The sequence below is a fragment of the Triturus cristatus genome, chromosome 3_1 (assembly GCF_964204655.1).
Source record: "Triturus cristatus chromosome 3_1, aTriCri1.1, whole genome shotgun sequence".
Lineage (NCBI taxonomy): Eukaryota > Metazoa > Chordata > Amphibia > Caudata > Salamandridae > Triturus > Triturus cristatus.
Genome location: NC_140583.1, coordinates 491,745,013 through 491,889,191, shown reverse-complemented (window position 1 = coordinate 491,889,191; position 144,179 = coordinate 491,745,013). Strand labels below are relative to the sequence as shown.

The window sequence follows — 144,179 nt, the reverse complement described above, 5'->3', positions numbered from 1 at the left end:
GTCCGTGTATCACTAGGAACCAGTGGAGTTCTCTGAGAACTGGAGAGATGTGCTCTGATTTCTTCAAGTTGAGGCGCAGTCTGGTAGCTTGATTTCGAAGACTTTCTAAATTACCAATTGCTGTCTTCAGAACTCTGATGTATGTGATAGTAAAATAATCGAGTCTTGATAACACCAATGCCCTTAACTGTACAAAACAGTGTGGAACCTGCATCAATGAGAGTGCCTTTCGCAATAGGATAGGATAGTAGTCCATAAGGGGGAGTAGGAGAGTCGCCTAGTTTGTTCAGCGAGATAAATGGACAGCCATTATCCGAAAGGTCTCCTACTCTAAGAACCTCCATCTTGAAGCTTTTCTAGCACAAGTAGTTTTCCTTTGCCCAGTGGTATACATATGATAGACATTAAAATATGTTTTTGTTCTGTTCCAAACAGATGTGTTATTGGTCGCATCAGGATACATTTGAACTGGAATTGGTGTTGTGATAACATCTAGGTCAAAGGTGTCATGTAAATGTTGAAGAGTAACAGTAACAGTGGAGATCCTTGAGGGACCCACAAAAGATATGTTTAACTGTCAGCAAAGAGGATCCCACAGTGCTGATCATCGTGTTAAGATTGTTAGAATAGAGAGATTTTGTGTTTTTTCTTGAAGATGGATAGCTCAGATATGGTACGGAGTTCAAGGGGAAGATTATTCCAGGCCGCCAACCCAAGGTATGAGAATGATCTGCCTTCAGTTCTGGCCAGGTGGATTTTAGGAATTCTGGATAAATAGCCATGAGCTGACCCTAAATTCCAGGGAGGGGCATAGGCACAGATCTTCCCCTTTAGGTATACCACTACTTTATCACTTTTTTGTTGGCGTTTGACAATAATGATTTGAGCGATAAGCAAATCTTGCCACTCGCCCCGGACCCTTTTTCAAAGTGCACCAATATTATGATGCACCATATTGTATGCTGTTCAGGTCAGGGAGGATCAGAATTTACAATTGGCTCTTGTGCTGGTAAGTGATCAAGTCTTCTCATATATTGGCTACTGCCATTTCAGATAATCTTCCCACTGATTGTCTATCATTTATAATCTTGTTGAAGAGTTTTCAAAGCTTTGAAGCTTAGGTGGAAGAGGTGCTACCTACTCGAAGTATGTACTTGAGCTTGGGAGTGGACAGTACGGAAGCAGTATTAGATCCCAGCAAATTGCTTGGCTAGTGGAGAGTCAATTTCTTGCTTAAAAGCAATGGTCAAATGTTATGGACTGGCAAGTGCATCACACTTTGTGACTAAAATTAATTATCCATCCGATAGGTAGGTAATGATGTGGCATGGAAGAATGATCTGAGCACCTGAGACAGAACAGTGCTTGAGTAACCAATTCTATAAAAGCCAAAAAAAACTAGGACAATGTGTTCCTCAGTGTTTCTCACTCCCATCCTTCTTCTTTTTAAGCTTTATCTTCGATAGTTGAAGGCATTGCTGTGGGAATATCAAAAGAATCACTGATTTGTAAACAGATAATACATAATTAGTGATCAATGTTAAAAGCAACCAGTGCCTGCAAGACCTAGTCTTTCAAGGGCTTTGGCGTTAATTAAGGCTTCAATGGGGATATGTCTTTAGGTCTCGCTTAGCAGATAGCTCAAGCTGTCTAGTTCAAAAAGACAGATTGTGGGCTTATCAAGAACTTATATTTGCTTACTGTCCACCCAGTGCTTACCATTGTTTGGCTTTATTGTCAATCTCATGTGCTTGCTTCTAATGCAATTGTTTTCCTTGTCCATCTTGTGTTTGTCTCTTCCCTCGAGAATTCCTTCTTTACCATCCTTTGGCTTGGCTGATTTGTATCCTTCCGATGCTCACTTTTAGGAAACTACTTAGCACCCCATGAGAGTGCACATGTTTTTCCAGCTTACTCATTTGCGTCTCCTCCACCAAATATCTGTCCACACTCTGCTGCTATCTCCCTTGTGCCACAACCTCACTCTCATGTGCATCACCCCCTGCCAACCTCCACACTCCATTCTTCTCAATGTTCCTTTCTCACTCATGTGCCGCTGTCCCATTTTCTATCTGTTGCTCCTCCTCCCCCCCCACAGCACTTTCTGTGCCCCCCCTCCCGAAGATTTTATTTTTTTATTTTGGACAGGATCAGGCAGCAAATTGAGTCTTTGATCCGTCAATACAAAAACAATTGTGCATGTATCATTTTGTATGGGTGCACATGAGAAATGGCGCATGCACAGGCACACCTCATGCATGTGAGCACCTACAAAATGACACGCCCACTGTGGCCTCATCGTCACACTCTATTTTTTCTTCTGGCAATGCTGCACAGAATCTTGCCAAAGTTGTACAATATTTCCACAAGGACTTGGCAAAGCAAATAGATCCCAGAGGTGAGATTTAACGGCTTTGCGACTGAACCCAGACAAATCTGAAATCCTGACATTGATTGTTAAAATCAACCTGTTGGGGAATAACCTTTGGTCTTCTCTGTGTGTGCTTTTCCCCTTCCAGTAGAGGGGGGTAAGAAATCTAGAATTCCTGATGGACTCCATCTTGGAGCTTTATAAGCACATTATATCAGTGGCAAGCTCACAGCCTTCTGGCTCTGAAACAAATCTCTTGTTCTCCTTTCCTCATCGAATGACTGTCGCTAATGCCTTCATACACTTAGAGCTTGATTTTCACAATTCCATTTTGTAGGACTTCCGAAGAAAAGCATCTCCAAACTACAGGCTAATCTGATTGAGTTTGAGCTTGGGAAAATTTAAAGGAGTCTCTTCCTATCTGTAGCAACTTCACTGGATACCAGTCCACAAACTTATTAGATTTAAAGTAGTGCATATGGCCTACTAGATATAAGTTTACTAAATGTGCCCTTTTTTCTCAGCAAGAAATTTGAAATGTATGCTACCCCTATTCTTTGAGGTCTCAAAAGCAATCCTTATTTGTGGATCTGAGTCACAGGAGTAAAAAAATTGGGAGGTAGAGCTTTTAGAGTTCTTGCAGTAGATTAGTATTCCAATGGAAGAGTGATCGACGCGCACCAGATTTACATTCAGAAAGAGGCTGAAAACCAGGATCTTTATGCAAAAATTATGGTAAGATGCTGGACAGCCTGCTTTCCTTATTTTAAAATTTATGATTTACTGCTTAATCGCCAACGTAGTACCAAGACACTCAGAGAATGGTCTTAGACAAACAAACATAAACAAAACGGGTTGCATGTTTTGTTAAATCATTTTCTATGATCGGGTTGGATCTACTGGAAAAATCTGTTCTCAGGTGACAGACCTTTGAGTCTTCACTGGCACCATCACTTTGTAGTGGTGTCCATGAAGTCTGGGCTAGCGGGCTGAAACATATTTTGGCTGTCTAGTAATCATGGAGAGCTACGTGAAAGAAGAGGAAGGTAGTATTTGCTAAGGAACGTGTTGGGCAATACAATGCAAAAAGCTGCTGTTTTGGGTTTCGCCAACATCAGAATTTTGCATTGCACAACACCAACTTAGCGCTGCATGTTCATGACCAGAAGGCAGCGATGCGAGGAAAATGAAACTTCACTTCACAGATGAAGAGGTTGAAAGACTCTGCAAACCAATATCTTACTCCTGAGGTAACAGAGCTGTTTTCATCTCCAATCCTATATTGCCTTTCTCGATAGAACATGTCCCCAAAAGCAATTTTCAAATGTGAATGTACTATTTGTTTTAGGTTATCACAACAGTACCTGTCTTCCCAAGAGTACCTCCTGGAAAGAGGACTCTACATATGACGTCACAAGTTTTAATTCCCAGGCTAACAAGACCAAAGGCAATATTTAAAAAAATCAAAGGAACATATGCCACCTAAAAGGGAAGATAAAAGCACTGCTGAGAGGCAATAGGGATATTGTGATCATAAAGGTACACCATCTAGGAACATCAGAACACTAGACAAAAGTTTACAATGGTGACCCCCCCCCCATGAAACACACACATGACTTTAGTCATGACACTCGCAGCCCATGTCAGATATGGCTCAAAGTTATTCGGCAGTCACAGGCGGCTGTGAATAATAGTGTTAATAAGTGAGATAGGTTTACACGCGCGTGATTCGGAACAGCAAGTGGGCGTGAGTAAATGACGAGTGAGGGTGGAAGACAAAACCTGTCAACAACCTAAGCAGACTGGCGCGATTTGACGCGATATGCCATGTTAAGTATCAAAGTTGTGAAAACATATCACAAGAATCACTTTAGAGGCAATAAGGCGCATCAGTGCCATCGTGACGTGGAAAAAGTGCAACCTTCGTGCAATGTATCTGAAAATACGTGCAAACGTTGTGCTGCACAAAACACGGAATGAAATGAAGACGTGCAAGAAGAAATACAAGCCCGTGTGCGCGTGGGCAGCGTCCGGGAACGAGCGAGAATCACAGGCTCCAAGCAGGGGCAGTGAGACACTGCAGAGGTGGGGAGGCACACACAGAGCAGAACAGACAGTGCAAGGGACTCTGTCGGTGTCCGTGTACTGTCAAGACAGCGGCATGTAGTGAAGAAACGTGCTAAGAGAAATCAAACTGTATTAACTGTGAGACACAAGTAGTGTCACATTATACTATACTATTAGTATTACCGTTGTTATTATTATTAAGACTAATAATGGTAATAGTTGGCAATAATAGTTCAAAATAATTGTTAAATATATCTCTCTGACTGCAACGAGCCAGAAACATTGAAATAGCACTTACAGTATGTACTCGGCGCCCTCGGGCGGGGCTGCACATGAAGCAAAAAAATATACAAAAACAAGCAAAAGCACAGCGCGGCGTGTGTAACCTGAGACACCAGTATTGCAGCTGGCAGCCTGGGTGCCGCTGCTCGCTCCCGAGACCCCTAGGCCATGGGAGTGAACGTTTACAGGAAAGGCGGGACATGCACCCGTCTTCCGCCATTTGCGTGCTTTCATTATTGAAAGCCACACGCAAAGGCCAATGGAATGCTTGGAAAATCTAAAGCCACACGCACGAGTTTTGGGAAAGTCTGGAGTGATTCCAAGAGGCCCTCTCCTAGAACAGCTTAGCTAGGCTCGACCTAAACACAAAACAATTTAATAAACACTATTGATTCTTTGAGCTCTGGGCAACTGTAGTTTTTGGCATACCAGATTCTTGGCATTGGTCTAGTCCTGATTAGTGCAATATGGGCTGACATTTTGAAAAAGAGGAATATATTGGTGCATTTCAATTTCCATTTACTTTGTAGGCTGATTCTGGTGAAGTCTTCCTCAAAGTGGGAGTAGCATGCTTCCCTGTTTAGGCAGGGTTTATTAAGCTTAGTTGTATGTCTATGCAATTAAAATATTTTTGTGTACATAGTGAGAGTAATTAGACATGGTGGTTTATTAAGAGTGTTAGCTTAAATGTATTTTTTTCTAAATAGATAGGATGTCATTACAATTTATAGAATATAGTTGAGTCACCTATAGTTCAGTGACTGCACCCGCCTGCAAGGGGATGTCTGGAGGGTCCATGGGACCCCCTTTACCTCCTGCAAAGGGCTTCTCTCATGGGGCTCACTGACAACGCACCACCTTTTAAATGGTGCACTGTCAGTGCACCTCCGGCGGGCTTCTTTGACTCTGCGCTCCTGTCTGTAATATGGCACGGGCGCTGTGTCAAAGGAATTCCCTCATTTGCAAAGGCCACACCCCTATGCAAATGAAGGAATACCCTCAGAAGGTAGCACTGGCGCATTAAATGCACAAGCGCTATCAGTATTATAGAAGGGGACGCACAAACGTCCACGCCCCCTTCTATAATAGCAAAGTGCCCCGGGGGCACGCAAAGAGGGTGCAAAGGCCCGTTGCACCCCTGGAGCACCTTCTGTAATCTGGCCCATGGTAAGCCACTTGTGATTTTCCTATGTACTATAGACAACTTCCCTGCTATGGCCTGTTAGGGCCTAGAGCAGTACCTCAAGCTGTGTTTTCCGTTATGCCCTTCCTCAATCCCCTCCTCATAGGATCCTCCTCTCCTTACCTCATTTTTCCATATCATTAGTACACACACACACTCACATCAGTACTTTCACCTCTCAGGTGGGTGTAGAGAGGATCTCTACACTCTCATTCAACCCAAACTATTTTTCTCCATAGCATTTTTATCTAATTGACACCTACACTCCCAGGCATACCAGGTACTCAGGGGCTGCATCCATGTGACCCTCAGTGGACTCCTCATATGTTCGACTGAAGGAATTTGAAACTGCGCCCTCGAATGGAATGCTCCTCTGTTGCAAGAAGATTATAGATACCATAGACTTTGACTGGTTTGTAACACATACCATGCCTGGTTGTATTCACCATTCAAAAGGGTTTGCTCCGTCCCCTCCTGGATGGACACTGAGGCCATAACCCTTAACTAGTTGTTCGTGACTCTTTCTTGTGGGTTGCGCTACTGCCCCACATGGCTGGACCCCTCAGATCACATTCCATGGTTGGTAAAAGAAAGTCCATTCCTATGAGTTGCTCTTTGCCACTCTTGGGTGGACTCCGCAGAGATTATGCCATGGGTGGTTGCATTGCCCATTGCTAAGGGCTTGCTACTTGATGGCCCATGGTTGACTCCTCAGAGCACAGATTAAGGCTGACTGCGTACGGCTGGTCTCTGCTCCTTCTGAGTGGACTTCTGAGGATAAACCATGGCTAGTTGTATAATGCCCATATCTATGGATTTCTTTTTGAATGCTCCATGGTGGGCTTCTAAGCAGTGGTGTAGGAAAGGTGCGATGGACCATGGTGTAAGCAAGTTAAATTGACCCCCCTAGTCCTCTAGCTGGGTAGTAAAGCACAGCCATTATTTGAGTGCCTTAATGAATGTTCTACTCTGCTAACACCAACTAAATCTGTAATGTAATTAAAGAGTTTGAATAAACCCAACTAGTGGTAAATGTGTAACTCACTGTACAACCTTTTCTATGTCTAATCTGATAGGCAGACTAGAATGTAAATGTCTAGACATAATTGTGCATTCTCTCTTTTGTAATTTACTGTACTTCTCTTACTAGCCCTACCCTGCTAAGAAGCGCTAAAACTAAAACATAATTAAAATGCTTGTATGAGCCCAGCCACTCAGAAATGTGTAACTTACTGTACAACTCTTTCTATATCTGCTCTGATAGGCCCCCTGGAATTGAAATGGGATTGAACTGCCCATGTTCTCTGCTGAACAGAGAAATACCACAATTTGAGCTTGCAATAAGAAAGGCAGGTGACCGCTCCATGGCCACTTGAATCACCATTTGCATGACAGCTCACATGATGACATGCATGTGGAAATTTAGCTTGCAAACTGAACATTATCTGCGCCATCTTGCCACTCCCCAGCGCCACGCACAGCGAATGCACGGCCGCCATTTTAAGCACCCCACTCTCTCCCCGCTCATTCTCGATCGCCAGCGCTTTCCCCTGGCGCTGCGAGCATCCCCCGCGCGCCGGCCGCCCCCGCTCTCTCATACACGGGCCATAAACCCTCTCATTCAGCACGACCCTGCCATGGAACCACATCCCACACCTGACCGACATCCCATACATGGTCATGCCTCTCTTTGATAAACCCCCCCTTCCTCTGCGCCCCATTGTCCGAACCGATCCCAGGCCATCACCTAGCCCTGCGGATGCAGTTTATTGCTCCTACTGTAAGGGAAACACCCCACATCAAAGGGATTACGGTGGATCAAAAGCCCCTACCCCCTGAGACCCGGCCGGTTGCACACACCCCCGGGAATTGGCGGAATATCCAGCTGCGTGATAGCCATCTCCTACTGTGGGTGGGGTGGGGACTTCTACTGTAGATATGTGTGGGAACGGGCTTGAAGTGGGGGTTCCAAGGAATGTCTTCCCGTACATCAAAGCCTCAACAAGAATGTACCATATGTAATAAAGCAATAAACCTGTGTATAAGAGACCAGGTCTCAGAGATGCAGTTAGAGCACCTCGTGACGATACCTTGCTGTCTGATCTGATGTGTTCTGCTCCGACGGAATAAAACTTTGTTTCCTGCCTTCCAGTCTCCGGCGCCTGCCTCTTTCATTGGTAAATTATCGAGTGGTATGAGAGGCGATTACCGCCGGGCAAATACTTGAAAGGTTATCGATTGAAACTGCTGCTACCATTTAACAATTGGCGTCCCAAACGTGGGGCCCATCAGCGACACGTGGATCCAGTGGGAGAGGTCCCGACGACAGAGTGAACGACTGCAACGATCGGGAGAGCTCCTGCCCAATAGACCCTCGTCTGGCAGCCGATCATCCGAACTTCACTGGTTCCGAGCAGACCTCTCTCGAGTGATCTACGGTCCTGACTGGGAACCATCAGGAGTGCCGCGGCAAATACGGAGAGTAGAGGACGATCGGGCGCTGGAGGCGGAAGACGAGAAACTGTCCACGCGGTCCGGGTAAGGTCGTGATACACGACAAATTGCGAAATAATTGATTGATTGTTTGAAGTTTTGGAAATACTAGTATTGCTCATTGATTGTTCTCTTTGAGATATTCGCTGTCTACAAACGGGGAGGAGAAGAAATACTCTCTCTCTCTCTCCCTTTGCAGATAGTGAAGGGTAGGTAACGCAGACTTTTGTCCCCGTTGTAACCCGTCGTGCCTATCTTTATCTCCCCACTGATTGATTGTCCAAACATTGATTGTTTTGAAGAATAGTGCTCTTTGAGATATTCTCTGTTTGCAAATAACGTAGAATAGAAATATTCTGTCTAGTCTTTGCAAATAGTGAAGGGTAGGTAACGCAGACTTTTGTCCCCGTTGAAACCCGTCGTGCCTATCTTTATCTCCCCATTGATTGATTGATTGATTGTCCGAACACTAGTTGTTCGATATTGGTTCTTTGGAGGTATTCTCTGCTTACAAATAACGAGGAATAGAGATATTCTGTCTAGTCTTTGCAAGCAGTGAAAAGATAGGTAGTGCTGACTTTTGTCCCCGTTGAAACCCGTCATGCCTATCTTCTCCCCACTGATTGGTAGTTGGTTCTGCCCGGACCGCTTATTAGAGGTGAACCATCCGGCTCCACTGCAGGGCACCCCTAATAAGGACATGTTCACTAAATATGGACTAGTCGCCGTAGCTTATAGCAAGCTGTGGCATAAATATACCAAGAAGGACCCCGAGAGTCAGTGGCCACTGATGGGATCCTTCGACGACCATAAGATAGAAGTGCTAGAAATAGCTCTGTGTAGCAATAAGACGACGCCTACTATGCTTGACAGTATCGGCATGTGGCGCAAAGAAGCAACACAACGGAAAAAGAGGGAAGAAGTAAAAGCAGAAAAGGAATTACGAAAAGCAGCTCACCTTGCCGCTAGAAAGTTAGAAGAAGAAATAAAGGAGAGAAGGGAAACTAAACTAAGACAGGAGCCCGAAACATCAGGCCAGTACGCTGTTAGGACCCCTTCTTTGCTCTACCCTGAGTTATCCTCTAAACAGCGAACGAATGATGAATTACTATTAGGTCCCCCGATCATTTACATGCCCCCTCCATACGCACCCTCCCAATCAATAGTGCAACACCCACAACCCCCAAACACGAACGAAAGCAGTACAGGGGCCTCGGTCCTCACGGCCTCCGCGCCGGCCGAGCCTCCTGTACTGAACACAACGTCGGCAATAACGTTGGATGACCCTGAGATGAGAAAGAAAGATTCCACCAGAATGAATCGACTAACGAAGGATGAACGAACAGGAATCGACAAAATAGTAAAGGCACTGGTGGGATCCTTTTTGACCTTACAAAAACTAAAGTAACGCTAGGAGTTAGCCCTTTGTGGGACATATGAAACCAAGGGAAGGAGCCAAGCTCACGGTCGAGACGGCCACGAGGTAGCCCGACTCCATTACTCTCGCTACCTAAACATGTCTGCCCTACTGCCCACCCCGCCCAATAAGCATGACAAAATCCTGCACAAACGGAAGCCTGCTGACACCCACCATCGACGTCACCAAACTAGGGCTAGATCGCGCACAATTGGGCTATGTTATTTTTCCGATTGCACAGTAACCTCCTTGTGCTCGTCATCAGATTGCAAATATGTACAAACACTCCAACGAAGTAGTATAGTTATAACATTTTAATAACTTATAAGATATAACAAACACACCAACAGGGTAAACAGGTTAAAACACGTTTTAAAACAACTATTTACATGACAGTCTGCTGCAACCTCCATCCCAAAGCCTTAACGTCCACGTGACACCGTCCTCGCCTCTCCTTCCTCGAAATTGCAACATTGGCCTGTTTTGGGCGGTTCTTTTAGTCGGCTTTGGGCTATAAAAGCCATGCAAAAATCCATTGACATCAGTGGCGGACGACTGTGCGAATAAGCCGGAGGCTACACGAAGTGCCAAAACTCTGACAGCGCCAAGGCGGAGTCTGCCACGCTAGGCGGATCTTCCTATTCTCTTCTTCTTTCTTCAATAACGGCTAGGGTGCCCTGGCAGGGGGGAGGCGATGCGGACGGGCCTCCCCCGCCTCCCCAGGTGGAGGCTCACCAGCAGATGAGGACGCCCCAGCCGTCTTTTTCATCGGTCTGCTGAGTCGCACCCTGCCACGTCGTGTGGATCCTCCCATTCTCTTCTTCCTTCAATAACGGCTAGGGTGCCCTGACAGGGGGGAGGCGACGCGGACGGGCCTCCCCCGCCTCCCCAGGTGGAGGCTCGCCAGCAGATGAGGGCACCCCAACCGTCTTTGACTCGCCGGCCAGCTAAGCTGCACCCCAACCGTCTTTGACTCACCGGCCAGCTGAGCTGCACCCTGCCGCTGCACGCGACCACCGGACGACCGCCCAAGCACGGGTTCACCAGGATCGCCACTAGCGCCCGACGCGAGGAGTGGGCCCCCGCAGCCAAGTAATCGGGGACCCACCCCGGTGGCGATACCATCCAAACTGCTGTCGCTGCTACTGGGCCCACCCGGTGGCTGTGCCGAAGAGCTACTACTGCTGCTGCCGTTGGACTCCGGCGGTCGGTTCTCCGGATCCAGGCCTAACCCACCATGAGGTGATTCTGGACTCGAAAGCTTGTCTGCTTGGGCGTGGGCCCCACCCTTGACAAAATGCTCCCCTCAGCTTTGCAGAATCGGCTGGAGTCATTTGACACTCGACTCCCACGGACTTCCGGTAAGGACAAACCGCTGCCACTGCTCTTTGCCCCGGACGGCAGCCACCTTGCCTCCGCTTGGTGCAGTGAGAAAGACTGGTTCGAAGCGTCGGTGGAAGAACCCGCCTGCTGCCCCGCCCCAAGAACGAACCATGGCATTTCTACGGGGTCGCAGTGACGCCATGCTGACGCAAAGTTGACGCTAACGAAAGTTCTCGAACTACTGAAAGGAATTCTGGTCCAACAGCTAATTCATGGAAAGACTTAGACTGTACTCTGGCCCGACCTCGCCCCAAGATGGCGCCGATGTAGGAGAGGCCTACAAACCCTTATGGCATCCCAGTCACGTGACATTTGTGTTAAAAAGAGATATATATATATATATATATATATATATATATATATATATATATATATATATATATATATATATATATGCGATGCTTCCACACATGATGGTCGGGGAGGGGCGGGAAGGGAACCGATGTTATGCCGTAGTAGCGTTGCTCATGACACTCGACGCCTCCCACCCCGTGGCCGGCCTGAACGGTTGTAGGCCCGTATCTTGTATACTGACATTGTTTTAAATAAAGGGCCTCTTGAAAGAATTACGGAATCAGTGTCATGACTAATCACATAGGTTGATAAAGATTTCTTCTTTTGAATAAATGATTGTTACTCCCAAGCAATAGAAAACAGATAATGCAGTCCCCATTTGCCTGAATCTTTTTTGATTAACGGAATTTGTACCCATCACACCTATCTTTTTCCAAGAGTTGTTAAACAATGGTCAACCATAGCTCAGGGTATATGCCGAACGCAAGGTATGGTATCTTGCACCTTAATACACGACCGATTGAGAAATGCATGTATGACAAGGGAACCCGAATTTAGGAAATGAAATAAATTAGAGCATCTTTGTCTCGGACAAAAAGAATAATAGGTCTGTGGTATCACCCATTCCTGCGACTAGCCTGGTACGTGGTAAGTAGAACTTTTTCGTGTCTGCGCGCGCTAGGGTACTTTGAATACTGCACATCCCCTCCCCTCTTTTTCCCCTCTATAGGTCACGACGAAGCTCCGACTGAAGAATGAAGTGGACATGGACCGCACCGAGTTCAATATCAGGGAAAATTTAGACAAACGTTGTGAGATAGTGCGTGAAGTGCAGACCACCATTGAGAACATGAGAAACTGTATGGCATGATTGTGCGTGTGTGCTATGATTACACGGAATGAATGTGTGTGCATCTCATGCTTAGGTCACTTGAAGAGAGCGTCACTGTATGATTGAAGTGCTCGCCCATCGATCAAAGGGAGGAGAATAAAGGGTCCGACACCCCCTAGGATAAACTACAAAATACTGAAAGTACGCAGCATGCATAGGAAAGGAGGACAGGAAAGGAGAGGTCCCGATACTCAACGTAGCCCTGAGTCTCCGTCTTAAGTTTCTGCGCTTGATGCATGTACTGTCACACCCTATCCGGTATTTGTGTGTACGTGATCACCGAATTTATGTCTTTTCCCCGCTTGTGTTTTCTTACATGGAACAGACCCATGCTACTCCATGTTGTGTGTGCACCAAGTGGCCTATTATCTTACCCATGTCTCTCTCGTTTTGTGTCGTATGTATGCCAAATAACCTACTTGATGCACACCTCTCTCTCTCTCTCTCTCTCTCTCTCTCTCCCTCTCTCTCTCTCTCTCTCTTTCTCTCTCTCTCTCTCTCTCTCTCTCTCTCTCTCACTCCCTCCCTCACTAAAAAGCCTTCTTACCCTCTTTTCTTTTTGAATAAATTAACGACACATACCTCCTCGGTAAGTGTATAATTGGCCTGGAGCACGGTGGTGTTCGAACAAATTGACTGAAACAAAACGACCGTACTCTGCCACGTTACTACCTCTCCTTTCTACAAATATTGAGCTTAATTGGCTGAGAAAAGAAAGGACAGGTAAGACGACTGATGTCTCCCAATTTGGCCCTCATCACGGGGACTATATGTCAGTGGTTTCCGTTTTTCAGAGCTTTAACAACACCATCTCCACCGCCCAGAATTACCCCCGCCCAATTACCCCGAAATAGAATGTCTAAAGCACCCCGTTCTCCCAAGATAACCCCAGCCCTATACTAGCCGCCTCAGAGTATTTCGAACGAAACAGCTGATGACCTTATTCACTAATAATACATCGCCTAAACTGATAAAGGGTTACCTATTGTCGCCAGCAAAAATAATGCTTAGCTTATGTTCCTCCCCGAAATGGATACTCGTGAACCCGTGACAGTAGCACCTCGCACTTTCTTTTCATAAACTTAGCAGTCCTCGGAAGGAAATATGTATTAACAAAACTTGTGTTGAGACGAACGAGCCTCTGCCGGAGAAGCCGGTTCGAATTTTTAATAGACTAGAAGGTTGACAGATGTCAGGCTTCCTGCAACCAGTATCGGGCGCAGGAATCGGCACCTAGAGGGCCAGACGATGGGCAGGGACACCCACAGAAACTTGCACCACAGCAATGATTAATAGATTAGTAACGCGCACACTAACATCAGAGTTAATAGACACCAATCATACAGCAACCCATAAAAGCATGTCCGCAACCACTCGGTGGTTGGGAGAGAGGATGAAGTATGTAAATGTCTTCCCTGCCAACTCTCTAAGATTTTTGTTTCTTGTACCCATTTAAAGATAACGTGCTGCCATCGGAAGGGAGGGGTCGGACGTGACGCACAGCCTGGCTGCAGACCATGGAACATCTATGACATCGACCAAGGGGGAAGCTACGAAGCAAAAAGGGCGTGAGACGAGACACCATTTTCAGGATGATAAGCGCGAAGGGCTACATCGAGGCCCCCCCGCTCACTGACCAGCGTGCCTGAAGTCTCAACCCGTCGGGCCCGATTGATGGGCCCAGTGCTGGAAGATTCTGCTCCCCTTGGTCCACATTTTTTTGATCCGATCCCACTCCACCCCCTCTTCCCTCGGCATCCCGAAGCATGTCACACCCTTCTCTCTCTCACCCTCTTTTATATGGATTATGAATCTGACTTACCTACAGAAGAACAAAAAGCAGGTACCCTGTCTCAAAGTACCTATGGTGAACTGTGTTAAGGAACGGGGCTGTGATCGGAGAACAGTGAATGGTCACACCCTGCAACGTGAGAAATTGGATTTGAGCTGGACCTTAGCTCCACCGCCGGTGCTCAACAGTGCCAACGAAAGAAGAACAACAATAAGAGCTTACCAGTGATGGCTCTTTATAAAAAAAAAAAGGACACTGGAAAGAAGAACCCATGTCAAAGTTGAAAATCCTCTCCCAACCACCTTTTTATATTAACTATCTTCCTATCAAGTTTTCATGATGTTGCATCAATCACTTCCGACTGTACACTGAGAAGTTAAGAAAATGTAACTTTGTATAGTGACATTCATACAACACCAGCCATGTACACGACTATACTGACTATTTTCGATCCACACAAAGTCTGGGCCTTAAGTAATGTATGAAATATCCCTTGTTTTGCCAGAAACATCCTGTTTGCTTTACAGTATCCTATTTGTGCTCAAACAAACTCCCCTCCTCCTGTCCCTGGGCCTGACATGCGGCACAGCTGATGTAACTCTGTATGTACTACCTCCTCGCCTACTTTATCACCTGTATGTAACTATAAGCAAATGTGTCAGATTACTCCTGCCTGCCCTAAAAACTCTGTATCTTTAAGGAATGTACGAAAGACATTAACGATATTATAGCTGAAGGTTAACGAAGATAAATGACGGCCAGGCAAGCTGGCGAGATATGTTAAAAGGGAGGACTGTGGAAATTTAGCTTGCAAACTGAACATTATCTGCGCCATCTTACCACTCCCCAGCGCCACGCACAGCGAATGCACGGCCGCCATTTTAAGCACCCCACTCTCTCCCCGCTCATTCTCGATCGCCAGCGCTTTCCCCTGGCGCTGCGAGCATCCCCCGCGCGCCGGCCGCCCCCGCTCTCTCATACACGGGCCATAAACCCTCTCATTCAGCACGACCCTGCCATGGAACCACATCCCACACCTGACCGACATCCCATACATGGTCATGCCTCTCTTTGATAAACCCCCCCTTCCTCTGCGCCCCATTGTCCGAACCGATCCCAGGCCATCACCTAGCCCTGCGGATGCAGTTTATTGCTCCTACTGTAAGGGAAACACCCCACATCAAAGGGATTACGGTGGATCAAAAGCCCCTACCCCCTGAGACCCGGCCGGTTGCACACACCCCCGGGAATTGGCGGAATATCCAGCTGCGTGATAGCCATCTCCTACTGTGGGTGGGGTGGGGACTTCTACTGTAGATATGTGTGGGAACGGGCTTGAAGTGGGGGTTCCAAGGAATGTCTTCCCGTACATCAAAGCCTCAACAAGAATGTACCATATGTAATAAAGCAATAAACCTGTGTATAAGAGACCAGGTCTCAGAGATGCAGTTAGAGCACCTCGTGACGATACCTTGCTGTCTGATCTGATGTGTTCTGCTCCGACGGAATAAAACTTTGTTTCCTGCCTTCCAGTCTCCGGCGCCTGCCTCTTTCATTGGTAAATTATCGAGTGGTATGAGAGGCGATTACCGCCGGGCAAATACTTGAAAGGTTATCGATTGAAACTGCTGCTACCATTTAACATGCATGCATGACCATGTCTCTTAAGCTTAAGAGTTCTACCTCTCACTCCTTTGTACTTCAATTTCATCCGTCGGTGCAGTGGCTAAAAGAATATAAGAGCACAACTCTGGTCCTCAGACACAGCATCTCCTCTCCCCACCAAGGCAATCTGATACTTTCTTCCATCCATAGCACTTCCAGGAAGTAGCATGCTACCAGAGTTAATAAGCGCTATGTAAACACAATGACAGTATACATTACTAAATAACTGGATAATTGCATCTTATGCAGTAAAACGTAGCTTGGGAAGATCTCCACCTCTTTCCCCATTTTAGTTTTCTATCTGTAGCATGCAAAAAAGTATATGCAGTGTAAATATTGATTCCTTTTTTTCTTATTTAAAGTTTATTCGGTTTTCACTCCTTTGTTAAAGACGTTGTGAAAAGGCAAAAACCTGCCAACAAATTTAAACTAAATTATACTTTCCCTAAAGAAGAACGTTAAATACCGTATTCACCAGAAAAAGTAATTATAAAAAAGAAAAATATTATGAACCTGTTATTTAATTATACCTCATTGTCTAGTTTCCAATTTCCCTTTCAAACTTGAATAATTTCCTTTTATGTTCGCTTTTCCTTTCTTTGTTCTTTCCCTTTCAACCCCCATTTTCTTTTCTTCTCTTTTCTTTGCTTTCTTTTCTTTTTTCTTGTCTATCTTACTTTTATTCCTCCCTATGCCCCTCTGCACTTATTCAGCTACATTAGGCGTGTTCTCACTCTGCCTCCCTCCTTCCACGTACAGCATGTTTGCTAGGGCTCAATCTCTCATTTCTTTTCCCTTTTTGCAAGGTTCACCATCCATGTTGGCTCACTTTCTTCACTGATACTCCTGTCACATGCACGTAAGCTTACATGTCAGTGTATTAATTACCAGCTGCTGCCAGCCTGTAAACTATGACTCTGTCAAGCTTCTCTAAGTTTAATCAGGGGGGTCTCTTTTCTTCTGTTTCCATGGCAATCCTTCTTGAAGACGGTCGTGGGTGTAAATAGGGCACCGTTGTTTTTTTAACAAAACCCCTCGCTGCGGCCCCACTGCATTGTGGGAGACGCGCGTAGAAGAATGTTCCCATATGTATTCAGATGGGAAACAGCCTGTCCGATGCCGTCCGTTACTGATGCCGTGGGCCTTTGTTTAACTCCTTGCACCGCACAATGGGCATTTAATGAGTTTGCAGCTGCAGATGGGGCGCCCCCCCATGACGACGGAGCTGCTGACATGGGCTTATCACATTCGTCACATGACGGATCACGCGTCCAGCGCAGCAGAGCCTATCAGCTCCTGCTTTCTGATTTAAATCTAGCTAATCACAATAGGGGGGGGCAATCGCGGCTATGGAATGGGGTCTGAGGTAAAATCGGTGAGTGGCGGTACTTTACGGCCAATCTCTCCATTTCAATAGGTTCTAATTAGCAGCCCTAATTGCCCCACATCTGTTTAGTCAAGGAATGAGTGGGACCCACCGCCTGGCTGCAGATGGAGAATTACCGGCACTTTAGTGTTGAGGCGCGTTTGTAAAGACCGCGAGCAGAAATGTGCCTTGTCTTGTCAAGGAGTCTGCAACAATGTGCGACTTCGGGTCCCAGCAGCCACCTTGCAACGCCATTCACAACACAATTCCTGCATCACACAGAGAACTCACGATGGAAGTTGCGACCACTCAAATAAATGGACCTAAAATTGTCTTTTGCCAGATCATTTTAAATTTCTGCAAATGATTTAGGGAAAGAGATGCGCTATGCGTGTCAAGTTGTCAGTTGTGATCAAAATGGGGTTTGGGGGGGGGGGGGGTGCCCAGCGGGAGGCCTGCCACCCCAGGGGGTCTTTGGGCGAGGGAGGGGGGCAGACAGACCACGTGGGGCGTTTTTTGGGCTCCTTGGGCTGGTTGGGCTGGGGTTGGGCGGTTTTTGGGCTTGAGGGGTTTATAGCCGCCAATTTCGTGTCACGAGCCACCATTTTGGTGGTTATGACACGACAGCTGACTCGGGGAGGCTCTGGGTTTTTGGTTTGTCAGGATGGGGCGTTTCGGCGTGTGGCGGTGATGTTCCAGTGGTGTTGCGGGTCGCAGGGCAAGCTGGAGCTATACCAGCAGCGGTGGTACCTGTGGGAGACAAGTCGGGACGGAGATGGCGCTGTTGCAGGGATTCTGCTTATACACAGAACTATGCGTAGAACCCCAGGACCTCAGTGAATTGTGGTGTACCAGAAACTCACCTCAGAACCCAGTATCCGGCTAGCATAAGTGTCCCATTCGTTATCCGAGATTTGGCTCGGCGATCCCAATGAAAAGACAACCCAGAACAAGCTACTCAGTGTACTCTCAGGAATGGTGGGAATCGGAAATACCTGTTCGTATATTATTCTCACATCAGTCCACAACAAGAATCAACAGAGACACGGTGAAAATAAAAAGAGTTTATTTTTATAGACCACGTGTCCTCAGATGCAGTACTTTGGCTAATACAAGCAGACAAATGATTATAATCAAAACCATCAGCATCGTTACAATACCATAGAATATAAAAGGAGTGATCATGTTATAATGACAGTGGATACTACCACCTTCCCTTTACTAAGAAGCTAATATTATTATTATGCTAATAGAAGGTCTCTTAGGCTTGAAGGGGGGACCCCATACCTCAAAGATCAGCTTAGTGAAATCACATCACAGGAGCATCAGGAGTCTTCTCGCAGGAAGGCTCGTCTTCGGTCTGAATATTAAACATGATGTCTGCAATATTAAAAGCACCAACTTTCAGGTATTCGCAGCTGCCTGTGTGTTATGGCTAAATAGTGGGTCGATCAACCTAGAGTGGAAAACATGCATTGTCTAACAACCCAGACTGTTTGTCATATCATGTACAGACCAAGGTCGCTGCGCAGAGCTCGGGATGGTAACAACAGATTGCTCACATGTGAGGCAAAGCACGAGTCAGCAGTTTGTTTAAACAATAACATGTAGACGCAGTGTCGTGTGCAAAAGCAGCAAGATGGCTTTCTAACATCTAACGTGGTTATGCTAACTTAACAATGTATGTACGTATTAAGGGAGTCCTTACTACAGCGCAGTGGGATGATCCGCGCGTAATGGAGGCCATCCGATTGCTCGACGATGCGGGCCGCATGGTGAAGGTGAGGCCCCCGCGGCGCACCGCGAGTGGCATAGAGGCAGCGGTGCTCGCCTGCGATCCGCCACAGGCGCAGAAGCGCACATCCGCGCCGGTAAAGCGCACACGTGCTGGGAAGCGGGACAAGTAAAGAGGCTCATGTTGGCCTTCAAGGAGGGGGCGGGAGGGGCGGTAGGGCTTGGGGTGGTGCAGGGCAGCGGCGGGGAGAGCGGGCGAGTGCGGGCGGTAATACTAAGCACAGGCAGGCCCAGAAGAGCCGTGTAGCTGCCCCAGGGCAGCGGGGGGAGACGTGCCCGCCCCGGGGACCAGCGGGGGTGTGTCACCATTATTGATTGAGAGCGAGGAGGAGGGGGAGGGGGCAGGGGGAGAACAGGTGGCGAGCCTCAGCGGGGGCATGCAGCAAGTGGAGGGGTGCGTGGTGTCTGGGGGGGAGGGCAGCTAAAGGGGGTTACAGGCCGGGCCCCCGGGGGAGGGGCCAAGTGGGAAGGGGGGGTAACCAAGAGGGTCGGGGGGAGAGGTTTGACGGGAGAGGAGTGGCGCTTGACCCGGGGGGAGGCAGGGATCGACTGGGTTGGGGGTCCATGCCCGTGCTAGATGCAGGGGGGTGGCGCGGGAGGGTGGCCGTGGGCTGGGGCGAGCGGGGGTTAGACGCAGGGGGAGCGGGCGCACGGGTTAGACATGGGGGAGGTGCAGGGGTAGCGGGGGGGACCCAGGGGGGCAGTGCGGTCCGTCGGGAGTTGGAGTCATTTGTTTGGAGCGATGGGGGGAAAGTGTGGGCGGGTGGGGAGATGGGGTGTGCAGCAGCCGGGGTAGGGACGGGGGTCCGGGGCCTGAAGGTCTACACCGTCGCGGCGCGGGGGCCATTCGTCTGGGGCGGGGGGGTGGGTGGGTGGGGGTTTTGGGGGGAAGTTGGGGGATGCGGCGGCTCAGGGAATCGGTTTAACCCGGGCATGTTGGACTCCACTGATTTTTTTCGACAAGCAGGCATGGCGAGGTGCTCGGGAGAGCAGCATGCAGCTCCACTCCACCGAGGGGATGGTCGCGCTCCCACAAGGGACCTGGCGGTCGCGCCATACGGGAGGCGGGGCAGTAAGTCTCCACCAGCCTCGCCCCGAAGGGTCGATGCGGCCACTGGGGGATGGGGGCACAGGTCCGTCAGTCCAGATCGGGTCCAAGAGGAGCGGCGCACAGGGCAAAGGAGAGAGAGTGTGGATTTGGGAAAACTGGGGAGCGTGGGTAGCGGGTGCACGGGTTAGACATGGGGGGAGGTGCAGGGGTAGCGGGGGGAGCCAGGGGGGCAGTGCGGTCTGTCGGGAGTTGGAGTCATTCGTTTGGAGTGACGGGGGGAAAAGTGTGGGCGGGTGGGGAGATGGGGGGTGGGCCAGCCGGGGTAGGGACGGGGGGTCGGGGCCTGAAGGTCTACACCATCGTGGCACGGGCCATTCGTCTGGGGCAGGGGGTGGGTGGGGGTTTTGGGTGGACGTTTGGGGGTGCGGCGGCTCAGGGGATCGGTTTAACCCCGGCATGTTGAACTCCACTGATTTCTTTCGACAGGTAGGCATGGCGAGGTGCTCAGGAGAGCAGCATGCAGCTCCACTCCACCGAGGGGATGGTCGCACTCCCACGATGGACCTGGCGGTCACGCCATACGGGAGGCGGGGCGGTAAGTCCCTGCCAGCCTCACCCCGAAGGGTCGATGCGGCCACCGGGGGACGGGGGCACAGGTCCATCAGTCCGGATCGGGACCAAGAGGAGCAGCGCACAGGGCAAAGGAGAGAGAGTGTAGATTTGGGAGAACTGCTGCGCACATGTAGGGAGCGGGTGGGGTTGAGCAGGCTGGAGCCCGTAGAGGGAGGCCTATGGCAAGAACACATGCCAACAGGGCTGGAGTCCTTGGAGGGCGGCCCGTCACAGTTGGATTACGATGAGGAGAGCGTGGAGGAAGGGGAAATACGGGAGGGGCAGGATGGGGGGAGTGGAGTAATGCTTGTTCTAGTGTTTTGCAGGGTGCGCCACAGAGACTCAAGGCGGACAGAGTGACAGCCCCTCCTGCTCAACTGGTTAGGTGGCGGGATCCGGTGCAGACGCCGACCTTGACGCCAGGTAAGGCACGGCATGGAGCGGGGAGCGGGTCGGGCGGCACCCCACAGGTCAGGGTATTGGTGGGCACTGATGCGAGGGGAGAAGACAGGGGGTGCGTTTGAATAAAGGGACGTACGTGAGGGACACAGGGGTGGGGCCAGAAGGCGCAGGTACAGACGGGAGTGGTTCCTCGGGTGACCAGGGGGCTGGGGGGACGTCCAAAAAGGGTAAGGACGGGAAGGAGAGTCATGATGTACCGGTGCGCAAGCTGCCGTATATGGGCGTTGCGAAGCCTTTGGGGGAGCACTTGTCGTTGGCCACCAAGGAGAAGATATGGAAGGGGGAGTACCTGGACATCTTGAAGCTCCTGCATCGTGAGCTGACGGCAAAGGAAGGGTCTAAGGAGGAAGAGCTGGAGCTGGCTCGGCAGCCCCGGGTGCCCCTGAATATCGAGAATTGGTCTGCGGGTTTCTTGATCTTTGCAAGTGTGTACTGTAATAAGTACCCGGAAAGGTCCGTCGCGCTTTTTAAATACATGGACGTGATACGGCGGGAGCAGGTCACATACGGGGGTTACGCTTGGTCGCACTATGACGAAGAGTTTCAAGCGCGTTTGGCCTGGGACCCGGAGGCAAAATGGGGGGAGATCGATTCGGATCTCTACCAGCAGACTATGGGGGGGGCAAAGTTCGGGAAAACAATATACACAGCCAGCGGTTTACCACTTGTGCCCCACCCCTTTCCAGCCCGCCCCACCTGGGGTGGGGTGGGGCAGGGAGAGAGTTCCGTCGGTGCCACAGTGGGAGCATGTTGGGATTACAACAAGGGCGCTTGTGCACGGCAATATTGCAAGTTCCAGCACAAATGTTCTAAATGCGCAAAGCGCCACCCGGTGGTACTCTGCTGGGGGACAGGGAGCAGCCAGGGGCAGCAGTCCGCAATGACAGGGCAACAGTCAGGGGTGGTAGAGGAGGACAGGGGGCTTTGGGAAAAGGCTCATACGCCAGTTAAACAGGACCGTCTGGAAACCTTCTTGGCGTCTTACCCACGGACCGAAGATGCGGGGCTGTTACGACAAGGGTTTCGGGAGGGTTTCCGGCTGGGGTACGAGGGTCCGCGGATCGCCCGGTGGGCCAAGAATCTGAAATCTGCCAATATGCATAAGGCGGTGGTTCGGGAAAAACTGGGCAAGGAGGTACGGGAGGGTCGAATGGCAGACGCTTTTCGAGAAACCCCTATTCGTGACCTGATCATTTCCTCCATAGGTGTGGTGCCGAAAAAGGATCCTGGCCAGTATCGACTGCTTCAACATCTGTCATGGCCGGAGGGGACGTCGGTCAATGATTGCATAGCGGCCGAACTGTCGTCAGTATCTTACTCCTCGGTGGATGTGGTGCGGCGTTTGGTGGCGACAGTGGGGTCGGGCGCCCTAATGGCTAAATGTGACATCAAGTCGGCTTTCTGGCTGTTACTGGTGCACCCGGATGATTACCAACTGCTGGGGATACAGTTCGACGGGTCCATCTTTGTCGACAAAGCGTTGCCCATGGGGTGTTCAATCTTGTGCGCGTTGTTTGAACATTTTTAGCAACTTTTTGCAGTGGGCCTTTTCGTGGCACACGGGCCAAGAGACGGTGACGCACTACCTGGATGACTTTTTCCTGGTGGGACGGCCCGGTTCGGCGGACTGCCAGCAACAGCTGGACAATTTTACAGAGCTCATGGGCTACATGGGTGTGCCCCTGGCACCAGAGAAGACACAAGGTCCCAGCACGGTGCTGTCATTTCTGGGAATAGAGTTAGACTCGGTGACCATGGAGGCACGCTTGCCGGGGGATGAGAAGGTGCATATGCTGTTGTTGGTGGACACTATGGTGGGGAAACAGAAAGTGACGGTGCGGGAGGTGCAGGTTCTTTTGGGACATTTGAACTTTGCATGCCCAGTGGTCTGGGTGGGACGCACGTTTTGCAGGCGTTTGGGGTTGTCTCTGCCCGGTTTGACACTACCGCACCACCATTTGCACTTGTCGGCGGGGACAAGGGAGGACCTGCGTATGTGGTGGGCATTCTTGGAGCGCTTTAATGGTATCCCCATGGCTCCTCCAGAAGAGTGGGAATGGGACGTGACCATCTCCTCGGATGCGGCGGGGGTAGGCGGTTTTGGGCTGTATTGGCAGGGGAGGTGGTGCGTGGAGATCTGGCCACCAGCTTGGCAGAACGCGGGGAGGAGCATTGCATTCTTGGAACTGTTTCCCCTGGTGGACAGTGACGGTGTGGGCACACGAGCTAGCGCTCAAAAAGGTGATTTTCAAGGTGGATAACATGTCGGTGGTACATGTCGTGAATCTGCAGTCGGCCAGGGATCCGCAGGTGCTCAAGCTGTTGAGGGTGTTTGTACTGCAATGTTTGGAGCATGACATTTTGTTTTAAGCCCGTCATGTGCCAGGGGTGGACAATGACATTGCGGATGCTTTGTCTCATTCACAGTGGCAGAGGTTCCATGGGTTAGCCACGGAGGCGGACAAATGCAAGACGCCGGTGCCAACAGGGCTGTGGTCGGTAGGAGAGAGAGGGTCATGCAACTGATAAGAGGGTCCGTGGCCGCTTCCACATGGAAGGCGTACGAGCAGGCATGGCGGTAAGTTTTGGACAGCGGGGCGGCGAGACATGAAAATCACTGGGTGAGGGTCGAACAGGTGCTGCAGTTTATTTTGGCAATGACGGACAGGGGGATGTCAAAAGTCACGATTGCAGGGAAATTGTCAGCCATAGCATTTATGGGGAAGATGTGGTGGGGATACGCACCGTCGGCGGGCGAATTGGGCACGTGGATATTGGAGGGATGGGTGCGAGAGAGGGGCGTCAAGGCATCTCAGCGCTGTCCCATCACGGGGGGTATTCTGGGCAGCATGACACGGCTCATGCCGAATATCTGCTGCAATCGGGAGGAGGCCATTTTGTTTTCCACACTAATGTCATGGATGTATTTCGGGGCCTTTCGAGTGTCCGAACTAGTAGGGCCAAGGGGTAAGCAGGGACTGTGTTGGGGGAGGTGGAATTGCGGTCACGGGAGGTGGCGGTTCTGTTACGGCTCTCGAAGACTGACCAGCGGGGTGTGGGTAAGTGGGTGGTCATGGGACCGGTGGTAGATCGAGAGGTGTGCCCCGCGGTGTGGGGAAAGAGGTTGGCGTGCGGGCGAGTGCGGTGCCGGGGGAGGTTTTTCGCCAGGCCGACAGAGGAAGAGTGACAGCGGCTCAGCTGCTTTGGGCTCTTCGGCACGGTCTGCACGTCATGGGTGAGCATCCCATAAATTTTGGGACGTATTCCTTTCGCATAGGGGCGGCGACGGATGCACACGGAAAGGGTGGGGAGGGAGGACCTTATGCGCCTGGGGCGGTGGAAATCAGATTGCTACAAGACGTACATCAGGTTGAGGGGTTGCAGGATTGAGGAGGAGGCATAATGTGCGTTTCCCTTGTTTTACATGTGTGTCTTTTCAGGTGCAGTTGTGCAGCCAGACGTGGCAGGATTGTCCATCCTCATCGTAGGACATTCTTTTGTGAAGCGAGCAGAGCATTCAGAATGGGATAGGCACAGGAATCTTAATTTAGAGCTGGATCCTAGGCTTTTCAGTTGTCAGTGGCAGGGAAAGGGGGGCATGAGGTGGCATGAGCTATTTCCGGCATTGAATCAGGACGTCAGGGGGGGTTTGTCTGGATGTTTTAGTCATTCATTTAGGTGAGAACGATTTGGTGCAATGCAAGGGCTTGGCGTTGTTGAAACAAATGAAGCGGGATTTGATGGAGATTCGGCAGCAGTGGTCAGGTTGCCATATAATATGGTCGGAATTTATACCTCAGAGAATTTGGAGGGGGGCTGAGTGGCCGGCGGCCATAGATAGGGCGCGTAGGAAGATCAATAGGGATTTGAGACTTTTTTTGCGACAAGGAGGGGTTCGGGAGGATGGAACACCCGGAGCTGCGTTATGCGGCAGTATATTTTTTGGGGGAGGATGGGGTTCATTTGTCCCGCTATGGCATGGAATAGTGCACAGTGCAGCTGAAGGAGGCTTTTAACAGAGCAATAGGGGTACGCAGATACCCGAAGCATCAGGATGCCTGAGGGGGATCGAAGGTTGTCAGGGACGCCCTTCGAGTGGCGTTTTCCTAGTTCATTCGTGATAATGTTGGATGGTTACAGTTATGAAAGAACATACGAAGTTTACCTAGTTAGGTAGGTGTAGAGAAGTTAGGAATGGCAAGTTGTTTTTATAATTGTTGCGGGGGGGAACATGTTAGGGGAGGGGGTGGGGGAAGGTAGGAGGACAATATTTAGTGAGGCTTAGTTTTGTACGGCACAGGCCAAGGGATTTGTATGTAAGGTGCACCTGTTTCCAATAAAGCGCCCTTTTTCACACCAATAAACGAGTTTGTGGTCTGTGCTGCCCCCCATGTTGGGCCCAATCGGGTTTTGGGGGGGGCGGCCGACCAGCGGGAGGCCTGCCACCCCGGGGGTTTTTGGACCGGTGGGGCAGGCAGACCACGTGGGGCGTTTTTTGGGCTCCTTGGGCTGGTTGGGCTGGGGTTGGGCGGTTTTTGGGCTTGAGGGGTTTATAGGTGGCAATTTTGTGTCACGAACCACCATTTTGGTGGTCGTGACACGACAGCCGGCTCGGGGAGGCTCTGGGTTTTTGGTTTTTCCCCGCCCTCCCTCCCTGTTTGTCTCCTTTTTTCTTTTAGGTTTTTTGTTTTTGCTGTGGGACTTAGTTAGTCTTGTCAGCTTTTTCTGGGTTGTCTTTTGGGAACAGGTGCATCGGGGGGGAAATGTGTATGGGTTTGTTGCTGGAACAGGTGCGGGTGTGGTGCGCTATGCTGCTGGGGGCGTTTTCCTAGGTCATTTGTGATAATGTTGGATGGTTACAGTTATGAAAGAACATACGAAGTTTACCTAGTTAGGTAGGTGTAGAGAAGTTAGGAATGTTAAGTTGTTTTTATAATTGTTGCAGGGGGGAACATGTTAGGGGTCGGGGTGGGGGTAAGGCAGGAAGACAATATTTAGTGAGGCTTAGTTTTCGGCCCCTAGTGTGATCCCTAGTATTCCCTGGTATTCTACTGCCTCCTTGAACCTCCGTTGTTTTATTTTCACAAGCTGAAATTGAGAAATAGTGGCCAACTAGTGATAAAAACACCCCAGATAGATAAGATAGACTTTACACTAACAGAGGATGAATAATACGCTTTACAACCACGACCAGTATTCCTGTCCCATAATTACCAACAAAAGGTGTAATTCTTGCAGTCTCGAACTGGAGAAGAGTACAGTATCTCAACAAGTACAGGGCACTGGCACAGCCCATGCTGTATAATCAGATGCCCAGATGTTAGGCTGCAGCCTCCTTGGACTCCCTAACAGAATGCATCAACCTCTTTCAGCACTACACTGGCTAACGCCTGTCTGTTATGTTATGTTATGAGGATTTGTATAGCGCGCCTATCACCTGAAGGGTATCCAGACACTAGAGCAGATGAGGAGGACGATCAGGCTCCGAGTTAAATAGCCAGGCCTTCAGGGTCTTGTGAAACTCGAGTAGTGATGGGGAGGTCCTGATGTGGTGTGGTAGGTCGTTCCAGGATCTGGAGGTGATTGTGCAAGGTGGATTGAGACTGAACAAAGTTGCCTGGTGGGTTGGTGGAAGTTGAGAAAGCAGTTGAGTTAGGCAGGTCCGACGTTCTGGAGGGCTTTGTATGCATGGGTGAGCAGTTTGAATTGGCATTGCTTCTGGATTGGTAGCCAGTGTAGCTCTGTGAGGTGGGGGGACGAAGTTGTTGAGGATGTCTGGCGGTAGCATTCTGGGTGGCCTGGAGTATTTGCAGGAGTGGATTCGTAATGCCAGAGTCTGCTGGTATAAGGGCCTAGGTGACCATGCGTCTGGTGTCAGTGGGAAGCCATCAGAATATTTTGTGACACATACGTAGGATGTAGAAGCAGGAGGAGGTGACTGTGTTTACTTGTATGGTCACCATGAGTCTGTGGTCCAAAATGATCCAGAGGTTTTTGGTGTGGTCAGTGGGGGTGGGTCACAAGTGTGTTGGCCACCTGGAGGAGTCCCATGGATAGCTCTTGTTCTCAATGATTAGTACCTCTGTTTTATCTGTGTTGAATTTAAGGCAGTTATGTTTCATCTAGTTTGCTACGTTTGACATTCATGTAGTCGAGTTGTTCCCGGTGGTGTGGTTGTTGTCTGTGAGGGAGAGATGAGTTGAGGGCCATCTGCATCAGAGACAATGTTATTTTTGTGGGACGTTATGACATGGGCGAGTGGCGTCATGTAGACGTTGACGAGGGTAGAGCTCAGTGATGATCCTTGAGGGACTCCGCAGGTAAGGTTCTCGGCACACAAAAAGAGACAGTTTCCATCTGTCTTGGGTATGCTTCCTCAGAGCTTGACAAATTGCCCCACAACTCCTGGCAGATCACCAAACCCCAGCCTTTCAAAAACCCACTTGGTCACAGACAAGGTTTCCCATTATCTTAGGGAAATAATTCTTGTGCATGCCTATGACTAACAGGACACAGCTGACCGTTATCCTTTGCAGGCTTCCCAAATTCTTGACATACGGCTGTGTGCCATCAGTATGCGTGCACCCTTTCCCTACCACTCTCTAGCTTCAGACAGCTTGAACACCTACCTGGTCAGCAGACAAGCGTTTCCATAATCTTGAGGGATTGATTCAAAGCAGGATGTTACCGATCTAAGAAATATAAATTATTGAACAAAATTATTGAACTCTCTGCTGTGATATAAGCTAGCCCCTCACCATAGAAACACACAGGGAGATGATGAAGGGGTCAACGGTGAAGGCATTCATCAAATGGCATCAGAAACTACCAGCACAGAATCAGGACTCAGCCGCCAATGTGGTATTCATTTATTATTAATTCCTTTTATGACAGCCTTCCGAACCAGAAAACAAAATAGAGTCCATACTAAATCGTTGGTCCCAGAGTACCACGGAGAGTACAACAGCAGCACTATGCAGCCGGGGTAAATGCTAATGACCTCATACTGCCTACTAAAGAATTTATTTGAAAACAATTTCCGTACATGCCTTTTGACCCTCACTGCCAATCTGCAAGAGTAAGCTCTACTGGTCATTTTGCATCTCATTTTGATTCTTCTTCTGGATCAGGTCTGCTCTGTTATGATTTCTATTTGAACTTCCTTCTCTTTAGATAAAGGTTCTCTGCCTAGAAGTCAAACAATTGTTTCCAAGCTCAAAATGCCAGCAACAAGTTTTTACACCGACCCATCCTATTCATTGCCACCTATATTGGGTTTGTGGCATCACAACACGGATCTGGCCACTCAAATCCAAGTCACCACCTCATTGAAATGGCAGCAGACCAAGATCCACAAATGTGAGAAAACAGATATCATATCAAACCAACTAATATCACCATACAGTGATGGCCCATCTGAGGTGACCATCATTTGCAGTGACTTTAGCTACTTCAGTCACTCTCCGTGATCAATAAATTGATTTAAGAGAATAACATAACTAATGAGCACAGGTTTAACCTGATAGGCCTCAGACAGACATGTTTCTCCGATCTCAGACAATGCCAATGTCATCAAAAAATGTTTGAACTTCAGAATTACAACATCATCTTGTAGAATAACATAAACTAGATGGAGGAGTAGTAACCTTCACCAATACTGGTTTAAGGTGTACCAAGTACTTCCTTTGAGTACTTTTCCTGCCAGCCCTAACAAATCACTCTCTTTACCCATCATATACCAACACTCTGACTATATTGGAGTGCATGCTTGAGGCAATTCTAAGTCTGGTGAGTCATAGTTGATATGAAAGCTCAAAGAGTCTTCAAGATGGGAGATCTCAACAAATGGGTTGATAATGACAGGGTAAAAAAGCCTCAAATTTGATTGAAAAAAAGAACTCCTGGCTCCACCGCACAATGAAATCAAGCCACATGTTCGACTAAGCTTTCTGCCACAGCTGCCCAATATGGAAACTATACAGATATATTGGGACAATCACTGCCAGGTAGACATTCACTTACATTTCCCTAAGTGAAATCGACCCATGCGATCAAAGGAGCACACCAATAATGGTTCTTTATAGAGACTTTAATGGTGTGACACAATTGAAGTTTGACACAGCATACCCACCTGGGTCACTAATAGACACAGTTGGTCTGTGCTCCTGTTAACCTTCATTTCTTTGTAATAACTGACCACACTGAAGTAGGATGCCTGCAAGCTATAATGACTGTTCCATACAACCATGTCAGAGACAGACTAAATGGATTTCAAGAGCATCTTGAGAGGATAGAACAACACTGCAAAGAGGACTATAAAACCCACTTTCCAACAGAAGTTTTAGACCATTTCAATAAAGGAGCTGTTCCATATTGTCATGGAACCAAAAGATACAGTTTTTTTCCATGAAAACACCCCTGGTAAAAATCATGTGGCCTTCATTGCCAACAACATTATGTAGATTCATGAAACTAATAAACACAACCCAGAGTTTCCGCCTACTACACAAAATCACATATACCATACCCCTACTATTCAACCTCCTTCATCACTTTCAGCATTCTGGGTCCAATCAAATCAAAGCAATAAGTCAGCTGGTGGCTCTTTACATGGCTACATTGATTAAGCACTTAACTCAGTACTTTTCTGCAGATGTCACTTAACTTCTTAATCACTCCTTAATTCAGAGCAGAGTCTCTGAGCCCCTTAAATATGGCATGGTCACCTATTCCTAAAGCAATCACAAGTTTTGAAGATATGATCAATTACTACCCTATCTCAAACCTGTCCTTCCCTACCAAGGTTCAAACAACTACAAGATTACATGAAAGGACAACGCATAACAGCCAGCAATCCGTCATCTGACCAAAGTGTGTTGAAAAGATTTTTGAATGACACCCAATACTACATCCTCATAACTTTTGATGAGGGCCATTTCTCGGTCCTTAACCTTCTGGAACTATATGCTGGGAGATTCTGCTGACCTGATTGTCAATCACACTGTTGAATAGAATGCTACCTCTCCAGCCAAATTTTCCACACTTTAATCAGCACAGTGAAGCACAACAAAAGCGATACATAGGAATCCATAGTAAACAGATTTAGTAGCAATGCTGTTCAATGTGTGCATGTTCATACTAGCCCATTTCTTCAGGTTATACCACCGTCAATACAAGATGTATGCAGTTGTTGCGCAGATCCACCTTCAGCTGGAGGCTTGATCTAGTAATCAAATTAATTCAGCAAATTTATAGAGAATGCATATGTCTACAGATAAATGGAAGTGGGACCACTGTCTGTGTCTCAATTGATCAACAAAGCAAGGTTGAGTGAGGAATGACTAAAACACAGACCTCCCTTTCACCTTTATGATATTGAAGGCACTTCCAAGGTTCTAAATGAAGCAATACATTCATGGCTCCTTACACCCTCCATATTGCATTATGGAATATCACCCCAAAGTACTTGCAAGAGCTAGTGCCTATTTGAGCACGCCCTATAGGTCCGTGTGGTACCCACACACATTCCTATGACATAAGAAGCATAAAAGTAAGAAGAGTGATAGCAGAGCAGTCAGCATGCCGGACTCAACACGTTGGAATAGCCTCAACCCGAAAATTAGGTTCTAAAAAAAGGTACCACCAATTCAAGAATCAGAAAAACACTCCTAATCAAAGCATCTTTTGAACAGTTTCTCAACATGGCAGGACTGCCTCACCATTCTCTTTTAGTTCCAAACCCCATTGCTCGAGTAGTCTCTAGTAACTAGGGCACTCTGTGACTCTAACACTTCTGCAGGTCAAGGTTTGATCTCATGGGCCCGGCACCGGGGTCCTCAAAGCACCATTAAATCATCATTGGTACACAAAGATATACTCCTCCCCACCAATCATTATAGAAGAATTCAAGTGATGAGGACACCAAAGCAGATACATCATACAAAACTCTATAAACAAATAGGTAAACCTCTTCCGGAGTACTCGCTCCCCAAGATCCGACCCTTTATAATAAGAGATTGGTTTTGTTTCTGTGGGAGTGCAGGAAGGGTGAGCATTGCTATCTCTATACAAGTTTTTATTCTATCCAAAACCGTTTGGGTTTCCCTGCCCAGCACCCCTGTCCCTATACAATTAGGACCCCTTTCCCAATGTGGTTAAGAACCTCATATGGCTAAGACCCACCTAGTGATAAGAGCGTCTTGTTAGCTGGAGGGATAGCTCAATGAGCTGAACATTCGTCCTTGCAACCAAGCAGCTATTGGCAGCTGCAGAGTACGAGTCCTGTCAAGGCTGACTGAGCCTTCGATCCTTCCTAAGGTAGGTAAACTGAGCGTCATGAGTGAACAATAGTAATATTGGTTATTTAAAGTGCTTAGAAATGGCAGAAGTGTGGTATGAAGCACTACATAAAAAACTAATTATTATCGCTCATAGTACTGGTGTGTATTCCCACTGGAAAAGCTCCCTCTGTTCTTTTTCCCCCATTTCAAGAACCCAACAACCCACCAAATGTGTTTGTGGTTGTTTGTTTGCATCATTGAAGAAGAAGGCAAAGCGCAACATTTTACTAAGTTGATTCCGATCCTCTTCTGCAGAATGCAAAAACATATGCAACTTAGAGACACACTGAGCCCGAGAGAGAAACCAACTAGGTGGTCACGGTAGAGGGTACAAACAGGCGAGATGGGGTGGAATTCCAGCAGCACATACTTTAATGAAGTTGTTACAGTAAATCAGATCTAAACAGGGTTGTTACAGCATGCTAGGACAACCGCATGGTCCACACATGGAATAGCTACAAGAGTAAGGTTCTTTTTTTTCATATTAGCAGCTTGAAGCTCCGGGTCAGTGCTTGAACTGAGAGATTGGTGAAGGGATGCGGATGTCTTGCCCCTTCTCCAGTCGCCGTTCACAGTCAATCAAATAGTTCACTCCATCCACCACCACTTGCACCAGCTCCACCTGTGGGCATGAAGAAAAAGAGCATGTCACCCACCAATTTCCTGAAATTTTTCATCATAATATAACCTTTCTTATTTTAATTGATTTTTCAGCTAAATAAAGACTGGCTGTATTTTTCTTACTCCATCCCTAGAGTTTTCCTTCTGTGACCGAGGAAAACGGTGCAATTGGTAAAATATGTCATATAAATGATTCTGAAAGACAGTAGGAGCAGTGAGCTACATCTCAAGTACATGGCTAACTCAAAAACATGTCTTTGTCCGTGTGTATAAGGGCCACGTGGCTTGGTTTCCCACGTGTCCAGAGCCTTGAACTCAAAAAAGTTGCCAATAAAACCAAAGCAGATTCTCTGAGTTTATACTGTTTAGTGGCAGGGCAGCTTTCCAGATTGAGATGTGATCTCTATGAAATCTACCTCTGAGAATATGGAATCTGAGAATAAGAGAGTAAATGAATTCTATAGTAAGGCTTTTCATGGTAATTAAAATAGAATAAGCGACGAAAATGTGTCCTTCAGATGGTCGTGTGTACTAGCTGTAGACACATAACAAATATTGGGGCTACTTTGGAACACATTATCTAAGGTTGTCACCTTTTCAGTAAAAATATGAGCCCTTTTGCTCATTCTTTTAAATTCTAGATAGACCAGCAGTATTTATGTAAATAAGTGCAAAATTCTCTTTAACCTTGTTTCCCCTTACAGTTTTGCTTCTGATTGCTTTAAACAATAATTAAGGAATATTTTAGTCAGCTCTAAAATACTGTTCTATTTGCGATTTAAGTTTAAATGTCAAAGAAGAACAATATCACCTTTTGTTGTGTTTTAGTATTTTTGAATCAGCGTTGTACTAAATATATCAGCCATTTCTGGCCAGATGGCAACTATAATTCATGTGCCACCATGGCATTGTGCATATACTGAGACTTCAGTAGTGGCGCATATCTCTTTCGTCTACACCATGTTCCAGGATCTGCAGTAGCCCCGTTATAATTAATCTGGATGCACAGCATTGCTCAAATAAAAAAGCATTTTTCCATATTGCATGCTGGGGGGTGTGGGTGCTTACCTCAGATTTTCCCAGGCGGTCCAGATTGGAAATGTCAAATGTGCTGCCAACAGCTGCTGTGTCCACACCGCCAGTCCCTCTCTTCTGCAGCCGAAGGTTCTCCAGAATCTTGGAGAAACGTGGGTCCTGCCAAGGGGAGACAGTCAGCACTTACACAAGAAGCACAAAGAAATAGCACAGTACATACACTTCTTCCATGCATCCACTGTGGATATGCCAAACAAGTGATTAAATTATCTAGTAGGTTGGGTTGACGAGGTCATCCCTACATCTTAATTATATGTATCACTCAAAAGCTGGTCAAAGGAGGGGGAGAAGGGGTGAGAGCTTTAAATGAGGGGTGGGGAATCCTCGCTATTTCAGCCTAGTTTATTTAAAAGAGTGTTGCCATAGGTTCTTCAGGTATATCATCTCGCATGTGCAACATATGCACTCTATGACTGTACCTTGCTCAACATAGGTAGTTTTACGTGTACTCCAGCCCTCAATCCTGTGCCCAGATTGGATGGACAAGTCAAGATATATCCCAGTCTTTCATTCCACATGAACTCCCATCCTTTCTCCTGGATCAGTCTCTCCACCTGAAAGAACAAAAAAGAAACCAACTGAGCACTTTGATAATAAAAGTCATATTTCCTCCAGAGCCCACCAGTCTGCTGTGTCAGTGTGGGATAAATGTCTATGGTCAGACAGACAGGATTAAATAAATTCTTGGGACAACTACACTTTAGCCAGGTCTGATGGCTCAGTGGTCTCACGCATCCACTGCAGGGATATGTGCGCTGCACTCATACACGTTATGATATTACGCCACTCCACAAACACTCATCACTTGCAGTGGACTGGGAGCCTTGAAAGAGTAAATAATCCGTTGCATTGCTGTTGAATGTCAAGTGACCAAATGACTAATATATGGCAAAATCAAGTAAAGTAGAACCCATCCCCAGGTATTAGAGGCCATTACCTTTCTAAACACAACATTAATATGTAGGACATACTAAGTATTTTGTACTATCGCCATGCGGTAGAACAGTCGCGAAGGCCCTGATAATCTTCATAAAAGAAGACCTCTGTGTTTCAAGGATCTGCTTCCCGGAAGAGCGACAAGTGCCTGAAATGCAGAACCATCCTTTCTTAATCTTGTACAACCTTTCAAACCGAAGATTTCAAAGACTTCACCTGGATTTCCAGTAAACAGCTTCTGGGACAGGTGAATATGTTAGGATGGCGGTGATGCTGTCTGACCAGTAAGGTTGGGTTGGATGCAGTAGATGCCGGCCTTGCACAGCTATGCTGGCCTTTAAGAGGCATGGGCCTGGGAGACATCTCTCTAGTCCACTTTCATATACATAATTGACCTGCTTCAAACCCTGCAACAAGCATTCGACCACAAAACAGGAATACGCCATATAATGTTATGCGGGAGCGCCTGCATTCCACGTGGGTTCAAGTATAGAATTTAATTTAAAAGGGACATACAATTTGATTATTGTTTGTCGAGCTGGAAACTCTGTGCACACATCAGATGCAGCATTTATTTGCAATGATGAATAATGGGCTGCAGTCTTGTTCGGCGTGTGTAATGTGTTCTAGCGGTAATGAATTGCGTTGTCGTTAACCATGGGTTAATCTCTGGTCAGTTTCAGAGGGCTGAAATATCTCCGGATGAATAGATGACCTACAATACATCTGTAGCGCTGATCCACTGCCAAATCGGATTACGTCTGCCAAGGTTAACTATTTCCTCTCTGATTTTCCGCTGACCCAGGACTGAAAATGGATAGTCCTCCCGACCAACACCGTGCAGGGGCTGCTACATCTAAAGTGTAATAAAATGTGTTTAAGACTTTGTTTTTGCCTTCAGTAAGTACAACATGGCTCGTTTGTTTGTGTTGTTCTATGTTATTGTACTGAGATTTTCTGTCACAGAAACTGGCTGGTGAATCTCCATGCAAAACTAGAAATCACAGAGCAAAAAGCAACAGAGGAACTCAAGCACAACCCACTCTTTCTAACGTCCCTACTACCCATCTCTGGGAATCAAAGGACCCTGTGAAGCTGAAGTGGCCAAAGTCCTGGGGTGTCCTGGCTCAGAACCTCCTTTGTTCTAAATTGTTCCTTCAAAGGGGCTCCTGGTGCAGCCTCTCTTCCAAATCAGAACCCGACCCGCCCTGTTTTCCATCAGTTAGCAACGAAGACGCATCCACGGAGCCCATTACTGGACTCATTTGTTATCATCCTTTTCATCTTCCCGCTCAACAACTCTAGGAAATGCAACCAATACAGACTCTCTGTTCACCAATAACTCCCATTCCGGTTCTAGTTCTAGGATATGTCATTTGTAACAGGTATTGTTACTTGGAAATAATTTAACCACTCTGCGGTTCTAGTTTGTAGTGCACTAGAGAAAAATGTGAAATAAATACTCCTGGGGCCTGCTAACTTGTCAAGTTAGACTGCACAAGAATTAATCTCTGTATATTTGAGTCAGAGCTCAGTCATTACGTGATAGACTAGTGTTTAGGACCTAGGAACACCTTCCCGGTACACTGCAAACCAGTGAACCCCAAAAACGTCTCTCCATTACTCAGTAGGTAATAGTGCACTTAGGCTGCTAGAGACCGTAGAGATGTCTGCAGCCAGATCCTGGCCAAGAGTCTTCTTATCTGTGACCAAATGCAACAAGCATCTGGATCACTTGAATGGACATATAATTTGCTCTCTGGGATGTTCCAATGCATTCTTGGGTATAAATACTTTTCCAGATCATAGTCACAGGGTAGAACTTCCTTTCTTAACCGCCAAGAACGTTCTTGCGGAAAAATACTTGCATGGTGGGCATGGTTAGCACTTGCACGAACATCAGTGCATCAGTACATGTGAACTTCGCATTGATATTATGGAATCATTGATAAGGTAGAGTTGGTCTGCACTTCGAGATCCTTGTAGCATTTACATGGTAGGGCAGATCAGAAGTAGTGCATTATTGGCACGGTAGAATATCCTTAACCTGGAGATCCTTGCAGAATTCACGTGGTTCACTGTTGCATGTTCTTTAGTTGCTTTTAGTCAGTATGAAGCAAAATCCTGGTTCTGAATGTCTCTCTAAACACTTACCTCCTTTAGACCCCGGCAGAACCTCTCGAAGACCCGTTTCATGTTCCCTCCTTTCTCCATCGAGATGACCCGGGTGTGGTCTTCCTCATTGATCCAGATCAGGAAGGTCTTCTCATTGTTGTGCCTGGCAAAAGTAAACTGAACTTAGAGTGCATAATGTTAAGAGTACTTTATGATATTTGATATGTTTCTGTTGCTTTACAAATAAGGAACCTACAGTCATCATTTATGGATTTGATGTGCTACATCAATAAGAGACTTATAACAGCCAGCACTGATGGATATTATGGGTTAACAACATCATCACCAAAAGTTAATTTAGTTTAGAATTTATGGCCAGATGTACAAACATTTGGAATACCAATTTCCTAAATGCGATTCTCTCTGAATCATATTTAGGGCTCCCTGGTTTTATGGGATTTTTTTTGTTGCATTTTCGTCTGTATTTATCCATATTTATTTTTTGCCCAATTCATCTGTATTTATCCACTTTTATTTTTTGTTTTGTGGATAAATGAAGTTGTAAAACTGCATTTCCATATTTATTTAACTAATAGTCACGCACTTATACTTTGATGTCTGTCTGTTTTGCCTATTTCAGCTGGCAAATATTATATAACAAAACATCCACAGATAAATATTAGCATTATACCACAAATATATGTTGACACATCGCATTATTTAATGAAATTGCATCCTGTTTTTTTAATTTCCCATGTTGTCCATCTGCTCAGCCGTTGGCCTATAATTCATGTTAGACAGCACAGAGTCCCTTAAAAGAAGCCCAATTTTCTGTATTTATCCACCTTTTAAAATAAATGCAGACAGAAAACACATTGTTTCCCCAGCGGGCAACCAGACATAACATACGGAGGGCGCAGGTAGCAGTGGCAGCCATACAGAAGACGGGGCAACCAGCGGCTTTGCTACTAGCGGACATGGATAGGGCATTTGACTCCCTCAGCTGGGTTTACCTCTTCGCATTGCTCCGTAGAATTAACCTGGGTCCCTGCTTTCTCTCTTACATAACGCTCCTTTACACGGAGCTCACGGCGGCGGTGCGTGTGGCGGGGGCGTCCTCTCCTACCTTCTCCTTGGGACGCGGTACGAGGCAGGCGTGCCCTTTGTCTCCGTATCTTTTCGCTCTGGCTATGGAGCCGTTGGCTAGGTGGATTCGCATGGATGCGCAGGTTCGGGGATTTGAATGGACCACGGGTCTGTCCGATCGGATTGCGCTATATGCAGACGATGTTCTGCTTTTTCTTACGGATGTGGACAGGATGGGGCCGCGGCTCCTGCGCATCATGCAAGTTTTTGGGGAAACGTCAGGCCTGTATATGAATCCTCGCAAGTCCACCTTGTGGGCGCTGGGAGAGCGCACGAGAGTGGGTGCGTGGGCTTCTTCAGTTCAGTCAGCGGTGGGGGGGCTGAAGTACTTGGGGGTGTTCTTGACGGATGTGCCGGCGGTCTCTTGGGAGCGGAATGTGGCTCCAGTGTGGGAGTGCGTCCGCTCCGACATTAAAATTTGGTCTTGTATGCCTTTGACTCTGTATGGGAGATCAGCGATCCTTAAGATGGTGGTGCTCCCTCGGCTCCTCTATCAGCTACAGAACCACCCATACAAGATCCAGCCCGGTTGGTTTCGTCAGGTGAACTCGGTGCTGGGGCAATTCTTGTGGGACGGAGGTAGAGTGCGCGTGGCTATACGAACGTGCTTCCTGTCCACATACTGTGGAGGGCTGGCGACTTCGGACATTCTATCATATTACCAAGCTTCGCATCTTCTAGTCCTTAACGAATGGTGGTATGGGGACAGGGGAGATCCGGCGTATGCTTTGGATTGGCAACTTATTGGGGGCCACACGCTGCATACGCTCCTCTACTCGGCGTCGTTGTGGGGTGCGCTGCCATCGGTCACACAGGTAGTGTTTCAAATCTGGAGGCAGGCTCTGCGCCGTATGGGATGGTGGCAAACCCTGACTCGGGAGACTCCCCTGTGGCATAATGGGCGCCTACCCCAGTTGGCGGCATTACAGGGCTTCAAGGGATGATATTGGTATCTCAACACTGGGTGATGTAATGAGAGGCACGACGCTAAAATCTTTTCATGAGTTACAGAGGGAGTTCCATATGCCGCGAGAGCAATTTTTTAGATATCTCCAGCTTCGGCACGCCCTATCGCCCGACTTGGTGGGACTGGAGTCGCTTCCGGACTTCAGCCCATTGGAGGCGAAAGTCTTCATGGGGGATCTACCGGATAAAAAGATCTCTAGGATCTATCAATCCCTGGTGATACACAGCTCCCCCACGCTGAGCAAACTCCGGGGGGATTGGGAAGCAGATGTGGGCGCCCTAGAGCAGGAGGACTGGAGGGAGGCGCTGACCGCCCCGCGAGGTGCAGCAATAGCCATGAGGCTCCGGTTGGTTCAATTTAAATATCTACACATGGTGTATTTTACGAGAACGCGGTTGTGGCGGGAGGGACTGATTGCATCCCCGGAGTGTTTGAGGTGTGGCAGGGAGGAGTGCACATTCTTCCACACGATATGGCAATGCGTATCTCTAGATAAGTTTTGGAGGGGAGTGTTGGCGTGCCTCTCGGAGGTGCTGGGGTGGGAGCTCCCCCGATCGCCGCGGCTGGCTCTACTCCACGTCATGGAGGATATAGGGGGTAACATATACAAACGTCATCTTATGTTGCTGGGACTTACCCTGGCCAAGCGGGATATTGCAAGGGAGTGGAAGGCGGCACGAGCCCCTTCCATGACGAGATGGAAGAATGGCTTGGATTATTGTATGGGGCTAGAGCGGCCCGTATTTGTGGCCAGGGGGTGCCCACGCAAGCACTATAAGATCTGGAAATGGTGGGCAGACTATCGTGGACTTTGGCTGGAACCTCCCGTAGAGAGGGAGATCAATCCATAGGAGTGGCTGTACATGGGAGTCAGTGGCCCTGGGGGGGATGGCAACGCGGGGGCGCGAACGATGCAAGGGGAGAGCGTGATGGATGGAAGTGGGAGAGTAGGACTAGGTGGAGGAAGTGCGATCACAGGGGGTTGGGGGGAGGGGGGAATTCGGAAAGGGAAGTTGAGGGTTTTTGGATATACACTTGTCTATTGCCTGTATGTACATGTATGAAGGATTTGGCAGACGTCTCTGGATTGCAGGGCTCTGCATGGTGATGGCTAATTTGACACAATAAAATTTGTTTTAAAAGAAAGAAAACACATTGTTTTCCGTCTGCATTTATCTGTAAAAATCTGTAAAAATGGAAAACCGGAAGCCGTAATCATAATTAGGAAATCAGTATTCCTAATGTTTGAAACTCATGGAGTTTCATTTAGGGATTCCTTGTGGGTCACAAATCAAATATTAATGAGGTAGGTTGCAGTTTGCAACCCAATAGGAATCCCAGACTAAAATATCTGTGATAGCTTTTTAATAAACCAATATTTATTTGAATGTAGCCCATTTTCCATAAAGGAAAATAGAATATGTTTAAAAGAAAAAAATGAATCCTTGAAGTTTTATCTTTTAAAAGTAGGCAGTGGACCCGGGGACCACTGCCTGCTCTCCAAAAATATTTGTATTTACATTCTCAAAGGGGAAGGGTTCCCCTTTGTGAATGGGTTACCACTTTTTTGTTTGTTGCATGTAGCTTTGCAAGATAGGGAAAGCTGTCTCTAGGTCAAACCTGATAAGCACTTGGAAATGGTGGATAATCTCAACAGGAATTCATTGGACTTAATGCAAATCTTCTCACTGGCCTCATTTGAAACTGCTGTGCACTGAAGGTTGCCACATCACTCCATCGGAGTACATTGAGCGATGTACTTAAGGGGCCGCAGGAAAACTGCATTTCTCATAAGTACTATTCCCTAGAATGGAGGGTCTGTTTGAAGAAATTAAAATACCAGCCTTTAAATATTTGCCAGATTTGTCGTATTTAAATGGTACTGAATGAAAAAATATATATAACAAAAGTAATAATGTAATGAATTTTGATAAGAAGATCAAGATTATTTCACTAGTTGGATACAAAATGCCCATTTTACATTTTAAGTATTGAAGGTGTGAAACCTATAACTGCCTCTCGTGTTTTTTGTGGTGAGTTTCCAAAAGTGCACAGGTAGCAAAGTGAAAATGCACTTCTACTAAATGTACAAGCGTCGCAAGACACAATATTTACCAAATTCCACGGGCATCTGGCCAGTCACGTGCCATTCCAGCAGACAGCAGCAGAGGAGACACAGGCTTGTCAAACAGGAAGTGATCCTTGAAAAGAACACAATGATCAATTGTGATAACTAGAGAAGCCAACAGACATCGGCCAACGTAACCCATTAGTCATTCAATATTTTGTTGACAATTTCATTGAGCGTGGCCTGTCAGTCTCAGCTACTTTTTAAACCATTGGGGTCTACTTGTATGACTTTTTCAAAAACACATCCATCTGTAATTACAACAGCAGCCCAAAATGTTACAGGTTTCAAGAAGAACATAATGGACTGGGGAGATAAAATTCAGTTTAGTATAATGAGGCTACCAAAAAAATAAGACTCTCCAGTGGAGACAAAATTGTCGATTCATCAAGTTAAGGCCCTGACACCAAAAAACCTTAATGAGATTCCGTAGGTACAGTTGGCTAGAGTGGTGAAATTAAGGACGAGGGATGAATTCATTTGCTTTTCTTGCGATCATCAACCTAATGTATTTATTTACACCTTTTATTAGAATTTATTTTTAGGATTTAGTGTCGTAATGGCAGGATGTATTTGGAAATATTTTTATGACCACTGAGGTGCATTTAGCTCACTGAATGTACTTAGAGCCAGATGTACTAACATTAGGAATACCAATTTCCTAGCTGCGACTAACTCCAAATCACAATTAGGAAATCGGTATTCCTAATATATGAAATGCTTTATTCCCAAATAGAGATTCCTAGTAGGTTACAAATCGGCCTACCGTATGAATGTTAATGAGGTAGGTCGCAATTTGCGACCCAGTAAGAATCGCAGCCAACACAGGGATGCTGGCATGCTGAGGTCAGCAGACAACCACCAAGTCTTTTTTTAATAAAGCACTCTTTAAAAAAAAATCCTTTAAGGAAAATGGGCAGCATTTGAAAAAAAAAAAGATTACTTAATTAAAAAGCAAACATCCATGTGATGTCTGTGATTCCTAATGGGTAGCAAACTGCTCCCAGAGTCAGTTTGTCAGCCAATATAAGATCAGCGCCACGCTCTATTGCTTGCTGGCATTGAAGAGTGCACTTTCAGTCCCCTGCACAACCTGGTGCAATTGCAATTTTTCTTTTGCTATTGATAATCTTCTGATAGACATTAAATGGGCCCATCTATGTGCCCACTTTCCTGACTATTGAAAATCCGCATATATTATAAGATTTGTGGTTCCTCTATAGGATTTGTGGTTTGTAACTTTATATGTAGCACGACTTTACTCTCTTCTGTCATTACTAAGCACTGTAAGTTACAGAGAACACTATTAACCAGTTTAATGGTACTCAATATACCGACCTTGGAAGGATGAAAGGCTGAGCTAACATTGCAGAAGTCTGGCTTGTGACCTGCAGATCACAATAGACGTCAGCAGTGGGTCTCCAACCTTTGTGGTAATGAGAGCTACTTATGTTTAATGAGAACCATCATGAGCTACTATTATTAGTGTTGTAATTGTGACCACGTCAGTCAAGATTAAGTTAGTGGCCACCGTATGCAAGATTACCAGCAGTGGTCACCTTACTTTATTAGGCATAGTTGCCAGCAGTAATGTAAAAAATGCTTTAGCAATGTGGACATTTCCACATAGATATTTCATGAATGACTGAATGAAAAGACATTTATAGACCCCACAGCTACTCCTGGGAATGTCCCGGTGCTATAATGCATAATACCTATAGCTGCAATGTCCCAACACCAAGTTAATAATATTAGTAATAAATATACCCAATGCCACATGATTTATCACTCAACTATCAGCTTTAAACATATGTTGGAAATTTAACAATTTTTCTGCAAACATCAGGTTTTGAGTTCTGAAAATACACACATTTGTGTCTCAAATGCACACTTTTTAAGTCTGGTGCACATATATCAATTGAACCAAGCAAAAGCTTCTAATTTAGTAGGCTGGACTGCACACAGGAGAGCTACTTTCAAGTAGGTGGAGAGCTACCAGTAAGTAGCTCACGAGCTACTCATTGGAGAAGCAGTCTAAACCATCTTGCCTATCAGATCTAGGTATTTATTTAGCCATTGTTTACCGATTGCTTATTTTCAGACCAGCTTTATACACGTTCAAACCCATATTTGATTTAATGAAATCCCAAATTTCCAAATTTTCAAATTAGAAAATATCGAATAAGTCAGATTTCAGTAAATTATCTGTGACTAGGCAGGAACAAGTGAGTGCTTCCTTTAACCCCTTGAGTGCCCATGACGAGATGGTCTCGTCATGGGCCGCGGTTGCGCTGTGCCCATGACGAGACTATCTCGTCATGAGCCCCGCCCGCTAATGAAACGCCCGGCACAGGGCGTGGAAAGGGCGGGGCACTCAAGGGGTTAAATGGGTTTAAGAGCTTGTCAAATTTACTAATAATAAACAAAAGTGTTAAGAGATTAAAGGCCTGAATACGAGTGGCCCATGTTGGCGGCTGATACCCGCAAAAAACAGATATCGCAGGGTTTGGAATTTACTGGGTGTGATAAATACCAGGGGGCAGATTTACAAGCCCCTTGCGCCACTTTTGCGTTACTTTTCCCATGTTAAAATTTACGCAAAAGTGGCGCAAGGGACTTGTAAATAAGCCCCCATGTATTATGAGTTCCCCTACAAACTGCAGAATTATATGCAGGTTTTACTGGTATTTACCGTTCAGTTTCCCCAGGCGAATTTAAACCGCTTTGACCTGCTCAAATTGACCTTTGGAACATTAGAGGGAAAATTTGGGCAAGGGAGGTTTTTAACGCCCCCGGTAAATGTCCTGTGTGGGAAATTCCTCACGCATGACTCAGAATTCTAATGTATGGAGTAACAGAAATTATTGCACATGGTGGAACTCTGCTGCGCAGTCGTAATCAGTCCCTCTGATAGTTATTTTAGATATTTTGGAGAAGCTGCATTTCAAAAACTCTTAGGACCTGATGTTACTCTCACAAGTCTCATAGGTGGACACAGTGATCAACATGGCAGAGTATGGGATGTTCTCCACGTGAACAATGATCAGAAGTATATTGGAGAACATCCTGGAATGCGATTAGCTTGAAGCTATAACATGACACAGAAACTAAACTGGAATTCTCTGCATGCAGATGGGCATTGTTGGGTGTACACTTTTCACGTTCCCGGGTTCCAAGAAACACCTTTTTTCTGCAGTTTTCTTTAAGTGATGGTTGGATCTTACTTAAAAAAAGCTCTGAAGAAAGTGGCCATGAACAATATTAAGGATCTGACAAAATTCTATGTGAGTGCGACTCACGGAGGGGGAGCATGCATGAGTGCAACTGTCTCACTTTGTCTCATAAAAAATGTGTGAAAACCAAGGCAGAGAAATCCGGACTAAAGTGAATCCCTTCCTCACCTCCCCAGCAGTAAACTGATCTGGTGAACTTTGGTCCTTTGGCCGGCTTGTGTGAAGCAAGGTTTACGCCAGAGTGACCTAAGATGCTTGCGATGACAATAGAAGAGGGCTGGCCAAGGCTTCCTTTTCATCCTTCAACACAATGAAACAATCTAAGTTGCCAGGGGCTTCCACTTCACAGTCCCAGAGAGGGTTAAAGGGTTAGTAGAAACAATTCCAAATGAAAGAGTAGTCTACTGCAATAGTCTTTAAACATGTTATGTAATAAATGGCGGTGTACTTGGGTACTAGCCTGGTTCACAAGCAGGGAGGGGGAGAGGCGGAGTCATTTAAATTAAAATTTTACTCTGATTTAAAATGTATAAATGTTATGTTTTAAAGACAAGTGTCTAAACATTAATAAAGTTGAACTTGAACTTCAAAAATTGTATTTTCAAAATACCATCCTATACTAGAGTAAAGTTAATTTTGGTCTGGTCCTGAAATTGAAGGTGTTGCTAATATGTCCACACAGACAGTAGTGAAACACAAGGGAAAGTAGAGGGCAATCGGAAACAGTGCAGTGACCCTTTGGGAGTTTACCCCAATAAATATAGACATAAACGTATGTTTCGTGGCGCTTTTAAATTTATATTGCTGATGAGCAAGACAATACTGACCACTGGAGTTTGTGTGCAATTTAACAAAGAATGAAATTCAGCGGCACATATTGATATGTAAGAGGGGATACGGGCAAAACTCCATATTTTGCCAGCATTGTGTTTAGTTTTGAATTCATGGGACATAGGCGACTCCCTGGCCATATCCTCCTTTTACAAAAAAATCTGTTCAGTAGTGCATGTTAAAAGCACATTTTACTTTGGAAAATGCACTGTTTTTCTGAAACCCGTATGGAATGACTGAGGTAGCCCCAGTCATCTCAAAAAGAGCCAATGCTTGTAAGGTCCCTCATCCGCGCCCCAGATATCCCACTGTGCCCCCTCCAGGGTTGGCTGCCCTGCACTTTAATGAGCAATGGTCTGCGGAAGAGGCCTTTATAAGAGGGGGTCACTGCCATTTTCAATTAGAATCTCATGCCAGATACCCCGTAAAATTCTACCACACTATGGCCCATCTGCAAACTCTGTAGCCTCCTTTAATTAAATGACAGGCCCTCTCTAGTGACTAGCACAGCGACACTTTGATGAACAGGGTGAGAATAGAACACTGCTGGGAGAGCTTGACAGCGGCATCAATTGACAATCATATGACACTGAGCCATTGGAAAGGTTCTGGCAAAAATGTCTCAACTTTTCGCCAAAATGTTTGCAGGATTTATGGTGTCTTTGGTGCAGACGATTAGTTCTCCAAAGCATTTAAAATACTCTTTTATGCCATTCACTGGATTGCTAACATGTTAATATCGTTTTTGAGTGCAGAAAAAGAGGACTCTCTTTGGATAAGTCTACGGGAGGCTGTCTCCCATGGCAAAGTCAGACAATTTTGGTCCCTTATTGGTGAAGGTTGTGGAGTCAGAGTTAGGCCTCTCCCTATTCCTATTGCTGAATCGTCATGGATCTCCTTTATTTCCAACCTTTATGCCGGGAATGGTGTAGTTCTGGAAAGTGAGCGACCCATTAGCGCCATTGGAGACGTTGAATTTCCCATTGAAGTTCCCTCAGAGAAAACCATTGAAAGAGCTATTATAGATATGCGTTCCTCTGGAGCAATGGGCCCTGATGAACTTCCTATCTCAATATTGAAGTTAAACCCTGTTCTATGGAGCAAGATACTCTTTCCTTTATTTAGAGCGTCCTTCCTTAGTAAAACTGTGCCTTTTTCCTGGAAAGGGAGCATTTTGGTTCCTTTATTCAAGAAAGGCGATAGGGATAAGCCAATGAACTATCGCCAGATAGCCCTTCTTGATGCTATTGGAAAAGTTTTTTCCAAATGTCTCCTATCCCTAATTACTGAGTGGGTTGAGGTGAATCAGATATTACCCCTCGAATAAACCGGTTTCCGTAAGGAGCATGGCACTTTGGATAACCTTACAGCACTACAGGTTATTTTGGATAAATATGTAAGAGTTCGGGGAGGAGGAGTGTATGCAGCTTTTATTGATTTCTCCACAGCATTCGACAAAGTAGATCGTCTTTTGCTGTGGAGAAAGTTAGCAACTTTGGGTATGCCCCCACCTCTATTAGATCTAGTCCGAGCCTTACATACTGACACTTGGTATCGAGTCCTTCAGGGTGGAGAAAGGGGCTTATCACGGGCCATTCCATCTATTAATGGATTAAAACAGGGTTGTCTTCTGGCACCACTATTGTTCTCCCTGTATATTGCTGAGCTTCCAGCTTTGCTTACATCTTGTGTTGGCATAGCCCCGGTAGTGGGGGGCTCTTCTATTTCCTGCCTTTTATATGCAGACGATATTCTTATCCTAGATTTAACTCCTAAAGGCTTAGCTAATCGTCTGCAGGCTTTACATCATTTTGCAGAGTCCCACTTCATGAGGATAAATGCCACAAAAAGTAAAATTATGTGCATTACAGGGAGGAAAAAATCCAAATCTGAGAACTTTGGCTGGTCTGTCGGTGGTCAGAAATTGGAGGTGGTTAAAACATATACCTTTTTAGGAAAAATAATTTCTGCAAACCTGAGTGAGAAACCTCATATCGATAACAATTCTCGTAAAGCCCTGTCCCAAGGTAAAAGTTTGAGTGCTCTTTATTCCGCTACAGGAGAAGACAATTTGCTTGTTTTCTTGAGGTTTATAGGGCAAAAATTCCATCAACTCTTTTGTATGGAATAGAAGTGGTCGATTTAAAGCATTGGGGCTTTCTACAGACGGTTGAAGGAAAATTATTAAGGTCTATAACCTCTCTTAATTCTGCTTGTACCGTAGCTTCGTACAGACTTGAGTTTGGTCTTCGCAGCTGTTGGGTGCAGGGCCTAGTTGCTTTAGTACGATGGGTTGCCTGCCTCGCCAGAGGTGAAAAGGGGACTCTGAGATCCCTTCTCAGGGGGGAATTGTTGGGAAGTTTTAAAGAGTACTCTCAAATTGTTAAAAACTTCAGAAAGGCTGTAGCTCTTCTTGAATTAGATGAGAGCTCTATTTTTGTTATCTCTCCCTCCCAGCTAAAATCTCTTCTGAAACAGGCTTCCTGGACTCTTTGTTTTATGTTGGACAGGAAGTCCATGGAAGCTAAGAAGGGAGGTATGCATCTGACTAATTCTTACCTAAGGAAGTTTGTCCAACCTTATGTTATTTGGAATTTACCTCATGGTATTCGGAGATTTTGGTTCCTCTTGAGGCAGGATCTATTGCCACTTAACACTCTTTTAGCAAAATGGTATGGGTCCTCCCCTTTATGTAACTTATGTAATATGTCTGCACAGGATCATAATCATGTATTGTTTATATGTCCGGTATTGCGTCCTCTTCGTTTAAAATGGTTAAGATCTACATGTTTGCAATTGGGTATCCTGGATATGAACTCTTTTCTGCAGGCTTTATTTACCCCTCCTAATGAAATGTTTTGCTTCAACATTTTTAACTTTTTAAAGGTTTTTTAGCTATTTATTGATGAAATGTGGAGGTCTGTGTCCTAGTCTGTCTTTCTCAGCAGAGAGTGCTGCAATTTTTATTTTTTGGGAATATGTATTCGTATTTGTGTATTTTGTTTATGTGGCCCTCTTCGGAGTGCCAAATCATAATAAATAAAATTGAAAAAATTGGAGTGCAGGGGGAGCGTTCTGTGTGCCTGGCTGTCTGATCTATGCTGCTAGCTTGGTTAATATGATTTTGGTTGTCTCGTTGCTCATTACTGAGCACAGAGCCGAAACAAACATAAGACCCAGGAGGCATGTTACTGAACACAGAGCCGAAACAAACATAAGACCCAGGAGGCATGTTACTGAGCACAGAGCCGAAACAAACATAAGACCCAGGAGGCATGTTACTGAGCACAGAGCCGAAACAAACATAAGACCCAGGAGGCATGTTACTGAGCTCAGAGCCGAAACAAACATAAGACCCAGGAGGCATGTTCACCTTTCAAGTAGTCGTGCACGAATACTGGTTCTGTCGGGGACAGGAAATAGGCTTCTCAAAGATAAGTGGCAAGAACATGGCATAGTATGTAAAAGTAACAATACAAACAGCAACGCTTTGGCGATTATGAGAACCCAGAGTTGATCTTACTAAAAGAAACATTTGCTAACCCAAACCTCAAAATGTTTGGCATTTTTGTGACAGGCAGGACATGTACCTGTCACAAAAATACCGTCCAGTCCTTAGTCCCTCACTGGAGACTCTGACAAGACTCTGACAAGTCACAGTCTGGGGAGAGTGTGTGATGCCAGAGAGTGCACGTCTAAAACGGAAAACTGCTCTCTAGGGCATCGGACAAGCACCATTCCTCGGGTGCACAGGGCAGCAGTTGGCGAATGGAGAGGGGAGGCAATGAGGGTGAGGAGAGGGGTGCAAGGAGTTTCCTGGGGTTATTGGGGAGGGATATTATGGGCACAGAGAGAAGAGGCACCGGAAGAGGGTCGGGTGCAAAGGAGAGAAGATGTGGCGTTAAGACCTGAGCTGCTGACTTTGGAACGGGGGGACCAGGTCCGAGTCCAGGAGTCAGCTCAACATCCTGTGATTCTGGGCAAATCACTTAATGCCCCGTTGAACTGGTATTCATGTAAAGCGCTCCAACACAGGTCGAGTTTTCGCTATGTAAAGCAGCAGAGTAGATTAGTAAATAAGGAATCAAGGGGCAGCAGATCCCACGAAACAAAGGCTGTTATAGGTAGATGAGCAGAGAACCAGGTGCATCCTGCCTGCACAGGAGGAGGGCCCTGTGCATTTTCAGGGGACTAACAGGCAGGCGACGGAGGAATTTAACATATCTGCCACCAGGTAGCCTGTTGTTCTCCCTCCTTTTCTTGCGCAGGTCCAATAAAAGGACAATCAGCCTTAATATTTTAAGAATCAACTTTTCTGAAGACAATTTTGTGATCATTTTCCAAATCACAAAATCGCAATTTCCTGGGGGGGAGGGGTGGATGGAAGTTTTGCTAATGTCAAGTGCTAGTCACATGCTCGCCAGCATCACTATCATTGAGTGTGAGCCTTACATCAATCAGCCTCTGCTGTTCTGCGTCCGTCATGTCGCTGAGTCGATAATATCGTCCAGCCAGATCTCCCGTGAGCCCATTGAGAGCATCCACTGAGACTTTCTCCACCTCTCTCCTCTCAGCGCGGGTACAAGCAGGAGGTAGACTCAGACCCCGGATACTCCTTCCAGTGCGGACACGGGATGATAGCACATATCGTTCATCGAAGTGTCCGGACTTCAGCTGCAAACCGAAAAGGGTAACAATCACACAAACAATCATTGGTTAGTGGAATATCACAAGCATATGGACGCCAATCAGATGCTAACTCTGAACCTATACAACTAAAATTATTTGCCACCTGGAAGAGGTTTCAATGAACAAGAAAAGCATTTTAGTGGCCTTGGTCGAAGATTTCAAGCGTATTGGTTGTTGATTACCTTCTTCCTTCCTTGGCCATCCCCTGAGATGATTACACAAAGTCACAAGTGGAGCAGTGTGGTGCTGCTCAAACTGCTACTACTCACGCAGTGGTCACACATCGACAGGAATGAACTTAAAAAATGGATTAAGGGCAAAGGATGGAATCCAGGAACAAGTATTCTCCTCTAAACTTTCTAAGAGCAGGGCACTCCCACACAGTATTCTACAAACTTTTTGGGCTTATGCACTACAACTGCACAGATCCCATCGACGTTTCAAACATCTTTTTAGATATAGTTTGATTACATTTTTAGAAATGTTGTCACCAACTTATATAAATTCACAAGGCCAAATAAGATTGTTGCAGTGTTCTGCATTCAAGTGTTAGGAAGGGTATATGCCACAATTATAACTGCATTATTGTAAGCAAATGGTAATATAGAGCCGAACTGGATATAGATAGACAAGGACGTTTGATACCGACCTTACTGGCATCCAGGTCGGTGGGGTGCTTCATGGTTCGTGGGTTGTACCCATTGTGTCTTTCCTGAATCACGGGGTCAAAGATGTCTGCAAACACCTGAAACACAAAACGAAAGTTTGTAATTGAGAACGGTTTAAATAGAAACTATGTGTTGGTTATTCATTTACACGAGCCTCCAAAATGTTCTGAAGTTGTCTTCACCAGTCTTGCTTGATAAGATCCCCCTTTTGACAAGCACCAAAAAACTCATAGTTAAAAGTGAACTCTGGGACGTAGCTTCGCGGGGTGGGGGTGGGGGGGTAGTTGGGGTGTTACACCCCCCAAATAAACGTATACTATAATAAATAGTCGGGTATGGGTGCTTTAAGTCGGGTATTGTGAGGTGTTGGATTTTACTTGGGATTTTTGCACACAGACAATAGCACACAGACACGCATCTCTGTTTTAACGGTCGTAAACATAGTTTATTTTACAAAATATTGAGTTTGCAAGTACCCCTAATAATCCACACTCCTCTCTTTCTCTACTGCTCCTTAAACCCCCCTCATGCCCTTATAAACAGGGTCACATGAATTATGCGATTGTGCTGCCACAGGGATTTTCGGCTAATTATAGATTTGGTGAATTTACCACATATTTCATCATCTGCTGTATAATTTGCAGATTTGAACAAAAAATTAGCTTCTATCTGAAACGGTTCAAAAGTTATTAAAAACAAAGCAACTTGTGTTGCAGCGCAGTGGAAGGCCCTTTGCAAAAGTTGACTGGTCACATTTCTGTTGCTTATTGCTGTATTTTGGTGTTAAACTGGTAGTAATGGCAGTGGCCCTGCTTATAATGTATTTTAACTAGCGTGATTACTGCCCAAGCTACGCCCCTGAGAGTATTGGCATGAGCAACTGTAATGGATGACTTCTACATGAATGGTTAATTACTATGTGGCGAAATTCACAGTGTCAATCCTTCCATCTGTGAGCTACCCCAAATGAGTCTACCTCATATCTATTGTGGACAATGTGGAGACCCCTGTGAACCCTGATTTCACATCTCCTAATCCACTCTTCCTGTTCTTGATTTGTGCCCAGAGCCACCCTTCCCACAAACCAATCCAGATCACCAGGTCACCACAGGGTCCCAGAGAGATGTCTCAGCTGTGTCTACTTCTAGGGACAGATGGGCCGTTCATCCTGTCCTTTTAGCAGTCCTGGTGGAGCGGTGCGCTCAGTTTTCACACCTGCCTTTATCACCCACTTCTAGGCTACCCGGCTGTTGCTGTCACCACAATGAGTGGCCCACTCCAGTACTGGCCTCAGGACAGCCAGACTACTGGGCATTGGGTATATTGGTCTAACTGTGATGGCTCACTTATTGCGGCATTATAGATTATGGTGCTTTACTTGTTGGGTTAGTAGGAATACTGTCCTGGTTCTGGTGATTTACGTTCTGCGGTGTTGCTGAAGTGTGGTGCAGGTACCAGTGCACTGTGGATATTGCTTGACATACTGGTCAGCGTTAGTACTTGCTGGACTATGGTGCTTTACTTGTTGGGTTAGTAGGAATACTGTCCTGGTTCTGGTGATTTACGCTCTGGGGTGTTGCTGAAGTGTGGTGCAGGTACCAGTGCACTGTGGATATTGCTTGACATACTGGTCAGCGTTAGTACTTGCTGGTCTATGGTGCTTTACTTGTTGGGTTAGTATGAATACTGTCCTGGTTCTGGTGATTTACGTTCTGGGGTGCTGCTGAAGTGTGGTGCAGGTACCAGTGCACTGTGGATATTGCTTGACATACTGGTCAGCGTTAGTACTTGCTGGACTATGGTGCTTTACTTGTTGGGTTAGTAGGAATACTGTCCTGGTTTTGGTGATTTACGTTCTGCGGTGTTGCTGAAGTGTGGTGCAGGTACCAGTGCACTGTGGATATTGCTTGACATACTGGTCAGCGTTAGTACTTGCTGGACTATGGTGCTTTACTTGTTGGGTTAGTAGGAATACTGTCCTGGTTTTGGTGATTTACGTTCTGCGGTGTTGCTGAAGTGTGGTGCAGGTACCAGTGCACTGTGGATATTGCTTGACATACTGGTCAGCGTTAGTACTTGCTGGACTATGGTGCTTTACTTGTTGGGTTAGTAGGAATACTGTCCTGGTTCTGGTGATTTACGTTCTGCGGTGTTGCTGAAGTGTGGTGCAGGTACCAGTGCACTGTGGATATTGCTTGACATACTGGTCAGCGTTAGTACTTGCTGGACTATGGTGCTTTACTTGTTGGGTTAGTAGGAATACTGTCCTGGTTTTGGTGATTTACGTTCTGCGGTGTTGCTGAAGTGTGGTGCAGGTACCAGTGCACTGTGGATATTGCTTGACATACTGGTCAGCGTTAGTACTTGCTGGACTATGGTGCTTTACTTGTTGGGTTAGTAGGAATACTGTCCTGGTTCTGGTGATTTACGTTCTGCGGTGTTGCTGAAGTGTGGTGCAGGGACCAGTGCACTGTGGATATTGCTTGACATACTGGTCAGCGTTAGTACTTGCTGGTCTATGGTGCTCTACCAGTGGGCCGATGATTATGAGCACACTGTGCAGTTGTGCTCTGGTACCTATTCTCATATGCATCTCCAACACAACTGTTAAGTGCATGATCCGAAGATGACAACAGTTCTTCGCTGCCTGGAAAACATTTGCACGAATTTAGCAGTTTTTCAAAAATCTTCATATTCTGCACTTCTTATAACAGATTTAAAAATTATGCTCAACCGTTAAAATCCCTGCATAGCTGGCATGCCAACGTTGCTTGGAAGTACAAAGGGCTTTTCAACTACACAGTGAAAGTTGTGTCCCACGCGTAATGCAATGTACGTGGTTGCAAAGCTTATTTTGTAATCTTTAAGTGAAAAAAGGATAAAGTTTGACGTTTCTTGTAAGGTAACATTGCAGGTGATGTGTCAAATTGCTATTTTGGGAGACGCTGAACACAAGGATCTCTAAACGTCAACGCTCAGATCTAAAAACTCTATATTCGTAGTGTGTTGCACAATGGCCAGGCAACCTTTGCATTGGTTAGATGTTAAATATCTGATTACACTTATCAAATAGGTCCCAAAATAGATAATTTAGGAAAAGTGGTGCAGATTGAAGTTGTTTTAACACTATGATGTTGAAGGATGCGCTGTAAGACAAATGAGGGGAGGCTAACAAAATACAATGGGCATATAAAATAGCAACTATGTCAATGTTCTAATATTTCTGCTCAGTATGGTTATGTCTCCTAGGAAATGTTACAGTACCTGTAAGAGTAAATTGCATTTGTATTAATATTAATTTAGATACCTGAGATGCACGGGCCTAGCCCAAAGAAGAAGCAGGGTGCTTTAAATTGTATTTTTATTTTAGCAAGAACATGTCGTGTGGAATCTGGTTGAAAAAGAATTAAAGAAATCAGGATGGTATGCGATGGTAACATTTAATGGGGAAAATGCTAGAATTAGACAGCTGTTATGTTTTTGTTTTATATATTCACAAAAATGTATATGCTGAGTGTCAGTGAGACAATTTGTTTTGCCCAAATCGCACAATTTCTAAGTCTGCCTACCTTGAGAAAGACCTTTTGAGGGCTATATCAAGGACTTTTATTGTGCCTAGAGCTGGCCCACTGATCCATTTATTCTCAATCTCATTTGCTTGCTTCTTATTCAAATACTTTCCTTACTCTTCCTTAGTCTTCTTGTGTTTGTCCCTCTACTGAAGCATAGTTTTTTCACCAGTCCTTTAAATAGCTGACGTAGCCTTCCATTGCTCACTTTTAGGGCACTACTGTTTTTAGGTCTCACCTACGCAGCGCGCAAGCGCTTCATAGGAGGGGACCTCTTGTTATTGCTCAGGACTTTTGCTTAAACCGTGCATGTTTTGCATTAGTTTGTATTACAACTCGTGCACGTTTGGCGTTTCCCTTGCAGGAGCGAGCAGTGGCGCCATCTGTTAGCAATTTTCGCCATGCCGCTGCTCGCTCCCGTAAGGTAAATGCCAAAGGTGCACGAGTGGCAAAACAACCCAATGCAAAACATGTCTGGTCCCTGTTACCATGCAGAGACTGCTTGTTTCTTGTCTTAGTGAGCCACTCTCACTGCAGGCACGACGTGTTTTTTTTATTTATTAACGGAGCATTGCGCTTTAATGCGCTTAAAAAAGTTTTTTATTAACGGAGCATTGCACTTTAATGCGCTTTAAATTTTAAATGCAGTACTGGGCTGTACAGAGTCCTTATTGCTGTCCGTGCCCTACATGAACGGATATTTGTTTGTTGTGTAGTGTGCAGTACTAGGCTGTACAGAGCCCTCATTGCTGTGCTTGTGCTACATGAACAGATATAATAGGCTCTTGCTCTACAAGGTCTGCTGGCTGTTTGTTTAGCAAATTCATACAGCGCAAACAGAACTCAAGAGTAGTAGAGACCTTTACAAGACACCCAGTTACATTACATGAGCCACTCTCACTGCAGGCACGACATGTTTTTTTTAATTAACGGAGCATTGCACTTTAAATTTTAAATGCAGTACTGAGCTGTATAGAACGATCATCATGCGTGATTAATCAATTAATCTTCCCATGGTCCCCCTGTTTACTAAAAACGGGGTGCTAAGGAACATTCTCATGCGCTATAAGAAGGGACCACCCCATTAAATCTGTTTTGTGTTCTATCTACTCCCCGTTTTTTGTTTCTAATATTCGGCCTCTTTCTGCTCTCCCATGTGCCCCCTTTGAGATCCTCCTCTCCTTCTGCATTCTACCAGCACCCTCCTACCAAATAGTCGTCCACCACCACCACGTCCACCACCACCACCACCACCATGTCCACCACGTCCACAGCCATCGCATCCACCACCACCACCATGTCCAGCATTACCACCACCACATCCACCACCACGTCCACCACCACCATGTCCACCACCACATCCACCACCACCATGTCCACCACCACATCCACCACCACCACCATGTCCACCACCACCATGTCCACCACCACGTCCACCACCTCCAACACGTCCAACACTACCATGTCCACCACCATGTCCACCACATCCACCACCACCACATCCACCACCACCATGTCAACCACCACCACGTCCACCACCACCACCACATCCACCACCATGTCCACCACCACCACGTCCACCACCACATCCACCATCATGTCCACCATCACTACGCCCACCATGTCCAACACCACCACCACCACGTCCTCCACCACCACCACGTCCACCACGTCCACCACGACTACCACATCCACCACCACCATGTCCACCACATCCACCACCACATCCACCACCACCACATCCACCACGTCCACTACCATGTCCACCACCATGCCCACCACCACCACATCCACCACATCAACCACCACATCCACCACCACATCCACCACCATGTCCACCACATTCACCACCACCACCACGTCCACCACCATGTCCATCACCACATCCACCACCACCACCACGTCCACCACATCCACCACCACGTCCACCACCAACATGTCCATCACCCACACGTCCATCACCACATCCACCACATCCACCACCACCACGTCCACTGCCACTACGTCTACCACCACCATGTCCTCCACCACGTCCACCACCATCACATCCACCACCACCACCATGTCCAGCATTACCACCACCATGTCCACCACCACATCCACCACCACCATGTCCATCACCACCACCATGTCCACCACCACATCCACCACCACCACCATGTCCACCACCACCATGTCCACCACCATGTCCACCACCTCCAACACGTCCAACACTACCATGTCCACCACGTCCACCACCATGTCCACCAGCACCACCACCATGTCCACCACATCCACCACCACCACGTTCACCACCACATCCACCATGTCCACCACATCCACCACCACATCCACCACCACCATCTCAACCACCACCATGTCCACCACCACGTCCACCACCACGTCCACCACCACATACACCACCATGTCCACCATCACCACGTCCACCATGTCCACCACCATGTCCTCCACCACCACCACGACTACCACATCCACCACCACCATGTCCACCACATCCACCACCACCACATCCACCACGTCCACTACCATGTCCACCACCACCACGTCCACCACATCCACCACCATGTCCACCACCACCACATTCACCACCACCACCACGTCCACCACCATGTCCACCACCACATCCACCACCACCACCACATCCACCACGTCCACCACATCCACCACCACGTCCACCACCAACATGTCCACCACCAACACGTCCATCACCACGTCCACCACATCCACCACCACCACGTCCACCACCACTACGTCTACCACCACCACATCCACCACCACGTCCACCACCACCATGTTCACCATCACCACCATGTCCACCACCACCACGTCCACCACCGCCACCACATCCACCACCACCATGTCCACCACCACGTCCATCACCATCATGTCCACCACCACCATGTCCAGCATTACCACCACCATGTCCACCACCACGTCCACCACCACCATGTCCACCACCACTATGTCCACCACCACGTCCACGTCCACCACCTCAACACGTCCAACACTACCATGTCCACCATCACTACGTCCACCACCATGTCCACCAGCACCACCACCATGCCCACCACCACCACATCCACCACCACCACATCCACCACCACCATGACAACCACCACCACGTCCACCACCACCACCACGTCCACCACCATGTCCACCACCACCACCACCATATCCACAATCATGTCCGCCATCACCACATCCACCATGTCCACCACCACCACCACGTCCACCACGTCCACCACGACTACCACATCCACCACCACCATGTCCACCACATCCACCACCACATCCACCACCACCACATCCACCACGTCCACTACCATGTCCACTACCATGTCCACCACCACCACGTCCACCACATCCACCACCACATCCACCACCACCACATTCACCACCACATCCACCACCATGTCCACCACCACATCCACCACCACCAACATGTCCACCACGTCCACCACATCCACCACCACATCCACCACCATGTCCACCACCAACACATCCACCACCATCACCACGTCCATCACATCCACCACCACCACATCCACCACCACTACGTCTACCACCACCATGTCCACCACCACGTCCACCACCATCACGTCCACCACCACCACCATGTCCAGCATTACCATCACCACATCCACCGCCACATCCACCACCACCATGTCCATCACCACCACCATGTCCACCACCACATCCACCACCAACACCATGTCCACCACCACCATGTCCACCACCACGTCCATGTCCACCACCTCCAACATGTCGAACACTACCATGTCCACCACCACCACGTCCACCACCATGTCCACCAGCATCACCACCATGTCCACCACCACCACATCCACCACCACCACGTCCACCACCACATCCACCATGTCCACCACATCCACCACCACCATGTCAACCACCACCACGTCCACCACCACCACCACGCCCACCACCACATCCATCACCATGTCCAACATCACCACGTCCACCATGTCCACCACCACCACCACGTCCTCCACCACCACCACGTCCACCACGACTACCACATCCATCACCACCATGTCCACCACATCCACCACCACATCCACCACCACCACGTCCACTACCATGTCCACCACCATGTCCACCACCACCACGTCCACCACATCCACCACCACATCCACCACCACATCCACCACCATGTCCACCACCACCACGTTCACCACCACCACCACATCCACCACCATGTCCACCACCACATCCACCACCACCACCACGTCCACCACATCCACCACATCCACCACCACGTCCACCACCAACATGTCCACCACCAACACATCCATCAACATCACCACATCCACCACCACCACGTCCACCACCAAGTCTACCACCACCATGTCCACCACCACATCCACCACCACCACCACGTCAACCACCACCACCACGTCCACCACCAAAACCACCATGTTCACAACCACCACCACCACGTCCACCACCACATCTACCACCACATCCACCACTATGTCCACCACCACCATATCCACCACCACATCGACCACCACCACCACGTCCACCACCACCACGTTCACCACCACCACGTCCACCACCACCACCACATCCACCACCAACACCACGTCCACCACATCCACCACCACCACGTCCACCACCACCACCCGTGGCAGGTAGAGTCACTGGAGGGCAGGGGTAATAGGAATGTCAACCCCAGCTGTACATGGGACATTTAAGGATGCATTCGGTGCGAGAAGATGGGAATAAGGGCTAGACCCAAGATACATTTTGAAGAGGGGCAATGTCACAGGGGCTCCTGTAAAAGCACTCACAGCATCTCTACCTCACAGTGGCATACCTGCATGAGCCACTCACTTAAAACAAGCATTGGCATAGCCAATAGGTCTCGCCTTTGGGACCTTATAAGTGTTTAGCCATGCAACACTTGATGTTGTTGCACCAAGGATATTGTGCTGGATAACTTAACACTTATAAGGTCCCAAAGGCGAGACCTATTGGCTATGCCAATGCTTGTTCTTTTTTGTTAAGCACTCCATGAGAGTTTTTAGGTGTTTTCTAGCTGTTTCCCTTATGTGCTTCTCCCCCGCCAAACCCTCCTGCTTCCATGCTCGATGTCGCTTTCTCTCCCTTGAGTGCTACTTTCTCCTTCCTCAGCCCCCCAACCAGTGGCGAATCCTCCGCAAAGGCAGAGGAGCATCGCCCCACTGCCTTGAAGCAGTAAAAGAAAGGAAAAAACAAAATGATAATAACGTAATGTTATTATCATCTTATTTTGTCCTTCTGCTGTGGCAGCTTTACGTGAGGGGGCGGCGCGGGCTGCAGAACAGGGGAGGAGTGGTAGAACCCTCCTAGGTGCACAATGTCTTGCCAGCCCTCTCGGGCCGCCCAAAACAGTCAAGCGCATTTTGCCTGTTCTCATTGCAGGCTGCATTACAGCCTGCGTGGAGAACATGCCCACCCCTCCAGCCCCTGGCTGAGCGCCATGTCATGGTGCTCAGACCAATTACAACGCTGCATTGCAGGTTCAGGTAGAAGCTGCGACTGCCCCCAACTACTCTCTTTTTCTTCTCCCCAACCACCCTCCCACCAGCACCTTATTGCTCCCCCACCACTTGCAGACATTTACCTGTTTTGTAAGCTTTAATCTTTTTTGAAGAGCTGGCAGCTGCCATTTTCTGCTTGGGACTTCATTACACAAAAAGCCCTTTTGTGGGCTTACATTTTATTTCTTTTTTTTAATTCACCAATCTAAGTGGCATCCACCATCTTAAATAGGTCAATAAAAAAATAAAAAGAGCACCTGTGTCATTTTGGAGCAAGCATGCGTGGTGACGCATGCACACACATATGTCAAAACTCTTGTGTGTCTACAGAATGAAGCAGCCAGTTACAGCATGATTGCATCTGTTTTTCTTTTTTATCTGCTGATGCTGTTTAGCATTGGCACAGCAAATAGATCTATAAGGGTCGAATTTCTTGTTTTTGCAAGCGCTTGTTTTATTAAGTGACACAGTTGGTTTAGAGTTCAGGCCTTCAAGTTCCCAAGGCAGCAACTCATAAAGGACATGAGCACAACCAGCTGTTCAAGTGCACTCAATCTGCTATGGGCAGCAAAGACACCCTATAGTAACACATCAAAACAACAAAGATATAAACCATTGAATGTGCCTTCCCCAACAGAGTGGGACATGCATGTGCCTAGTTCTCACCTCATATGTCTCCTCGTCTCCTGCAACCATACCCACTGTCTTGATGAAGGGGTGTCCAGCGTTATCCACGCCTGTCTGGATGCATTGGTCAAGGGTCCATCCGGCGGGGGTGCTTTTGTCACACAGTTTTGCATAGATTGAGGGCGTCAAACTGCTTGCCATGCAGTTGTTGTGTTTCCGGAGATCAGGGTAATCAGCACTATACAACAAAGGCAAAAACAGGATCTTGGTGAGTCTTTTGATTGGCCTCCGGATCTTTGAGATCTCAATTTTATGCATGGAATACAGACAATGCATTTAAAGTAGTATTGTTAGATTCTACACATATAATCTACTGAACATAATTTTTTTTATATATTTCCCTTTAATATCATAATTGTTCAATTGCAGAATAATTGAATAGTTATGATGTCATAAGAGATACCCCGCACTCTTGCAGAAGATACAAATTCTTTATTCTTCTTTCCCAGGCATCGATTGTTTGTAATGTGACATAAGTGTTGGGGTTTATAGCTAAATAAAAAAGAGATTGAAAGCCATTCTGGTGCTGGGCATTCGCTATTAACTTGATGTTCAGGGTTGTATTTCAGAATGCCATTAGCAAAAATACCATCTCAAAGAAATATTGTGTCCAAAATGTTGTTAGCAAAAAAATCATCTGACAGAAATATTGTGTTTTAAATATCGTTTACAAAAATATAATTCCATAAAGAGCTAAACTCTTTATGTTTGTTGAGATGGGAAGAGGGAGCTGAATGGCACTACCATGAGGAACTTATTGATAGCCAATCATTAAACAGTTTTGGGTATCGCAATTGCCCCAGATCTCAGTAACTGGTATTGAAAAATGGTGGGTTCACAGAGAAGGAGACAACAGAGAGGTGAGCATCTAAGGGTGACACCTTGTGTAGAAAAAGAATGATGTATGTTGTAATAGCTATGTACTACTCACATGCCTTCAAAATTAAAATGTCCGCAGTCCAGTATTGGATTGGGTTTTTGAAGTTATACTGATCTTCCTGTCATTGCTTAGAATGGTATTAATTTGTCAAACTTTCATCAGGCAGTAAAGAATTCTGATAAATCTGAGATTTTACCACTCAACAAATTTTGTACTAAAGATGATCTTGAGAATTAAGGTTTTGCATGGCAACATACTAAAGTAAAATATCTGGGACTCTTGTTTACCAATTCTATTAACCCCTTCGACGCTCATGACGGAACGGTTCCGTCATGAGCGTCGGTTGAGCTGTGCTCATGACGGAACCGTTCCGTCATGACCACGCCCGCGCAAGCAGCGCTCAGCACAGCAGGGGAATCCGCCCCGCATGGAAGGGGTTAAAGACACTATAAAAGTTAATCTTGAGGATATAGCGAAAACATTAGAAAATGTATGTTTCTCATGGAATCCTCTAGTTGTATCTTTGTGGGCAGGTTAAACGCATTATAAATGATGCTCTCCCCTTAGGTGATGTATTTCATGTCCACAATTCCAATCTGAATTCCATTCATCTTTTTCAAAAAAGTAGATTCCCTTCTTTCAGGATTTCTATGGAATACATTTTTTTAAACTCTTTTTATTAAACATGCTCAGTATTCAACATTGCACATAGTTTAGTTGAATTTACAGGTTACATGTTCCAGCAAATACCATTCAGTTCAGCATCTACAGTAGGTGTTACCCCACCACCACCCCTTTAGTCTACCCTGAGTGGACAACCTTACCTGATACACCTAAGTTATTAGATCTCTTGCTTGCTGTAGCATTCCATCGTATTACTACGCATTGGAAGAACACTTCGAATGTTACTTATAAAGCATGGTGATGTGCTGTATGTTTCTATCACAGGTTGAACAGAGCTTATGTCTATCCTATTTCATTAGCAATGAAGCGAGAGCAACTATGGTCATCTATAACAACCTTCCTTAATAAATCTAGCTCCCTACGCACATCAATTGATATTATTGCTGAAGAAGTTCATAAACCTCCTTGTATACGTACTTTCGAATTATTTGTACTTAAAAAGTATTTATATTCTATACCGTAACAATGATTCAATGCTAGAAATTTTCTGAAAGTTTACTGTTGTCATTCACACTGATATGTATTACTTTGTGTTTTTCTCATTGTTTTAAATTCCTAATTCAGCCAGATACCTTTTTCTTCTTCCCCCTTCTTCCTTTTCTCTCTCCCTACTCTTTGTTTCCTCTTTTTTATCTTGCTTATGCTTTATTGAATAACTGGTCGACACTAATATATATTTTGTCTATTTCTATTGCATGTACATAATTCTGCTCTCAAGCTATATTATCAGTTCGCTTAATCTTTTAAATAAAGCATCTCTTCACAGAAAAAAGACGCTATTCTGTTGAGCAGTCTCTTTACCAAGCATATAACTTTCATGCAGTGCTGGGTGTTTGGCGAGTTTTTTCTGAATAGGTCCTAGACATGTGGCCGTTTGAGAATAGAGATGTCCAGTTGAAGCAACAGCTATATGGCTTTAGTAAGCGGTTGTGTACAGGGAAGAGGTGTGGTGCCGCGGCCAGGGCAGCTGACTCCAGAACCCGGGGGCTCACGGTTTGATCCTTGGCGCCGGCGGCAGATCAGCCCAGCACCATGTGACTCTGGGCAATAGCTTGCTTAATCTTCCCGACGGCCCCCAGCACATTGACGCCCTTGGGTACTTGTTCATGCTTTACAAATATGGACAGTTACATTTAAGTAGCAGTGTAAGAGGATGCAACGTGTTCCCGAAGAGCACAAAGGGTTCATGTAGAAGATGAAGTTAGGCAAACATGGGCAATTGCTCCCATGTAACAGGTTCTTTTGGCTGACCTGCCACATCCTATGTGAACTAATTGGGCCACCCATATCTTACCAACCTGCTGTGAAGAATTTGTAGGAAAAAGCATTAGCTATGCAAATCGTATGAAGCTGATTACCTTGATAGAGCTGTGTTTTATGCAGGCATAGCTGTCTAGTGTTCTGGTGTCATGTATGACCTCTTCAGCCAGTCACGGTGTTCAGGAAACAACACTTGTCTTCTTAAAGCTGCAGTTTGTATGGGTCTAGGATGCAATGTTTTACTGACTATGAATAAGTTAAAGAGGTCACACAAAATCTGACCTGATCCCTATGGGTAGCAATGTATATTTAGCACAGTTCTATTTAGGAAATCAACTTGACTCCCGTGGTAAATCCAGGTACAGTCACACAAATCACAGTGCCCTACAACGTTCCACTTATATGCTGTGCTCTCCGGTGCAGCTGCAAATACCTTCCACATGTGCTAACAATAGCAAAGCTTCACCCACATAACAAACACTGAGAGTAAAATGTTACACATGCTACTCCTTATGAAAACAAGCATTTGCAATGCAATAGGTCTCGCATTTGCAAGAGTTGAAGCAATTGGCATTGTAAATGATGATGCCTTTTATTTATGTTTTAAAAACAAAAACATAATTAAAAGGCATTGTCACTTACAATGCCAATAGCTATTACAAACAATAATATAATAAATTAATATGCTGCAGTGACAATGTGGTGGAGACAGCCACCACTTCCCCCAGGAGCACAGTGGAGGAAGGTAGCACTGTGGTATCATGTGCTACCATTGCTGCCAACGAAAAGTCAAAAGTGGTTATTGTGGAAATGGGAATCAGTGAATCGCTCGCTGCCCCAATTGGAAAGCAGGGTACCCGTTGTTCCCACTCGGTATCATCTCCCACAGTGAAAACAGGAGGGGGCTGCTGTGGCTGTGCCTTCTTTTATACACTTCTGTGTGCATGAAAATGACTGTGTGCTTTTAAATGCACATGGGTTGTGTTTGGTTGCCCATATGTGCTTGTTATAGGACGAGAGGGAGAGAGGATATAGCCTTACGGCTACAGCGGGCGACCTCGAAACTGGGTAACAGCTAGGGAACCGGGTTTGTCTCGGCAGGGACGTTTAACATCCGGTGATTCTGCAAAAATATTGTAATCTCCCGGCGCCAAATAAAAATGAACGTGTCCATCTATAACGAAACTTGTGCTCATGTTGAGCTTCTGATACCTGATATCTTTCGGTCCAATTTGCGCTATATAAAACTTGAAAAAATAAAAAATAATAGCACATGTGGGTCCACCTAATGAGACAGCACTTTATTTGCGTGCTGAAACACACCATATTATGTGAATAGGAAACTTTCCCCCTTGTTGCTACAGCAGATGTAGGCTTGCACTCACACAGCATACGTGTGTACACAAACTCAAACCAGTGCGTTTCTGGAGGAAGGCAGCACTGTGGTATCATGTGCTACCATTGCTGCCAACGAAAAGCCAAAAGTGGTTATTGTGGAAATGGGAATCAATTAATCGCTCGCTGCTCCAATTAGATAGCAGGGTACCCATTGTTCCCACTCGGGAGCTGCTGTGCCTTCTTTTATACACTTCTGTGTGCATGAAAATGGCTGTGTGCTTTTAAATGCACATGGGTTTTGTTTGTGCCCATATGTGCTCGTTATAGGACGAGAGGGAGAGAGGATGTAGCCTTACGGCTACAGCGGGCGACCTCGAAGCTGGGGAACAGCTGGGGAACCGGATTCGTCTCGGCAGGGACGTTTAACATCCAGTGATTCTGGAAAAATAACGTAATCTCCCCGTGCCTAACAAAAATTAATGTGTCCATCTATAACGAACCTTGTGCTCATGTCGAGCCTCTGATCCCTGATATCGGCGGCAGTGTGCAAACTTCAGGAGCAGCAAAGAAAACAAGTAGTCCCTAAATGAATAGATAACAGCGAGCAGCGGAACTAAACTGTAGTTGGTCAGTGCTGCTTCCTGCAAAACAGAAGTGACGTATCGGAACAAAAGCCAACCTTAAGCCAGATAACACGAGCAATGCCAGAATCAACCAATGGCAAGTGACAGGAGAAATTACCCTCCATATTTGTGTTTACTATAGTTCTTGTGACAACGCATGTGTTGTCTAGGCGAGACCTAACGAACACATTCACTCCACTAATAGTTGGCATGCAAATGGGTCTATGAAGAACAAACTGTCAAATAGTATATTACACTTGAAAGCTGTTGTTAAGTCTATTTGACTATACTTCTGCTCACTTATGCTGGGTCACGTGAACACGTTCAGGTTGATCTAAATAATGTGTTTTACAAAAACAACATTTTGAGCCCATCGCTATCAGTCAGCCACAGCGAAAAGAAAAATCACTGGTGCGAAAACACAAATAAAGAAGGCACTCCACCAATGTGCATACAATCACCATTAAGGTGGAGAGATGGACCCAAATGGGCCATAAAGGGTGAGTTATGGGAAGCTTCCCCTTCATTGAGCAGAGCCCAAATGCCCCCATGGAGTAACCACGACTGGCTACGACTGGCCTAGATAGCCTGGTGCTAACGACTGAGCACTAGTGATCTGAGAGGGTTTCCAGTGGTGAAAGGTGCTCAAGCCTCAATCCAAAGAGTTATACGAAATGTCCTTATTTGCTTTTGCTAATAACTGTTGTTTAAACATTTTTTTTAATTATTTTCGTACCAACATCCCAATACAATTCCCACAAGAGCCCCAGCACCCCACCGAAGAGCGTTACATACGACATTTCAACTGTGTATACATGGGAAAGGTTACCCTTCCCGCTTGGGCTCCCCCCTCCCACTCCCTCCCGCAACCCATGTCAGTTCGCCCCCGTCTGCCTATCCTCCCCCAGATGCGGCCCCCCCCTATTGCTATGACTCGTGCAGGGGTATTCAAACCTATCTCTGGCAGCTTGGGCTTTCCCCCAGCTTCAGCCGCTTCGGATGCGTCCTCCCACCATCGTGACCCCCCTCCTACTCCCCGCTTATCGCTTCCTCCTGTCGGTCAGGTATGCTCCCTTCCCCTCCACCGTCAGACACCAGCCCCTGAAGTTCAACCACCAATGACTCCCATGCACCGGCCGTCGCTTATGCCGTGTCGTCGTTCCTCCTATGCGCTAATTGCAAACGAAGTGTGCCCTCCGCGCCTGCCCATTTCGCAGACGCCGTCCTCCACCTCAGAAAGCTAGGTCCTCCCCTTGACTTCCAATGCATGGTTAGCTCCCTCTTGGCCATAATCAACCCTAAGTCGTGGAACTTACTAATGCTTTTGCTAATAACTGTTACATGTGCTTTATGTAAACTCTTATTTGAGTTTGCTTTCCTAAACCATCTGCTCACTTTGAGCACAATCGTTTGCAGCCGTAAAGGGCTGATTACAGTTTCAATACGCTAGATGGTGTTAACGGGATACACTATTGTCTTCTGCTGAATTGACTGTCTCGTGGCGCATAAGGGATCCCAGGTGTTCATTGTAACTAAGAATGGAACAACTGCAGAGGAAATAACACTAGAAAAAGCACCCCATCAAAACCTCTTCATGATGAAAACATTGCCGAGCACGTGTATTAACCTAGTAGGAAAAATTGCTTTCCATATTCAGGTCTCATTGATTGTTTCAGTGATTGATGGTAAATGTCTGTTTATCTATTTTAAATGGGAAAGGCTGTACCAAAATATTTCCATAATGCATTCACTGCTAAAATATGCCAGCACAAGAGTACTGAAGAATATTAGAGCCATTGACATAATCTTTGAGTATTTCTGCTTAAGTACCCACACTGCATTTCATATATTCATTTATTTCTCATTTATAAACGTGTGTTAGATTTAGTATTGTTTGCATATGTAGAATGAATAACATTTGCTTTAGTATAGTTTGATAATCCATCAATTATTTATATATGTATTCATTTAATTTATAATGGGTGATAGAATTGAGTGAAGGTGCAATAAGATTAATATATTATACTTTCATTTCACATCATTCATCGCGAAGCCGGCGCTTTTCAAAATAATCAAAAAAGTATATTTAAGCATGGTACAGGCAAGCATTAGGCAGAGAGGAATCTTCATCTTTCTGAGAGAGTTGGTTTATCCACCTGAGCTGCAAACAGTGAAGACCACTCGCTCCTTGGAGCCAGTCTGGCCTTATCAGCTTATTTTGGAATACCACAACTAAGGCAGAGAGGCAGAAAGCGACCTACACTGACAACAGAACAACAGGTGTGTTGCTAGGCTAAGGTATGTGGGCCTGAGGCTATCTCGAAACTCAGATATGATGCTTCAGAAGCCTTAGGCTCCCATGTACAAACCCATTTTACTGTCAATAAGGCTCTGAATTGGAAAATCAGAGTCATTCTGACTGCAAAATGCCATCTTTTATGCACCAAAGCTAAATAGCGATTCGGTGAAATATTACAGAATCGGACCGAATTGCTCATTGGGTTTGGGAATGAACACAGACTCCGTATTTGGAAGGGCGTGTTAAGCGTGCCCCTTCCAAATACCGAATATTTAACCTATGCATTAATTTTTGCTTCCGAAATAGGTTTCAAAACATTCATATTTTACCACCTCCTTGAAGGAGGTGGTAAGCCGTAGGCAAATTGGAAGGGGTCCCCATGGGACCCATTCTCCCTTGTGAATGTTCACAAAAACATTTTTTAGGAGCAGGCAGTGGTCTATAAAACCACTGCCTGCTCATAAAAAAGGTTAGTGTCATGCTTCTTTTCTGTTTTTTAAACTCCGCTGCATTTCTTTTTTAAAGATCTTTATTTAAAAGCAATAACAGGCATGGTGGGCTGGTGACGCCAGCAGGCCACCATGCCTGTCATTTTAGCCAATCGTAGTAGGTCTCAATCTGTGACCCACCTCATGCATATTGATGACGTAGGTTGAACTGCGACCCACTATGAACCGATATTTTGACAATGAACCAAATAATAAATGGGTCAGTTCTCAAATTTACCAATGGATTCGTTAGAGGTCAGTGTGCAAATTGCACCCACTTCTAACAAATTCGTTTTTGTACATTCCATTTAAGGAATCACAAACTGTGAATTATTTGTCGCAATTTGCTATTCCTTAAATGGGATCGCTGTACATAAGGGCCCTAGCTTGGGGCTAGAAGGGAGATATTGGTTAACATAGACTAGTTCTATCATGCAACGCAATGAACCTCTGAAACACTGTCACAATGTTTCAATTTTCTTTTTTTATTATTTGCTTATTACTTGCTTTCATTCCCACTTTATTATTTATTTTCATAGTTACATCTATACATATTAGCTGCACTAGATTAGAATGTTGAATTTATTAAAGTCTTAAAATATATCTATAGTGTGGATTCCTGTGTGCGTCCATCCGTGGTGAAAGACATTTCAGGACTCGCTAACAAACAAATAATACTGTAAGTCTCATAGGACTAATCATTGCCCTGAACACACACTCCTCCTGTAATGCTGCTCAGGTGCTCCATGGATAACAGCAGATCAGGTTCTCTGTTTCAAGTTGGTAAATTGGCTCTGAGCCTGTACTTGACCAGAGGATCAAGGTATCTAAAACTGAGCTGTACTTTGCAGAAAATTGCATAAACATATTACCACACTGCAATGGTTCATTATTTGCTCTGCTGTTTTGTGAGCATCACAACCACAGGAACTCTTGTATGATCTTGTCACATGCAGATGCATGGTTTAACCCCCCCCTTTACATAAAATGTAACACAAGGAGCAGGATGAAACTTAGTAAGGTGATTCTAACATGTTACACTGAAGTCCTAACTAAGAATTTCAGTAGTCAAAAACAGAAATTAAAGCATGTTGTGGAGTAAATGCTAACCCATTTGAAATCTCAAAAGATCCAAAGAGGACCCAGAAAGATTGTATGACCAATAGACTCCATCTGAAGCAAAGTGATGAGGCTTTAGTTCCCTTCAAATGCCTGCCGAAAAACTCTCGGCAGACTTAAAATAAGTGTGTTGTCTCCTATAGCAAACTTCCATTGTACAGGGATCTGTAATTTCCTATAACTAATATGAACTGTAAATTCTCGATCCTGAGTGCACTCATCACCCCTACACGAACTTGTTGTTCACATCTGTAGGATAGACTATAGCGTGTTATATCGCTACTATCTAAACAGCGTGAAAACATCCGTGAGCTCCCCTTTCCTTCTGAGAGGGTTGCAGCCCTTAGTGTAGCGTGTCACTAGGAGGAGACCCAGATGATGAAGCATGTCACCAATGGTGAGTGATGGGAATCCGTCCTTATTAAAGATATTTCTTTCTAGCCTGTAAGGAGGTGTATGGGTTACAGGTTATGGTTTCTTAAGGTCCTATGTGGCTCAAACACACAGAAACTTAGTGCGTATATATGAACAGACCCGTGAATATTGTGGTTTGTATGTAATTGACTTCTTATAGCCATTGTAGTGCATAAGCAGAGGTGAGATACAACCTCAAGCAATGTTTCACCAGCAGACGTATATGCTTGGGTACTTACAATCCTCTTTGGATCAATTCCAGCTGTGCACAGGACTCAGTAGAAGGGCCGAACAAAACACAGAATTAACACCCTTGCCATGGAAAGACTTATCGACAAAAAGTATCCATTCAAATTATGCAGGCCACCATACCATTTGCTTGGGGAGATAAACAATTATGTTCTTATAGTTGATGGCATCATTGAAAACATATCTCCTGGTTGTTTATTATTGCACCGTAAGACCACGGGCAAATATGGATTATTATGTGGCTGTGGACAATAGTTGGGGTGAAAGCAGCCACATATTTATTTTTTTGGTATATGTTTATTGAGAAGTACATGTCAGTTTATAAACAATACATTAAAAAAAGGAGTATAAACAAATCAAATTATGGCCACACAATAAATTACTATGAAATGTTACCTTCTCAGATTTCTAAATATAAAAAAGATAATACAGATATCAAAAGAGACAATAATTGAGGTACTCACAAAACAAAAGCAGCCACATATTGAAAATATGCTCAGTGCACACCTATTTATAATCCATGACAGGTTTAAAAAGCATTGTTATGTGTCAAGGGCTAAACTTACTCTGACCCTCCATCGAGTAAGTTAAATAATATGGGCTATGTGAGGATGGAAATGTATGAAGAATGGCCAGACAAGTGGCCATAGGTGTCAACAAGGAAGTAGCATAGCAATTAGATTTTTGCAAACTATTTGTTTTGCCCAAAACAAAAAAAAACTGTTGGTAGTTGTGTGCCTAAATTGTGAACATAAATTGACAATTTATTCATTATTAACAGGTAACAAGTTTGTGTTCAAGTCAATATACAAATCAATAAAATATTTTGCATCACAGCAACTGGATCCCATTCTGATTTTCAAATGTGTACTTCAATTACCGACCAATAGTAATAAAAATGATAATTTTGCTTTCTGAAGAATCAATGAGAAAATGAGCCGAAAAAGTAAGCTATAGGATTGGAGGTACATACAGTCCCACAAGCTTCTATTGACACAGGATAGTGCAGGCTCTGTTCAAAGCTGATAACACTGATCCCTCATCTACAAGATGAAATTGGATCCGTCTGTTATCAACATAAGAAGCCAGCAGTGTTGCTGAGGTGTCAAAAAGGTTTGCCAACAGTGTAAATACCTGGGAGAGTACCTGTAGAGCGTAAGTGGGAAGAGTCACATTGGGTACAAACAAGAAACAAACAATACCACCTGAGAGCATGGTCTCTCAGGCCAATCTCATGGAGCTTTGCCATTAGGGGGATGTGTGTAGCTGAAAACAGCATTTGCAACGCAGTCATTACCATGCATTACCATTACTACACATCCATTACAACGCATATGCCTTTACCACAAATGCCTTTACCACACAGATTTGTACCACACATATTTCTTTACCATGAATGTCTTTACCAGGAAAATTTAATTATTTTGCAGGTAAGTGTATTATATATTAAGGTTTAGAGTGGGTATGGCTTTTTGTATGGCAAGGATATTTTATGGGTTTAGGGTGGGTCTGGGTTTTTGGGTGGCAATGGTATTTTAAAGGTTTAGGGAGGGTAAGGGTTTTTGCAACTCCGTTTGGCATTTGGCATGAGTCCTCTCCATACCCCAACACACAACAACTTTTCTGTTTTACAATATCATTTAAGATGGGTTCCTGTTGAATATTATGTGATCTGCACCACTGATTACAACTAAGGGGAACCAAGGTGGACTACTCCAAACTTTATAAAAAAGGAGAGAGCCTGGAGGGGTGGTGTGGGAGAGGATGCATGGTGAGCACTTTCAGGGATGGAGAACGGAACCAAACTCTAAGGGCCAGATTTACAATAACTGGCGCATCCCTGCATATAAGCAGGGATGCGCCAGTTATTTTGCGTGACTCAGAAAGCCCCTTGCACCACAATGGATGCGCTTCATTTACAATGCAGCGCACCGTGGCGCAAGGATAGACAGATGCGTGACGCATCTGTCGCCGTAAGGTTGACGCAGTTCTGGAGCTCCAGCACTGCTCAGGGGTGCCCTATATCTTATATGCTGCATCAATCCTTACGCCTGCTTCAAGCAGGCGTAAGGATTTGACACAGCTGGGACGTAAAAGTGACTCAGTGAAATCTTGTAGATTTCACTGCGTCACTATTACGGGGCTTCCTTGCGATGGAACGCCCACTCTGCATACATTATACCTGACGCAGGTATAATGTAGCGCAGGGCTTTACAACGTGACGCATCTCACTAGATGCGTCATTTTGTAAATATGTTCCATAGTGGCGCATTGTTTACGCTGCCGCTGCATCACAAAAGTGACGCAACGGCGGCGTAAAAGTGGCACAAGGGGCTTGTAAATCTGCCCCTGAGAAGGGCAAGTGGAGGGAAACTCTGGGGGATGTCTATTGAAGCTGACCATCTTGATGTAGGGATGCTGGGTATCATTTATAAAGGTCACGCCCAAAATCTGTCTGAAATTCTTTGTGAGCTATTCCGAGCCTCCATTGCCACACTCCGGCATATGATTTTTGTGGAATTAGAAGGCAGACATTTTTCAACATTTTGTGGAATTAGAAGGGTAATTTTTTTTCCTTGTCCCATCTCAGTTCTTTAGTCCTTCACCAACAGCTGACAAGACATGAGATATCAGGCAAAGGGTCTTCAGGCGCTCTGAAACATTGCCAGAATGCAACTGCAAGAGACCAGAATTTTATGAAGCAATCGACATAGGGCCATGGAAAGGGTTAGACCTTACTGCTCCAATTTGCTCCACATGTGCACGTGGTATCCAAGACCTCAACATATTTCCAATGCATTTTATTAATCTGACCAGCACTATGTTGCGCTAACCAGAAGTACATTTGGCCTATGATTTTTAGGGCAACATTAGAACTACATTAGAACTGCATAGACAATGCTATTTCTTTTTTTAGCCCAAAGAATAAATGACTGTTATCACCTATTTGGGACGTTAACACGTTTTTGGAAAGTCACAGTTTCAGAATCTAGGATTACACTAGAATTACCATTTTTGTAGATGAAATCCTCTCTTTTAACCAGTATCTTAAAGCAGCCTTCGAAACTTGATTGAACATTATTGAGCATATTGTCAGATGTCAGATCTCAGTGGTGCTGTGTACATGCCTAGATAGTAAACGGGGGCTACATTGCGTTATAGTTTCTGCTAGAAATGTTATATCCACTGGTGTCTAAATTCTGCATCTGCTGGGTGTAAAGTCACAAAATGAGCTTATGTTCCTAGGAACTTTTGCAGGAATTTATAAGTGCTGGTAATGAATGAGATGCACCTTTTATTTCTCCAAGAAGGGAGCCCCGTTTGGCAGAATCCTCGTAAAGGGCTATGGTGCCTCCATTCTATACTCCCTCTCAAGGTGCTACGTAGCCCTCAAAGAAGGAAGACTCAAAGATCTCTCTCAGTAATATGTATAGCGAGCCTGAGGCACCGGGGTAAAATATAAAATTCAAACGGTCTATTCTATGGGATTATTTGAAGATTAACTAACAAGTACAGCCCTCCATCTATGATTAGAAGAAAGGGGTTCTAGGAATAGAGTGAGCTACTTAGGTTTAGGTTTAGGGATTTATAAAGCACATGGCTACCCGCAGGCATCCCAATGCTGAAACAGGGGAGGCAGATTGCTTCCTCTTTCCACATATTTGGCTTCCCAGGTCCGAGCTGATGAAGAGCTCTGGAGGCATGGAAAGGGCCCCTTGACGGAAGGGGCAAAACACTGTTCCCCACTCATTCACAGGCTTGAACATTGCCCGTCCAAGGGCAATGAATCTGGAGCTACCAGCAGAGGCTTGACGAGGCATAATAGACCGTGGATTATGCCAAAAGGATGTAGGACTGCACAGCAGCCGGTGACCTAGGAACCACCTCCCCTGGGCACATTTATGATGAGCTTTTTCATCAGTGTCCCTTCTGCTGGCGGACACCTCATTGTCCCAATTTCTACACAGTGCGTCTTCACCACAGCAAGTGGGCAATTCTACAGAAAAAGAGCAGCTTATTCGTCTGTAACAACCAGGCTTAATTAGGGATGGGGCTGCACTAGGCTGGTCAGCCTCCTTTTCATATATAAAAATCGTCATTCAGAAATACCAAAATATTCTTAACATACATTCCTGTCTCCCTTACTCCCCTGTATTGCATTTCTGCAATGTGCCTACACCCTATTTCATAGACCATAGCCTCCCTTTCTAAAAAGCAATATCCATGAAACGTAACAAAACCTAATCTCGTCTGACCTATCTATTCATCCCAAAGTATACAAAAAAGTGATGGGTGGAATGGCTTAGTCTCAACCGCTGGTAATTCTTCGGGCCAAATCTCATTCTATCACTCCTTTGCACACCATGCCACCTCAGTTTGGACCCAACTGTATGTACATCAGTCTTGATCTTGCTCCAAGAAGAACAGTCCCACCTGAACTGCCAAACCAGGTCCTCCGTGAACCAGAACACAAGCAAACCAAGATCGGTTTCGCCCTGAAACCCTATCTCTACATCCCATCAGCTGTCTGCAAAAACTCACATAGCACCCATTAGTGGTCACACCTAACACCAACTAATCTAATTTATTACAAAGTAACTGAAGCAAATGCATAGTATGATTTTCTCTGGAGTATTAATCCCAATAACCAATATCCACTGGATTAACAACTGATCTTGGGTTCCGGAGTTGCGTGCTCCTTGTTACAAAACGCTCAACACCTCATCAGGGAAGTGAGCATCAACACCCTATCTTACGTGTGCAATGAAGAGACACTGGGCCTCGTACAAAACACTCTTGCAGTCACAAAGTCTGCAAATCGCAGTCTGTTGACAGACAACAAAGAAAGTGGCTGCCAAAAGTCACATTAAAATGGTGATCTCTGGGTAGCAGTGACTCTCATTTAGTGGAAAACAAGGAAACACATCAATGAATGTTCAGAGCAAATCCGCAGTCCCCATACGACTCCTTCTACCAATGCAGTGGCCCCAAGGATGAAACCTTAACTCGGCTCGCCTGTATGAGAAGTTTGGATCTGCGGATATGACACAGATGGCTCTCCAGAATCTTAGCTCTAGACTTGGAGTTAATTACAACTCATTTATCAAAACTGTGATTCTTGAGTTACTCACCTCTCTCTGTCTGTCAGTGCATCATGTGCCTAGGTAACTCTCGACTAAACTGTCTATCTCTATCAGTCTGTCTGTATGTTTTTCTTCATTTCTCCATCTCTTGTCTTTTCCAGTCTCTATCTGCCAGCTTCCACATGCATCCAAGTGTCTGTTTCTGTATCATTCTGCCTGTCGCTCTCTTTTACTGTATCCCTTGTGTCCCTTTGTCTCTATCTGCCTGTCTTTTGCTGCGTTGCTCTTCTCCATCTCCAGCTTTTTCCCTAATATATCACCAAAATAATGTATTTGTCTTTCTGCCTATCCTCAACTCTTTGTCTTTCGCTTTATATCGCTCTTATCCATCCTGCTGTTCCCAGCTGTCTATTGTTTCACCAGTCTTTCTCTCTGTGTCTTCCTCTCCTTCTCTCCATCAGCTTCCTGTCCCTATCTTCTCCCTCTCAGTCTATACTCTTGACCATGCTTGTCTGTCTTTCTCTGTGTCTGTGTGTGCTTGCCTAACAGACACTTCTGTTGACTCGGGCAAAAATCCTCCATTGCCAAAGGTTTGAGTGTGGCATCAACAGTGTGGGCATGACTGGGGTACGTACTTTAGGGTAAATCAAGCTGAAGGCTCCAGAGGGACTGAATGTATGCAGCCGAAAATAGTTTCATGGTTTACCTCCTTTCACCAACACAAGACCACACTCCAGTTTTGATACTGTTGAAATGACAGCCACGGTTAAAAGCAGTTGACCATCCACTGGTATTATTTTTCACTTCCTACTCCTTGAGCTGATCAGTTGACCTGGCTGGAGAGGAGGCCTAGCTGTAACCTACCAGTGGATGATTCAAGCATCTATCAAAAAGACCAAATACAGCACAATCGTCACATGCAAACACTGTTTCTTTACATTCTTGCATCTTCAGACTTCATGCTATCTCAAAAATATTCTCTACATCCCCAAAATCCATCATTAAAAACTGACCTTTTGATTGAAACTTCTGATTGCCCTCTCTCCTTTTTTAGGTCGAGCCTGTAACAGCGCACGTGCGCTGTTCTGGCGAAGACTTTATGTAAGAGCTTTTAAAATCTCACCTCACACTCGCTCGTGCGTGTGCTTTTTGTTTTGTCCCACGCTATTGGCCTTTGCGTGCGTCTTTTTAACAAAGACAGCATACAATTGGCCAAAGGCGGGCGCATTGCTCCGCCCATGGCCTATTGGTTGCGGTTACCCTCACAGCCGCCATGTGGTTTCAATTATCGTGCCCAGACACGGGCGCGATTATTGAAACCAGATGTCTCGCTGTGGCGCGCGCGCACCACTCGCAGGCTTGTTTGCTTACTGTTGTGCCGCGATGCTGTTACACAAAGTGTCGGTGTACAGTTATTGTGTCTAGATGTTGTCCTAGTTACATCCTCTTCGATAATCTCAGAGGCTTTGTAACCAGGTGCGACTGTGCCCTATTTTCCAAGGTCGCTTTACCAACTTCTGCTATCTTTCTTCTGACCCTACAATCCTTAAATCTGTCTATTAAGGTTTCCCTTTGCCATACATTATTTTACGCGAACAATCATTTTACGTACCACGTGTTTTTGCCGCGGTCTTGCTTTTGGTGAAATTAAAAGGGACGCATTTTGTGAAACTAGGTAGATGAGTTGGCTCCATCCTGTATCGAATGCGAGACATTTAGCTTGCGCACAGATTTCACAACAACCACTCACTCCCTGGGAGATCTTGCCTCTTTGGCCTGGAAAAAAACACCTCCCCTCCTGTAACGGGATTGGGAAATCTAGACCTGTGTGACCCACATACTGCTGGATGGTGTTACAAACACATTCGCGGGGGAGATTATCCAGTGTTTACTTGTGGAACCGCACGCACCCCTGAAGCACAGACCTCTTGTGCACCGGTACATCTCACAATGTCCTTGTCGAGAAAAGGCGTATACAGAAAACAATAACCCCTTTTGTTTTAAAGCATCTTTTGCAACCAGGACCAAATGCATGCTACTAACATAGGGTCGTAACAGTCGTAGCGAAAAAGCTATGAACCGGGTGACTCTTGTATATGTATTCTCCATGTTTTCTTTATTGTCGCTCTATGGTTTGCTGCAACCTCAGTCACAAGATTTGTATATAGCAATAGTATTTCTATAGAATTTTCCTACCACTTGCGAGGCACAAGGCGCTCTCAGATAGTTGGGTAGTCGTGACAGGGTAACCAGCGTCACATCAGTTACACACGGTTCCTGAGAGGATTGTGGGGCAACGAATGGAGATGTTCGGTTTATAATCTCTAATGCCAAAATAAGGGTAATCTCTGCTCTGCTGCGCAGATGAGAATGTGGTGTACGTCAGCTGTCGCTCGCGCCCAAGCCCCATCTATTAATACCTTGCTCCAGGGAAGCTCTTCGTATTATATTCATCTCTGTGGCGCGTTATACGCGCACGCTCAGAATTTACCACTTTGACTCTTGTGAAATTCTCTTAACGTGGCTGCCACATGCAAACCTGTACGCATTGGAACAAATTCAGCACAAAGTCCCAGAGGAAGCACTGAAGTTAAGACCGCGCATGTTTTATTTCATTGAGGTTGCTGCGCAGTGCCACATCTTCTGAGGTACACAGCAGGGTCTTTTGTGGGATTTTTTAATCGTGTTTTTCGGTCTAATCGTGTCAGGTTAGTGTAGGTAGAAAGAATGTTGATGCATTTGCTGTAGGTTATTCTTATAATGCAGGACGAAAATCAATTCAGGTTTCGGACGAGCTTTGCTCAAGCGTTTGTATCCTGAATTCCTACAAAGTTCATGTGAAGGCTTCGCTGTCAACGTTTGCAAAGGTTGGACTTTGTTCGGGGCAGAGACATCAAAAGGAATTAATTGAAGGGGCCTGCTGTTTAACATTTTCATCACTTGTTATTTCTTATTTAGCCATGCTGCACAGCATTGGGGATGCCATACATCATAGCTAAAACCCATTGACAAAACTAGTAGCCATTTTACACAGGTAATCTTCACCCTCATCAATGTATTTTCCCCTAGTCCTTCTGCATGTACTGAATTCCATCACCGGCCCTTTCTCTCGCTCTGTCTTTCTCTCTCACACACACATCACACTCTCTCTTTCCACTAATCCAGCATCTGAAAACAACAAATACTTTTAGGGAAATTAAAGATGAGGGGAACATTTAAAAAGGCTACATTGCTGCTAGAGATTCCCTGAAAGGATTTTAGAGTTGGTCATTATTGAGAAATCAATTAGCGTTTTTGCCAGTAAACGTAAAGACTACAATATAGGGGGAAAATAGAGCAGTTTCTGTGTTTTTTTTATTTCAGACTGCAGGAGGCCCTGTACAGCTCTTCAATCCCTGGCAGCACAGCACCCAGGATAATGTGCTGCATGGCTAAACACTTATATGGTCCCAAAAGCGAGACCTATTGGCTATGCCAATGCTTGTTTCTCTTTTAAACGCCCCAGTCCTTCCCTTCCATCCTCTATGTCTCCACTCTCTGAGCACAAGCCGCTCTGTCACATGCATGTTTGCCTACATTTCTAGTTTGTATTTCTGCCAATTGCCCACATCTCATCTACAAGATCACAACCCCTCACCTCCTTCTTCTCAAAATCCCCCATAATGTCCTCTTAGAGGAGTCCTCTAACTCATCTATGAATCCCACCAACCCTGCTCCCGAGCTGACATAACCCCTAATCAATAATCACAACGAATCCCTCTTACTTTAGTCCACCATGAAGAAACTGTAATGCCTTCATGGCATGGTTTTCTTGAACGCATAGGACTGAACCCAATAACTAACAGTATCCAGTTAACACTGGACTAACCTTAGATTCTGGAGATGCGTGTGCAGGGCATAAAGTGCTTTAATGCCTCGTCACGGGTAGTAAGCGCTTTCAGTGTAAAGACAATAACCCCTGCGTGTGCATTTTAGTTCGCACATTATAGATAGGTGGCGGAGGGATATCGAGACGTGGGACTATGCGCGCTGTGTTGCCGTGCTGTTATTTCACCGAGCCCCCTCTCACACTCCGAAAGGCATCCTTTAACAAGGACAAATAGAGGTGCTCTGCTGGCGGGGACACCGCCTGGCGGTGGCCTTCCCTGCACGGCTGTGAGGAGGGGGCGGCGGTTCGGGGAGGGAGGGTGCGGCAGGGCTGTCCCGCTTCTCCCAGCTGCCCCTGCAGGGAGGCGGCTGGTGGCCGGCTGCAGGGCGCACGTCCCCGTCTGAGGAGAGCGGCTCGAGGACACAGTGGAGTGGTTCTTTCAAAGCGAGGGCTCAGACCGGTGCTTGCTTGGTTTTCAATTACATTTATGCTGAGGGTGATGCTTTGTTATTGGAAAAGCAATAAAGATAAATCACCAAATTCGGTCTTATTCATCGGCATCTGCCATCTGAGTATGGAGGGGGTTTAATGGGTCTCGGTGGGAGGTGGGTGTTCGAAGTCCTGATTGGGCGATGACCAAAGGCACAATTCGTCCGTTCGGGAACGAGCCGAGGACCTGTGCCCGCTCACCGAGGCTTGTATGATGTACAAGTTAATGCAACATACCTTTCAACGTGCTTAAACAGCGTAAAATAAAGCCACCTTTCCATGGTTAACTGTCTTTCCAAGTTCCAAATGGTTACAGTCCATGTCTCATGTGACAGGCAGGGCCCTGGGTGGTTTTTTTCATAGACTATACTCAAGGTCATTGGAATGATGCAATTATGCGGCCACGGCTTTTCGCATAATTATGGATTTGTCCCATTTGCCACCTAATCCATCACTAACATAAAACAAAATTAAAGCACAAACGGACCAGAAGTTATTAAAAACGTTGCAAACAAATGTTCTTGCACAGTGGAACGCCATTCACAAATTTTAACTAGTCATTTTTCAGTTGCTTATTTCTGTACTTGGTTGTTAAACTGGTACTAATTAGGTTAAATCTTTACCTAAACGGTATTACAACATGCAAAAATGACAACATAATGAGGGAATACCATCAAATATTTTGCGATAATGTTCATAATTTGGCTTTTCTTGCCACATAATTTAGGGAAACCTGCCTCATAATTTGGTGCTACGATCCAGCATAATTCCAGTGGTGCTGACTAGTCCAAATTTAACTGCTGGGCTCTCAACGTTGTATGTGAAGTAGACTATGTACCACAAGTGACTTCCAGGGCCTTTGACAATGTATGTGTTGTAGATGTACCACACGTGGCTGGAAGGTCCCTCGAATATTGTACGTGTTGTGGACTATACCACAAGTAACTGCCAGGGACCTCTGTGTTGTTTCACAGACTATACCAAGCGTAGCCGGCAGGGTCCTCGATGTTTCATAGACTTTGTTTCATAGACTATGTACCACACGTTACAGTCTGGGCCCTCGGCGAGGTATTTATTGTAAACTATGTACCACACGCCTTGGCCCTCGACAAGGTATGTGTTGTAAACTATGTACCACAAGCAACTGCCCAACTGCCAGGGCCCTCGACGAGGTATATGTTGTAACCTATGTACTACACATGACTGCCTGGGCCCTCGACGAGGTATGTGTTGTAAACTATGTACCACAACCGACTGCCTGGGCCATCAATGAAGTATCTGTTGTAAACTATGTACCACAACCGACTGCCTGGGCCATCAATGAAGTATCTGTTGTAAACTATGTACCACAAGTGACTGCCTGGGCCCTTATTGGTGTATTGGTTGCTAACTATGAACCACACTTGACTGCATGGGCCCTAGGCGAGGTTTGTGTTCTAAGCTATGTACTATACCTGACTGCCTGGGCCCTCAACGAGGTATGTGTTGTAAATTATGTGACCCAAGTGATTGCCTGGGTCCTCGACAAGGTGTGTGTTGTAAACAATGCACCACAAGTGACTGCCTGGGACCGCAACGGTATATTTGTTGTAATCTATGTACCACAAGTGACTGCCTGGTCCCTTGACGCGGTATGTGTCGTAAACTATGTACCACAAGTGACTTCCTCGGCCCTCGATGATGTATGTGTACTAAACTAAGTATTACAAGTGATTGCCTGGGCCCTCAATGGTGTATTTATTGTAAACTATGTGCCACAATTAACTTTCTGGGCCCAGGACAAGGTATAAGTTGTTACCTATGTACCAAACATGACTGCCTGGGCCACCGACGAGGTATGAGTTGTAAAATATGTACCACGGGTCACTGCCTGGGCCCTCAATGAGGTATGTGTTGTTAACTATGTACTACAAGTCACTGCCTGGGCACTCAATGGTGTATTGGTTGTAAACTATGTATCACACATGACTGCCTGGGTCCTCGGTGAAGTATGTGTTGTAAACTATGTATCACACCTGACTGCCTGGGCCCTCGATGAGGTATATGTTGTAAACTATGTGCCACAAATGACTGCCTGGACCCTCGACAAGGTTTGCGTTGTAAACTATGTACCAAACGTGACTGTGAGGGCCCTCAACAAGGTATGTGTTCGTAAACTATGTGCCACAAGTGACAGCCTGGGCCCTCGACGAGGTATGTGTTGTAAACTATGTATCACACCTGCCGGCCTGGGCCCTCAACGAGGTACGTGTTATGAAACTATGTGCCACAAGTGACTGCCTAGGCCCTCGACAAGGTATGTGTTGTAAACTATGTACCACACCTGCCGGCCTGGGCCTCAACGGGGTATTTGTTGTGAAACTATGTGTCACAAGTGAGTGTCTGGGCCCTCAATGAGGTGTGCGTTGTAAACTATGTTCATAAGTGACTGCCTGAGCCCCACGACGACGTATGTGTCGTAAACTATGTACCATAAGTGACTGCCTGGGGCCTCGATGAGACATGTGTCATAAACTACGTACCATAACTGACTGCCTGGTCCCTCAATGATGTATGTGTCAGAAACTATGTTTCACAAGTGACTGCTGGGCCCTAGAAGAGGTATGTGTTGTGAACTATGTAACAAACCCGACTGCCTGGGGCCTAAACGAGGTATGTGTTGTAAACTATGTGCCACAAGTGACATCCTGGGCCCTCGACGAGGTATGTGCTTTAGATTATGTACCATAAGTGACTGCCTGGACCCTCGACGAGGTATGTGTTATAAACTATGTGCCACAAATGACTGCCGGGGCACTCAAGGAGGTATGTGTCGTAAACTATGTACCATAAGTGGCTGACTGGGCCCTCAATGAGGAATGTGCCATAAACTATGTACCACAAATGACTGCCTGGGCCCTCGATGAGGTATGTGTTGTAAACTATGTATCACAAGTGACTGCCTGGGCACTCGATGAGGTATGTGTGGTAAACTATGTACCACACCTGCGGGCCTGGGCCCTCAACAAGGTATGTGTTGTGAAACTATGTCTCACAAGTAAGTGTCTGGGCCCTCAATGAGGTCTGTGTTGTAAACTATGTTTACAAGTGACTGCCTCAGCCCTCAATTGTATATTTGTTGTAAACTATGTACCACAAGTGACTGTCTGGGCCCTCGATGATGTATGTGTCAGAAACTGTTATATCCTCTTAAGTGTCATTGTATGCAATCCAATCAGCTGTCTCCTAGCTGCTCAGCCAGAGTGAGAGATGGTATCGGAATGTTGGTGTCACTGTGATGAATGGAATGCCTGGGTGCCTGTGTGGATGAGTGGTGACAGTTGGAGATGGGCTGAGCAGCAGGGAGGCTACTCCTGGTGGGGCTGGCATAAGGGCTGACAACAAGAATATGGACTGATGTACATTTGTGCATGGAACCAATAAAAAAGTCTTCAAAACTCTTACTGGCTACCTGTGTCAACCTATGTGTAAGGACAATATATATTTTGGCGACGACCGGACCTGGACTCAAGCGTCTTTAAGTATTTAACAGCTGTCTATATATTGTACAGAAACCAAGAGAAACTACAAGAAATCACAAAAAACAAGAGAACCAAGAAAGTAGAAAACAAAGCTAAAAGCGTCGTGTTTGGAGCAACAGGCAAGCCAGACAACAGACCACCATTTCCCAGCCTGGACATGCTCCACTGGTCTTGCAATAAGGATTAGTGAGTAGCTGGTGTAAGGTACACCACTGCCACAAGTGGGTGATCCAGCCACATCGTTTTCTTGAGTTCTACAAAGATGGATTGACTTGATGAAAATGGCATATTTAGTTCACTGCGGTCGACTTTATGGATACTTCTAATGTGCCGTTTTATTGTCTTTGTGACTGCCCTGGATCAAGAAGTCACTACAAACTCAGTGCTTAATTTTTGCTGGTGCTTTCCGGTGCTCAGCAGCGGTACTTATTTGGCAGTGCCGGGTCTATTGAATTTTCCCTCCCTGGGAGTTGTGCCCACTAATTCTTAATATTAAATGTACCTGTTCTTGTTCTCCTTCGGTTCCGATGCCTGTCTGGTATGTTTGCATGAGCTGACCCACCCAGGTCCAGGCACGATGCCTGCATCTCGTTAGTGATGTCAGCAGTGCATGTCAGCCTTTCAACAAGGCACGTCCTCATTTTCAAACTTCATTGGATAATTGTGGTTGAGGGCGGGTGATGTCTGATCTGGCGCGGGGGAAGCAGGATGTCGTTGAGAAAATTTAAAATGCGTAGCGTACACCCACTGCAGTCACTGTGAAACCACAGTGTGCAGAGATAAGAGTTGAAATGGTGCAAACATTTTGCTCCCTCCTGGGCCTTGGGAGTTCAGAAAGGTCAAGATTAAGAAACGAGCATGTGTTGAGCTTAAGGTGAGTGTGATATGAAGACAATTATAGTATTGGTTGATTGATTCCAGTTTTTGACTGCCTGTGTCCTCTCTCTGTACGTGCCCTTGCGGCACTTCTCCAAAAGCAATACTTACTTAATGTTCGCACATACAAAACATTACATGAAATGCAGCATAAAATAGAACAGTGTCAAGAAAAATGATCATTTAAAAAAAAATATCATACAGTGTTGCCTGCCCCTTCCGTTTTATTTTCTTGCATTTCTTTAATCCTTTTCAGAAAATAACGTGCTTGTTTCGTGCCAAGAGGCCTTTTTAATGAAAACACAAATTATTTGATTTTGTGTTGTTATAGTTTCAAATCACTTTTTTGTGTATGAGAGGCTTTGCAAAGAAGTCCTTACATGTCAGAAAACAAGCAAATAAAACGAGGTGTGCAAAAAAACACATCTTTAACATTGTGTGCTGATAAGCAGTGCATTCACAGCTTAGTGCTATTTGATACCTAGGTTCCTATACTATGTATGGAAATACAACCTTGTGCCTGGAGGACATATGTAACATATTCAAGCACACAAAAAGCCCGCTTTAGCCCGAGCTATAAGGTGTGAGTGGGCATCCCCTTGCGAAACACCCTTTCACTTTCACCGGCTTTCCTGCAGCGATTTGATCTGCAGGTGCCCTGCCGACTGATGATTGCTGACAAGGCACTTTGTGTGATGCAGTTAGAAGGTCTATATGGGTAACACTTGCATTCTTGTGCTAATCTGTCCGCCAATACAGATGAACAATCACTTGAGCAAACACTTCTGTGTACTCCGCATTCAGAGCAAGAGACAGCAGAAACCGAGGAAGACAAAGGGCAGCAGGAAACATGTGGGCCAGGAAGGGCAGGGTAGCTGATGAGAGAGAGGATGCTTTAGTCCAATGGAAACTATTTTCTCAAATGGCTGGAAGCACAAATAAAAGTTGTGGTGGTGTATATTTCAGGTGGGACCAATGACACATTTCGACACAGAAAAGACAATGAAACAAGGAAAAACCTGTTTAATATCCATTAGTTTGATGACTCCCTCTTTTGATATCTCAAGATGAAAAGGGGAAGGGCAGAGAAGCCGCGATGCATGCCCCAGTGTGAGAGCCAGGCCCTGACTGATTTCCAGTCTCTCCCCAGCAATGCCTGCTTTCTCAGCCTTCCACACTCTACTCCGTCCCTCCAAAGCAGAGCGTGACCTCACTCTCTCCATTCCCTTCCTGCCTGGACATTCTTTCCTCAGAAGTCAATGCTCTCCCGCTTTCTCCCAACCCTCTTGCCTACAAACCTTTTGCTCTCATCCCTTCTCCTACTTTTGCCCCTCTCTCCTCAGCAACACCTGCTCTCAAACTCCCCCTGCCTGCTTTGTTCTCGGTATTGCCTTCTTTTATCCCCTCCCTCTCCTTTGCCCCTTTTTTCTCAGCAGTACCTTCTTTCCATCCCATTCCTTCTCCTCGTTCTGAAGTTTTGCTCTGCTTTGTAAAAGAGGGTGTTTCACTTTCCTTGTTGAGACTGATCACAGTCACAGCCAAATTGTGGTGCAATGTATGCACAAGACGAACGTTGTATGGCTGTAGTGAGAAATTGGGTTGTTGATCGAGGGAGGAGGGTGTGAGCCCTTCAGAAGCAACAGTCACTAACCTTAAAAGTTACTAATTTAATCTGTGCTTAACCCTCTGATGGCTTGGCACAAAAGCATTCAGGCTTAAATTAGAGGCAATGTGTAAAGTATTTATACAGCACACAAATAGTAACATTTGAAATCACACCACAAAAAAAATTCCACAGCAATTTAGAAAAAGAGTAAGATTTTATAAATTATTTGACACCAAAAGAACAAAAATCAAATTAGTAGACCGGAGATCTGCAGGCTGACTTCTTTGACATGGGGACCAGGACATAACCCAGTATTCTCCTTTCCCCAAATCGGCACATAGAGCACTGGAATATTTCATGTATTCCCTTTCAGTGCATTACTAATTTTAGAAAATGTATGTCAAAATTGTGCCTCAAATGCACTTTTTGATTTCACTTTGTTTCAAAACTTTCTCTTTTCTCGGGGAAGTGGGGCTCCTATCAAAACCTTACTTGGGGAAGGCTCACTGGCTGAAATTTAGATCAGGTAGTACATCTTGCTTTCAGCAGTGCCAGATGTGGGTGTGGGTGGAGCATATTGAGAATTAGGTGGAGCCAGTGGATGGAGTAGGTGGAGCCGGGGAAAGTGGGTGTGGCCTTCTAAAACAATTGGAGCACCTGCACTTAATATTTTACTGATTAAGTACTGTACAAACTGCGTGCAGTGGCTGCACAGATGGAGAGTTTTGGGTGACCAACTGTCATGTGTGGCATGTTGGAAGCTGAACCAACGTGAGTACGTATTAGGGACCACACAGGAATGGTGTGGCTCTACAGGTTCATCACACAGTCTCAGTGAATTGTTTCCACAGGCACCACATAGGAGTGATGCTTTGGAGGAGAAACTACTTGGTAGTATTATACGTTTTCAGGGATGCATTTCCTTCATGCCACCTGACAAGTCTGTTTTTTGGATTGATCAAGAGGGTGTGCCAGCTGCCGGAGTGGTCATTACAATTGCCTAAGTGTTAACGTTTGTTTATTTGACTTCAGCTTTACGTTTTCAAATAGTTGAGCGTAAGTCTTTCTCAGCGCTCCGATGGGAAATATGATTGCTGGTGATCTGTGCACCTCTGGGGCTTAAATTCGTGTGAGGGCACCATCTTCAGGCACTCCTCCTTTTGTTGCGGTGGCACTTTGTTTTGGCAGCGCATGGGGGCCACGAGAGGTGAGACAACTTTCGTGTATGATTTGGTATGTCAGCTGAGACTTCATGACAGTGGGCGTTAGTAAACCGCCGTGCTGCGGTTTCAAAATCGTGGCACGAGCTCTCCATAGCGCGCACTCATTCAGCGTTTAAGGGACAGTGCACGCAGTCTTACCTGCATCTGATTGTCCTGCGATGTCACCATGGAGGCCCTTTGATGTTCCTGGCTGTTCGCAGTGGATTCCTGTTTCTGGACGCATGCATGCACACATGCGCCGTGAGCCATCCGGCTCAGCATCACGTACGTGCAGCCATCTTGGGATTGTATGCTGCAGTATACACAGATTTGCATTGTGGTTCCTGGTTGCTTTTGCTAACCACGTGGGGTGTACACACGTTTTGTGTACATCGTTGGCCTATCGCGATGACCAATTGTCTACTGCGGGCATTAGAGAACAACATGTGGAATCGTCGTCGTGGGATTCTTTTGGTGGGATTTTCCGTTTCACGTATGTTGGAGGTAATGTTACATTGGGTATTGTTCCTGCTATGTCCAGCTTGTTTCTTTATGGAGTCAGTCAATTGTTATCTGCACATTGTGCACATGATAAAGACCACGCACTTCGCAAGGACCATGGGTAATGCTCCGCTGCACAAGCTATGGATCATTTTGGTGAAGATCCGCATTCTTGTGGACATAGTTTGACAATGGCTTCACTTACAAAACTATGGTTACTGCTGTGCTTTGTGACATTTCTATACAAATTATTAGTTATGTGATTTGACATTGCTTTGGGGCTCACAGTTTCAGCTTCCTAAACTGTGTATTCAAGCATATTGCAACGTGGACTAATTTTGTAATGCGTTGAATTTTTCGCATTTGTATTGTTGAGGCCAAGGTCCTACATGTTGCTTTTGTATTTTCAATAAGTTTCATGTGGCGTGCACTGTACCTGTGTGTGCACAATGTAGTACAACTCGGGTGAGAGGTCACTCACCGGCGTGGGATATAGTTTATAGATGTACTGCTTTTGGATTTGTTTGCCATGTCTTATAGAAGAAATTTAAGTGTTTTGTGATGCCACAGTTTACGCTTCCCCGCAGATGGGTGTCCCATGTATCTTAGTGGGTGGTAGTCACATTTTTCTCCCTTACATGACGTACGGGGTTGGGTACTAGTCCCATTTCAACGTTTTACGTAAAGTGACCTCTACATGGGGGTAGGCTTATGGGTTGGTTGCCATATACACGTGTTTATGATGTTAACCCTTACAGAGGGTTAGGTTATGGGTGTTAGCCCCATTTACATGTTCAAGGGTACATCCATACATAGGGTGTGTGTTTATGGGTGTTAGCCCCATTTTCACTTTGTGTGTATGTTGTTTTGCGCTGCACGTTTGGTCTGATCATTGGGTCTCAATGTGTTTGTAGGTCGCGTTACACTGCACGTCTTGTCATGTTGTGTGTAAGTCGCCACGTGCCTCATGTTTTGTGTCTTGTTTATAAGTCGCCCTGCGCCTCATGTTTTGTGTCTTTAGTGTAAGTCACCCTGCGCCTCACGTGTTGTTTTGTGTAAGTCGCCCTGCGCTTCAGGTGTTGTTGGGTGTAAGTCGCCCTGTGCCTCACTGTGTGTACCCTCTGTGTTGTTCACCATGTATGGATTTAGGCCCAGGTCTCTGTACTGGGGTGAATGTATGACATTGTTCTGCATTCTGTCCATCAACTGTTGTTTTTGCATTTGTCACCCCGAGTGGGATGGGTATGACCAGACGTGGTTCCCTTGCTCTCCATGCCACTGGAATCAAGCTAGCCTGGCTGAATAGGGGTGAAACAAACAAACCGGTCCCAGGATGCTTGTTTCCAGTCCAGGGAGGACCTGGCTTGGTAGTTCGTGCTGGACTATTCCCATGAGTCACAGGGTCAAGACTGATTTGCATATGGCTGGGTTCAAACTGGAATGGCATGGTGAGCAAAAAAACAATGGATTTAGGCCCAGATCTCTGTACTGGAGTGAATGTATGACATTGTTCTGCATTCTGACCATCAACTGTTGTTTTTGCATTTGTCACCCTGAGTGGGACAGGTATAACCAGACGTGGTTCCCGTGCTCTCCATGCCACTGGAATAAAGCTATCCTGGCTGAAGAGGGGTGAAACCCCGAAACCAGTCCTAGGATGCTTGTTTCCAGTCCAGGGAGGACCTGGCTTGGCAGTTCATGCTGGACTGTTCCCATGAGGCACAGGGTCAAGACTGATTTGCATATGGCTGGATTCAAACTGGAATGGCATGGTGAGCAAAAAAAGGATGGATTTAGGCCCAGATCTCTGTACTGGGGTGAATGTATGGCATTGTTCTGCATTCTGTCCATCAACTGTTGTTTTTGCATTTGTTCACCATGTGGTACGTTCCGTGTTGGGTTCACCCTTGTTGCCTGTTCTTGGCATTCCATGTTTGTCCTGGGGTGTGGTCCACCCTTCCCTACTTTTTGAATTCGTTTTTTCGGGAAGGATGGGAATATTGCTTGCTTTTGATTTAATCTTACTTGTCAATATTTTTCCTTCCTTCAGATTACGCACTTTTCCTACTCTAGTGAATTGGTATTTAGCTTTGCTTCCCTGAGTTAGAACTTTTTATTCTTCTGTATATTTTCATATTTACAGTTATTCCCATGTTTTCTCACACTTTCATATTTATTTTAAAAGAAAGGGGACAATGTTATATCTTCTTAAGTGTCATTGTATGCAATCCAGCCTAGCTGTCTCCTAGCTGCTCAGCCAGAGTGAGAGATGGTATCAGAAAGTTGGTGTCACTGTGATGAATGGAATGCCTGGGTGCCTGTGTGGATGAGTGGTGACAGTTGGATTTGGGCTGAGCAGCAGGGAGGCTGCTCCTGGTGGGGCTGGAATAAGAGCTGACAAACGGAATATGGACTGATGTACATTTGTGCATGGAACCAATAAAGAAGTCTTCAAAACTCTTCCTGGCTACCTGTGTCAACATATGTGTAAGGAAATAACAGAAACTATGTATCAAAAGTGACTGCAGGGCCCTTGAAGAGGTATGTGTTGTGAACCATGTAACACACCCGGCTACCTGGGGCCTAAACGAGGTATGTGTTGTAAACTATGTGCCACAAGTGATAGCCTGGGCTTTCCACGAGGTATGTGCTGTAGACTATGTACCATAAGTGACTGTCTGGGCCCTCGACGAGGTATGTGTTATAAACTATGTGCCACAAATGACTGCCGGGGCCCTCGATGAGGTATGTGTCATAAAGTATGTACCATAAGTGGCTGCCTGGGCCCTCGATGAGGTATGTGCCATAAACTATGTACCACAAATGACTGCCAGGGCCCTCGATGGGGTATGTATTGTAAACTATGTACCACAAGTGACTGCCTGGGCCCTCGATGAGGTATGTGTTGTAAACTATGTACCACACCTGCCGGCCTGGGCAATCAGCGAGGTATGTGTTGTGAAACTATGTCTCAGAAGTGAGTGTCTGGGCCCTCGATGAGGTGTGTGTCGTAAACTATGTACCACAATTGACTGCCTGGGCCCTCAATGATATATGTCGTCAGAAACTATGTATTACAAGCGACTGCAGGGCCCTTGAAGAGGTATGTGTTGTAAACTATGTAACACACTCGACTGCCTCGGCCCTCAACGAGGTATGTGTTGTGAACTATGTGCCACAAGTGACTGCCTGGGCCCTCAACGAGGGTTGTGTTGTCAACTATGTACCGCAAGTGACTGCCTAGACCCTCAATGGTAAATTTGTTGTGAACTATGTGCCACAAGTGACAGCCTGGGCTTTCCACGAGGTATGTGTTGTTAACTATGTGCCACAAGTGAGTGTCTGGGCCCTCGATGAGGTGTGAGTCGTAAACTATGTACCAAAAGTGACTGCCTGGGCCCTCGATGAAGTATGCCGTCAGAAACTATGTATCACAAGCGACTGCAGGGCCCTTGAAGAGGTATGTGTTGTAAACTATGTAACACACCCGACTGCCTGGGCCCTCAACGAGGTATGTGTTGTGAACTATGTGCCACAAGTGACTGCCTGGGCCCTCAACGAGGGTTGTGTTGTCAACTATGTACCGCAAGTGACTGCCTGGACCCTCAATGGTGTATTTGTTGTAAACTATGTACCACAATTAACTGCCTGGGCCCTCAGCTAGATATGTGTTGTAAACTATGTGCCACAAGTGACTGCCTGGGCCCTCAACGAGGGTTGTGTTGTAAAGTATGTGCCACAAATGACTGCCTGGGCCCTCGATGAGGTACGTGTTGTAAACTATGTACCACACATGACTGCTGGGCCCTCGATGAGGTATGGGTCATAAACCATATACCGTAAGTGACTGCGTGGGCCCGTGACACATGAATCATGGAATAGTACCACAAGTGACTGCCTGGGCCCTCGACGAGGTATGTGTTGTAAACTATGTACCCCACCTGCTGGCCTGGGCCCTCAATGAGGTATGTGTTGTGAAACTATGTGCCACAAGTGACTGCCTGGGCCCTCGACGAGGTATGTGTTGTAAACTATGTACCACACCTGTCGGCCTGGGCCCTCAACGAGGTATGTGTTGTAAACTATGTACCACACCTGCCGCTTTGGACCCTCAACGAGGTATGTGTTGTGAAACTATGTCTCACAAGTGAGTGTCTGGGCCCTCGATGAGGTGTGTGTTGTAAACTAAGTGTACAAGTGATTGCCTCGGCCCTCAACGGTATATTTGTTTTAAACTATGTACCACAAGTGACTGCCTGGGCCCTCGACGTGGTATGTGTCGTAAACTATGTACCACAAGTGACTGCCTGGGCCCTCGATGATGTATGTGTCAGAAACTATGTATCACAAGTGACTGCAGGGTCCTTGAAGAGGTATGTGTTGTAAACTATGTAACACACCCGACTGCCTGGGCCCTCAACGAGGTATGTGTTGTAAACTATGTGCCACAAGTGACTGCCTGGGCACTCAACGAGGGTTGTGTTGTAAACTATCTACCACAAGTGACCGCCTGGGCCCTTGATGGTGTATTTTTTGTAAACTATGTACCACAATTAACTGCCTGGGCTCTCAACGAGATATGTGTTGTAAACTATTTACCACAAATTACAGCTGGGCCCTCGACAAGGTATGTGTTGTAGACTATGTACCACAAGTGACTGCCTGGGCCGTCGACGAGGTATGTGTCTTAAACTATGTACTACAAATGACTGCTGGGCCCTTGATGAGGTATGTGTTGTAAACTCTGTACCACACCTGACTGCTGGGCCCTCGATGAGGTATGTGTCATAAACCATGTACCGTAAGTGACTGCCTGGGCCTTCGACACATGTGTCATGGACTATGTACCACAAGTGACTGCCTGGGCCCTCGATGAGGTACGTGTTTTAAACAATATACCAAACCTGCCGGCCTGAGCCTCAACGAGGTATGTGTTGTGAAACTATGTGCCACAAGTGACTGCCTGGGCCCTCAACGAGGTATGTGTCGTAAACTATGTACCACACCTGCCAGCCTCGGCCCTCAACGAGGAATGTGTTGAAAACTATGTACCACACCTGCTTGCCTGGTCTCTCAACAAGGTGTGTGTTGTAAACTATGTTCACAAGTGACTGCCTGGGCCCTTGATGAGGTATGTGTTGTATGTGACAGAAACGATGTATCACAAGTGACTGCTGGACCCTTGAGGAGGTATCAGTTGTGAAGTATGTAACACACCTGACTGCCTGGGCCCTCAATGAGGTATGTGTTGTAAACCATGTGCCACAAGTGACAGCCTGGGCCCTTAACGAGGTATGTGCTGTAGACTATGTACCATAAGTGACTGTCTGAGTCCTCAACGAGGTATGTGTTGTAATCTATATACCACAAGTGACAGCCTGTGCCCTCGACGAGGTCTGTGCTGTAGACTATACTACACATGGTTGATACATGTATGTTTGTGTTATAGTGACTGTCTGGTCCCTCAACAAGGTATGTGTTGTAAACTATGTACCAAACCTGCTGGCCTGGGCCCTCAACGAGGTATGTGTTGTAAACTATGTACCACACCTGCTGACCTGGTTCCTCAACGTGGTGTGTGTCATAAACTATGTACCATAAGTGACTGCCGGGGGCCTCGATGATGTATGTGTCAGAAACTATGTATCACAAGTGACTGCTGGGCCCTTGAAGAGGTATGTTTTGTGAAGTATGTAACACACCTGACTGCCTGGGCCCTCAATGAGGTATGTGTTGTAAACCATGTGCCACAAGTGACAGCTTGGGCCTTCGACGAGATATGTGCTGTAGACTATATACCATAAGTGACTGCCTGTGCCCTCGACGAGGTATGTGTTATAAACTATGTGCCACAAATGACTGCCTGGGCCCTCGATGAGGTATGTGTCGTAAACTATGTACGATAATTGGCTGCCTGGGCCCTCGATGAGGTATGTGCCGTAAACTATGTTGCAAAAATGACTGTCTGGGCCCTTGATGTGGTATGTGTTGTAAACTATGTACCACAAGTGACTGCCTGGGCCCTCGACGGGGTATGTGTTGTAAACTATATACCACACCTGCCGGCCTGGGCCCTCAACGAGGTATGTGTTGTGAAACTATGTGTCACAAGTGAGTGTCTGGGCCCTCGATGAGGTGTTTGTTGTAAACTATGTTCACAAGTGACTGCCTGGGCCCTCAACGGTATATTTGTTGTAAACTATATACCACATTTGACTGCCTGGTCCCTCGACGAGGTGTGTATCGTAAACTATGTACCACACCTGACTGCCAGTGCCCTCGACGAGGTATGTGTTGTAGACTATACTACACGTGGTTGATAAATGTATGTTTGTGTTATAGTGGCTGCCTGGGCCCTCAACGAGGAATGTGTTGTAAACTGTGTAACACACCTGACTGCCTGGGCCCTCGACGAGGTATGTGTTGTAAACTATGTAACACACTTGACTGCCTGGGCCCTCAACGAGGTATGTGTTGTAAACTATGTGCCACAAATGACCGCGTGTGTCCTCGACGAGGTTTGTGCTGTAGACTATACTACAAGTGGTTGATACATGTATGATTGTGGTATAGTGCACATACCACTAGTGACTGGAAGGGCCCTTGGTTTTACTCCTCTAGTTTGACCATCTGCACCTTCAGTCCGTTAATCGGGATTTATTTTTTCAAGCCGTTCTGTGGGATTCCCAATAGTAAACTCTGGGACTAATCCTCCTTGACGTCATTCTAATCCAGATTAGCGGGTCACGGCCACGGTTCATGTTAAAGTGTCTGAAGAGCGGCGTCTGGGCCCGGGCGGGAGAGGGGGGGCACAGAGTACGGGTTTGGAAGTCGGAGGAGAGGGAGGGCGATGTGGTGACAATTAAACGGATCAGCGAAGAGGCGAGTGATGGGGTAGCGTTAACGAAAGCAGGAATCAGACAATCAAGGTAGAGTTAGCAAGAGAGGAGACCGAGAGAGGGAAGGGTGGAGAGACCCGTGAGAGAGTGCGCAGTGACAGAAGTGGCAGATATAGAGCGCGCGTGAAGCAGAGGTGCAGCGTTCAGAAACTTCAGAAGGAGGTGAGTTTAGAATGGGAGACGCGTGACAAGAAACAGGCCCTCGGTATAAAGAGACTAAGCCAAAGAATAGTGAGGGCAGCAGTGCGAGGGAGAAGAGTGAGGAGAGGAGAGAGAGGCAAGATAAAATGTTGGCGATTTGACAAAGCAGCACAGGGCGGGAGACGGAGTGACGAAAGAGGAAAAGGTGAGAAGAGGGTGAATAGAAATGAGGCGAGGGAGGAGGGGCTGGAGATTTGAGACCAGTTAAAACTGCAGCACGTGATGGCGAGTTGTGCAGTAGAGAGGGTGAGGAGACTGGGAAACGCGAGGGGGTTTAAGGGAGGAAGCGAAGGGGTGGGACGGGAATGAGGCATTAAGGGAAGAAGGCTGGAGAGCGTTGTGGAAGGGATAAGTACACAGTAAGAGAATTACAAGAGACACATAGAGCGCGGCAGTGCATGATCTGATAGATGGCAAACGGACACACTGACAGAGACATATATAAAGAGATACTTCGAAGATACTTATACATGGGTACAGTACGACAGGCCTTTACATCGATGCACAGACTGAAAACAGACACCCGCGTGTAGTGGCAGGCTGTTATATAAATATAGGCAACCAGAGATACAGGTACATGGATGGATGGATAGAATATGTATGTGTGTGTGTTTGTGTGCAGTTAGATGGTGGATTAAGTGAAGGAGTGCACCCAACGTGGTACAGCACAGATGCCACCACTGGCCTCGGGCGGTGCCCACGGATGCCCAGCAGAGGCGGGTGCGTCTCCTTGGCCGCTCCGGCCTCCCCGAGCCGCAGTGTGCAGTGCGCGGTCTGCAGAGAGCAGGCTACCAGCTCTAATGAAGTAACAGCTGCCATCCGTCACCATCCATCACCTCCCAGACGCCGCCACCGGCTGCTAATGCAGTGCGCAGGGCTCGAGGCTGCCCCGAGCCTGCCTCCGCCGGGAGCTTTACTGGGAGAGGCCATCGCTGTGCAGAACCTGCACTCTCCCACCAGGGCATGGGGGACCGGTGGGGGGGGGGGGGGGGGGGGGCAGTAGCTCTACAGAACCTGCACTCCCTCTCTCACCAGGACCAGGGGGGCAGAGACTACAGAACTGCGCGCTCTCACCAGGGTCTCGGGCAGGCAGTAACTCTACAGAACTTGCTATCTCTCTCACACTCACCAGGGGCTGAGGGGGCAGTAACTCTACAGAACCTGCCCTCTCTCACCTATACCTGTGGGGGCATAGAGCCGGTGCAGTCTTTGCAGGCACGGCTGTACTAACAGCTCCCTAGCACTTTCTTCAGCGCATTGGTTGCTTCATGTGCAGCTCACGTTCATTGTCATTTTACTCGTATGTTACAATCCGCGGTGTTATGTGCGCCTTCGTGTCTCAGTCTCCAGAGAACCGTTAAAATGTCCTGCGGAGAAGAGTCCAGTTTAAAGACGTTTGAGCAAAAACCGGCAAGTTGACGCACTCCCTCTCAGCATCCGTGCACGGGCCGTGAGACAGCTGTTCTTTGGAATTACACAGGAATTAAAGAAACAACGCGGAGCCATTCCAGCTGCATTACAGCACTGCGGGCTGCGGCCACAGGCGCAACCGACCGCGCAAGGCTTCGAGGCGCCTTATCGAATACGTGTCTGGCTCTGGTGGACAGCAAACTATGAAATATTTTCCGTTATCTTCTGTAAAACATGCAGGGAACAATTTGAAGCACAGAGTAGAAGAGCTGGTGTCAACAAAGGGAAGCTGAGGATTCCCGCCAGAGGCATCGATTACCCTGGAGGGAAGTACCAGCGCCCCTACTGCTGCAGCAGACGCACACAAGGGCTACAGACACATTAACATTCTTGAACATGCAACGCCATGGCGTGTCCTGCGCACACATGAAGCTCAGGGGCAGTGATACGGGTTTGGTGTAAACCAGTATCCAACAGAGGCATGCCCATAAACACGTTAAGAAGCAATAACAGGACATTTTAAGAACCAGTACTGCCCCTGGACCAATGCACCGTTTCAATTTACACCCGCAATGGTCTTCGGTTTGAGCAGAGGTTAAAGTCAAGGGGATGGTACATACTGAGGAGCATCCGATATTTACTGCATCCCCCCATCAGGACCAGCATCCTTCTGCGGCCGCCTTACCTCGGGGGGTAGAGCCTCCTCCGCCGCTCACTCTCGGCGGACACCTTGTCCCTGCTCAGCAGGTAGCCTGTCGCCACCGTCCCGGCCCCCACGATGGCCAGGAAGCCGGCGGACCTCCTGCTGCTCAGGACCCTGGAGAAGCTGCTGGCCATGCTGGCTGCGGTGGGCTCTGCGGCACAGGAGAGAGGACGCGGGGCACGGCGAGGCCTGGAGACACACGGGACCTGCGGTGGAAGAGGAGAGAGAGAGAGTGAGGGGGCGAGCCGAGAGCACCAAGCGGGCGGGGACGTGAGAGGAATAGAAAGATTTTTGCAAGGGGATTACAGCTCAGAGAGGGGGTGGGGGCCTAATTTGCACGGGGTGGAGCAGCATTCCCTCTCTATCACTGCACCGGGCAGAGCACGCCCCTCTCTAGCACTGCACCGGGCAGAGCACGCCCCTCTGTAGCACTGTGACGAGCAGCATGCACCTCAGCACCGCAAAGAGCACCACACGCCCCTCTCTAGCACTGCACAGAGCAGCACACACTGCAGCACTGCAAAGATCAGGGCACGCACCTGTCAGCACTGCACAGAGCGGCACACACTACACTCTAGCACGGAGCAGAGCAGCACACACCTCTCGGCACTCCGAAGAGCACCACACTCCCTCTCTAGCACTGCACAGAGCAGCACACACCTCTCGGCACTGCAAAGAGCACCACACTCCCTCTCTAGCACTGCACAAAGCAGCACACACTCCACTCTAGCACTGCACATAGTACCCCCAGGGGCACCCCGCTTTCCCCCCTCCTCCAAATTAGGTTACCCAATGAAAACACAAGAAACAGTTGTAAGTGGGTAACAAATGCTGCAGGTTTATTACATAATTCCAGGATATGTAATAGGTGGGTTATCTTACGGGCGATCCAAGGGCAGGCGGCCATCTACTTCACCTGCCCGCCTGATGAGCCGGGCAGCACGGGAACGACCCGCAAGTGCTGCCCCCCAAGTGATTCTTTTTACGATCACGTGCCGTTGAAATTCTACTCACACCCCCCCTCTCGGGGCGGAGCGTCGCATAGCAAGCCCCCGGTTGTTCAGGCCCACAACCGCCCGCAGGCCTAGCGGGGCGCCGACCGGCTTCCGGGACCTCTCTGGAGGCTCCTCGTTTTGGCTCAGGCACCACGTGGTGCCGCGCAGAGGTACCCTTTGTACCGGCCTGCTTCCAGATCGCCCTGTAACTCCGCCTGCAACGAAAAGGAAAACATTACAACGCTCAGAAAAAAAACCCCACCCAACCACGCCTACGCCGGGTAAGCGGTAGGGAGGGAAAAAGGCGAGGTGGGCGACAAAAGAGGTCGCCAGTGAGGGTGGGGGAAGGCTAAATAGCCTCCCCCTCACACCTGGGCCCGGAAGTGACGCGCATTGCACTTCACTTCCGGCCCTGACACGGAGGGGGGCACCAGTCTGTGTCCCTGCCCCCCCCCCGAAGGAGGGAGTGGGGAGGGGTGACCGGGGCCCCGGGGCCACTAAGGCGCCGACCGCCGAGTGGCCCCCTGCGGGGGCCGCGGTCAGCGGCATAGTACCCCCAGGAGCACCCCGCTTTCCCCCCTCCCCCAAATTAGGTTACCCAATGAAAACACAAGAAACAGTTGTAAGTGGGTAACAAATGCTGCAGGTTTATTACATAATTCCAGGATATGTAATAGGTGGGTTATCTTACGGGCGATCCAAGGGCAGGCGGCCATCTACTTCACCTGCCCCCCTGATGAGCCGGGCAGCACGGGAACGACCCGCAAGTGCTGCCCCCCAAGTGATTCTTTTTACGATCACGTGCCGTTGAAATTCTACTCACACCCCCCCTCTCGGGGCGGAGCGTCGCATAGCAAGCCCCCGGTTGTTCAGGCCCACAACCGCCCGCAGGCCTAGCGGGGCGCCGACCGGCTTCCGGGACCTCTCTGGAGGCTCCTCGTTTTGGCTCAGGCACCACGTGGTGCCGCGCAGAGGTACCCTTTGTACCGGCCTGCTTCCAGATCGCCCTGTAACTCCGCCACAGCCCTGGAGGCGGCTAACCGTCGCAGCCAGGGCCCCCCACCAACCTAGCTCTTACCTGCACCTCTCCTATCTAGGGCTTCCTGCAACTAGCTGGAAGGGAACCATCCCTGCAGACAGAAGAGTTTGACATTCTGCCACCTCATGACAGTTTGACAGTGCTCGCGGGACTCAAACCCTGTGAGATCCCTTATAACCACAGGCCCAAGACTTACCAGTGAGCTATAGCTCCTGGAGTTGAAGATGGCCCCATCTATGTCCCCAATCCCTAGACGCTATCCTAATCGGATAGGGTCTGTTGGAATAAAGGGGCCTGTGAAGATGTGCAATAACTATTCGCCCCCCAGCGGGAAGGTTACACCTATTCCCAATCCTGGGCCTGCCCACTTTGACTATTATGACGAGAAGGGTTTTACTTAACATTTGCCTGGGCCTATCTCCAATTGATGGTGATTACACCCAGCTGAAGGCCAGAAGCCCGCCTAAGGAGCCTATTCACTTGTTTTGCTACCCGGCTCCCTTCTGGGAGGGCCACAGAGTTAGGGCAACGCGTGTGCTCCCAGGGCACGGTGCTGCTGGAAAGCAGATATCTGATACTCACACGCTGGTACCTTATCTGTTGCTAAATGCCCTACTGCAGGAAGTTTCCCAAGAACCGTAGACTTCGCGGTCCCACCTAACTTGATCCCATCACCTGGGGGGAACCCAGTGGTGGCAGGACCTGCATGGTAACTCCATCCCGGCGTAGCTATCGCTTATTTGTGCCGCCGAAGCAGGTAATGCCCCCTTAGTCTCAAGTTCTACCCCTAGAGGATAACCTTGGGAGCAGACAAGTCTGTGGGAACCAACCGGAAACTTTGGTGCAAATACCGGCCCTATTCTGAACGTAGCGAATGCTGCACGGTCAATAATGCCCTGATGCCCTGGGGCTCTACGTGGTCTTTACCAAACTTTGAACGACCGCACACTTGCTATATAACAACCATACCACCCACCAGCCGGGTGGAAGGTCTTCATTGAAGTAACCCGAAATCTGTCTTTGGTTGCAGGGGAATGCCCCCCAAAGTACATCTGGACCTGTTCCAATATGGTTCCTTCAGCTACTCCATCTGCAGGCCTAACTCTTGGTTATGGTGCCCAGCTCAGTGTTCTGCAGGCCAATCGGCTTAACCATGAACTATCGGTCGATTTGAGACAGAGGTAAACCACGGGTTGCAATCCGCTCGCGAGCGGCGCACCCGCAACCACTTGGATAATCACGCCGGTAACCTTGTGCCGTGATTTAGGCCCTAGTGATGCGCTATGTGGTGACCACTTATTCTTTTGCCGCTATGTCAGTGCGTCCCCGAATTCAATGCGATTGGGGCACTGAACTGCACCCATATCTAACCCATCTAGTGGCTCAATCCAGACTTCCTTTAGCATTAGATAATAACTACCATTCTATCTCGGTTGTGTTGCCCTGCCCGACTAGGCACCCACCCGGGTGTCTAGGTTACAGTTAGATATGTGTGAGTTCCCCATATCAGTGACCGTTGAAGGCGGCCCACATAAGCATGTTGGCGGGGCCAAGTTGCGGGCTTAAGCATACCTCTTTTAGACTGTCGGCAGCGACCCGTGTTTAACTGTTACTAACATGGCAATGACAGTTCTACGTTAGGACTATCCCCACACTGGTCCGCCCTGCCCAAGGACTGATGCACCTGGGAGGGCGAGGCCGTAAGCAATGGGGGTGGGTATCGAGACAACAACAATGACAAGCGACCCAAGCCCCCTTTCAGCAAAAGGTTGGAGACGAGCGACACGTGGTCACGTGTGGTCAGGATCGGACTGCGCGACCCTTACTGTAATTAGCACTTATATGTCGCGCGAACTCGACCCGAAGGTAATGGTGCGCCGTTCATGAGCACCGTATATACATAAATCATCAGGCACGTGGATAATAATTATCTGGCCAGAGTCACCGCGTGACCCGCCCGAAGGTGTTGGGAGTGCAGTGCATGAGCCCCGTATTTACATACCTTATTCGGGCACGGTCGATTAGTGATTAGCTCAAACCGTACTGCGCACCAAATTATTAGAGCGCCGGACACAAGCACCGACCAAATAACCCATTCAGGTGCAGGAGTCGTTGTAATGCCCGGAATCGCCTAATGCGCGCGAATGTGGGCACGAGCAACTTCTTGTGAGTAATACATGTACCTGTATCATGTGTCTGCATCATAGGAAGCCAGCCACCACACGTCACAAACCCAGCGCGAACTCGATCCGAAGGTATAGGCGCGCAGTTCATGAGCACCGTATTTACATACATATTCGGGCACGGAAGTGTGATCATGAGTCGCGACCCTCGGGGGGGCCAGGTAGACCAGGCCCGGCAGCACGCGTGTATCTTCGCGACCCTCGGGGGTTCAGGTGGACCAGGCCCAGCAGCACGTATGCATATCTGGGCATGGGGTGATCAGTGATTTGCCCGGAGTCACAACCACCGCGCGAACTCGATCCGAAGGTAATGGTGCGCCGTTCATGAGCACCGATATACATACATCGTCAGGCACGTGGATAGTAATTATCTGTCCAGAGTCACAGCGTGACCCGCCCGAAGGTGTTGGGAGTGCAGTACATGAGCCCGTATTTACATACCTATTAGGGCACGGTCGATTAGTGATTGGCTCAAACCGTAATGCGCGCAAAATTATTAGAGCGCTGGACACAAGCACCGACCAAATACCATTCATGTGCAGGAGTCGTCATAATGCCCGGAATCACCTAATGCGCGCGAATGTGGGCACGCCAGTGAGGGTGGGGGAAGGCTAAATAGCCTCCCCCTCACACCTGGGCCCGGAAGTGACGCGCATTGCACGTCACTTCCGGCCCTGACACGGAGGGGGCGTTAGAACTAAGGGCAAACCCAATAATCACTGGGACCTGGGTAACAAACAGTGGAATAGAAGTGGTCCCAGAGTATACATAGAGATTGAGAAAGATCAACAAAAGGAAAAATTGCAACAATTTTAAGACAAAACCATAGTGTTATTTAATCACACTAGGAACAGGCATATAAATGCATAAAGTAAATCACACTATTTACAAATGTGCAGGGTGCCACGGGGAAGGGGAGGGAGTGAAGAATTGGGTAGGGTAGTAGAATAAGTGACTTAGACAAGTTCAAAGCAATGGTACAAATCAATTGTTGGGCACCTTAGTGTCGTGCCAAATATTCAAGAGTCATTCATTGACAAAATCAAATATTATTGCCAGGAGGCCATATACAAGTGAAAGTTCACAGTGCTCGACGCACTATTGAGGGTACTGGCATGATGGGATGTCGACGTTTCGACCCCTCTTCAAAGGTAGGTAGGTTAAATCCTTACAGGTGGGGTCTTCCTCAGGACAAAGAGGATGGTGAACCGGGGAAGGTAGGCACCTATGCAAAGATATGGGTGGGAGTTAAAAAAGGAATAGTGCCAAGCGGAAATTCAACTGTAGGACTGGATAAGGATATGACTGCCGTAATTACCAGAAAAAGAGAGGACATCAAGTCAGTGACAGCTTGGCATCTGGGCACAGAAGGCTCAAAAAGTCAGGTGGGAGTGAAAGTCACCTAAAAATTAATTTAAAAGCGACAGTAAGGTCAACAATGCAGTTGGTTTTAAAAGCGGGAGGTGGGTGATGACTCCAAATAAATCTAAACTCACGTGTATTTTTTGAAAAAAGGGAGGAATAGAATACTCCATCAAAAACACACCGCTGTGTAATCGGTATGTAGGGTGAGACGAATCACCGAGGAAACAGCCTCTAAAAACAAATGGAGAAAGCGTTCTATAAATGAGTGAAACAATAGGTGGTCCTACAATAGAGAAATACAGAGCTAACAGGACCAGGTCACCCACATTATCATCCGTATACTAAGATGTCAGAAAGCGGGACTAACAAATCCAGTCAATAGCAAAACTGAGAAAATGTATAATTAATGAGTCGAATCCAGCAGGACTAGCTTATACCCAAAAAGTAAACAAAAAGGCGATTAATCGTGTTGTGCCCGAGGACTAATTAACCGGACTGAAGTTTGACCAGAAGCACGTACAGGTGAAAAACCATAGCAATAATGAATAAGGCAAAAAATGACTATGAGTGAAACGGGGGACTAAACATATGGACAGGGACAAAAATCTGGGTCAAATTAATCAAAGTAAACGGAGTGTCTTCCAAAAAGTTCCCTTACCTTGAGACGGCGTGCTAGACTGAACTCGCTCGACTCTCCCGGCTAACTGAGGACGCGGAGCGGCTCCCAGATAAGGAGAACGCTGGAACCGCGTGACGTTAAACCGGGTGCAGCAGCAAGATGCTGCCAATAACTGGAGAATAGAAGAAAGACCATTCGAGTAGTTCAAATGCGAGGTTAGAAGATAGAAGGTGGGTAAATGAAATCCCGGACAAAATAAATAGAGTAAATAGGATAAAGTCGGATTAAATGTGTTAATGAATATCATTTAATAGAATGCAAGACTGAAAGGGCCTCGTCGGGGGGGCACCAGTCTGTGTCCCTGCCCCCCCCCCCCGAAGGAGGGAGTGGGGAGGGGTGACCGGGGCCCCGGGGCCACTAAGGCGCCGACCGCCGAGTGGCCCCCTGCGGGGGCCGCGGTCAGCGGCAAAGCAGCACACGCTCCACTCTAGCACGGAACAGAGCAGCACACACCTCTCGGCACCGCAAAGAGCACCACACGCCCCTCTCTAGCACTGCACAGACCAGCACACACTGCAGCACTGCAAAGATCAGGGCACGCACCTGTCAGCACTGCACAGAGCAGCACTCACTCCACTCTAGCACTACGCAAAGCAGCACACACTCCACTCTAGCATTGAGTAGAGCAGCACACACCTCTCGGCACTGCAAAGAGCACCACACTCCCCCTCTCTAGCACTGCACAGAGCAGCACACAATTCACTCTATCGCTGCACAAAGCAGCACACACTCCACTCTAGCACTGCACAGAGCAGCACACACCTCTCGGCACTGCAAAGAGCACCACAGTCCCCTCTAGCACTGCACAGAACAGCACACTCTTCACTCTAGCACTGCACAAAGCAGCACACACTCCACTCTAGCACTCCACAGAGCAGCACACACTCCGCTCTAGCACTAAGCAGAGCAGCACACACCTCTCGGCACTGCAAAGATCAGGGCACGCACCTGTCAGTACTGCACAGAGCAGCACACACTACACTCTAGCACTGCAAAAAGCAGCACACACTCCACTCTAGCACTCCACAGAGCAGCACACACCTCTTAGCATTACAAAGATAAGGGCACGCACCTCTCAGCACTGCAAAGAGCACCACAGTCCCCTCTCTGGCACTACACAGAGCAGCACACACCCCGCTCTAGCACTGCACAGAGCAGCACACACCCCATACAAGCACTGTCAGAGCACCATATGTTCTTCTCTAGCACTGCAGGGAGCAGCACCCACCCCTGTCTTACGCTGCAAAAAGTAGCACATGCTTCTCAACACTGTAAAGACCAGCAGGCACCTCACTCTAGTACTGCACAGTGCAGCACACACTGCTCAGCACAGTAAAGAGCAGCAGGCACCCTTCACTAGCACTGGACTGCAAAAAGCAGCACACACCAGCACAACGTGCAGAAGATTTACAATAATGGTTGGGATAACGCTTAGGTATGGGGCGAGGGGGCAGCTAGCACATTAATGCCACTTTGTAGTACTTCGGACAGCCCAGAGCAGCAAATCACATATTTTAGAACAGCTCAGTGGGCATTAGTTTAACAAAACTCATTGCAACAGCTTAGAAGAGGTTGAAAAACAATCTCACCCAGTGCTAAATTTGAGCCGGTGGTTACAGGTGGGGAACATCAGCATTCACTTTTGGGGACCAACATTTTTTTTTCTCTACAGAATTTGATCCAGAGCAAGATAAATAAAATTACAAGAGAGAGATGAAAAAACAGTGACAAAAGGAAGAAAGGACGAATGGAAAGAGGACTTACAAGAGTAAGAAAAAAAGTGAAGTGACTATGGGCAGCCACCAAAGCTGAAGGTCACTTTCTCCATTGCTATTCCACCCCCTTGAACAATTAGTCAATCAAAAATAATATTTATTTAGACCAGTTGGTCCTTAAATACATAAACACATTCATAAATACAATCCTTCATACCCACTAAATCAACAAATAAATAATAAAACACTACATAAAATTCCATAAAATGTAAAGATCATTAATGACTCCATTTTAAAATACAGAGACAATTTTATCATAGAGATATCTAAAGACTCCAGATCTATGCACTTAAACAAACTTTATTTCACTTTAAGGATAAACCTCCCATTAGCACATGCTATGTGTTATAATCTAGTAAGTGATTAATGCATTCTCTCTGTTGTTGCCCTTTGCCTTGCTGCTCAGCAGGCGCGGTGCGTCCATTGGGGCGTGGGGGCATAGCCCCCCCGGCCGCGCCCGCAGCTCCCTCCTAGCTCCCTCCTCTGTGAATGTCAGTCAGCATGACGTCGGACCGTGGGCGGTCCGGCGTCATGTTGACTGACATTATTGTCAGACGCCTTTGGGAAAGGCAGCACAAGTGCGCATGAGTGGGCATGGAGCCTAATTTTTACTCCGTGCCCAGTCATGCGTACTTGTGTTTTTGCTGCCTTGCGCATGCCCATTAGGAGCCCCTCGGTCTCCTAATGGGCAGGCGGCGGGCGAGGAGTAGGCGGTGCTGTCAGCCAATCCTGGCGCTGCTGCAGCGCCAGGATTGGCTGAGGGCCGGGTTGCAGTCACTTGCGTCACGTCGCGTGGACGTGGTGTTCCGGACCGTTTGAAGGGGCAGACAGGCGCCAACGCGGACCAGGAGAAGAGGCGGTCAGGTAAGTGTTTTTTAATTTTAGTTTTAGGGTACATGAGTCATAATCGGTGCGGTTTGAGGATTCCTGTTCCTTGTGCTGTTGATCAGCATCATAAGTGAAAGAAAGCCTATCATTTATGTTCTGTTCTGTTATAGTCCTTTCCTTTTTCTTCCGTTTTATTCTGTTGTGCTTCATTCTGGGCTTTTGAGTTATTTTAATTCCACTTGGCATTCCCTTAGCAATTAAGTTTAGCTCCTCTCCCATTCTGCTCTGTTGGATGTTTGTGTGTATATACGATGGTTGTTTTGTTGCCTTGCTGAGTGATCTATAGCTGCTGTCAGTGTCATAGCAGCCTACAGTTCTGTGGCAATTGTTTGTATTGTTCATTTGCTTGAAGCCACTTAGAGCAGAGCTAACCTAGCCAAAGGTGCAACTCAATGCTATATATTTACGCCACGGCGGCTTAGTAACAGAAGACACCGTGATGCAGACGGTGACGTGAGCAAACCCACTAAACTCTTTAAAGTTAAAGGTATTATTTCCCAACTGCTCTCTATTTAGGCTGAAAAAGCAGATTTTTTCTTGACTAGTATTCACAGCTGTTCTTAAAGAATACAACCGGTTGGTCCACACTACTGATGGTCAATCCTCCAGACGCTATAGCAGCAAGAACATGACTGGGTGCTTTCGAGCAGAGCAAGCGCAGTCTCTAATACTGCCCTAACCTGACACAGCAAAATATATAATTGTAAGAACATTGCCATAACCACTAAAGCTAGAAACAGTGCTGCGTCATGAATCATGCATCGCACCAAGCCGCAGTAACATCACTATGCATACGCGCACTTGCGTGATGACGCATTTCCACATATACATTATGGTGGTTTAAGGTTTCTGTTTTTGCAGTGCTGTCTAGTATGATCCTTTTTGGCACTGCTGGCCAGCATCGGCAAAAAACAAAGACAATAGGTCTGCATTGACAGAGTGAAAAGGTGAGACCTATCGGCTTTGCCAATGCTTCTTCTCGTTTACCCTCTTATCGCCTTTGGAGACTCTGGTAGAAACGCAGAGGTATTCAGTGTGAACGGAGAGCTGGTGCACTATCTGTTCAGATCAAGAACCCTGTAGCTTTTGGGTTCTCCTAGGTTTTAACTGGAGCTTGGTGAGGACCAATAGTAAAATGAGAAGTATATAATAAATATAACATTTTTCATTGGAATGGATATTGTAGCCGTATGCGGCTTGAGTGTTTTGCTTTAATGAATTAAAATTGCATCTAAAGTTGAATCTAAAACGGTATTACGGCGCCTGTATTGGGTATTCTCAGTTCTGTACAATAACTTTGCTGCTGACTGACTATGGCAGACGGACATGTTCTCATGCCTTCTAATGGACTGAGTGGTGGCGGTGTTATAGGCGGCTCCTGCAGAACCAGGACTACCAATTCTCAGTGCCCAGCACAGCGTTTGATAGTGGAGAGCATGAGACGTTGTTGCCAAGGCTGGGCCAAGTGGAGCCTGGAGGGCTTGCCTTTATGTAGACAGGCTAACTCGCCTTTGGAGGTGGGCAGTATGTGACAACGTCATATTGCTCATTTCGAAATATGACTGACCCGAAGGATCAGCCTCGTCACCCCTCTTTTTCAACGCGTACGTCCTCCCCGTCCTCAAACTGATTTGAACATTGAACCTACAGTAACACAGGGGCGGCTGGTGACATTTGAAAATGGCGGGATATGTACTTAGCTGGGATCAGAGTTGGGAAGGTCTAATTTTGATTGCAAGTGTTTTGAAGAAAATCCATGGAGGGGAAGGGGTGTTTTGGTCCTAGTTTGAGAGTGCGTTTTGACGCAACTTTGTTACGGGGCACTTTTATGCCCCGCCATTTTCAAATGTCACCAGCCGCCACTGCTGCTCAGTCTATGTGATGTCATCAGAATGTTGAGAGTGTTTGAGTGGAAGAAGAGATCAGTTGGTGTGGAAGGGCTGAGCGGCAAGGAGGCTGCTCCTGGTGGGGCATAGTATGAGGCATAGCATGAGACATAACTTGGATTCTATCTGAAGAATAAAGCTGTGATCCTTATATACATCACTGGACTACTTATCTTTCATTTCCTTGTAACACTGGCGACGATTTTAAAGAACCTGCGTGCTACTTCAATGGAGATGGGACTTTTAAAACTGAAGAAACTACAACCTGTGGATTTGAACAAACCTGGCACCCCTAATGCCCCACCAGTGACCATTTCATCGGTCGTCCCAACCAGTAAGTGCCAGTTTGTCTTAGACTTTCCTTCATTGTCTTAAAGCCTACCTGTCTTTGATGAACTGTTCCTGTCCTGTAACATGCAAACAGAGAACATCATCTGTGACCTGGACATTATTTACTTGTACTAGAGTGTACTGTACATTTGGATTTGTGGTGGTTCCTGCTGCCCGTTGGATTTTGTAACGTTTTACCAGTGAACTAAGGTGCCAGTTCCTACCTGCCTCCCTGCTATCCACTGCTTGCCTGTCTTGGAAGTGTGCCCTCCTGCTCCTTGGGACAGTCCCAGATTGCCAGTTCTTGCCGCTTGTCTGCTTCCTGTGATTTGTTCTGCCAGCCTGCATACTGGTGACTGACTTTGCCAAGGTGCCATCCTTGGGAAAGTACCCGATGTTCCTGCTTCTGGCCACACCCAGTGCCAGATCTAACCCTGATGCCTGCCCTCAACCTTCATTTGTTTGTTGTGGAGAAGACCCGCTCCCAAGTTTAAACCCAGTATTGTGCACGCTTGAGGGTCTGCTGCAGTGTTTTATCTGTGATGTGCACTGCTTCCAATGTGTTTTGGCGCTTTACTGTCAAGACTTTGTTGCTGCGCCATTGTAAAAATAAACCGTCATCTCCCTGCAACCTTTGTTGATGCCAGCGCAAGTTTTACCTGTTTAAAAGATGTTCCACGCGTGATTTCTCATCCGCTCTCTCGAGCCCTGTGTGACACTCCCTCCGCGTCAAGATTTCTGCCCGGCGACATTTAGTGTACATTCGTGTCTGGAGCCACCCGGCACGACGTTAAAAACGTGCCACCATCTTTGGTTTGGGCGATTTGTTGCCAACCACGCTCCGTGTAAGGCAATAAAGCTGGAGTCCTTTGCAGAAGACCAGGAATCCTTGCCTGCAGTCATATTGTGCTTGGAGCGTCGTGGATGTCATAGTACACCTCTGCCAACCACGTTTTGTTAAGATGAAGTTCGCTGAGGATGCCATCATCAAGATTAACCTCGCTGTGGCGTCTGTTTCTAGAGTGTCTTCTGCCAACCACGCTTGTCCTTAAAGTCATTTCAAGAGTTCCTCGTCTGCAGCAATGTCGACCTGTTTATCTGCTCGTTTTTTTCCCACTGGATCATTTTATGCAACCCTCTCTTATTTCCTGGTGAGACTCTGGTGCAATGCTGTTTACAGCTTCCTAAAGAAACGAAGGTACTGTTTTTCCTGGTTTGTGGCTCACATGTTCCAGACTTTAGCTGTTTACTGCCAACGGTGACTACCTTCTTTATTTTAGCTTATTGTTTTCTTGGGACAGTGCATTTTTCATAATGTTGTCGTTTGTGCTCAAATGCTTTTAATTGTGTCATTCCTTAAGGTTCAATTTCATGTGTGCTTCTTATGCGATGATTGTACCAATTACTGTTACCTGTTCCAGTATTTGTATGAGAAGGGGTGAGAGAGTGTAGTGTCATTGTTTTGCATTTGTATGAATAGAGAGAGAGAGAGAGTGTAATGTCCGTGGTCATGTTAGTGTACGCCTTTGAGTAAGTTTTGGTTATACCATCTGAATTGGTTGTTACCTCGTGTGAGGCGTTGGACTGTGTGTTACGGGTGCGCACATGAGAAGACTCCTTCTTCTGAAGCTTCTCTGACTTACCTGTTTTGGTTATACCCTCTGTTTGGTTGTTACCTCATGTGAGGTGTTGGACTGTGTGTTACGGGTGCGCACATGAGAAGACTAATTCCTTTTTAGCTTCTCTGGATTTACCTTTGTTTTGGGAAGATGAGAATGCTCTTTAGCTTCTCTGGATTTACCCTTGTTTGGGAAGAAGAGAATGCTTTTTAGCTTCTCTGGATTTACTCTTGTTTTTGGCTGAGGTATTTGTATCACCCTGTGGTTAGGGGTTGCAAAATTACCCTGATAGTGTAACGTCTTGAAGCTTTGTGTTATTCTTGAAGCTCGTTGACTTTTTGTATGTGTGTATGTCCATCTCCACACATTTTATTTATAACTAGTCATATTGCATGTATGAACAATGATCTTGCATGCTTGTATTTTTACAATTCTGTTGAGGGGGGGATGTGTTATAATCTAGTAAGTGATTAATGCATTCTCTCTGTTGTTGCCCTTTGCCTTGCTGCTCAGTCTATGTGATGTCATCAGAATGTTGAGAGTGTTTGAGTGGAAGAAGAGATCAGTTGGTGTGGAAGGGCTGAGCGGCAAGGAGGCTGCTCCTGGTGGGGCATAGTATGAGGCATAGCATGAGACATAACTTGGATTCTATCTGAAGAATAAAGCTGTGATCCTTATATACATCACTGGACTACTTATCTTTCATTTCCTTGTAACACTATGTCCAAAAATTAGTCATAATATGTAACATTAGATTATTTTCTCACTAGCCACCAGGCTCTCACCTGCATCATATGTGTATTCTTCAACTAATTATCATCCCTAGCAACCAATAATGTTAATTTCACTCATACACAGATGACAAATTTACATTAAATTCCACGGCCCATCTGATGACTCCACAGCTACTCCAAGAATTTCAGAAAATGAATGAGCAGCAGAGACTTCAACTAAGAAAGTCAACTAATCCAAAATGGAAGTTCTCTTCCTCATCCAATAACACCTACTAACCCTACCCTCAGAATATACATGCCAGTCTTTTTTTAACACCCCATTCTATGCTGCCTCCCAACGTCTTGGTATCTTTGCCCCCCATCCCCCAATACTTTTGTTCTTGAACTGTCGTGTAGTTCCTATAAACCCTTTATAGGATCTGCGCGTTTAGACAACATACACTGCGGGACTGGTGTCCAGACTGATTCCAGACGCCCCTACCAGGTATATTGGCCTGTGTACCAGCTAGCTCACAGTGCCACTATAATCTCCTCTTACCAAGGAGAGACTAGTTCTCGGTAACTATCGAACATGAAAACCCTGATCTCTCAGGACCGTGGAAACAGTAACTTACTTTTCGCTCAGTCACTCGTGCTCAATTTTTCTCAGAGAGATACACAGAATAAATGGTTGGGACGTTTTCAATAAGCATTTATTGAGCAGTCGTTAATCTAGTGTAAAATAAGTGTAGTGAAATCAGCAGTAGACAGTAGCATAGATAAATGAGTAGAAGCACTAAGAAAGTAAACAGATGGTAGGTTTCTACCATTTTGCTAAAATCACAAACACACGCAAGTATATAAAATGCATGGCAATAAAGTGCGTACTCCTATGATGCACCCTAACTAGATGTACCTAAGGGTACCTAGCATGTGAGCAGGTATAAAGCCAAGAATCCCTCTAGGATAAAGCCACCCCCATCACCTGATGTGAGACTGCGGGATCCCGTTCTGGTCTCGAGCTGAACACCCCACAAGGGATGTCAGACCACTGTGAGCTGGAGTATCTGCATGCATGAACCTCAGCGTCTTGCATCAGTGTGTCGGCCAGGAAGTCCTGATCTCCTCTGACTATCCCAGCAAGATGTGATGTTTATATACCCTAAGGTATCCCCAGGGGTTCTACCTTGCTGTGCCAGTGTCAGACTTTGGATGACGTCAGGAATTAATTTTATACATAGTTCTTATGCAGGAGATGATGGTCCTGCTTTGTTTCCAAGAAACTAAGAATCCTCAAGCATAATTTATGAGGCCATTGTTCAGGGAAAAACCCTATGTACTGGGTGTAGTATTGTAACTAGGTTAAAGGCCAGTCCTTCAAATCTGTTATGTATGTAGTATAGGAGAGAATGTAGGTGAAGGGTTATGATGTTACCTGGACCTATATCGGGGTACCTGTATGAAATACAACAGATCCTTTCTGTTGACATATTGATAGGAAAATAATATTTCAAGATTGTATGGATCAGAAAGGACACGTAGATAAAGATTTTCAGGTTAGATTTATCACAGAATTTAGTAGAAAGTAGATTTGTGTGAAGTCTGTCACTAAACGTTAAGATGTTTTAAAACATTAACATCTGTCTAATTTATTATCAGATTATTCTCGGATAACATTTAGAAAAGCTAAGACTTTGAAACAATGATTGAGTCCCAGTGACACCATTAGACATGCTATCGTGTCAAACTAATTCAATACCTCATACTGCACAGGGCCTACCCATCCCCGCTGGCTGTTCATAAATATTTTCCTTTGGCTGCATCTTTGAGCCTCAAAGAAAGAGCCCTTAACAGCACATGATAGGCACGGTAGAGGTAAGCTAGTGTTTAAGGATAAGATAGAAGGATACAGAGGTTGTTAGAGTGTGTGAGAGAAATATAAGGAAATACAATTAGGGAGTAAGCATGTGTGTGAGAAGTGCACTGAGAAATCCAATGGGAGAAATGGAGGGAGAGTGACAAATACAATGGAAGCCAATGAGAAGTAGAGCCACATGTGGAACAGGAAATACATCAAAACATGTATTGAGAGAAACAGGAGGTACGTGGCACATGCAATGAAAAATAGAGCAAAGTATAGAGGCACATCACAGTGGGCAGTGCAGTAGCCTTCAAGATGACAATACAGGAAGTACAGTGGCAGAGGCAACTTGGAAATGCAACGGGAAAGGTAAAGATGGAGAAAATGCTATACGTGTGATTAGAATAATATGAGCAGATGTGAAGAAGTGTTTTTAAATGTTTTACAGTTGTGACCTCTGTATATAGAAGTAAGGAGGCCATACTGTGCCCAGCAGGCAACATTTTGGTGGTCTGCTGTTCTGTATCCTTGTTGATGCACAACATTCATTGGTAGGGCGAGGGGCTGGACCACAGATGGAAGGACGTGAGTCAATGGAGTGAAATGCATGCTTAGATTTTATCCCACGGCATCAGCAGGTCCTTCTTTCCACTAAAGGTGGTCACATGTCATACGGAAGATGTGTGATAAATGAATAGGTCCTGGTGAAATCAGAGAAAATAACTAAACTACGGATGTTTTTCATAAATAGGCTTAAACAGGAAGGTCAGGCTGGGACAAACATAGACCCAGGTAAAAAAATAAAAGTGGACCCCATTAGAGAAACAGATAGCTAAAAAGTGATAATATCAGGGAAATCAACAGTAAAACCATCCCACCTGGCCACAAAACCGACCCACAACTGCAAAAAAAGAGTCCCACACAGTGATCTGTCAGACCAGCCTTTTGGACACCACCTGATTGCATTATAGGCTAGTCCGACCCGGTTCAGCAGAATACCAGGTATTGTAATGTGAGTATGTCCTTCACAGTGACAGTGACTTTCTTCCCCTGTTCTTGGCTACAAAGGTCACGTACTTAACAACAAGACCCACTCTAAACATCGAGCACTGTCTGCAATGAAGCTGTAAAATAAATTAAGAGCCTGATTTAGAGTTTGGTAGACGGGTACTCAGTCACAAACATAACAGATATGTTGTCCCTATTGACACAAGTGCCAGAGGATACAATGTAATTATAATAACATGAACCACATAGCCTCCACAATTGTGATGGAGTAAGGAAAATGTCAAACTAAATCAGGCCTCAAGTCTGAACAGAAACAATTACCTACTAGTCTGTCTTACCATCTATCAATTTGTCTGTTTGTTTTGTCTAGCAGTCCATGTGTTCTCTCTATGCACCCAGCCCATTCTTCTGTTGATCTGTCCATCCCTCCATCTGTCTATCCATTCATCGAGATCGACTCTGCCATCCATATGTGTTCTTTTATTCATCCTTACTTCCATCAATCTGTCAGTCATTCAATCCGTTTGTCCTTCCAGAACCATTCTTCCAACCATCTATCGATCAATCCAAATAGACCTATCCATCCACCCAGGTCCATCCTCCCATCCATGCATTCATCCATGCATCCCTAAAGACTCATCCCTCCATCCATCCTAAAAATGACTAAAGCACACACTTGCATCTACAACATTAAGAAAGTATGCACGTCAATATTTTGCTCACCTGTTGTTGAAGCATGAAATTGACTTCCTACAGTGTTACACTTTGATTGTATTTATTCCTTTGCTTTGATTCTTGTCTTTGATTCTTGAACTGTGCTGGTTTCTATAGGACTTGGCCAGGCTTTGCCTGTAACCTGCCAATCTCTGCCTTACATACACCTTAACATTCGATGAGGTATGCCTTTGGTATAGGTGTCTCTTCCATTCTTGGACTCGTGAAGTGAAGTGAAGTATTTTATTAACCGTCTGATTATTCAAAATCTTTACAGTAAAATTAGCTAAAATCAATGCCCATCCCCCATGCCTCCCCCTTCCTCAGCCATCCTTCTGCTGGGACCCCTATTTCCAATAGCCAATCTTGTTACGAGATTCTTTCTGCCTTTAAACCAATGGTTGCTTTCATGTTACACAATAGTACATAAAACCCATTAAAAATAACTATCTGTAGATTCACCTTTGGCGACGACTGCCCCTATCCCTGGCGGGACGCATAGCTATCGCCGAGATTGTGGTACTACTGAAGTTCCCGAACCTTTTCTTGAATATCCCCATCCCTCTCACGGCTCACTTTTTTCGCAGACTCCGTTCACTCATAATCACCCTTGTCTGGGCCGGGCGTCAGCCCAGGCTCGCACACAATATTCTCACACTTCCCTTGTCACGCGGTGGCCTGGGTGCCCCTGATTTCAAATTATACGCCCTTAGCGCCCAAGCCAGCTTCCTCCACTCCTGGCTACACCGACACCTTTTCAACCTCATGTGGCGGTGGAGGCTGACCTTGCTGCCCCCTGGTCACTTCTGACCGCTCTCTTTGCCCCTGCATACCCCCACATGGCGAAATCGACACAGTGGAGACCTTGCGCTGGGCCTGGGACAGACTCCGGAGATACACTAGCTCTAGCATGCTCTCTGCAAACGCCATGCCCATTGCGCAAAATCCGGCATTCCCCCCTTTGCAGACTGCCGGAACAGTTAAACGCGCAACTCGCTTGGGGCTGGCCACGGTGTTGGACCATTACCCTAACAATACCTTCTTCTCCCTCGCTGCCGACTCCGGCCCCATGGATACTCTGCTATATTACCAACTGAGAGCTTCTTACAGGGAGCTTCACCCTACGTTTCCGCAGCCCCCCCCCCTCGATGGCTGTCCTTGACTTTGCATACACATCAAGCTCCCCCCGCAAGCTGGTCACTAGGATTTATGCCCTCGTGCTGGCAGCATCCCCGATTTCTACTGGCCACGCCAGCGCAGCTTGGAGTGAGGACTTGGGCGTTGATCTCTCTCAGGAGGTCTGGTTGTACTGCTGCAATCAGACCAAACATCTGTCCCCTAACTACCGCTTGCACCTCATACATTTGAAATATCTGCATAGATTATACTGCTCCCCTGCCCAGCTGCACAAAATGGGCCTCATCCCCAGCAACAGATGTTTACAGTGCTCTGCCCCGCGGCCTACTTTTCTCACCTAGCGTGGCTGTGCCCAAGGGTCTCTGCATACTGGCGCGATGTGTGCACTGCCATCACTGAAATCACCCCACACCTGTCACACCAGACCCACTGCTCTGCCTCTCTGGCTTTGTGACATGCTGCCCAAACGCCTCACGCCGGCTGATCGCTATGCTGCTCGTTCTCGCACGCCACAGGGTCGCCATGCATGGGGGTCTGTGCCCAAGGTCAGCACTTGGCTTGAAGATGCTGCACGTTGTCAGACACTTTTATCCAAATTCTGGGACTTGGTGCTTGCATCCAGCCGTCCGATTGATATTTGGGGTCCCCTTGTTTCCTACCTTCTGTGCCGGAGCACCTCGCCCTCCGCGGCCTCTCCCGCGCCCCCCGCCAGCACTTCGCCCGTGGCGGCCACTGGGGATGGCTAGTGAGGTGCAACTCCCTCATCCGTACAGCCTACTGATACCCTGCAACCCTTTTTTTGCAAGCACTTTGCCTCTCACAGGGCGCTCCTCACTGCCCGGCCTGCTTCCCTGCATGCTCCTTCTCTCTGTGCAATGTAAGGTGATTCTTGTGTACGGTTGTCCCTACAATGCATGTAACAGATGCGGTCCTCCCTTCCAAATGCGGACCGTCCACCTGCATATATTGTAACTCGATGTGCAAGTCTTTCAATAAAGGTTTTTGAAAACGTAAAAAAAAAAAAACTATCTGTCTCTTCTTTGGCCATTGATGTTATTGCCGGTCCCTTATTGTCCGATAAACAGTCTCTGAGTTTCACGAGCTAAGGATAGTGCATTTATAAACTCGCTTCTAAGGCCTGTCTAATTAAATGGATAAACCTTGCCACTCTTGCAAGAATATATGTTTTTGTTTCCGAAAGACACCAGTCTGACGCATACTTACACGATCTGATGCCAGAGTCCCCTAATATAGGACGAAGCAGCCTTTGTCGTTTACTCATCAGTTTAGGGCAGCAATATAAAAGGTGAAACCAGGATTCCCTGTGATAGTTACATAGCCGACAGGAGACTGCACCATCTTCTCGTGCCCATACTGGGTTAAAATCCCAAATTCTAAGGGCCGTGAGCCTCATAAAAATAATTTTCCTGTGAGCTTGGACCCCTAATGCTTCCCGTAGATACTGTTGAGCCTTCCCCAAAGTATCCTGCTTGGATTGACCCATTAACACTCTTCGCAGATTATCTCTATGGGAGATGGAGATGTTTATTGGTGTACTTGGGCATTCTAAAGCGTTTTCATCCCGTTTTCTGTACTGGTTTGCGTCCTTCAAAATTGATCCGGCCCCCTGCCCCTCTTTATGAGGTATGAGGAAGGATGGATATTTTGGTTGAATGGGTTCTGCTGCATCTATGCCCCAGCCTGCTAGTTGTTGAGCTTCACCAAGGATTAACCATTGGAGAGATTGTTCACTAAATCCCAAGAAAGTTGAGTCGCCAGGACTGTCTCCATGTGTCCTTTTGAACTTTACCTACTCCATATTTTCCAAAGTGATCTGGGACAAGGACGTAACGTGTCCAAAAAGTCAAAGGATGTTAGTTCTATTTAGGATGTCATAAGGGCCTTCCATACGATATCATTCTTGGACCCAAGCCTTATAGTTGTGTTGGGCATCATCCGTTTTGCCATGCAACTTGGCCAGGTCGCCCCTGCCTGAGCTTTAGCATATAAAGTGTGCTAGATCAGCTAATAGTGGCGCAGGTAACCTACTCTGATCTACCAATCTGTACAAAGATAGGGCCTCTGCCCTCTACCTGATGAGTATTTTGGCTCCTGCTCCACATCTCCTGCTGGTTCTGCCTTCATTTTGTACCAGACATGGCAGCCAGGTTATGTGATATGCCGCAAGCAGAGCTCTCCAGTATCCCATGTGCAGATTCTTTTTTGTGCACTGTACACGATCAAATAACATCAGCAATATTGTTGCATACGTCATTAAACATCATATAGTACACTAACTCTTTCATGGAAGAATAGGTGAGATAACTTCAGTGTTATGGTATGCAGCTTGTGAGCCTCTGGTGTGGCCATAAACTGCCACTATTGTTAGAAGAAGAGTGTCAAGCAGAGAGCTGGAGTTGGGAAGACATGAGATGGAGACAATATGTTGCCACGGTTGGGGTGCATGGAGGCTTCCTTTGGCTCAGCAGTTCAGAGGCAGAAAGCTTATGACTGAAGCTGAGATTGGAAAATCCTTGAGTGTATCATGTCTCACTTGATGAAATAAAAATTAAGATTTTCTGTGGAAAGCCAGCACTTGTGTCTCTGGAAAGCCAGCGCTTGTGCCTGAATGTGTGTCTGTGTTTGGTTATATGTTGTGTTTGTGTGTGTGGTGTATGGAGGGAACCAGTGTATGTAATGGAATTATGTTCCAATGATGTGTCTGAGCTACACATTCTCAGACATATGTTTGAGCTGTAATCCTGTTACCAGGGATAATGGTAAAGTGCATCTGTAAGCTTTAATGAGTTGTGAGTGTGACCCAAACACCTGCACGAAGCAGCTTACCTAGCTTCCCAGTCAGTAAAAATTCTCCAGCATATCCATTTTTATAGAAGGAATCTTGGGGGAGGAAGTGTTTGTAGACACCCGGCTGGCGAGTTATTTGCATATTTGGTTGTATGTTGAGTTCTTCCATAATGTGTTTTGCTGTATGATATTAGTGTGCGGTCCCTCACTTTCTCTGGGAAAACATCATCACAGTATGGCCTGATGTACTTCCTGAAGCATAGGCCATTGGAAGAGCTGGCGGACACTCATACAAGACAGATGAAGAAGCATACTGTATACTGCCTTGTTCCACAGTCTTTTACTGACTGCCTCAATGGGCCCTAAAGAAGCAGCCAGGAGAATCAAGAGAGAATTGTTTGCGTGAAATACAACATAGATTCTGAGCAAGCATAGTCAAGGTTTCTGGACCAAGATGAGAGAATGTAGACTGGTCTTCACTCCTTGTATAGACGCACACCTAGCTCCTGCTGTTGTACTAATGTCGAGTGACATCTCATAGCAACCAGCCACATTCAGAGAAGGCAGACCCATTACACTGAGGGGTTGAGCGTCCATAAGCCTAAACCTTGTAGTTGATGGCAGTTTGTAAGCTCCAGCAATGTGCATGCGTGGGTCTTTGGTGTGGTCCACTTCTCTACTTGTGCAAAAGCAGACATGCCTTTGTCATGAAATATATCAGTATAAACCAATTTATGGTAGTTGTGCAAAAGCATAAATGCTTTTGTCATTAAATATATCAGTATAAACCAATTTATGCTAGTTGTGCATAATCAGACATGCTTTTGTCATGAAATACATCAGTATGAGCTAATTTATGGTACTTGTGCTAAAGCAGGCATGCTTTTGTCATGAAATATATCATAATAAAGGAAGTTATGGTCACAACACCACAACGTTAGGTTAAAAATAAATACAAATATGCGCTCCAAACTACTTTTTCCCAAATCTCACAGCTGATGACATCATTGCCTGCTGACATTACAAGGTTATTTTTAACCTAGTCTTCTTGGTATGAGTGCTGATGAGTGATGAGTGTAGTGGCTTCTGCTAAATGTTTATGGTCTGGGCTGACAGTGTCGCTGTCCCACACAATTATGTGAAAAGCACCAGGTGAGGGGATTTGGCTCTGTCCACATGGTGGGAGACAGGAGTACATGTTTTGATTGGGCAGATGTAGTGTGCTTCCACAAAAAAGTGCTTGCCCTCCACACAGCTGTGACCATTTTTTTTTTATTTATCCAACTACCTGAGCTTGAACTTTCAGGGGCACAGCCACACACATGCCATTGTAATGCTATTAAATTGTCTTAGATAACTATATACATTATGGCGTTTTTCTCTGGCAGCAGCACAGATGGGAGGAAGGGGGCAGTTATTAACCTACATGGATTTGTAGGTCTGGCTTGACAGTGCAATCATAAGTCAACCCTACTGTATTTGGCAATGCTTGTTTACTACTGCGAATTGCTGAGAGGCATAAAGAAACGTCTCCTCTATGTGTTTGCTGTGACAAAATGTTGCAGCATCTTATTGCGACTCAGAAACCTGCCTAGATACTACTCTAGTGCAGTAGGATGTGTTTGTGTGTGTGTCCTACGAGTATGACTGTGTATTGTTCATGTTTCAATAAAGAAAGTGGAAGTGTATGTGGGAAGGGGATGGACTGTGTTTGCTGTATGCATCTGTTTGTGTGCCTTCGAAGTTTGCATGTGCTTATATGTTATGTGTGTGGACTATGCAAGTGGGTAGGGGGATGCGGGGAGGTTACAAGAGCAGAAGGAAGGCAGAGGGCTTTTTTTTTACTTTAGAAAGTTCAACAAAAAGGTCACCTAAAGAGCTGTGTCACTGAGCAAACAACAAGTCAACAATTCACAGCGAGTAGAACACTAGAATAAAAAAACGGATTGTTTCCTCAAACATGAACGTGGGCTGTTGTTAGAAATCGCTCTCAAAACTAACATTTACAGGGTGCAGAATCAGCAAGTTTCCCGGTTAGCAAAGGCGGGAAAGGATTTCATTACATTTGAGAATTCCTTTGACAACCTTCAGCTCTGTAGCTGCGTAAAAGAGTTTTCTGTGTCTAGTCGTGTTGGTAGTATGGTTATCAGACAGTGGTACACTGGTCATTATGAACATTTCTCAGCAGATTTGTACATCTGAAAAATCAGTAGGGATGGTAGAGAGTCATTCACATAGCACTCACACACTAGTCATACTAGATTTCAAGAGTTTTGAAGCACTCTTTCATAAAAGACCACGTATGCTCTGCTATTAGAAAATACTCTTACTCGCAGATGTAATACACTCCAAAATCAATTTCCTCCATAAGGAAGCTCGACCAATGGAAACAAAGGAAGCTCTTTGGGTGCAAAGAAACCGAAAAGTGTTCTTGGGGTGCATTGTCTTTGTTATGCTTGGGTGGGACTGGTTCCATCCCTTGGAAATCCTTCAGAATCTCCTTGGCTACCGTTGTCGTGTTTCTGATTGCTATGCGTCAATTTATGGCACAAGGTCAACGAATCTCCAATTGATCAAAGGTAGCAAATAAACTTTTTTCGTTTACTTAGTTCCTGTGTACCATGACTCATGGGTGTTGCATCACCTTCTCTGAGACTTCAAGTAATCTTTCAGTGCAGGAGGTTGCACACAAAGAAGCCCATATCTGTCTTGAATACACTCCCGCTAGCGCTGTTCCTGTTTGGGACGTATCTCTGTAAGCCAACCAAAAGTGTAACAACACCAAAGATGAAGAGAACAATTATTTAAATGGTACCAAGTCATGGAGGGGTTTACACCTCAATCTGTAGGTGTGTGAGTCAAATCTATTTTTGTGAGGGACCAGTTTCAAAATAATTTTGAGCTTGTGTCATCTGGATGAGTTACACAAAGTTCTCTCCTCACATTTTAACTACAGACCACAGGCAACCTTCAAGTTTGATTTTTCAAACCCCCAATACCTCTGAATGTAGTTATAATTGCTTATTTTTTGTTTCTTGAAAGGGCTCGTGAATGCCACTCTCTTTGGAAGACTAGTTGGCTCCAGTTTCTACTGCTTGAATCTCCCGGTCAGGTTAATTGCTTGCTAGATTGAGGGAAGCAGGTTCCTGCCCTACTTGTTTAGTTGGAATCGTAGACGTCCTATTGTAGTACCGCTAAGATTCAATAGGCTATTGAAACTTGGCGGTACCCCGTAAAGGTGTGGAAGTAACAGAATATTTTAGCTGTTGTATTTAAGTATTGAATTGTAACAAACTATTTTAACAAATCGTGATTTAATTAGTAGACAGCATGTACGGTTTATGATTCCTTAAACTATTACCAAATTGTTAGTAATGTTTGTTCTACGCAAAGGGCGCTTGATGCTGGGACATCCTTTCAACTAATAAATGTTTATGAAACATAGGGGCATATTCACAAGACCGTGTGATAACTACCGCAACGGTAGCTTAACGCATCGCAGCCCATCACGGGAAAATAACCCTGTGTCAACGTGGAATTCACAACAAGATGGTACCATGCGATAGTCTGCCGAAACCGCGGACAATGTCCACGATACAACCACCTTGATGGAGATAAAAACACAAACCACAACACAAAAAAACCTGCCATGGGCCAAAGCGTGATGGGAAAATCAGCGATAAGCAGCACCAGGCCTGCAACACAGACCTGGCCGGTGGGAAAAATCTCCATAAAAGTAGAAATAAACACCCAAACACAAACTGACCAACACCCAAGCACCAGTGAGGCAGCCCGAGCAGGCACAGAGGACGAGCGCAACCCCACAAGCACCCGGGACGACCAGCCCTTAACCTCTGGGACAGGGACAGGGCCTCACTGCCTGGCTGGGGCCCTGAACGCTCTTGAAGCAGAACTACCCCCCCCCCACTGTTACACAATTAAAGAGTATAGTCGTGCAGAACTAATCCTAGAAGCGGGAGTGTTACCCCTATAGGACCAACTATGGGGACGCCCTGCCGGGAGGCCAGGTTGTGACGTGGGGATATGGGGAGGAACCAGACTACGGCAGTGGAGGGCCAGTGGAGTACCGACCCCCCCTCCATAATGCCGGACCGGGCTGGCGGACCCCCCTCGCAGGGGACAACCCTGGCTGCCCCCATGAAGGGCGCGCCGGATAAACTGGACCTCATCCTGCAGGAGATACGGGACTCAAGGGCCACGATGGAGCTGCAAATGGGTACGCTGACCACAGGGCTGACATTGCTGAAGGCGGACCATGCCAAACTGGCTGATACAGTCAAAGACCACGGCCAATCCTTTGCGGACCTCGCCCCTACGGTGGCGGACCACTCCTCATCCCTGCAGCGGCTCCAGCAGCAGGTCAACTTGCTCCTGGATCGAGTGGAGGATGCGGAGGGCAGAAACCGACGCAACAACATCCGCGTTATAGGTCTGCCGGAACGCTGTGAGAGGAGTAGGGCGGCTGACTTCATGGAAACATTGTTCCGGGAACATGTGGCCCAGGAGGGACTTTCTCCCTACTTCTGCGTTGAGAGGGCGCTCAGAATACCGACAGGACAACCAATACCTGGAGCGCAGCCCCGACCTCTGATTGTCAAAATACTCAATTCCAGAGACCGCGACATGCTCTTGCAGAAGGCTAGAGAACAGACGCTAATCCAGTACGAAAACCACAGTGTATCACTATACCCGGACTATACTGTGATGGTACAAAGACAGAGGTATTCCTATCAGGCGGTAAAGAAAAAGCTACAGGCTGCACAACTCAAGTATGCGCTCCTATACCCGCCCGCCTGAAGGTGATGCATGACAAGAAGACCCATTTCTTCGAAAGCCCGGCAGACGTGGAAGAGTGGATGGAGGTCATGTGCATTGGCTCTAGCCAAGCTGATCACCCGGAGAGCTCCTCCCAGGATTCGGAAACGCTCCTGAAGCAGTCCTCTAGGAGAACACAGGGCGCTAACCGAGGAAAAGGCGGAGCGGGACCCTCACGAGCAGCGGAAGGACCAGGAGGGGGCGCTGACGGTGGCCGGCTCCTTCCGCGACGATTTGAACAAGACTGCCACGGACTCGGAGGATAGTACGGTTAATTCAGGCTCTGACCATAGTATCATACTCTTCCCCACCATCACACCGAGAGCGGCAGACAACCTGATTGATGTATAAGGCGAGAAGCTGGGCACCGACACTTGAGACTCCTACTAATGACTTTAATATACGGCGATGTGGCTTTATCTTTGGTGGAGAAAGTAGGACAGGGGTTGCTTATGGCAAAGAGCGCCATTAGGTCATCTTCAATTTGTTGCCGGTACACCCTGCACTCTTTCAGCTGCTAGGTATTCAGTTTGAGGGCAAATGATACGTAGACAAGGCACTCCTCATGGGCTCTTCTATATCATGTGCATTTTATGAATGCGTCAGCACCTATTAGCAATGGCTGCTCACATATTACATGGGTCATGAGCACATGGCACATTACTTAGGTGGCTTCTTTTCATGGGTAACCCCGGTTCCACAGACTGCCAGCATTTGCTGTCAAGTTTCCATTAACTCATAGGGGACTTCAGGGTGCCCTTCATGCTGGAAAAAACATTAGGTCCCACTACGGTTATCTCATTTCTCAGAATCGAATTGATACAGGGGTAATGGATGCCAGACTGCCAGAGGATAAGAAAAGAACCATGCAGCAGCTGCTGGATACAATGTTGTCAAAAGCAAAATTCACAGTGAGCGAGGTGCAAGACCTGTTCAGACATTTTAATTTAGCATGCAAGGTAGTGAGAGCAGGAAAGACTTTCTGTAGGAGACTGGGGCTGGCCCTTTCAGGTCTGCCATTGCCGCTCCATCATGTGAGGTTGTCAGCGGGGTTTAGGAAGACTTGAGGATGTGGTGAGTTTTCTCCAATCTTTAAAATAAAATTCCCTTAGCAACTTTGACAAAGGTGGACTGGAATGCTGGTGGAACTAGGAGTGTCTGGTTGGCTTGAGGGATGCCCCCAGCCAGGCAGAACTAGTGCTCCGGTCAAGGGCAGGTGATTACACTTGCCGTATAACCTGTGCTCACGTTTTGGTAGCTTGCCACTGAGCAGTCAGGCTTACTACAGAGGCACTGAGCAAAGCCAAGGCACAGCAGCTACTCGCGATAAATACACAGCGTCACAAAAGAGACTTCACACAGAATGTATGTAAAAACGTTCGTTTCAACACACAGATTCAATCATTATAACATGAGTATCATATAATTTTGGGCATAAAACACATTCAGAAAGATTACTAGCAGAAGGCACCACGTCCAGTGCACGATGATACAGCTGCAACAGACCAGTCTGGTCACACACACAGCACAAGTTCAGCAAAGCCAAAAGAGGTAGAATGAGGCACTAATCCGGGTACACCACCACCTCCAAGGGTCACACCCTATGAAATGGACACAGCATGCAATAAGCATGCAGTCGGCATATAACACAAGAGAGATGTGGCACAGTAGACGAAACGGGCAACATGGGGTCCTGCAACCAGTAACTCCGCTCACCACCAACTAGACGCTTATGAGTGTCTGGGTCCCGGCAGTGCAGCAAACCTGTGTCTTAGATGCAGGCGAAATTTCTAGGCTCCGCACTAAACATTCCGGTCTCCAGACACAAGTCTTAGGGTCAGATGTACGACCATTTTTGCATACGCAAACGGGTTTGAGAACCCGTGTGCGAATGCAAAAACAGCAATGTTTTGCGACTCGCAAAATAGGGTTTTGCGACTCGCTATTAGGAAGGGACGTTCCCTCCCTAATAGCGAGCGCAGCCCTTTGTAAGAAATCAATTGTAAGAAAGAAATGTAAGAAAGCAAATACGGGTGCAAAACACTTGCAAATTACCACCCTCTTCAAGAGCGTGGTAATGCACTCGCAAAAAGGAAGGGGTCCCCAGGGTATCCCTTCCTCTTTGGAAATATTTTTTAAGGGCAGGCAGTGGTCCCAGGGACCACTGATTGCCCTTAAAAAATTAAACGAAAACATTCCCTTTTTTTTTTTTTTAAATGCTGATTAAAAAAAACTGCTTTATTTAGATGCAGTCTCAGACATGGTGGTCTGCTGAGCCCAGCAGGCCAACATACCTGGGAGGGCCTGCCATTCCCAATGGGGTCGCAAATTGCGAGAGGCTCGTTAAAGTCAATTAAAACTTTATTCGGCCACGTTCTGGCCATAAAAGTACTTTTTACATAAAACACATACATTTTGAGTTTAAAACTACACTGGGTTAAAATCTATTCACAATGAAAGAGACATTCTCTAACCACCCGGGTCATTATTGTTAACACACCAAATTATTTTTCTTACAAATTGCCCCTGATAAAGCGTGCGACCCCATAGCAAACAAGTGGGGACAAAAGCATTTGTAGATAGATCAATACTGGCCTTACTTGAGCAAAATGGCAATCTCTTAAAAGCAGTAAGATGTATTTAGCTCGCAACTCAGTATAAAAACCACAAAAGAACATAAAGTGCATTAAGTCTTGGTCAGAAAAATGATCACATGCACATGGTTGCAGGGAGCCTAACTTTGAAAAACCTTGGAGTACAGTTAGGAGCCAGTGGATACAGTTAAATCTAAATCTAGATAAAAGAAAGTGATGATGCAGATTGTTAACAAAAAACCGAAAGGGTTGAGTTAAAATTCCAGGACTAATAGTCATAAAACATCTACATGTAGGTTTCTTAAGTTCATTTGCTTCTCTATCCAGCTGTCTCCTCATTAAGAATTGTGTTTTTAGAGTTTTCACAGCTTCATGATGCAGCTTTCTGAGTTGATTAAATAGCTCTGGTTGTCCAAGGGCTGAAAGCTGCCATGAGATATAGTTTAACCAAGGAATTTCTGCAGCTCTATCTAATCTCATGCAGTCCTCTAAAATAGTCTGGTTTAGATTTGGCTTTTCTCTGGACCAAATTTTTAGCCACCATATCAGGGGTGCTACAGCAATATTATCTGCCAAGTAGCCGTGCCGTAATTCCTCATGTATAATAAAAGCTGGAATGCTAGAGGGAGCAGCTAGGAGTTTACATGAATGTTTATTTTCTACTCCTTGAAGTTCATTGCAATCCTTGTAACCCCAAACCACACTACCGTACACTGTCATAGCAACACATTTCTCATTGTATATTTTCAGCAGTGGTTGTATGGGTTTGCTTCCTAATCTTCTAGCGAAGTCCAGTGAGGCTCCAGCTGGTCTTGCCAAGGTGTTTTCTTTAGAGCACGCTGTGCTACCCAGGTGCCCTTTTCATCAAATAACACACCCAAATATGGATTTGTGGGCGCATTGGTTAGCACTCCTCCTTTACAAGGAAGGGATTTATTCTCTCTTTTTGGTAACCAATTGACATTATATGAGATTTAGTCAAATTGACCGCAAGGTCAAGAGCTACCATAAAATCAATAAAAGTGTTAACTAAAGATTTCAAAGCAATTGGGGTCCTGGCAATTAAAACTGCGTCATCTGCATATAAAAGTGTTGGGATTAATTTAGAACCTACTCTAGGGATGTCTAAACACGAGTTTGACAGCACTGCCCCCAACCTATTTATATAAAGTGTAAATAAAACCGGGGCAAGAATACACCCCTGCCTCACTCCTCTTTTCACCTTCAAGGCATTAGATAGGGAGCCATCCTCATTATATCTTACAGAGGAGGTCAAATTAAGATGGGACCAGTGCAAGAAGCTTACTAAATTCCTGTCTATCCCTATTTCTACCAACAAATGCCATAACTTAGACCTATTTACCCTGTCTAAAGCGGACGTTAAATCTATAAAAGCCAAAGACACATCCTTTTTTGGCTAGGGTATATTTACTGGTGATCATGAGTAGGTTCATACACTGTTCCACTGTACCCCTGCCCTCACGAAAAAACCAAATTGTAATTCTGACAGCTCTTCCTTTTCTTCCAACCAGGTGGTTGGGCGATCTAAAATGACTTTGCCCGTTATTTTTGCAGCAGAGTCCAACAAAGAAATTGGACGGTAACAGCCCGAGTCTTCCCAAGCACCTTTTTAGAAAATTGGCAAAATCACCGCCGAGTGAGGTTGGCCTACCCTTATAGCCGCATTGAACACTCCGGTTAAAATTTTCACCCATATACCCAGGTCTGACTTATTGAGGTCCACAGGTATCCCGTCCGGACCAGGGGCTTTTCGAGCAGGCATACCCTCAATCGCTTTCTGAACCTCTTTTACATCAAGCACTAAATCGAGTGGTAAAGCACTCGGTAGCCACGAAGGGCCTATTTGTTCAGTCTCAACCTCTGCATATATCTGTTCAAAGTGGTTAAAACACCGGTCGGCTGGAATTACACACTCTACTCTTGTTGTGATATTAACTTCAAAAAAGGAGCTGTTTACAACTTTCCAAAATTTGCACTATCCGCTTGAGTACTCGCCTGTATTAGATCGTCCCATGCCTGCTCCCTTAAAGCAGCCTTCCTTGATTTTAAGGCTGAATCATAAGCTTTTCTTTGAGTTTTAATCAGGTCAGAATCTCTAGGTACACATTTTTAATGCATTCATAAGGGCTTTGTGGGCTTTGGAGCAATCTGCAATAAACTAATTGACCTCCCTAGTACCTGCCTTGATCTTTTTGCCAGTTAACTTTTTACCAATTAACTTAGTTAATGTGTCATAAGCCTCTAGTACTTCTGTGGGCTCGCTATGTACATTTAAGAGGTGCTCAATTTCCTCTTTGCCCTCAGTATATTACTCAGCTAAAAAGAGCTCGTGAACAATTTTCTCCCATTTTTTTTTCCGATCCTGGGCCGTAGGCTGAAAATCCCCATTTGCAAAGGTTTTTGGCTCCGCACCCCAAAAGACCAAAAGACCTTGAGTTTCCGCAACAATGGGATTATGGTCGCTAAAACCAGTTTGGAACGCCCTAACTTCCCACATTTGTTGATATAAAGGGGTTGAAATTACAATATAATCTATAGTGGAACTACATCCTCTTCCAAAGAAAGATGTTATCACCTCTACTTCCACCCCAGACTCCAGACAGTGTAAATTATTATTTGCTAATAAGCTATCTAACAGGGTACCTTGGATGGAGTTTTCAAAATGGGCCACATGTGGTAAATCTTCATATGTCTCCCCATCTAACAAACAATTTGATTTGCATCGATGTATATTAAAATCCAACATTATAACTATTTCGTAGGGAGTATATCTCTCCTGAGCAAGTTCCTCTAAAAAGATTTCTAGAGCAGTTAGATGTTCACTCTCGTAATCCCTACAAAATGAGTTGTAAAAATGTACAATTATGAGCGTTACACCACTTACAAAAGTCAGTTCTGTTGCTAAAAAAGTGGAGAGGGGCTAGGAAGACCCTTGATGGTACAAGACAATTTAAGCGAAATTAGGGTAAACAAGCCACCCTTCGCTCTTCCTACAGTTGCTGGGGATGCCGATTAAAAAAATGAGGCAAAACCATCCATTACAAAGGAGTCAGAAGTATCCCAAGTTTCTTGGAGTGCAATGATGTGGCTCGCCTTTATTACCGCTAACCACTGTTCGTCATCTTTTTTTGCCTTCAGACCTGCAATGTTCCATGTCATAAAGGTGCACACCAAAGGATCTATCACTTTGTCACAAGGTGATTGGGACAGACTAATCGATTGTGCTCTTACTGGATGACTTATACTAGCTGTTATCACTGAGGGGATGGACTGTCAATTCACACAGTCCAAATCCCTTAATGGTTCAAATCTATTTGTAAGGGGAATTAATGTGTTTCTAACAGAGTTCACTACTTGTGTTTGCGATGCCCTCCCTTGGGGCTGAATGAATCTATTGCCCTCCGACCTGGGGTGTAGTGGCCCTTCTGGATAAAAAAAGGAAAGTGGGAAAACCTGTTTTCCCGTAGACACAGCTCTCATCTGACCTTGTAACATGGCTCTTACCTGTGCAGGGTGGGTTACATTAACCACAATGCAATCCCCTCTCCTACCTTTCCTTGTGACTTTCCCTACCCAACCAACTCTTCTGGCCATAATGATGTGGGGGGCAAAAGATCGACCATGTGATTGTGTTTTGCCCAGCCAGTGTGTTAGCTTGTGTTTTAAGTCCAATGTTGACTCATTGGTGTTCTCCTGTAGGGGTGGTACTCCTACTAGGACAGTCACAAGCGGGGCTGACTCAGCGGGCAGGTGTAAAACTTCAGATCTCGGACTCACCAGACTATTGGGTTTAACGGGTCTCAGGCCACTGGACTAATTTCCATGCATCAGTCCAGTCTCCTCAGGCGGCGCCCTGAGAGGATTACGCAGGGCTGGGATGGGCGTGAGGGAAATCCTTGGGCTATACCATTATCGGGAAGACCGGTCGTTCCTTGTAGGCTTATACAACCTGAGTTCTGCATACTATCTCTTGGTAACTGCTGTGACACCTTGTGAACCCTTAGGTTACTATTTTTAGTTAACAATCCCATATGTTGGAAGTGACTATTGCAGCCATTCTCCTTAACCACTAACGGACAAATCTGTCCGCTTGGTACTAAACCCGTACAGACCGGGGTACTAGCACTAAGACATTTGTTTGCCTGAAGTAATAGTAATTTTAGTTTATCCAGCCTGACAAGAATAGGGTTAAGGTGTGATTTTATGATTTCTTCAACTTTTACAGAGAGGCTATTAACAATTTGTCCCAGTCCCACATTAATTTGATCTTCAATAGATGACACAGTTTGCTTTTTCGGCTGGAGAGCTATTTTCTTGCCACCACCTCTTTTCTTTTTTATTGGTGGCTCAAATAAGGAGGGGCCCTCGTCTTGGTTGCCATCAAGCTCGTCAATCAAATGGGTATCAACCAATGGCGATGGTACGGGCTCACTTTGCACAGTATGAGGTAATGTGTTTGATGGTATCGAGCTTGAGGGCAGGCTGACCAATTCCAGCGAAAGTCTCCGCTCAGTTAATGCAATTTCGTTGGACAAAACATTTGCGGCCATGGTCAAAAAAGAGTCTAGAGTAGTCACCGCTGCCCCCCCTCTGGAGCCTTTCATAGGTTGCTTCCTCTTAGACATGCCTGCCCTAGCAGAGAACAAACTAAATTGTTATAAACTATTTCCAATAATTGCAAAAAGATGTAATGAGTCAGTAATCCAGTAATCACTGAGTCGTAACTGCCAATAAAGATAGATAATCAATTAGTAGTCCATGGCTGCCAAGAGTTCAAAAGAATCAAAACAGTCAAGTTGGTTCGTTTAACAGTCCGTATGACCCACACCCCTCAGAACTTTTTCATTAACCTCACAGACAAAAAACTCACTTAATTTGGGTCCCCGCAGGTTTCCATGGAGGGAGTTCAATGTGAAAAAATGCAGCCCAGAAGTCAAAAGAAAGAAAGGTGGCCCGCCATAGGCTCGGACGCAGCGGCGGGAGGCCAGTGGAGAACTTACCGCGCCTATGGGCACGGGATGCCACGTCAGAGGCAGGCATCAATTACGGGGCTGCTGGGGTTTGTGGATTCACGTTGGGCGTTCCCCTCACGGCTAGTTGGAGGCAGTGTTGGCCGTTCCCCTCACAGCTGGGTAATAATGGCCGTTCTTGTCACGGCTGCGTTGTTGCAATGTTCCTTGTGTCCTTTTCCTGGGCAAACGTGGGTAATGGTGAGGCGATGAGAAAAGATTGTGCGCTTTTGGCAACTGCCAGCTTCGGAACGCCTCCCCTATCGCAGCTGCTGAAAGGGCTTCTCTCACTGCTCAAACTGGCTCAGGGTCCCAACTTGTCCGTTTCTGGGCTTGGAGAGTTCTACATCAGCATCAGCCTTGTGCAGCGCGAGTGGGGCCCGCCGGGCGGACCGCAGGCTGCACCTGGTCCTGGCCAGGCCGCCTCCGCGGTGACCCGGGGGCACACTCTCAGTGGGGGCCATATACGACTCCCGCACTCGCGGTGCTCACGGCGCTCCTCCAAGTAGCAGGTTTGGCACATCCGGACTGCGATAGCCTGGGAGCTGGGAGCCGAGAGGAGATGTGGAACCGGGAACCACGGTTCAAGTACTGCACCCTCGGCTCGGCACCCTCTGCACAGTGCACTGCTCACACAATAGAGAAAAATCCCGGGCGGTAAAGCAATAGGGCGGCAGAACGCTAAGCCCCTGCTCTGCTCCGCTGGCTCGCTCGCCTGCCTCCGACTCAGCTCCTCTCAATTTGCTGCCCCCTTTAGGAATCGCTAACAGTGTAAAATACACTGTTGTACATTGGAACTAGCACCTCGCAAACTGTGAGTCGCAAAAAACTCACAATTTGCGAGGCACTATTTCCACGGTCGAACATCTTGCCCTTAGTTCCATGCTCACACCATGCTACCCTTTCAGATTCAGTAGCCAAGGTGGGCACTTGATAGGGCACCACTCTCCTGCACCATTTACTCACAGGTAGATGGTGTAGGTCCATTACGGGAGATCTTTCACGTCCCTGAGATAGAGAACTTGGCCCAGGCCAGTATCTACCATGTGCACACCAGAATCCTCTGACAATGTCCACCATGCAATTCGGGTTCTCCAGTCCCACAGCCCCACAATCGTATCTCACCCTTTGCTAAAGGATGGCATACATAGTTATACTTCCATGTGTCCTTGAAGTTTGGGGTGGTTTAGGGGATTCCCCTTTGAACCACAGATGTCTCCCCTAAATCGTAGGCCTGTCTGCCATGGGGTGGCGGAATGCAGAACTTCATCTTTGGTGGGACCATGATACGGCCCCTGGAGGCTAAGTGTCACGACCTCCATCTTTAATCTATCTAATTCAGTCTTCAAATCGCAGAGGTCTGCCGTGCCCGTTGGATGCCCATAGCTTATGGCTGTCGATTGGGAAATGCACAGATGTGCTTTCCCTGAGCCCTGGTGTCCACTGAAGCCAGACACCATGGTCCCCAAGACTCTCGGAGCATAGGAATGTCCATATTCTATAAGTGGCATTTCTAAGCGAGTCATGCCAAAACCCCCTTTACCAATGGAAAGCGTTTGGCACTGCGAGTCCATTGATATGAAACATCATGAGGCTGCTCCACTGCAATCCACTTTTGCAGTCTAAAGTACTGTGAACCACTTCCCCATACTAACCTATGGGAAGAGTAGGCCTCATAGCTAGTGAAAACACATATAGGTGTTCCTCATCACCTGAGCGCACATGCGCTATTGCGCACACCGATCTGCAATGGCAGGAAGGACACATGGTTCACAGCACCAGTGGTGCAAGTGCCCCCCCCCCCTAGACTGCACAGCAGACTGGACACAGGCTTAACTAATATATGTGTCTGTGCTCACACATCAGTCTGCGTAGCAGGAGGCACACGCAATCACGGGCAACATAGGTGCAGCTGCGTATTCACATCGGCCTACACTGGCACGCTGCCAATGAGTTTACCCACAATAGATTCCAGTGGCCACCCACAGGTCTGCAATGAAAGATCGGTCTGTGTTTCAGAACATGGAATCAATGCCACTTCCCAACACGGATAGGAAGGGCCCGCACACTTTCATGTGGCAAGGACAGGCCGGTTACATGGCTTACCCATGCCCTAGCACCTTTGGTGCAGGGACGCGCACACAACCCTGCTCAGACCCGCCAGTGTTGGGTGGACCCCCCTTTCAGGTGCCAATGCACACTCTCGGCCAGCAATGGCAGACCGGGCACCTTGCCGCTAGCACCATGGATGCAAGCACGCAGACACAAACCTACACCAGCAGGCCTAACCCGGCGGTTATAGCACCGGGGATGCAGGTATATTCTCATCAGCTCGCGATAGCAAGTTGGGCACCTAACCAAAATGCCATAGGTGTCATGGCACATCCTCCTGCCTGCCACTGCAGGTGGGACACGGTTCTGAAACAGCATCAGGGCCGGTGCGCACACCTCGGTCCCTGTTGGCAAACCAGCCCATGATCCGGAACAGCTTGTCAGCACCTCTTCCTAAGCTGTGTAGACAGGCACACACACTTCCACACGGCCTTGACAGTGAGGACATGTGCAGAGCCCTGAGGCCACTCCAGAGAATCAGCAACACACCCGGAGTATCCATGGGTGGAGCAGATCTCTAAGGCAGGGAAAGCCCTATTCTGGGGGGTTCCTTCCTAACTGGGCAGGGAACATCCATATGTACCCACCCAGCCTTAAGCCTATCAGGGTATAGGGCCCACCAGGGTATAGGACAACACAGTGGCACCGCCAGGCCTGTCCTAGCAGACCCAATATAGGGTTGCCGACTATCCGGTGGGTGGCACACTCAGTGCTACATCCCATGCCTAGCAAGTGCCATACCCGTCCCGGGTATGTGGTGTACCTGTTTATAGGGCACACATAGATACGGCACCCACAACCCATTGTATACGCATCCCCAGCCCAATGCGGGCAAGGCGGGTGTGCGCATCTTCCCTCTGCCGCACAGGGGGAAGGTGCCCAGGTTCCTAAGGGTATGCAGAGAGAGTCAGCAGAGACTGGGAGGAAAAAGCGAATAACTTTGGGCCGATTTCCCCTAAGGAGACCATCTCCAACAGGCGTACAGATTTTTTCAGATGCTTCAGGAGGTTTTGCATTTGGCCTGTATTGGCAGGGTCATTGGTGCATGGAGGAATGGCCAAAATTGTGTAAACGGGACGGCAGCAGCATTGCATTTTGGGACTTTTTCCCCTGGTGGTAGTGGTGACATTGTGGGTAGAGCAGCTAGCACACTGGAAGGTTCTTTTTCTAATGGATAACATGTCAGTGGTACAGGTAGTCAACTTACAGTCAATGAGGGATACACAACTATTGAGGTTTTTGAGAGTCTTTGTGTGGAAATGCCTACAACTTGATGTTGTATTCCGAGCCAGACATGTGCCAGGTGTGGACAATAAAATTGTGGATGCTTTGTCTCGTTCACAGTGTGAGAGATTTCATGGACTGGCCACGGCGACGGACAGAGTCAGGACCAGAAGGTCTCAAGACCTATAGACAGTAGAGGACAATACTGCTTCAATTGGTACAGGATTCGCTAGCATTATCCACAAGGACCGTGTATTCCCAGGCTTGGGCTGAGTTCTTAGTGAGGGGGGTCTCAGAGGAGGACAGATTCATGGGCACGGGTGGAGGACGTAGTGAAATTCATCATGACATTGATTGAAAAAGGCCAGTTCAGTTTCAGAGAATCTGGGGGTATTGCCTTTATGGGTAAGCTGTGGTGGGGCTATGGCCCATCTACGGGCAAGCTCGGCAAGAGGATCTTGCAAGGGTGGTCCAGAGAAAGGGGTCAGTTGGGTTCCAAGGGGAGGCCTCTGACTTTGGGCATCTTATGCGAAGTGCTTGTGGTACTGCTGGGAATTTGTCGCATGGACAGTGAGACAGTGTTGGTTTCCACACTAATGACGGGGATGTTTTTTGGCAGCGTTTTCGGTGTCTGAGCTTTTGGGGGCTATAGGAAGCTGGGTGACACCCTGGGAGGAGGTTAGTGGGTGTGATGAAGGGCTAAGAGTTGTGGCTTTACAAGTCCAAAACTGACCAAAGGGGTCAGAACAAGAGTGTTCTGTTTGCTAGCTGTTTACCCTGGTACCAGATTGTGCCCAGTCCGATGGGGGTTGGCTCCTAAACCTCCATCTGTACCCGGAGGAGAGGGTCTTTCAACAGGAGGATGCTAAGCCAGGGTCCGCTTTCCAGCTGTTGACGATATTGCTCAGAGCTCTGGCGCTCACACGCCTGGATGCAAGGGGTTTCGGTACACATTCTTTTCGGATCGGGATGGTTACAGAAGCGCGTAGGCAGGGCTGGACCCGGGAAATAAAAATGGGTTTGGGAAGATTGTCATCCAACTGTTTTCAGAGTTAATTTAGAGGGGTAGGGGAGTTGCTGAGAGATGTTCAGGTTTTCGACTTTTGTTTCTGTTTTGCATGTTCCGTTCCCGGGCCTTTGGCGGTCAGTTTGAATATCTGGATTGTGGGCGACTCCTTCGTAAGTGAGCTGAGGGGCAGGCCAAGTCCAGTTGACACGGGTCGAATTTGGGCTTTAATGTTGGAAATTACACTACCACTTGGCACGGAAAAGGGGCATGAGATGGAGAGAGTTAATACCATGTTGGAATAGGCTATTGGTTGGGGGTAGGTGCCCAGACATTTGGCTGTTACACTTAGGTGAGAACGATTTGGTAATATGGAAATGTTTTGCTTTACTGAAAGACATGAAGGAGGACTCGAAGGAGATCGGCAGAGGTTGGGTAAGCTGCTGTGCCCTTTGGGCGGAGTTTGTACCTAGGAAAGTTTGGCAAGGGGCACATCATCAAGCAGCTATAGAGAAGGCCAGGAGGAAGCTCCTTTTGTAGAGAGGTTGGTGTAGGTAGGGTGGAACACATAAACCTGTGTTATAAGGACGCCAAATGTTTCCAGCTGGCAGGGTACATTTGTCATTCATGAGCATGGAGTTGTTGCAGGTGGTTTTATTAAGGTATTAAACATCCATTAGATCTAAGTGGTCGAGGGAGCAGAAAAAGGCGTAGTATGCCTTTCTTTTTCTGGTTGGCGATTGTCTGAGAAGTTGCCATAGTTTACCGAAGTTTATTGTTGTTGACAGTGACAATTCAGGCTGAAAAGGAACAGGTAGATAAGTTCACTCCTGGACGAGCCAGGAAGTTAAAGGTTCTGTAGGAAGTTTAGTTGATTAGAGGCTAGTAGTTGTAGTAAAGTGGTTGGGGAGCTTAAAGGTCACAGTTGCAGTTCAGCAGCTCTGCAGCATGTACACTATTACTGTATTAAGTTGTGAGGGCAGGTAATTTTAGGGGAGGGGGTTGGTTAACATAGGTGTGCAAATGTGTATAGTGAGGCCTTCGTTTTGTAAGGCAAAGACCTAGGTTGTTTTCTTATGTTCGCCTGTTTCCAGAAAGTATTCACACAAACCTGGTGTCAGTGGTATGTGCTGCTCCCCCTCTTCCCCAATGAAATGCAACCAGAGACACATGCTGAGTGCACTCAGGCAGGCACTCAAAAACTGTTACCTACTCTCTCAGACATACCTTTGAAGAGGGGGTAGTGAACACACCACAGAATTTCCTTACAAAGAAGACGCGTTTCATGTTTAATTGCAACGCAGCTGTACAGTGTAAATAGTATTGTTATAACTGTCAATGAATGTTTGTTTTAGCTGGTTACTATATGTGCAGCCAGAAAAGATGGAAAGGAAATGATGCATATTCCGTAACCACGGCATGTCAGTTTAAAGACTGCAGACTTTTTCTCTGCTAGCACCTGCTGCCACATTCAGAAACAGACTCTGGGCAAATGCATTTGAGGCGGGACCCACCATGCACGGGAGGGAGGGGGGGGTGGGTCTATACAAGCGGTACAGCGTGCACGTGCTTGGACAGCGCTCCGCAATGGACGACTGCTTCATAGTGACGTAGCTCCAGGGGGAGGAGTCTTCTGTCCTGTAATGTTTGCAGTGCTCTTGGGCCGGCTCGGGGGTCAGTATATTTTGCAGCATGCCTGTTCCTCTCAAAGGAGGATAACGCTCGGGCCAGATATTCAGAAGCCCTCTGAAGGGTATGTTTTGTTTATGTATTTATTTGAAACCACCTCTTACAGTGAGACACAAGAAATTGCAGTGTATAACAATGTCCCTTACGAAAAAGAGGTGTTGGTGTACAGGCCACTAGCAGAGGTTAGTGCTTCGCAGGAGAGAAAATCGACACTGAGTGTGTCCTGCCCACTCCCCCCACCTTCACCAAAGCTGCTGAATTTGTCAGGGGGGCAACACAGAAAACAAGCATTGGCAAAGCCAATGAGACTCGCGTATACGAAATCTGTTGTCTTTGTAATTTTTTTAGCCATGATGTACACCAGCACAGCTTGTGTGTAGCATGGTTGAAACCAAATTTAAAAATAGCCATGATGTAGTCAAGGCTCGCAGTGTCATAGCACTTTTCTTTGTTTTAATACTTTCACCCATGTTGCATGTCAGGACTTCACAACACATATTGTAAGACTCCGGATACAATTTTCAAGGCAATAAACGACGAGCTGCGCACATTCTTGTGGGATGGGGGACACCCGAGAGTAGCACTACAAGCACTGCAACGCAACCAATATAACGGAGGCATAGCTCTGCGGGATATTCAAGCCTATCACCAGGCTACGCACTTAATAGCTATCAACGAATGGAGTCATGCCCCGGGAGACCACCCAACATATGCCCTGGAAAGGCTACAATTCCAGAAACATATACACCTACATTACATATACGGGGGAGCGGGAACGAGAGACTTGCTCCCAGCAAGACAGAGGGGAATTGAAGCCTGGAAGGGGGCGGAAAGACAAATGGGTTGGGACAGGAAACTAACCAAGTCCACACCGCTGTGGGAAGGTAAACGCCTCCCAGAGCTGGCAAAACTGCGGGGTTTTAGAAACTGGGACACAGTAGGGATCACAACGCTAGGGGACATCATACGGAATGGGGACTTAATGACCTTTGCAGACCTCCAAACAGAATATAGTCTGTTAAACACACAGCAATACAAATATATACAGCTCCGACATGCTTGGAGAACGCAAAAACCTGAGGGCCCGATTCACAGAACTAATTTAAGACAAAATCCTAAACTTACTACTTTTGGTATTCACAGAAGTTAGGATTTTGTCTTAAGTTTGTCTTAAGACAATCTTAAAACAGACTTAAGACAGACCTAAGACAGATTTAAGACAGACTTAAGGCAAACTTAAGACTGACTTAAGACAGACTTAAGACAAACTTAAGACTGACTTAGGACAGACTTAAGTTAGGATTTTTTCTTAAGTTTGTCTTAACTTTGTCTTAAGTCTGTCTTAAGTCTGTCTTAAGTCTGTCTTAAGTCTGTCTTGAGTCTGTCTTAAGTCTGTCTTAAGTCTGTCTTAAGTCTGTCCTAAGTTTGTCTTAAGACAAACTTAAGACAAAATCCTAACTTCTGTGAATACCAAAAGTAGTAAGTTTAGGATTTTGTCTTAAGTTAGTTCTGTGAATCGGCCCCTGAGTTTGCAGGCAATCCTGAGTATGCACCATTGGAAAGGCGATTATTGCAGGAAGTGATACCTTCAAAGGCAGTCTCGTGGACATACAAAACGTTGATGAATAATATGCCAGATAGATTGGTGGCTCTCAGAAACAGATGGGAGGAAACAACAGGCCCCCTATACGACATTGACTGGGAGGCTGCATTGATGCACCCAAGGGATTAAACTCAGACTACGACTGATACAGTTCAAGGTTTATTTTGATAGAGCGCGACTCCATGCAATGGGCAGGGTGGAGAAACCTGATTGCTTACGCTGCAAAACAATCCGTGGCTCCTTCATACATACCATATGGGAATGCCCCCTAATAAATAGATACTGGTTACGTATAGTACGGGAACTAAATAATATACTAGAAACCTAGATCCCATTAGATCCTAAATATATCCTTTTGGGTATACCCACCAACATTTACATACCTAGATATAAACTTTTATTAAGCAACCTGGGTCTCATAGTGGCAAACCGAGATGTTGCTAAGAGTTGGGGAAGGGATTCCATACCTACTATGGCAGAATGGTGGGCCAACATGGACTTCTATATGGGGGCCTAAAAAACGACATATGCCGCCAGAGGGTGCCCTAAGAAGTTCCGGAAGATTTGGCTGCCATGGCTGAGATATTACAGCCTAGAAATGATGGAGGACGCGACACAAATGACATAACTCATTACGCAAGGCTCACAATAGTAAGACAACATAGTGCAGACCCTAAGAACATATGAAGCTCCTGAAATACACCGGAGCTTAGAAGGAAGCGAATGGACAAGGAATAGGAAGAGTTACCATAAAAATGCATCTTCGGTTGTATTGGCGGCAATGAATATTGAATATGATGTTGAACCTGTCATGTACGAGGTGTACCTGCTGATGTTTCGGTTGTTTGTAAACTTTATAGAAAATTACAATAAAAATATATATTTTTAAAAACATTTACGAAGCTACATAATAGTAAATAAGGTATATTTAAAAAACGCTAGGATGCAGACAATGCCACTGGCCGCATCATAGGGATATTTTTACTTTTGCATTCTGTGTTGCCATTCTTTTGTGCAACAAATAATAGATGTGACTCGCCTTGTTATTCATAACAAAAGCACACAGCTATGCCTGGAGTAATCACGGCATCTAAATAAGGTCACAGATCTCACCCTTACTGGACTGGTGACAGTAAGAGTTCAAGTTTGGGAGCAAAAGTGTCAACTGGGGGCCGTAGGCTAGACTACAAAGGAACAAAGGTAGTCATCAAGGACTGCAATTTCTTTGAAAATGGGGTGATCAATTACCCACCTCAAACTACCTGTCTGGGTCATCCCAGTCTATAAACCCCCCAAAAAGTGCTATGACATGGGCAGCGCTGGCCGAATCATAGAGCTTTTTAAAAAATGTTTGAGGAGGAAGCAACACAGGGAGGGAGGGTGTGTGTGGGGGCAAACACTAACAACAGAGAGGGTGGGAAAAAAGCACTATGATATGGCGAGCACTGGCTGTATCATAGAGTTTTAAAAAAAAGTATTATCTAGTAAGGATGGGTTGACTAGCAACAGGGTGTGAGGGGGAGTCAGGGGCAACTCGGACAATGGAGTGCAGGAGGGAGAGGCTGGGGGCAACAATAACAATGGAGGGCAGGAGGGAAGGGAGTGGAGCAAGCAAACAAACAACAGCATGTGGAGGGGCTGGGGTAAGCAACAAGATACACATCATTGGAAGGACATGGGAAGGAGATGGGGAAGGAAAATCAACATAAGCGACAGCAGAAAGGGGCAGCACGACAATGGACAGCAGGAAGGGGAAAACCACCACCATGGAGAGGCGTGAAGGGGCAACAAACACAGGGGCGGCCAGGAGGAAAACCAGGCAAGAAAGGAGGCAAGCTAGGAGACGGCTAGAAGTAAAGTAGAAAAAAAGTGCCTAAATCCGAGGACAAGCATCAGAAGGACACTAATAAAGTAATTAATCATTATTTTTCCATACGCCATTGAAGGGACAAACACACTAACAGGATGGGAAACTGGTACTGACTGACCAATAAGAATCATGGAAATGAGAGTGATGATGAAGCCAACCAGTGGTAAGTAATGGGTGTGTCCTACTCCCTTTTACGTTTTTTGGGGGAAAAAGATCTTGTGTGCAACACAGTGCATGCTCTGTCTCAGGCGAGACCTAATAATAATAACATACACTGCGTTGTGCCACACACATTAATTTGTCCAACCACCTTTCATTGCAAACCATTGTTGTGTGCATAAAATGTTCACAAAAATCAGTGCTTGAAATGGAAAAATCGAAGTGCAGGTACTCAGAAACAGAGTACCTGCTTGTTTCTGAGAAGTGCCGGTACTCTCCAATTAAATGTATTATTTCACTCCGGTACTCTCAAAATAAAAAACTGCCGGTACTCAGTACCGGGCAGTGCTGGCCCATTTAAAGCACTGCACAAATTGCTGTTATTCTGAATTTGCTCACTACAGGGAATCGAACAGACAGGATGTACGAGTTTAGAGTAACAGGTTTGAACACAGTTATTATGTCTCCATGAGAATCTAACAAAAATGAAATATGGGTCAAGTACAAATTAGATCATTGTTAATACTCACTGCATGTTCCGACAACACAATACACAACCATAATGTGGAAGAAATAAGAAAATAGCTCAGGGAGCACGCTGGAAGCCGCACTAATGAAGGTGTGAGTAAAATTGGTATTACACTTGTAAAATCGCAGTCACGGACACGCACCAGATTTCATTGAAGCGACGTTCTAGCCTTATAAACCCCTTAACTGCAGTAGAGCCCTAGAAGAGCTCTTAGCAGGTGTGGCCCCTTGGCATCTAGACGCACTGCCCACACACATTCGGCGCACCCTTTGTGTACACAGTGAGTGGAACGCCCTTCCCACACTCACCCACACCTAAACTAAGGGCTTCCACAGTTCCGAAGAAAGCTGACAACCTGTGTGTTTTTTAAACCCACTCCCAGGGGGTGTAAAGGAAGTTATAAATCCTGCTAGAAGCGTGGAAAATGGTTCTCCTTTGCAGTTGGGTAGTAAGAGACGGTAATAATTCCTGGATTAGCGGGAGGTGGAGGGGGAGACAGGCGTCGGGTGTGGGCGTTTGTGTGTGTGCCATGAGTCTCGCCCCTAAGTACAGAATTGTGCCTAAAAAGCAACATTTTCAAAGGATTGGAAGGGATTAAGAAATCACACGAAAGGAAATGTAAGTGACCTTGGTAAATGACCTCTAAATTCCTTTCAAGGTCTCATTGATGGAAAAATTTTGCCAAAAAGGAAACCCCTTTTGCGTTTATTTAGAGAGGGATTCCTTTTTTATTTAACAGTGTCTGTGGCAACTGGTGATACAGGAACAATATTTGGGCCTACAGAGAGCAGCCAGTAGCCGACCATTCACTGCTCTCAAGATGATGGAGGAACGAATTAACCCCCAAAGAAGGTCGTGTTTTCTCCACTACAAGCAAGAAAGGCCTGACCACTGAACACTGCTTTACGTGTTTTGCCACAAAACAATAATGGTAACAAAAATTGGTTAGAACCTTAAAATACCATTGAGCAGCCGTGGCATCTTCATCGGAACATGGTCTATGTCCTGGTGCCTTGCTGCATTTTTGAACAAATACAAGACCCTAGAAACGCCTGAACATTTTAACTACACCATTCAAAATATTTGACATGCAATACACTATTATACAAAGAGTGTTTTAAATGCAACATTCTGTATGAATAACAGAATCATCTTCATTGAATTGCGTAAACTGCTGTGCTTCTATCTCAAAGTTACATTTTAGATGTAAAACTTGAACTCTCTGTGATTCGAAGGCTCAGCCCTACCAAGAATGCGGTACTATGCCCACTCCAAGCCAGAAATATAACCCCAGCATGGCGATGGCTATGCTGAGGATTATGATGATGATGGGAACGTACTTGAAGACCTTCAGGACGCCAGTAGCCTGGACTCCTCATCAGTCACTGAAATACCCTCCCTATGGCCACTGAAGACTCTGCCTCCTTCACCAAAGTCATTAGGAGGACGATGGAAGTCCTGGATCTCAACCTGCATCTGCAGGAAGTTAAAACAAATATCTCGAGGGAGTTCCTGAATCCAGTACAGACTAGCCAGGAACCTCCTTTGCCATTTAACGAGGCCTTCACTGACATGCTGTTGGTCAACTGGGTGAAGCCAGGATATTGCCCTCCAGTGAACAGGCAAGTGGCAAGAAGAAATAGCCTGCTACTAGGGACCCGGATTTTCTGCTCCAACGGCCCCGCCGTGGGGAGTTTAGTAGTACAGGAATCCTCCAGCCGCCTGAACAAAAATTTGTTCCCTGCCACCACATCCGACAGTGAATTAAACAGATGGAGACTTTCGGGAAATATGTATTCTCACGCACCTGTCTTGACTCTTGTCCCATGGAATGGTACTCGTGCACATTGATCTCCCAAATAACCCTCTCTAGCTCTTCCCTCCTCTAGCCTCCTTTGACTCTTCCCAAACCTCATCTTATTGCCATAATTTCCCAAATAACACTTTCTAGACTCTTTCCTCTTCTAGTCCTCCTTTATTCTATTCGATCCAACTAACAGACTCACATGTCCAACACTCAAATTAACTTATTTCCCTATACTAATCCACCACTAATCCACTTTGGGTTCTGTAGGGTACTATTTACTGAAAAGTGTTTCAACACCTCTTCAGGGGTAGTAAGCGCTATATGAATACAATTAGAATATCGAAAAGGGATTGAAGATTGGGTTCTATCTGTTGCTTTCAGAACACATCATTCAAAATTCTGGAAATAAAGCGAATTTTAATTTTAAATAAAGCACTAGTTTATGAAAGGAGAAGCCCCGAGGTTTACACAAATGCAGCGACAGAGCAGCACCTATGAAGGGCACATTGTAAAGATGGGAATCAGTGAGTGGTAGGGGACTCGGGGCACAGTATCAGTAGGCCCCTCAATACCGGAATCAGTGATCGTGGCCCCAGACAGTGCAGGGCATAAGCTGTACTTGGGGTGCAGTATCCGTAAGCCTCTCTGTACTTGAAACAGCAGTAGGGCGCCCAGACAGGCAGGTATCATGGCACAGTATCGCTAGGCCCCTCAGTACATAATCAGGGTATAATATTGGTAAGCCCCTCTGTACCTCAATTAGTGGTTGTGGCACCAGGCAGTGCAGGGCAGCAGTTGCACTCGGGGTACAGTATTGGTTGCCACTCAGGACCTGAATTAGAGTTAGGAGACTCGGCCGGTACAGGACAGCGGCTGTACTCAGGATACAGTATCGTTAGGCACCTTAGTACGTGAATCAGTAGTAGTGGGCTCAGATGGTGCAGGGTAGCAGCTGTACTCAGGGTACAGTATCGAAAGGGTCCCTCTGTACCCGAGTCAGCGGTGGGGGCTCAGACGGAGCTCTACAGTGGGTGTACTCGGGGTACAGTATTGGTAGGCCCCTCAGTACCTGAATCAGCGGTGGGGGACTCAGACAGTGCCGGGCAGTGGGTTTATTCAGGGTACAGTATCGGTAGACCCCTCAGTACCTGAATCAGCGGTGGGGGCTCAGACGGAACAGTGCACAGGGTGTACTCAGGGTACAGTATCGGTAGACCCCTCAGAACCTGAATCAGCGGTGGGGGGCTCAGACGCAGCAGTGCACAGGGTGTACTCAGGGTATAGTATCGGTAGGCGTCTCAGTACCTGAATCAGCGGTGGGGGCTCAGACGCATCAGTGCACAGGGGGTACTCGGGGTATAGTATCGGTAGGCCCCTCAGTACCTGAATCAGCGGTGGGGGCTCAGACGCAGCAGTGCACAGGGTGTACTCAGGGTACAGTATCGGTAGACCCCTCAGTACCTGAATCAGCAGTGGGGGCTCAGACGGAGCAGTGCACAGGGTTTACTCAGGGTACAGTATCGGTAGACCCCTCAGTACCTGAATCAGCGGTGGGGTCTCAGACGCAGCAGTGCACAGGGTGTACTCAGGGTACAGTATCGGTAGACCCCTCAGTACCTGAATCAGCGGTGGGGGCTCAGACGCATCAGTGCACAGGGGGTACTCGGGGTATAGTATCGGTAGGCCCCTCAGTACCTGAATCAGCGGTGGGGGCTCAGACGCAGCAGTGCACAGGGTGTACTCAGGGTACAGTATCGGTAGACCCCTCAGTACCTGAATCAGCGGTGGGGGCTCAGACGCAGCAGTGCACAGGGTTTACTCAGGGTACAGTATCGGTAGACCCCTCAGTACCTGAATCAGCGGTGGGGTCTCAGACGCAGCAGTGCACAGGGTGTACTCAGGGTACAGTATCGGTAGACCCCTCAGTACCTGAATCAGCGGTGGGGGCTCAGACGCAGTAGTGCACAGGGTGTACTCAGGGTATAGTATCGGTAGGCGTCTCAGTACCTGAATCAGCGGTGGGGGCTCAGACGCAGCAGTGCACAGGGTGTACTCGGGGTATAGTATCGGTAGGCCCCTCAGTACCTGAATCAGCGGTGGGGGCTCAGACGCAGCAGTGCACAGGGTGTACTCGGGGTATAGTATCGGTAGGCGTCTCAGTACCTGGAGCTCGAAGCCTGCTGTGCTGCTGGAAGAGTGGCCGCGGCGTGCTGTCGGTGCAGGCTGCAGGCTCCACACCCTCCTCAGAAGTTCGCCGGAGTGCAGGGCTGGGCCTTGACTAGACCTTTTTATCACCTATGTTGCTATCTTTGCGGCATAATCTGAGCTGCCTGTAAAGCCCCTCCCACAGGAGCGCCCAGTTAGTCCTTATCACCCTTCTCATTGTCACACTATCAAAGAGCTCTGGACTTTTGACTTTAGCCAGGCAGGTAATACCTCATGATCTCCCTATCTCTTTCGCTCTCCCTCTCCTTTCCCTCTCTCTCTTCCTCCATCTGTCCGATTCCTTGTTTCACCCCTTGCTTTTGCTCTTCCCTAACAGACTCCACATTGGGCTGCTACAGAAATGAAGCAGTAAGGCATAGTGATCATCCATGCCCCTCAGGTCCAGTATAGAGAGAAGATAAATGCACAATTAAAGCAGAGATCTTCACAAGCACACAATGTCTGCAGTGTATTCAATTCACCCCATTGTGTATCCAGTGTACATGAAGCCTGTACCACTCACCTAGGTGCACAGCCACATACAACATTTAGACCAACAGCCCAGTGATTGGAGACAAAGTGGCCCAATTAGCAGACTCCTACATACCCAACTCATTTCCCCACCCCCCCAGGTGAAGCTTGCCCCACAGCTTTCGAGCCTCAATGGGGTCTGGGGACTGAACCTAACAAATCAGGGGTAGTCGTAGAGTCAGACCATCATGGACTTGGGCTGAGATCCTAAAGGGGATCAGATGTCGTGACCACCAAGACTGGGGTCCCCAGGGACAGAGGCACCAGCAGCCGTCAGTCCTGGAATCATGGCTTCACTGACTGGGGTGAAGAGAAGCCCCAGCCTGGGGTACAGCCCTGTGGGCACCTCGGAGAACACCAGGGGGGTCGTAAGTAAAGGCTCGGGTGAGTCACGGGTAGCAATAGGATGTGGCGGGGATAAACAAGTATTATGGGTTGGGGAAATAGTGGTAGGTTATAGAGGAAATATATTGGGGAGTAAGAGGCAAGTGGGTGAGAAGAGGTGAAAATGCCAAGGAGAACGAGGGAATTGGCGGGAGGAAATAAAAAAATATCCAGGTGAATGGAGGGGAGCAAGA

General features: G+C 46.6%; 1 protein-coding gene across 1 annotated transcript; it reads right to left on the bottom strand.

Annotated features, from left to right (window-relative positions):
* Positions 1-31,816: 31,816 nt before the first annotated feature.
* CKMT1A (creatine kinase, mitochondrial 1A) lies at positions 31,817-143,270 on the bottom strand. The gene is made up of 10 exons (XM_085644345.1): positions 143,029-143,270; positions 95,389-95,612; positions 59,672-59,870; positions 49,875-49,970; positions 48,989-49,210; positions 40,460-40,545; positions 36,271-36,394; positions 33,600-33,734; positions 33,154-33,279; positions 31,817-32,086 (listed from the first exon to the last, which is right to left on the bottom strand). Exons 2-10 carry the CDS (start codon positions 95,538-95,540, stop codon positions 31,970-31,972), a joined length of 1,257 nt encoding a protein of 418 aa, XP_085500471.1. The 5' UTR covers positions 95,541-95,612; positions 143,029-143,270; the 3' UTR covers positions 31,817-31,969.
* Between the last annotated feature and the right edge of the window lie 909 nt (positions 143,271-144,179).

What these genes read in the sequence shown, in the direction of transcription:
- CKMT1A (XM_085644345.1), bottom strand. Translation starts at nt 95,540, where the DNA reads ATGGCCAGCAGCTTCTCCAGGGTCCTGAGCAGCAGGAGGTCCGCCGGC. An exon ending in CCGACCTGGATGCCAGTAAG is followed by an intron (nt 49,211 to 49,874) that starts GTCGGTATCAAA and finishes TTCGGTTTGCAG; the next exon opens with CTGAAGTCCGGACACTTCGA. An exon ending in TCTGCCGGGGTCTAAAGGAG is followed by an intron (nt 33,735 to 36,270) that starts GTAAGTGTTTAG and finishes TTGTTCTTTCAG; the next exon opens with GTGGAGAGACTGATCCAGGA.